Below are 117,539 nucleotides of genomic sequence, written 5' to 3' on the forward strand. Positions count from 1 at the left end.
TAAGAATACAAACAACAATAAGTGCTGGCAAGGATGTGGGGGGAAAGGCACACTCATACACTGCTGGTGGGACTGCAAATTGGTGTGCAGTATGGAGTTTCCTTGGAAAACTGGAAATGGAACCACCATTTGACCCAGCTAACTCTCTCCTTGGTCTATACCCAGAGGACTTAAAAACAGAATACTACAGGGACACAGCCACATCAATGTTTATAGCAGCACAATTCACAATAGCTAAATTGTGGAACCAACCTAGATGCCCTTCAATAGATGAATGGATAAAAAAAAAATTGGGCATATATACACAATGGAATATTACTCAGCAATAAAAGAGAATAACATCATGGGCATTTGCAGGTAAATGAATGGAGGTGGAGAAGATAATGCTAAGTGAAGTTAGCCAATCCTAAAAAACTAAATGCTGAATGTTTTCTCTGATATAAGGAGGCTGATTCATAGTGGGGTAGGGAGGGGGAGCGTGGGAGGAATAGACAAACTCTAGATAGGTCAGAGGGGTTGGAGAGGAAGGGAGGGGGCATGGGGTTAGAAATGATGGTGAAATGTGGTGGACATCATTATCCAAAGTACATGTATGAAGACATGAATTGGTGTAAATATACTTTGTATACAACCAGAGATATGAAAAATTGTGCTCTATATGTATAACATGAATTGTAATGCATTCTGCTATCAAATATTAAAAGATTAATAAAATAAAAAAGAATGCTACTTATTTTAGTAGATATCAGATTAAGGGTTTATCATTCTATTCCTAACCAGCAAAGAGGTTTTACCATAAAAGACATTGCATATACCAATATTTCTTCTATAACTATTAAAATAATATAGTTCTCTTTTATCCTATTAAAGTATGAAAATATACTGATGAATTATCTAAAATTAAAACAACTTTGCATTCCTGGCATAAACCCATGATTACAATTATTTTTATAAAATGGTATTTCTTTTGTTAATATTTTATTTTGAAAGGCTGCATGTATTTTCAAAAGTAAGAATAGCCCTTCTTAAGATGCCGAAAGTTATCTGGGACTCATAAGTTGAGAAATGTTCTCTTTCTCTAGTCTCTGTATGAAATTGTGTAAGATTGGTATTAATTTGTCACTGAATATTAGTTAGAATTCACGAGTGAAACCATTTGGGTCTGGTTCCTTCTTTCTAGAAATGATTTTTAATATAGGCTCCATTTCATTATAGTATTCACTACAGCAACATGTCTCAATTTGCCCATACCTCCCTGCAGTCACACCTCTGTGGAGTAGTACCTTCCCACATTGACTTTAGGCTTGGCTGTGTAATTTGTTTTGACCATTAAGAAAGCAGAGGAAAACAAAAAACAAAACAAAGACTTGAAAAACTTATTTGCTACTTTTGGACCCCTGCAACTGCTACTACATAAACAAGCTTGGAGTAAGCTGCTGCTGATGACACATGCCCCCATTATGTCACCCTAACAAGGAAACCCATGTTACTCTGAGTAATGCCCCCTAAGGGTTGATACCAAAATTCCAGGACCAGTGAATATGTTAGATGGTAAAGGGACTTTGAAGATGTGATTAAGTTATGAATCTTGAGATAGGGACCTTATCCTAGATTATCTGCGTGGACCTGATGAAATCACAAGTGTTCTTATAATAACAGGGAGGCAGATTTGTCTACAGAGAAAAATGTGATGTGAAACCAGGAGTAGAGGTTGGAGAGATACAGTCGCAAAACAAAGAATATTGGCAGCCTCTAAAAGTTGGAAGAAGTAGAAACTTAGAACCTACAACCTGCTGACACTGAGTCAGACTGATATTGAACTTCTCACCTTCAAACTATGAGGAAAAAAAGTTGTGTTTAAGCTAGTGGGACAGATGGTGGAATGGGATGGACATCATTACCCTAGGTACATGTATGACAGCAAGAATGGTGTGACTCTACTTCCTGTACAATCAGAAAATTGAAAATGTGTTTTCCATCTGTGCACAATGAATCAAAGAACATTCTGCTGCCATGTATAACTAATCTTAGAACAAATAAAAAATATATATTAAAAAATAACAATGGGGACCTAGAGATGAGGTTCAAAGTATAACCCATGAGAAGTTGCGCTACACTCCAAAAGAATTAGTTGAGTTTTCTAATTTGTTCAAGCAAAAGTCCAGGGAACATATGTGAGAATGAATATTAAGGGTTTGGGATAATGGTGAGGAGGCATAAAGTTGAGTCTGGACAAATGTGTTGATATAAGTACAGATTTTGCATTCAACATTGCAGCACAGGGAATCAGAAAATGTTCTAATAGTTTGATTGGTTGGCTGAAACATGGATCCAAAGGTAGAACGTGAGCAGTGAACAGGAAGATAGAGGAAGGGACTAAAAGCCTTAAGGATATTGGAAAGTTCCAGTAGATCTGTCATGTAAGTTCTATTCATCCAACCTGCAAGGGCCCAAGAGACACACCTTTCACCAATACTTTGAAAAATAAGATTGTGAGCATCCTTGAAGAGCTCTGTGATTTCTCTTCTCTGAAGGCCAGACCTTACCATGGGAACCATACCCACTGAATTGCAAAACTTAAATACTATATGAATAATTGGACCTTAGGGTACCAGGGGCCAAGTGTCAACTCTTAACTGCCAAAGGATGGGTATGTTTACCGTAATGGAAAGCGCAGTCAAAGCAGTGATCAAAATAGTGTGACTCAAGAAATTTATCTCAAAACTCTAGTGAGACATCATTCTCAAAACAATGGCTATTACAAAAAAGACTAGATATAAATATTGGCAAGGAACTATTTACACTGTTAGTGTCGATGTGAACTAGTGTAGAGTCATATGGAAAAAAAAGTATGGAACTCTTTCAAAAAATTAAAAGTAAAACTACCCTACAATACAGAATTCCCATTCCTGGGCATATAATCAAAGGAAAAGAAATCAGTGTCTTGCAGATATCTATGATCCAATATTCTCTGCAAGATTTTTCACAATAACTGAGATAGGGAAACAATTTAAGTGCCTATCAACAGATGAATAGATAACAAAATTACAGTACACATATACCATGATAAGGGAATTCTACCATTTGCAACAATATAGATGAACCTGGAAGATATTATGCTAAGTGAATAAACACCAAAAGACAAACAATGAATGATCTCTTAAATGTGTAACACAAGAGTCAAACCCATAGAAGCCAAGGACAGAATAATGGTTTCCAAGGGGTGGATGATAGAAGAAGAGGATAGAAGTTCAAATCACACAAACTTTCAGCTATAATGAATACGTTATGAGGATTTACAGCATGGGTTGTATTATGGTTTGGCTATGAGGTGTCTCACAAAATCTCCTGTTACTGCAGGAATATTCTCAAGTAAAATGATTACCTTGGAATCGTATAACGACCGGATTAGGAGCACTGTAACCTAATCAATTTATCCTAGTTTGAATGGACTAACTGGATGGTAATTTTAGGCAGGTGGGGCGTGGCTAAAGGAGGCAAGTCACTGGGGGCATGCCCTGGTCGGGTTCATCTTCTCTGTGGCCCCTTCTCCCTTTTCTCTCTGCTTTCTGGCCACCATAAGCAGAGCAGTGTACCTCCACCACACCATCCTGCCTCATTCAGGCCCAGAGCAATGGAGTCAGCCAACCATGGACTGAACCTCTGTAACCATGAGCTAAAATAAACTTTTCCTCCTCTAAATTGTTCTTGTCAGGTATTTTGTTCAGAGACAAAAAGCTGACTAACATAAGTGGGGATGGGTGTACAAATTTGACTGTGGCAATCAGTACACAGAGTATACCTTACAGAGATTAGAGCTAAACAAAACAAAACAAAAACAAACAAAAAGAAAAAACACTGAAAGATAGAGTGATGATGATTCCCACCCCATCTCCATTCAAACTGTCTTATTTAGCCTGTGCAGAAGATGGATCTTGGAGAACGGCACTGAATTGCCATAAGCTTTAACCAGTGAATTCTATTGTAGTTGCTGTTCCAGATGTCACATCATTGCTTGAATAAATCAGCCAAATACCTATGATGCCTATTATGCAGCTATTAGCAAATGCTTCTTCTCCATCCTTATCCATAAAGCCCACCAGAATCAGTTTGCTTTCAGCTGGGAAAGCCAGCTACATACAATTTCACTGTCTAACTTCAGGGGTACCTCAAATCTCTGGGGCTAGGGATGCAGCTCAGTAGTAGCTAAGTGGAATGCCTGCTTAGCTTGTGTAAAGTCCTGGGTGGGTTCAATTCCCAGCACATCACACACACACTCGCACAAGAAAACAACTCTCCATCTCTAGGTCCTAATCTAGTTTACGGGGATCTTGACTGCTTTTCCCTTTCACAACATATCACACTGGTGCATTGCCTTAAGGACCTCATGCTTATAGGCCTAGTGAGTGAGAAATTGCAACTACTCCAGAATATTGGTAAGATATTTGTGTATCAGAGGGTGGGAAATAAATCCAACTAAAATTTAAGGGGCTTCCACCTCAGTGAAATTTCTAGAGATCCCAAGGTGTGGATTCCCCTTCTAAGGTGAAGGATACAATGTTGGAACTGGCTCTTCCTATAACTGAGAAAGAGGCACAAGGCACAGTGAGCCCTCTCAGATTGTGAAATAATATTTTTCTCATTCCGGTGTGTTAGTTTGACCTATTTATCAAGTAACCTGAAAAACTACTAGTATTTTTTTTTTAAGTGGGACACAGAAAAAAAGAAAAAAAATGAAGGAAAAAAAAAAAAAACAAAGAGGCAATTCTATTACAGGTCTAGGCCACTGTAAAAGTTGCTATTCCACTTAGGCCACACAATCCAGCAGATTTGATGGTGCCTGAAGTTTCAGTAGCAGATAGGGATACTATTTAGAAACTTTAGCAGGTCCCCTACCAAACTGAAGTAAAGTCTTGCCTTCATCTGCAGGTAATAACTCTCTTTTACAAATAGCTCTTGCTATTGGGCCTTAATAAAACTGAACATTTGACCACATGCCACCAAGTTACCATGCAACCTAAACTGCCTCTCTTTAACTAAGAATTATCTGACTCTCAAAACTATAAAGTCAGGCATGAACAGCAACACTCCATCATCAAATATAAGTGGTATATATGTGATGAAGCCTGAGCAACCCTGAACTCATAGTAAGTTACATGGATGGCCCAGTATCCACGGTCCCCATTCCTGCCATACTTCTTTCTCCCAGTCTGCAGTACTTCATGGGGATTTCTCTATAGTCTGTTGAGAGAGGAAGAGAATTCTAGGACCTGGTTTACAGGTGATTCTCCATGTTGTGGACACTTTCTGAAAATGGATATTTGGGACACTACAGCCTCTCTTGGGGACATCCCTGAAGGACAATGGTGAAGGAAAATCTTCCCAGTGGGCAGTTGACTTTCTTGGAAGAAGAAATAAATGGTCACCTTATGTAATTACATACCAATACATGGGTTATAACCAAAGGTCTGTATGGTCAGGGACTTGGAAGGACCATGATTAGAAAATTAGTGACAAAAATTGGGAGAAGAGATATATAAAAATTCTCTGAATGAGCAAAAGATGCAAAAATATTTTTTCCTAGGTGAATGATTACCAAAGAGTAACAAACTTAAGCAGAGAACTTTAATAATCAAGTGGATAGTATCACCTATTCTATAAATAACTACTTTTCTTCTCAGTCACCTGTCAGCATCCAATGGACTTATGAATAAAATTGCCAAACCCTCCCCCGCTTTTTTTTTTTTTTTCATACAGCACAGCTCAGCAACAGGGACTTCCATTCACCAAGGTTAACCTGTCCATGACTACTGGTTAGTGTCCAAGCTGCCAACAGAGTCTGAGTCCCTGATATGGCACTATTCTATGGGTTGATCAGACAGGTTTGTACTGACAGGTTGATTACATTGGACAATTTCCATTAGACAGGGCAGCATTATGTCCTTTTTTGGAACAGACAGCCTAAATATTTGTCTTCCTTGTATTCAGAAGTTCTACCAAAGCTTCTATCTCATCCCCATGTCTCTCTCCACAGTCATTGTGTTCCACATAGCATTGTTTCTGATTAAGTAACTTCACAAAGGAGTGGAGCAATGGGCCAGTGCTCATAAAATTCACTGGTCTAACCATGTTCCCACCATTCTGAAGCTGAATAATAGAATAGCCTGTTAACAGCCAGGCACTGTGGCACATACCTATAATCCCAGCAATTTAGAAGGCTGAGACAGGATAGTAAGTTTGGGGCCAACCTTGGCAACTTAGTGAAACCCTGTCTCAAAATAAATAAAATGAAAAGGGCTGGGAATATAGCTTAGTGGTAGAGTGCCCCTGGGTTCAATCCCTGGTAGCAGAAAGGTGGCAATAACTTGCAGGGCTGGGCAAGGTTCTCCTACCTGGGCCATGTTTGCTCTGAATCAGAGGTTCAGAGCAATATATATGCTATATATATATATTGCAATATATAGTGCGATTTCTGCTATAACCAGAAATCACAGCTCTAGGAATCAAGAGGTAGAAATGGGAGTGGCATCACTCACCATTACTGCTAGTGATCCAATAGCAAAAGTTTTGCTTTTTATTCCTATGACTATATCAGCTAGCCTAGAAGTCTTAGTTCTAGAGAGAGGAATATTTCCAACAGAAGATACAACTGAAGATTTTCAACAGAATGTTTCCAACAGAAGATTCCACTGAACTGGAACTTAGGACTGCCACTGAGACACTGGGTGCCTGATGCCGCTGAAACAACAGAGTGCTATACTGTTGGCTAGGGTGGTGGATCCTCATTACCAAAGGGAAATGGCATTAGTACTCCACTACAGAAGGAAGAACATGTCTGGAATTCAGGATATTGGTTAGGGCATCTCTTCTTATTACTTCATTCTGTGATTAAAAAACCAATGGGAAATGACATCTATTCAGACAAGACTAAAAACGTTCCATACATTTCAAGGATGAAGGTTTGAGTCATCCCACCAGGTGAAGAACCATGACCAGCTGTGGTATTTAAAGAAAATCTAGATCTACAAAATGGATACGAGAAGAAGTTAGTTACAAATATCAGCTACAGTCACGTGGTCAATTACAGAACAATCATATTTGTCTTCAGTATTTGCTCATTTTGTATGAATACATGTATATAAGCACAGAGATATCATGCAAACATGTTTTCTTTCATTTAATTCTTGTATTATGAGATGTTGCTACTACAGTTTAGATCTTGAATGTCCCCTAAAAGACCATGTATTAAAACTTTAATCCTCAAGATAACACTATTTGGAGATGGCAGCACCTTAAGGAAGTGGTTTAGTGAGAGGTCCTTGGGTGATTAAGGGTGTGCCCTTGAAGGGTATTATGGAATGCACTCTTTCCTTTTTTTTTTTGCTTCCTGACCATGAGATGAGCAATTCTCTATAATGTACTCTCAACCACTGCCATCTAGCAACCCCACCAGTGGCCAAAAGCAATAGGTCTGCCTAATCTTGAACTGGAACCTTAAAAACAATAAGTCAAAAATAATTTTTCTCTTTATAAAAGTTATCTATCTCAGGTATTTCAATATAATAACACAAAGCTAACAAAGATGTGTTATGAACTCAAGACATCTATAAACACACATTTTGACCAACTCAAGAAGCCTCTTTATATCCTGTAATTTTCTTTTATTGTTTTACTTAGTTACACATGAGAGTACAGTGATCTTGACATGTCATACATTTGAATCAGATGGGATATAATTTCTCATTTTTCTGAGTATACAGGTTGCAGAATCACATTGGTCATGCAGTCACATATATACACACAGTAATAATAATGTCTGTTTCATTCTGCTGTAATTTTCTACCTCCAACTTGGAAACTTTCTGGTGACACTCTTCGTATGTATTCTTACTATAATCCTATGATTTTGACATTACCAGTAGTGAATTCCAAAATTCACCAAGGAAAATTTAAAATCATAAGGCTGTAAATGGGACTTCTAAATATTAAACAATGTTTAAGAGGAATTCCTTAAAAAGGATAAATACCAATTGCTCAGTGACCAAGTTTTTCTGATTCACATCTAGGGCTCAAAACAAACAGCAATCTAAAAATGGTCTCAAAATAACCAAAATAGTTTATTCAAACCCAAGACACCTGAAATATTTTATATGAATTATTCTGACTCCCCAGAGCCATACCTTCACCGTCAATTCACATTTCTAGTGCTCCTTATTGCTTCTTTCCTTGACTTCCTTAACAAGTTATTTTTTCCATGGGGTCAATCAACATCTATGCTGAAGAGCAACTGCAGGCTTAGCTAAATTAGTTGATATATTGTCAGATCCTATTGGGGAATCACCTTTAAATCTTGCTCTTATCATTTCAAATTATATCTGGATATGGATATATATATGTGTGTGTGTATATAATTATACATAATGACTTTTCACCGCTGCAGAGTACTCCATCTATGGGTAGACACCATTTTATTGACCCAATAACCTATTAATGAACATCAGTTTCCAATGTTTTGCTACCACCATAATGCAGCAATGAAGGCTTGCATAAGTCATTTTGTATTTTTGTCAGCATATTTTAGAGGAAAAAGTTAGTACATGTGGCATTACTAGGTCAAAGGACAACTGTATATATAAATTTTGATAGACCTAACTAAATTCCCCTCCATACGGGGTTGTAGTCATTTTATATTAACACTAGAAATGTGTGAGAGTCCATTTTTACCCAGCAGAAATATTGTTAAACATTTAAATTCCAGATAATGATGCATTTAAACTGCTACGTTTGTATCATTTTAGTGAACTTTCTAAGTTTCATTATCCTGTACTTTTAAAGGGTCACCTTTTGTTTGTGTGTGTAAACCATCTATTTGTATCTTATGGCAATTTTTCTATTGGAGTCTTTTGGAGATTCATTCTTAATCTCCATATATTCCACATATCCTCTAAATTCTTTGTTTTATGCATTAAAATTTTTCTTCCAGTATGTTTTTTAAAAATGTGTTGACTTTATGCTTGCCTTTAAGTTGCAAGTTTTCATCCATTTTAGAAAACATTGAGGTAGTATCTCTTCAAATACTGCTTTTACTCTCTCCCATGATTTCAATTTCTGTCTCCTGATATTTTCTTAGAGAACATTGAATAACACATTCCATTTTTTACCTCTTAAACACTTTTCATACTTTTCAATGTTGACTGTGAGACCTTCTGTTAATTTTCTCAAATTTATTAGATCACTAGTTTCTCCTCAGTTGTGCTTCTATTTTTATATCTAGAAGGTGATTCTATTTCTTTATCAAATCAAGCTTTCAAAAAAAATCATCCTGGCCTATGAGTTCTTTCTAATACACATATGCAATTGTCTTTTTGATTGATACACTATTTCAGTTCATGGAGTACAGATTCTATTTGCTTCATCTGTTTCCTCTCCTTATACTTCTCCATTTCTCTTTTGCTTTTAAATGAATTAGATTAAGCCAGATTTTCCCTATCTTTTTATTTAAAAAGACTGTCTCATGCTCTAAGCCATTTCTGATGGTTGGGTCACATTTTTATTAAAGGTTTAGAATATAGATTATTAATGCATAAACATACCATAGTCTTCTACAACTCCAAGGCTGCATTCTCCATAACATTTTATGGTCCCAAAGTACCATCTCCTATGTCTGCAACAAAATGAGTTAGGGATCAACTTTCTAGCACTTTAAAGCCCACATCTTCAATTCCTTCTGCTAATTTTTTGGTATCAGTCTGCACTTATCATCTGGTTTCAATTTCTAAATCTCTCATACCCGAGGAGGAAGTCGGCATTGTTTCTTTTTTTCTTTTTATTTTTTTGAGTAACAGAGATTGAACCCAGAGCTTCACACATGCTAGGCAAGTGTTCTACTACACAGCTATTTTGAGACAGAGTCTCCCTATATGCCCAGGGTAGCCTTGAACTTGTGATTTTCCTGCCTCCACCTCCCAAAGAGGTGGGATTACAGGCATGTGCCACCATACCTGGTTCTGTATTGTTCTTTTAACCTTGGTAATTGCCGCAGTCTGGCTGGGCACAAATCACGAGCCACTCAAGAGGAACAAACTTTATTTCTGAACTCCACCAGCACACTCCACACACATTCCCCAGGAACTCTCCCGAATGCCACGCAGCTCCTCCAGGAACCACCAACCGGAAATCCCTCCTCCAGCACTTCCCCAACCAATGCGAACTCTTCAGGAATCCCTGCGAGAGCTCAACCGGAACTCAACGGGAACTTTGTGAGAACTCAAAAGTCATCATCTTAATGGCTCACTGGCATCACCTCTCAACCACTACTTCTGGCAAAAATGCCGTGCATCATCCCAACTCGGCTGTGGCCCTCAACAGGTAATATACATATAATATACATTACATATTATATATAATATAATATGCATATTATATATCATATATTATATATATTTTGATTATATTTCATAAAGAAATGCTTGCTGTTTCAGTCGAGTAGTTAGGTAATGAAAGCCAGAAGGAATCCTTTAAAATTACCTGCTCTGTCTTACCAGAGCACAGACAATACTTTTTCAACTTCATGCCTTATCTCTTGGCATTTCTTCTCTCTGGGAACACACTCACACCACATTGAGGGAAAAATCACACCTCTACCTCTAACAAACTGGTAAAGATTATGCTTTCTGCCCCCCAAAAATGCATATATACAAATCAACAAAAAAACTTCCATAAAATATAGAATTCAATACTCTCAGTCCATAATGTAGATTTCATATTAAAAACTTCCATCCTACAGATAACACAGTATACAAAAATGTTCAATATATTAATGCAAGGAATAAGCCAAAACCAAAACAGAGCATGATGAGACATTCATACCTAGTATATGAAAATTTGATGGAAGGAATTAAGACATGAGACATAAAATGCATTAGGTTTTAAGTTATTTATTTACAAAGTTCTACTTATATAACTACTTTTAAAATACAGCCCAAAAAAGGTCATTTATTAATCTCTGAAGTGATACATGCATGGCATAGAAAAAAATCTATATGGTCAATTAAACTATTAAAGTAGATAATTAAAAACTGTTAAGTAACTATAAAATCTTTTCAGTAATCCTTAAACAGGTAGGGATGATTAAAAAAATACTACTGTGAATGATAACATGACTTTGAAAAATATTTTACAAAAGTAAATTTCCAATTTTACATTTAATTATAAGATCACAATAAGTTGACCATACATATATCTATTCATTCCACAAGAGATTAATAAAACTGATGGCAACTTTAGAATTATTGCATCAAGAGCATAACAATCTTTACAATGGTTTTCTCCTTTGAAATTAAAGTCAATACAGTATCAAACTAAATCAATATTTGCTAATGGCTAAAAATTACCAAAAATATATTGTCTCCGAAACAGCTACAAGTGTATCCAATATCTTGCTTTTGCAAAATATACAAAGTTTTTAAATCTTTCTGTCCTTATCTCAATTTGCAAGCACATTTTGAAACACTCTTCTTTAAATGGTATACTTATTAATAAATGCAAATCATGCTAGATCTTGAAAATGTTTAAGAAAATATACTGTAAAAAACAGCAGTTAAATACATTAAATGGTGCATGTGAAACAAGGTTGCACTATTTAATCAGGAATATATGCAGATTTTTATTCATTAAGTATTGTACTATCATTTAATCTCCGAACAAATTGAGATACATAAATATGTACTTCCATAAACTCATTCACAGATACTATACAAACACATTCACAAGTAACACCTACAATAAAATTTAATTACTGTTTCAGTGATAACATGAATAACTTAAATTATTGGTCTTCGGATAAGAAATATAAGCAAAGAGATAAATTACATCAAAATCAATATAATTTTTTACATGAATTAACTTTAAACAGAAGAGGTAAACTTTAGTCTTTCGAGAAGAAAATCAAATGGAATAGTTTAGTGTTAGTTTTCTTCTTTTCAGCTTTTACCAAGGGCTAAATACAAGTACCATAAGTCAGTTTCTTATTTGAATATGAATTTCCATATTTCTTAAGGTTTTTTTTTTTTTTTAAGTTTCATATCAAGTGAGTTGTAGATCTACTTAGAGTATGACTTCTTCTTTCAAAGAAGGAAGGAAGGCTGACAAGAGAGGGAGATGGGATACCCTGTAAGACAAAACAAATACTTTAAATTTTTGTTTAAAAAATTCGGCATGATTATCATGCCTGTCATTTTTACATTATACAAATTATTTAAAGAATAGTTAAATGACATTTGACAATTCTAAGCCCTTTAAATAAAAGAACTTAAAAATTAAGAGAGTGAACCTCTTTTAGCATTCTGAAACTAAATGAATATTAACTCAACTAGAATGGACATTGGCTTACTGCTAGTAGTGACAATCAAATTTTCTTCTGTGAGATATTAATGACTCAGTGTTACAGATTATGAAAGAAAAAGTTATAAACTGATCAAGTTTAGTGGTTTCTTCTTAATTCATTAAGCAAAACTGGGAAGGGCGAAATCACCTCATGGGAAATAATTTTCTAAAATTAAAAGTCATATAATCCTATCTGTTATTATATGTGAAATTCGTGTGTGTGTGTGTGTGTGTGTGTGTGTGTGTGTGTTTAATTTTGCTCCATATGAAAACTGAGCAAAACAGTAGTGCTTCTGGATAACAGTGATTAGAAGTTGCTAGCTATCTAAATTCTGTTTCAGAGGCCAAAGTTAAATATTATCAGAATTTTTAACTATAATAAAGAAATATGCATATAAACAAGAATATAAAAACCCAAGAGTGGGTGTAAATCAGATTAGAGCCACAGGAGGTGGCACATGCCTGTAATCCCAGAAATTTGGAAGGCTAACACAGGAAGATCACAAATTTGAGTCCAGCCTGAGTAAATTAGTGAGACCTTGTCTCAAAATAAAAAACAAATGGGCTTGGGGTTTAGCTTAGTGGTTGAATGTTCCTGGGTTTGATCCCCAGTACATACGTACATATAAGTACGTGTGTAAGTATGTATGTATGTACACACACAGTTTCATTTAACATATAAATAGCTAACTAAACTTATTATAGTCAACAAGGTAGCTAGTTATAAATTCTTAGCAAAGTAGTAAAAAAAAATTTTTTTCGAAGAACTAAGTTAGTTTTTCTCTGGTGGAACTTTTATGATGACATATTAAAAATATGAATTTTATATAAATGCCAAATATTTAAGATTAAGAATCAGATTTAGAGTAGAAATCTACATTTTATAACATTTTCTTAAAAGAATATTGTCCTAAATAAAATTTCCAGTGGATCTTAAATATTCTGTACAGAACAGTAAATTACTTTGTAAAACTGTTTTTATTTGGCAATATGCAAAGAAACACTATTAAACCTATACTATTTTTAAACAAAGCAGTAATAAAGTTGTGAATTCAAAAATCCCAACCCACCCAATAAGTAATTCAGTGGAGAAAGAACACTCTCTCTCTTTTTTTCAGAATATAAATTTCAAATAGCTAATAAGCTCACATTAAACTTCACGAGGCTTGTTTCCATTATTGCTTGGCATATCTCCTAATTCTTCACAAATGTCAAAGATGACTTGGATAGGACTTTTTTTGAATTTTGAAAAATCAATATTTCCTTCTAGTATCTTTGAAAAACTAGCTCAGGAGGCAGAATGATGTATAGATCGAAACCAGGAGAATTGAGAGCGCCCACCAGTAGAGTTTGAGCGCTGAACATAAATATGCTTAGTAAATCCAATTATATTGCTTGTGGAAACAGAATGGTTTATCTGTTAGAACAGAAACAAGCAATTGAGAAGAGGACATGAAACTCTTAAAAATATCTTAATTTACTTAGGTATATACTGTCTATATAAAAGTATTATAACTATAAATAATTTCCTAAAGTCTTTCTATAAAATCTGCTTGCCTTCATTTGAAAGACAATAGTTAATAATAGTTATATAAATGCAGAAAATAAACAAAAGATAATACTTTGACCTTGAGAAAGCTTAAAATTTAATAAATGAATGTGTATCTGCATTATCAATTTAAATTAGCCAAATTACTTTGCATATATTTATATAATCAACTAAGTACAACTTGTCTCCTGCTGGTTAAGGTTAACCTTGAAGGAAAATCTGCATAAATATAAATTCAGCTGTAACTCTTTGTTGTGTTAACTAAAGACCTAAATAACTAGCTTTAAAAAATTTACTGAATATTATGTGCCTTACCTATATGAATTTTATATAATATAAAAGGTAATACACTTCTTAATCACTAGAGCACCCTCAATGTGCAGGTACTATTCTAAGCACTTAGTATATATTAACTCGTTTAATCCTTACAACCACTTTACATTCATTTTATGACAGTAAAACAGAGAGATCTTTAATAACTTGCCAAAAATCGTACGGCTAAAAAATATCAGAGCAAAGTTGAACACTTGGGTTCATGCTCTTAATCACCAACCAAATTGTGTCTCAACATATAATCATATCATATGTATAAGTTGTGACTTTATACATTGATATGTATAATTTGATTCTTATAATAACACTATGGGAGATAAGTACTGCTGACCTCCTTCCTCTCATCTATAAAAAGGCAGACAAAGAGAGAATAAGAAACTTTCTGAAGGACACATGGCTGAGAAGTGACAGTCATTTGCTTTTCTTTAACCTTAGATACTTAAGTTAATAATAACTGTACAAAGAAAGAACAGATATATTTGTACACTAAATTATATGTGTTAAAAATGCCTTTATTGAATAAATCTGACACTTGTGAATTTGGATTGTTCAGGGAATTATTTAAACATATACATACAAACTTAGAACCGGTATCATCCTCTAAAGTTCAGTTTGAGAGATTATTTTCTACTCATCAAAGAAACAGTAAAGGGAATAATACTCAGTCTCTGTAATTAGAACCCACATGCATAAACAACCATAGTATTTACATTAGTAAAATGACAATCCAGATTGAAACCTGCTTCTTTTTTTATGAATTTACAATAAATTTTAAAATAAATTTCAATCCCAGTTAACTTTCATATTGAATAAACTACACATTAAGTATGTGTCTAGTTTATTAAAATGCTAAAGAATTCTAAACCAACTCCATGAGTTAAGTCATTTAGCCCATTAAATCAGAAACACTTACTGCTAATGATGATGTGCTAGGCAGACGACTCACTCCATGTTTATCACTGCTGGGAGGACTTCTTCCCTCCACTGAGCTATGGGATGGCTTAAGAGCCATTCGTAGAGCTCTCTTTGGAGTTTTTGAAAAAGAAAATGCTCTTGTAACCTAAAATTAAAAAGTTACAATTAGTTAAGCCTATACAAATTTAAGGTATCTGATCAGAATGGGCATAAAGAAAACCAAATATACAATTTTCTACAAGTATTATGTGACAAAATTCTATACGGAATAAAGCAGTGAGAAAATGTAGGTGTAGATTATTCTATCTTACGTTTAGAAAACACTGAAATCCTATGCAAAAAGAGGGTGGGAGGCAAAAAGCAGTCTGGGAGTTAAGACACCTGGGATATGTCAGATTCTGTCACAGCCTTGTGAAATCTTTCATGTAAAACCATTTGAACCTCAATTTCTTTGTTGGAATAGTGATAGTTTCTTTTAATCATCATTTAACATGTAGAGACACAAAGATGGCACAAAGCCTATCCTTTACAGGGAAAGAAAACAAAACAATATTAAACTTACAAATGTAAGAGTAAGCTATCTGGTTGCATATTACCCTGGGAACCTTAAAATTCTAGTTCCACTTTTAAAAAGCCTTACTATCAATTACTCTGATAAGTCTTCAATAACTCTGATACGATAAGTTAGGAAGTCATCTTCATCATGAGAAGATTAAACACACTTCTAGAGTCACGACTAGATACTATATCCTCAGACTCAAGTCATTAGCCCTTTGCTGAAAAAACATCTGAGGCAATATTTAAGATGAATGAACACATATCTAGATCTAAAACACCAAGAGCACAATGCCACTGCAGCATAATTCATAGACATACCACTGTAACAAGAATGGAAGGGACACCAAGTTATTATAATTGCTCTGACAAAGAAGCTATGGAACCAAAACTATTATCTCAATTCTGTGGGTAATTTCTTAGAACCAAAGAATGGCTTTGTTGTATAGACTATCTTTATATACCAGTATTTATGATAATATTAGTTCAATATAACCTAAAAAAAATTTTAGAGATATGTCAAATAATTTCACTGAAACTCACCTTTTTTGAAGTCTTTTTTATTGCTCTAGATGCTCTACTCAATGTACTATCCATATCTTTTGTATTCATTTCAAAGGACTCAGGATCAGCAGTGTAAATAAGATTCTCCTGTTGAAAAATAATTATTACTTTAAAATTAAGGAAAAAACTGCTTCTAAAATCAAACATTTAAACACAAGTACACATATGCGGATATTTATAAATTGAGTCACCCAAGATTTGTAATGTGCTTGAAATAAGTTTTCCTTTGAAACACACTAATTTAAGGATATTTGCATAAAATAAGTATTCAGTAAATGAATAATTCACTGCAAGGACCACAATCAAAGCAATGAGAAAGAGATATCAATATAGAATCATACTAACAACCCTAAACTAACAACTTTAGAAAGTTTGCATTCTTAGTGTTTAAGTATGAACTCCACTACAAAACCAATAAAACCTTAATAAATTTTCAAATTAAGATTTCATCTTTCTTCTACTTTTCTCTTTCTTCTTCAATCTGCATATGGAATGAGAGGTTCTAAGCTTGTGATCAAGAACTCCTAGGGTCACAAGAGCAGAAAACAGGGAAATTGTGTGGAAAATTTTGAATGATCACGTGCAGGTGCATTTTTCTGAGGAGCGAGTTCATAGTTTGTATCACATTACCAAAGGAATCAAAGACCTCATATAAGCCAAGAGTCACTGATCAAAATTTACAAGTGAGATAACTAATCTGTAAGTCATTCAAAATCTTACTTGTTCAAACTGTTTTGGATTTCAGAGAAAACAAATTAAACAAGGTAGTTTTTGTATATTCCTACAAATAATTTTCACTTAAAATGTATAAATCTAGACTATGAATAGGCAAATTGCTTCACTACTCTAACACTGTAAGACTATGTCTTCAAACACATTCATTCTGTGGCTACAGAGAATTTTATAGAAAATTGTAGGGAAAATGTTTTTCTGAAAAATTTCACAGGTTAAATGTAGAAAATGTTGTATCTAATTTATAGTATTCATAAGGCTAAAACAATTCACAGAAACATTTTGAAATTAAATATTAAGCCTTTTAATATACACCAAGTGTTAAATTTTATACTCCATAATTATAATTGCCCACTCTGGCTTTCCACCACTGACAGTCACATAAATGGCCTTAACTTTGATAAAGCTTCTCTAATTTCTTCATTAGAACAACCAAACCTGCTCTTCCTGCTCAAGACCCTCTTTTTCCCACTTGATCTGTTTATTAAATGATTCTTGGGCTTATCTAATCCCAATTAAGTAACAGTATTTAAAATTACCAGTATCTTTTAAAAAGTAATGTTACTAATTAATTACTAAATAATGTGACTTAAGGCACAAATTTAAAATAGAATAATATATATCACTCAACTCTACTAATCAATTACTATTTACCATTTAGTATTATTTCTCATAGATATTTTCCTACCTACATAAAAATGTTTTTATAACAAAATTGGGATCATTTTATTTAGTTTTGTATCTTATGTCTTTCAATTAGTTGTGCGCTGCATTTTCAAGTCATTAAATACTCATAAGAATTATTCTTAACACACAGCTGACAAGTCTCTTCTGATTATACCATTTTCTAAGCTAGAAAATTAGAAGTAGATAAGCAGAAAAATAAACATTTTTAAATTCTTGATGTATAAATTGCTTTCCAAAACAGATATACTGTTACAATATCCACACTGGCAGATTAGGAAAGGGTCTATTTTACCTCATAAGCCCTGAGTAACTTCCTTAAAAAAAAAAAAAAAAAAAGCAACGTGGTTTGCAAAACAATTTGATAGCCAGGCACAGTGGTGCACGCCTCTAATCCCTGCAATTTAGGTTGAAGCAGAAGGACTACAAATATATATATTTCCTGGGCTACTTGGCAAGACTCTGCCCCAAAATAGATCAGTGGCAGAGCACCCCTGTGTGTGTATGTGTGTGTGTGTGTTTACTGGGGATTAAACCCAGTAAACACACACACACAATCAACAGATTGCTTTCTTAAACTATGTTGCTTTATGTTACTAGCTAGCGAGGTATATTTTCTAACTTTTAAAACTGTGTTTATAAATTGTCTATTTATACACTTTGACCATTTTTCTAATGAAATACCAGTGCTTTGGTATTTAATTATGAAATAAGCTTTTAAGAAAGGAAATAATTGGCCAGCTTTGTCACTATTTCCCCCAATATTTATTTTGTCTGATTTTATATTCCTAATTACTTAATTTTTTATATTTTAATTGTTCATTATTCACTGTTTTAAAAGATTTAATTTTGACAAAATTCATGTTTGATGCCATAGTTAGTTTATATAATTGTTACATTCCCGATTATTTTAACATAAGGAACAATATAGATGTTATTTCTAGTCTTATAAAGCTTCTATGCTGAACAAGCATTTCCTTACTTAAAGAGCTAATATGCACTACCTACATTTTCTATGTTTTTGAAATGGTTTGGGCTTTTTGCATTTAACTCTTGTATTTATCTACAACTAATGTGTATAAGTGTTGTCAGCGTTAAAAACTTTAATTAAGGTTCTACATTTATAATACAATAAATGTCTTATATTTTAAGGCCATCTATTCCTTCTCTTATTTAATCTACAAATTTCTGAAACTGAGCAGTAATGTTGATTAGTTTAACTTAAAAAAAGTATAATTTAATGTCTCACAAAGAAATTACTGTTTTCTAAATTTTCTTAGGTATCATTGCTTTTTCTTTAAAAACCACCTTTGGAATTATTCTGTAAAATTCTAAAATGTCCCTGTAGGATTTTATGGACATGGCAATAAATTTGTAAATTAATTAAAGACAACTTGACATGTTTGTAGTAGTCAGTATTGCCATTCAGGAATATCAGAGGTGTCTCAGTATTATATCACGTGTTTCTTATGAGACCATTTGTAGTTATTTCATGTCAAATTTTATTGGAAGACAGATCTTTATTTTCTAAACTTTCTAAATGGTGACTACTAGCACAAAGGAAAACCACTGATAAGTATATATTTACATATTCCTTGGCTACTTTATTAAATTATGCTTAAAATCCTGATAGTTTTCAAGGTTTTAATCATCTTCACAATAATTTGTAAAATAACTGAATAGGAAGACTGAACAGGAAGCTAAGGCAGACAGTTCCCAATCCAAGACAAGCCTAAGCAACTTAGAGAGAACCTGTCTCAAAATAAAAATAAAAAAGGATGGATATGTAACTAAGTAGTTGAGTGTCCTTAGGTTCAATCCCCAGTACCAGAAAAACAAAATTTAAAAAAATATATATATTTCCTACAGGTCATAATAAAGGGATCATGTTTCCTTTATTGCTATACATATGGCACCATAAAGTAATCAGAGCTGTAAGGTCATGTGCTGCTTTAACAATAAGCATACATTCTGAGAAATGAATCTTTAGGGAATTCCATCATACAAACATCAGTGTACCGGAAACAATGTAAGATGGCTGCAGTGTCACCATAAGGCTATATATCTTTTATTTATCTATCTATTTTTTTATTTATTTTTTGAAATGGGATCTTGCTACATTGCTAACTTGTAGACTCAAAAGATCATCCTGTCTTAGCATCATGGAGCCACACCTGGCCCTAGATTCTTTATTTGCTGTTGTTGCAGGGCTGGGATGTAACCTAGAGCCTCAAGAATACTAGGCAAGTACCCTACCATTGAGCCACATACCAGTCCCACTAGAATGCTCATAAAATATAGAAACACACTCAGAAAAAAAAGAATGTTTTGACATTTAAATACATTTTCCATCATCGCTTTATTTGTAAACTACAAAGTAATTTGCCAATGCTTATTTTAATTATGACATTTTAAAAATTGAAAGCTAAAAAATCCAATGGAATTGGTTGGGGGGTGGAAATTAGAAACAATATGGGAACTCATTTATTAAAAGTGATTGGTTAAAATATATATATCAAAGATCCAGGACACACACAGGCCCTAGGCTCAATCCTTAGTCAAAAAAAAAAAAAGAGAGAGAGAAAGACTGCCAAAGAAACAGAAAATAAGGTGGGCACAGTGGTACGTGTCTATAGTGCCAGCAGCTCCAGAGGCTGAGGCAGGAGATTGCCAAGTTCAAGGCCAGACTCAGAAACTTAGCAAAGCCCTAAGCAACATAATGAGATCCTGTCTCAAAAATAAATAAATAAAAATAAAAAAGGTCTGCTAGGAAAGTAGGTTCAGTGGTAAAGTACTCCCCTGTTCAATCCTAAGTACTGAGAAAGAGAGAGAGAGAAACTTACAAATAGCCAAAATATCCTATTTATGATATTATTCTACGGAAAACTGCCTGACAATTAATATAATTAATGCTCAAAAGAGGCTTTATGTTCATGCTTGACACTTCTGGAAAGAAAGACTATCAAAAGGTATGTCTGTGAAAAGAAAGACTAGAGGGACAGGGGTTATGAGACATTTTATTGCAGTTTACCATTATTTATTTGACTTTTCTCTTATGTGCAAATATTATTTTAAAATATAGAGTAAACTCAGCATGAACATAAAGCCAAATCTAGCATATTAAATTAACTCCTCAAATAAAATATTTAGATGCAAAATGTATCAAAGTATATGTAATGAAACCAACTCCAATATGCTCAGTATTTGGTATAACACTCTTTACAATTGAAGGTCTCTGAAATTTAAAATTCTAGAAGTTGCTTCTAAAGAAAAAAATTATTACCAAGTTCATTCTCAGTTTTTTCTATTATTTTTACTAAGCATAGAATAATCACCTCTAAACCAAACAGGGAACAAATGGCTTCACCTTTTCTTTAAATGAACAAATAAACTGTTACTGATTTGATATAGAGGGCTGTGGGTCTAGAATGACTGAAAGGGTTAACATCTAGATAGTTCACTAGTGGCTGAAATGACAATATGGCCCTTTTCAAAAATGTAAAGATGAAGTATTTCCTTTCTTTCTCTTTGTGTGCATACACACAACAAAGGTAAGTCAGGCAAGAGTTCAATGGGGGAAACTTATCAGCAGTCTTGGGCTTCTTTCTGTTACTTTCTTTCTCATTAATAATTCCCATTCTCTCTTCTAAAAGTCCTTTCTATATTTTAATCTCTTCCTCTAAATTTCTAAAATAAAAATAAAATTTATAGTAGAGCCAAAACTCATTTTTCATAACACACTAAATAAAATTCTGAAAACAATTTGATTTATTAAAAGTATGTTTAGCATTAATGAAATTTTGGAAAGGCGGGATTTTTTCAATCAGCTCCAAATTCACATTTACCTAAGACTAGTTCTAAAGAAAGACTAGCTGAGTTTAAGATTAGAAAGAAGAACTTAATCTTTCCCATTGAAATACATAGTATCTTTCAAGAGAAATGGAGCCTCTGCTACAGATCTTATACTATTCGTGGGTGTTAAATTACAGAAAATTTTCTAGCATTTCTAAGGTAATGATCCAACTTAGAGGTGAGTTATCAGATTCTTTTCCTCTCCCTGCTTTCTTTAAGCTCTCCTTTCCCATTAGTCTTCAAATTTCCAAATGCTTAAGAAACAACAACCAAAAACTACTCTCTTCTATCCCCTTCTTTACTTAACCTGTACCTCAGGGTTTCCTCAAACTCTATAATCATGTTTATAGCTTAGAGCTTTGATTTGGTCTAATTAAGGTAATAGTAATAATAGATATATAGTAACCATTTACTATAAATTGAGCATCCCAAATCCAAAAATATAAAATGCTTTACCCCACATCCTCGCCAGTACTTACTGTTGTTTGTATTCAGAATAGATGCCATTCTGATTTGCATTTCTCTAATTGCTAGCAAAGATGAACATTTTTTCATATATTTGTTGACTGACTGTATATCATCTTCTGAGAAGTGTCTGTTCAGGTCTTTGGCCCATTTATTGATTGGGTTATTTGTTTTTTGGGTGCTTAGCTTCTTGAGTTCTTTATATACACAGAGATTAGTGCTCTATCTGATGTGTGAGGGGTAAAAATTTACTCCCAAGATGTAGACTCTCTATTCATCCCACAGATTGTTTCTTTGGCTGAGAAGAAACTTTTTAGTTTGATTCCATTCCATTTATGGATTCTTGATTTTAATTCTTGTGCTATAGGAGTCTTATTAAGGAAGTTGAGGCCTTGCAGCCAATATGGAAAGCAGTATGGAGATTCCTTGAAAAATTGGGAATGGAACAACCATTTGACCCAGCTGTCCCTCTCCTTGGTCTATACACAAAGGACTTAAAATACTACAGGGACAAAGCCACATCAATGTATATAGCAGCACAATTCTGGAACCCACCTAGATGCCCTTCAGTAGATGAATGGATAAAAAAAAAAAAAATGTGGCACTTATACACAATAGAATATTACTCAGCAATAAAAGAGAATAAAATCATGGCATTTGCAGGTAAATGGATGGAGTTGGAGGAAATAATGTTAAGTGAAATTAGCCAATCCCAGAAAACCAAATGCTGAATGTTTTCTCTGATATAAGGAGGCTGATTCATAGTGGAGTAGAGAGAGGGAGTATGGAAGGAACAGATGAACTCTAGACAGGGCAGAGGGGTAGGAGGGGAAGAGAGGAGGCATGGGGTTAGAAATGATGGTGGAATGTGATGGTCATCATTATCCAAAGTACATGTATGAAGACATGAATTGCTGTGAATATACATTGTATACAACCAGAGATATGAAAAATTGTGTTCTATATGTGTAATATGAATTGTAATGCATTTCGCTGTCATATATAAATTTTAAAAAATTAATAAAAATAAAATGCTCCAAGATTCAAAAATTTTTTTGAACACTGATGTAACACTATAATTGGAAAATTTCACACCTACTCTCATGTGACAGGTCACAGTTAAAATGTAGGTGCACTAAAAGTATTGTATGACGTTACCTTCACACTGTGTATACAGTACATATGAAAAAATAAATGAATTTCATGTCACATCCCCAACATATCTCATATGTGTGTGCAATATTAAAAAAAAAAACTAAAAAATTACAAAATCTGAAATACTTGTGGTCCCAAGCATTTCAAACCCAAGGAAGTTACTTGTAGACTAATCAAATGGGAAAGAGGGTAACACTGCTTACATTCATCTATTAATAAAATTATACTTTAGATATTAGAGTTAGAAATCTGAAATGACCTTACAAAGATACCACCTGATGGCAGGTAATATTTTTAAACTTCAGAATATGAAGCATGCAATTAAAGATCACATGTTGACAAGAGATAATAAACACATACTTAAATATTCTGAGAGATAATAATTTTAAGAAGCTTTAAATTCTGAAATAACAGAATATGCAACATCATATCTATGGGAGGAAACACTATCAAGAAAGTTTGACCAAGAGTAAGGAAGCCCAGATTTTATACTAATCTCTACTTTTATACTTAAAGGTCACTGTTCTTGGCCTTAGTTTCACATTAAAAAAATAATAAGTTTTCTGGGGCTGAGATTGTGGCTCAGCAGTAGAGTGCTCGTCTACCACCTGCGAGGCCCTTTGAGGTTTGATCCTTGGCACCACATAAAATTAAATAAACAAAATTAAGGTATTGTGTCCAACTACTTCTAAAAAATAAATATTAAAAAAAATTAGTTTTCTTTCAGCCTAGAAGTACTAATTCTTAAGTCATTTACGAAGGGTCATCACAAATGAAAATATCATGAAATATATTTATAGAATTAAAAAACTATACTTATAATTATCAAGCAAGCTTCCATTAGTTAGGATACCAAGAAATACATAATAGGAAGACAAAACCTACCGATTCAAAGTATGAGAGATTTCAATATATTTTACATGTATATGTCTTTTGTATTTATATATTTATAAACATTACCTCTTCAACATGGCAAAACGTTGTTAAAACACTGACTCAGGACTTTTTAAAAATTTTACTACGTGGAAAATTTTAAATGCAGGAAAGGGAAGACACCATATATCTGAATTTACAAACAAAATTCTAAGAAAAATTGCAACAGATTGGATTAATTTTGTAGGATAAGAATATATAAATCAGAACATAGTTAAATGTTTGCTGCCATCTTGTGGAAAATTATATTTTATGAAATTTTTCATTTGCTACTTATATTTCAGTTCTAATATTATTAGCCATATTGTGTCTTTAACTTTACATTTTACCATTAAGGTTATAAATTTGGAAAAGACTACATAGGCCATCAAGTCTCACATCCTGACAATGCAGAAGTCATTTCTACAGTGAGTAATTACTATACTGTGAAGAAATCCATTTTATAGGCAGATACCTATAACTAAATTTAAAAATTCTTCCTTATAAGAGATACTTTTAATCTTTAAGCTGTTTTCAGTCAGGCATGGTGGAACACACCTGTAATCTCAGTGACTTCAGAAACTGAGATACGAGAATGGCAAATTTAAGGGCATCAGCAATTTAGTGAGGTCCTAAGCAACCTTGTGAAGGCCTGTCTCAATATAAAAAATAAAATACAGGGCTGGGGATGCAGCTCTGTGGTAAAGCACCTCATAGTTCAATCCATTCCTAGTACAAAAAAAAAAAAAAAAAGAAAAGAAAAGAAAAAGAAAACTCTACTTTTTCTATGACCAAACACATTCTTGATCCATAAAATTTTTTTAAAAACCAAAAACCTAAACACTTTGGTGGGAAATTTTTTTAATCAAGAATTGTCTATTTTATAAACTACATTCTAATAAATGTTTTTCAAAGTCAGATTTAACTATGATAAAATGTTTTATTCCCACAAGCATGTCCAGGAAAATCTCAATTACAGTACTATTCTACTGAAAAGGATAATCTATTATATGATTACATTCTATTCACTCTATGTTATTGATACAAAGAGTTAAGAGCTCTATCTCTATTATATGTCTATGTTATACATGGAGAACATTTCAAATTATCCTTAAGAGAATTGACTGAAATTTTATCCAAGATCTATTATAGGCTACTAGATTTCTGGCCGATCATTTAACTTCAATATTTTGATTTCCTCATCTATCTTTACTTTAATTTGTATGCTACAAAGATAATTATATCTTCATGATGGTATTTGATTTTAAGAGGTGATGTGAGAAAAATGGACTGTTCACTTGTCCTGACAGGAAAAGCAACATGCTACAACCCTTTATTGCTTTCAATAAAATAAAATAAAATACTGCTGTTACTAATCACTACAATAGAACAAAATGTTCTCTTCTTTCTATTGGTTGAGCAAATTCTTAATCCAAAAATCTGAAATTCAACATATTTCATTAATAAAACAATGTAGCACTCAAAATTTTTTGAATTTCAAGCATTTTGGATTACAGATTTTCATGGTAGGTGTGGGGCCACCTCACTCGCCCAGACTCAAGTTTTGACCTGCATCAAGTCCAGCCTTGAAACAGGCCCAGAACAGTCCTCATCCAGCCTATGCAGGTTTCTGTGGCTATGAGACTCAGATATAAGCAATTTAGCATCAGCATGAGTGACCACAGGACTGTCTCCAACACCAACTCCTGAGCATAGCTATGGCCAGGCCAATACTCACAGATGAAGCCTCTGGACTTGCTCTGGCACTAGCAGAAACCTGAGCACTGGAGGGACAGATTCATTTTTGGCTTATTAGTTGCAGAATGGGACTGGGTACATGCCAGAGACTATGCATGTACTTAGTAGCACTATGGGACTCAGGTACAGTGCAGGCATGGTGACCAAGTTACTGCCTTTACCAACATTACAGCAATCTTGGGCAACAGAGCATGAAACAAACCTCCATTTGCTGAGAGAAGGGCAGAGTACTTAGCACACGAATACCTTGGAGCTTTGTGCTGAGCTGGTGTACTGGGCAGATCCTAACAGCACTAATCCCCAGGCCTTTGCCCAAGCAGAGTCTCTGAAAAACTCCCAGTACCAGAGGTGGCTCCAGTTTGTCAGACTTCTATTCTAGCCAGCATCACCTGTGTCTGCTTGAAGCAATCTTGGGCCTTACTTGGGCCAAGTCCACCCAGCAGTAGGTATCCCATCGTTGTGAGCCTTGCTCCTATTCCATTGCTTTGCTGATTATGGTGGGCTTTGGGCTCAGAGTGTGACATGTTTCAAAGCGAGGCAGAATCCTGTAGTATCCAACCACAGGACAGTGGATAAAGCATCTTGACCTATCACAGTCTGAGAGAGAGACTTAAAGGGATGGAGTACCCTTTGTTAGTACTCATTTCACACTGAACAACAAACCAAGTGCAGATTTGGGACAAGCTTGGACTTGGATAGCCCTCTCGTATTGAAACAATGACAATACACCAATAGTGACTGATGATTAACGTGGACTTAGGGGTGCCATCTAGTGCTGAAATAGAAGTAGCTACAGTCTCAGAGAACATAACTAGTTTGCCTTAAATTTCTAATCAGGCATGAAGCTAAAATACAAAGAGTGGAAGAAATGCTGATCTTTCAATGCCTAGATGATTTTACACACCAAGGACCAAGAGCTTTCAGGAAATCATGACCTCACCTTACAGTTGAAATAACACACCAGAAACTGACTAGATAGCAACCAGTATGGATGAACTCTCCAAAAGTTCAAAAGAAAATTTTAAAAAATTTTGCTTCTGGGGATTGAACCCAGGGACACTTTACCACTGAGCCATATCCCCAGTCCTTTTTATTTTGAGATAGGGCCTCACTAAGTTGCTGAAACTGGCCTTGAACTTGTGATCCTCTGCCTTAGCCTCCCGACTCACTGGGATTACAGTCATGTGCCACAGTACTTAGTTCTAATAGAAAACATAAAATGGCTGTTTTAAGGAAATTCATCAAGCTTTAAGGGAAAGAAAATGAGAGGAAAAATTCAATACTCTCAGAGATACTTTCAGAGAGAGAGAGGCATTTCTTAAAAATTAAACCAAACAATTCTTAAGCTGAAAAACATACTAAGCAAAATTAAAAACATGATCAAAGATATAAATCAGGAAAGATCAAACAAAAAAGAAACAGCTCAAAAACAGGCTAAGTGAAAACATACAGAGGAGAAAAATAATAAGGAAAGAAGAGGAATGAAAAAACACTGCAGGAACTTTGGGGCCGCCTTAAAAGAGCAAATATTCAGTTCATGGATTTCAGAAAGCCCAAGGGGTAGAAAGCTTATTTAAAGAAATAAAAGGAAAAAACTTTTCCAAATCTAGAGAAAAATACAAATATCCAAGTATAAGAAGGTCAAAGATCACATTTTACTCAACCAAGTCTAGCCCAAGACATACCATATTCAAACTTTCAAAGGTGAAAAAGATTCTAAGGCTTCAAGAGAAATGAAAAACAAATTGCATAAGCGTGTCCTAGTTTGACAGAAAGCTGACTTCTCAGCAGAAGCCTTACATGCCACAATAGTGGCATGAGATTTTCAAAGTAGGGAAGGAAGGAGGGGCGGGAGAAGGGGGGAAAAGGAGGAAAGAGGAGGAAAAAAAGGGGGAGGGGAAGGGAGAAAAGGGAAAGGAGGGGAGAAAGGAAAAAACCCCAACAAAACAAAAACCCTGCCATCAAAGAACACTGTAGCCAGCAAAGCTATCCTTAAGAAATGAAAAGTTAATACAGACATCCCAAATAAATAAAAGCTGAGGGAATGTATCTCTGCCATACCTGTCCTATTAGAAATTCTTAAAGAGTTCTTCGAACAAAAAGAAAAAGACATTAATAATAAGATGAAAACATGAGAAGGCATAAAACTCACTGGTAAGAGTAACTATAGAGACAAATGCAGAAAGCTCTAATATGTATACATGTTTTGTAAAGCACTGTTATCTTTAGTATGAAGACTAAAAAATAAAACAAAAACAATAACTACATTTATGCGTTAAAGAAATAGGCAATACAGAAAGATGTAAAATAGGACATCCAAACTTCAAAATGTGGTGAGGAATCAAGTGCAAGTGAAGTTTTTTATTAGTGTATTTTCTCTTTTTCTTTTTGTGTCTCTTTATACTCATGTGAAGCTGCTGTCCTTTCAAAATATCCTGTTACAATCAAAAGATTTTTTTTTTTGTAAGTCTCCTGGTAACCATAAAGCAAATATTTGTAATAGACTGCCCCAAAATAATAAGCAATGAATCAAGATGCACTACTAGAGTATCACTGTATCATTTAACACAAGGACTATAATAGAGTGAGAAAGGAAGTACAATAAAATTAGAAAACAAATAACAAAATGACTATAATAAGACCTTGCCTTTCGATAATTCCTTTAAACATAAACAGATTAAATTATCAACTAAAGGCATAGAGTGATAGAATGGAAGATTACAGGGTATGTTACAAATCCCAAAAACCTCACCACATCAAGAGCCATAGGAGTTAGGCAGCTATGAGGACCTGTCTGTAAGCTAGGGACTCAAAGAATGTTTCACATGCCTAAACTTTCAAAAATCTTTTCTAAAACAACTTATTAAACTAGTTTTTCTGCATACACACAAACTAAAACTCTTCAATACTCAATTTAATTAACAAGTCATTAGAAATATACAAATTCAGTGTGAATGCATTGCCATGGAGTTTAAATTTTCATTATAACACAGGTTAAAGAACTTACAGCATCTGCTTTACAAATGGTGTTGGCTACATGTCGACATAGCATCTTTAACCAGTTTTCTTTTGGAAGTTCATCTGATGTCATCTGGAAACTTAGCAGCACATTTGCCTGCTCTGTCGGTGGTCTCACAAGCAAGGCAAAAGCATTATGGCAATCTAGGGTTCCAGAATAATCATAAACATTGTTATTCCTTGCAGAGTGTCCTTGGAGCACCAAAATTCCAATACAATTATTTCTTCTCCACCCTCCCTGTCCCCTTTTTTTCAAATGAACAATAAAAAATCATGAGTTCAAAGAAAGTCTATTTGAAGATATACAGAATATCACCATACTAAGTTGAAGCAAAGAAAGAATTATAATAGTAATAGCATACCATGTAAAGACCAACAATAACTTAATAACATTAAGTAAGCAGTATTTTCCATGAATTTAATATTTTCTATGATAAATTTTAAGAAAAAAATTAGATTATTTCATTTCTTAGAATTTTAGAATTTGTTTCAAATTAAAATGGCATTATAAGAATAATTCAATAGCAATCCACTTGGGGCTGGGGATATAGCTGGGTAGAGTGCTTGCCTCGCATGCAAAAGGCCCTGAGTTCAATTCCCAGCTCCACAAACAAACAAACAAACAACAACAACAACAAAACCCACTTGAATCACATTCAAATAAATGTGTCCAAATATTAAAACCATTACAAAATGTTTTTTGCTCAAGATGCTAAAACAGAACCTATTTTAAACAATGAACTCTTTCATAATAAAAATTCCAAAAACATTGAAGTTATTTAAATAAATGTCTCGTAACCTTAATAAACTTAGAGCTTGACAAATAAATGACCCATATAACCTTTAATAAATCCAGAGTTTGGCAACTAAATGAAAACAGGAATTTAAGCTGCTGCTCAAGTTTTCTTAAAGAATCATTTCTCATGAACTCAAAACTTCTATCGTTAGAGGAATCAGTAATAGAAAAAGCTTACATTATAAAAATGTATGCCTAACATCCAAAATATGGGCATAAAAACACATTATTATGTGACAAGTAAACAGGTAACACTGTTTTAGGGCTGGGGGTGTGGCAAGGTGGTAAAGTGCTTGTTTAGTATGCACAAAGGTGTGGGTTCAATCCCTAGCACCACAAAAAATGTTTTGACAATTTCAGGCCTTCCAAGCACCCTCCCTAAATACTACCAAAATTGAGAGAAAAAGCTTTCTTTAGTACAAGGCTATGACTTAGATATGGAACACCATCCAAAGGTCCATCTATTAAAGGCTTCACCCCCAGCTAGGCACTACTGGGAAATCTGAAAACTTGAAGAGATGGGGTCTAATAGGAGGTTTTAGGTTATTGGTAGCATGTCCTTGAAGAAGATTATGGGACCCCAGTCTCTTTCTCCTTCCCTTTTCACATGCCAGCCATGAGGTGAACACTATTCCATCACACACTCTTGCCATAATGTGCTGCCTCATGATAGGATCATACTAATGGATTTCAGTCATGGACTGAAACCTCCATAACTACAAGCCAAATACTCCATAAATTAACTATATCAAATATTTTTTAACAGTAACAGAAAGCTGACTAACACATATATGACCTCATGACAAGTCTACCAATAACTTTAGGTAACATTTATTTCACACACAATCTATTCCCAAGCCATATCTTAAACATAGCCACTGACACTGGGGATGGTAAGATATGAAGCATAGACTGGTGATTTCTTTTAAAAAAAGAAGAAGAAGAAATTTAAAAAAAAAAAAATATTTCAATGTGGAAATAAAATAGTTTAGTACTATTTTAACACATAACCATTAGAAGTAGGATATCCTATAAGTTGAAGTAGTACTTTCATTAAAAAAAAAAAAAAAAATCAAACCTCTTTCTAGAAATGAAGTTGGGATAGAGGTACAGGAACAATTACTTCACCAAACTGACTCTCTACACTGAAAGATAATATATCAGTTAAAAAGACAAACATATACTTGAGTGGATTGGCACACCCCTATAATCCTTTAACCTATAACTTGGGAGGCCAAGGCAAGAAGATTCAAGTTGGAGGCCAGCCTTCTCAATTTAGTAAGTCTACCTCAAAATAAAACAAAAACAGGCTGGGATGTAGCTCACAGGTAAACTGACCTAGGGTTAAATTGTTAGAACCACAAAAACACAAAAAGAAAACATACAGAAGCAAATTAAACCTCCTATGAATATAAACTATTTTTATCAAGCCCAGAAGTTAACCAATGAGCATACCTTCTGTCTCTCTTATGTCCAGCACCTTCTTAATCTGAGAAAGAGGCATTAGGTGAATATGTTTAAGGGAAGCTGGAGGTCGGGCATGGCCGGGAGGACTCCTAAAAGTGCCAATAACTTTGTGCCGTTTTCTTGCTATCTGATTATAGAAAATAAAAAAGTCATCATCAATAATGTGAATAAAAACCAAGGCCAAAAACTTAAAAAATAGTACTAACCACACAAATCCATATACAACTCATCTGATTATTAGACATTCCAGAGTTACTATCTGATAAGAAGCAGAATTACTATGTGACAAAATCACACATGCAATTGAGTAGCAGACATGCTTACATTTAAGGAGTGCTGAAAAGTCAGGAAAAAATAGGCCAAGGTATAGGGTGGGTGGAAAACAACCCTAGAGATGTGAAAGAATAAGAAACATTGTGAGAAGCAATATTATGAAAGGATAAAGGAAATGAAAGGCTGTGAGTTCTGGAGGAGAACAGGTACTCTGAGATCTCTTAGGTTCAAAGATCATTAATTTTAGTTTAAGAACAGAAATTTACAATATCTCAGATCCTATGCACAAATTGAAAAACAGAGGAAATAACACAAATGGTTCCTGCTGTCATTATTATCTATATACTATTGAGAAAGGAATTAAAGAAGTAATCAAACAATATATTAAACAAATGATGCAAATTATAAATTCAAGATGCTGTGTTAGGCTACAATTTTACCTAAACCGGGTACTCACACAAAAAGAAGAGTTAAGTAAGGTAACACTGGAGAAGATAAGAGCAAAATCAGAAAAGACCTTGTGATTCATGATATACTGAAGTTTTATGAATTTTATAAAGTCTACATTTTTTGGTTTCATTTCCATGAAAGTCTTACATATTATTTACAGACTTTACAAAAAGATATTAACATAAAATGAGTTTTGATTAAGTTCCTTGGATTTTGATTGATCATCATGAATATAACGAAGTACAGCTGAAAATGTAATACTTTGTGTTGCGGCTAATGAGAAAACCAAAACTAGTCAGTATATCATATTCACATCGAAGTAGAAATATGAAAAACATGTTTATATTGCATATGAAGTACACATATCAAATATTAAAGGTTCATTTATATAAGTATATTGAAAATAAGCAATAAAGACTCTTAAAATAATTATTTCCATTGTAATAGTTGAATATACACTAAAGTTTGGCTAAGCAAAATAATTAAATGATTTTAAGGTTTATTTTTAAAAAGAAATGACAAGTATTAATATTGATGATACAAATGTTAAAAAATTAAGGTAAAAAAGAGATAAAATATACAAAAGGAAAGTGTATCCTTAAATCCAAAATTTGTTTCAGTAAAAACCATTACCTGTCAAAGAGAAAACAACAGATTTTTACTTACAGTCACTACTTCTAACTAGTATGATATATACTATAGTGTTTTTTAAATTTATTTTTTAGTTGTAGTTGGAAACAACACCTTTATTTCACTTATTTATTTTTGTTATGTGGTGCTGAGGATTGAACCCAGGGTTTTGCACGTACGAGATGAGTACTCTACCGCTGAGCCACAACCCCAGCCCCAATACTATAGGTTTTTAATCATGTTAAGGAAGTAGCATATTTTCATTACAAATTTGCTAAAAGTTTTATTTTTCTCAAACAAATTAAAGAATAAAACTTTACTTAGGATTATAAAGTTCAAATTTACAAATAGAGCAGTTTCTATCAAAGTGATTCTGAGACAGAGAACCTAAAAGGGAGTCAAATGAAAAGTTATTAGCAGGGAAGTAAGAGGCTAGGGACTTGGAAGCTTATAGAGGATGAGCCATGGCATGACTGAAGTAGAAGGAACGTTAATGAGGCTGCTACAGAAGACTGTGAAGGAAATTAAGATCAAAAAATATGAACTAAGTCTTTGTTCCACCAAGAACAGGGTGGCAAAATTCAAAACGGATTGGAACACAGTCAGCTGGGCTAGGGAGTTGAACAGGAAAAACCTAAAATGCCTTAATAGAAGCAAATTAATACAAATACAGAGATATAAGTAGAGTAAAATGCCATGATAATATAAATTCATATACAATATGATTAAAATTGATTTATCTGCTTAGCCCCTGTTCTCAAAAGTAGGGCAGACTAGGCTGGGGTCGTGGCTCAGTGGTAGAGCACTGGCCTAGCATGTTTGAGGCACTGGGTTCAATCTTCATCGCCACATATAAATAAATAAATAAAGACATTTTTTAAAAAGTAGGGCAGGCTAGAATTTTTATTAAGCAGGAGACATATAGTTCAGAATTATCTGTGCCTCATGATTTTTTTATGATTTTCTCACTATAGGATATAGTCAATTGTGTATGGTATTTGTAATGTTGTTAGTGTTACACTTTTTGTAACATTACTGATCTAATGAAAATATTTTTTCATTAATTTCAAAATCACAAAACTCTGCATTTAACAATTGAATTTTTGGTGAGATTTTATTGCACTTGTAACTGCTTTGTGCATGGCTTGTTCTCTACGACTCCCTGTATTTTACACTTTAAATAATAATGTACATGATATAAAAGGGCAGAACTTCAAGGGGAGTACAGCAGAAAAGGATAAAATGTTGGGGTACAGACTTTAAAGAAAACCACCAATTGCTCTGATGAAGGCAATGGAAAATTACCCAGTTAAAAAAATATCAAGTAAAGTCTTATCAATGTCTGTTTTATCAAAATGAACATTTTTTTCTCTTTAAACATGAAGAAAAGGCACTCCTTTTATCTATCACTAGATGGTATAGTTGTGTAAAAATGCATATTAAAAGAATCAAGAGAAAAAGAAGAATTTTTTTTAAAAACACACAAAGATAATTCAATAATTTTCCTGTAAGAGTAGTATGAAGAAAAATCTTAATTTGGATATAAAATAATTTCAGTATTGGAATCATTACACATCATCTGATATACTAAACATTCATTCACTGCAAAAACCATTAATTTAAAGAATAATCAAAGAATCATAAGGAATTAATAATATTTTTTATTAAATTCTCTCTTCAACAAAACATTGACTTTATCTCTACTGAAAAAAATCTACTTAAATTCAAAAAAGAACTCAGAATTATTTTGTGAATCTTGAGTAAATATACATAAAAACAAGAAGTTCCCAAAATTCTTGATGTAGGCATTTATTTGATTGGCCATAATTAAATTTTCATTTTGACTTGAATTTGAAGTAATAGAAATTCATTTTACTTACTAATATTAGACCGACCATATCTTAAATACATTTTATTACATTAAACTAATGACTGATTTCAATTTTTTTTTTAAGTGACTAAATTGGGCTTACTTCAAACTTCTAAATTATACTTTAATTGAAGCTTGGTTTTAAATATTCAGGACAAAAATCAAATGACTGCCTCAAAAAACAAAATATTTGACAAATTTAACACCCTCTCATAAACTAAACATTCAACAAACTACAAATAGGTATGCTGAGATTTTTGAGAACTTCATTTTTAATCTGTAATAAAATTTTACATTTTGATTTTTTTCAAAAAGTCAATAATTGCAAGCACCTATTAATAAATACATCTTAAATAATTTTTTAAAACGACAGTAGTGTGCAGTGTTAATATATGTGTTATTATATGTGTATAACTTTACCTCAAGGCAGTCATTGAAGAGGAAAAGAGTCACTTGTTCTCCTCTGTCACAGGGGTGCTCACCTAGAGAAATTGTTTCGACTCGTTGCACTAAGCTTCGGTGAGAAGATAAAAGATTAGCCTGTACAGATGGAAAAATATTAAGAAATCAATTGGTATCAAGTAATTTTTTAAAAGCTGTATTTTAAATGAAAGTGCTGCCATGATGTTGCTTATATCAAAACTTATTAACGAGGAAGAAAATAAATGACAATCATCAAAAAATACTTACTGGGCATCCATCTACTTCATAAACAACATCAAAAATTTGCTTTTGTGCTTCTGTTTTTCTCTTATCCTCATTGATATGCCTAAAAAATTAAATTATTTTTAAAGCTTTGAAAAACAGAATAAAATATCAGAATATGAATACATCTCATGTCACAAAAAATTCATATCAGTCTGTCTTGATTTTGGTGACTAAAATCAGTTTAAATATTTTTTTTAAATACACTACTAATTTATTCCATAGAATCTTTTTAAAAAGTATGTTTTCCAAGCGTATATCTTTATATTCATTATACATTTTATTTAAAAAATTAAATGTACAAATATTTGGATTAAACAAAAATTTTGAATTCTAAATATAAATTCAGTTAAGGCTTCATGCAAGTCATTCCTAGGTCATATGCTAATTATTTCTTGAAATAATCTTAAAATCACTGCTTACAGACAAAATGGAATAGCAGAGAATATATTTATGATTCTGCCTGAAACAACTAAAAAGCCAGTCAAAATATAAAGAAACAAAGGTTCTCAAGATACTTAAATCAGTAACATAACCTTCTACCATAAGAGTGGGTGGAGGAAGAACAACCTAATGCAAAAAGAAGGAAAGACATAGTAAGATTAGAGTGAAAATTAATGAAAACATAAAATAAAAAACTTGAAAAGATCAACAAAATTGACACTTCTAGCTATACTAGCCAAGAGAAAAATAAGACTCAAATTAGTAAAATCAGCAATAATAAAGTCTAGACATCATTACTAATGTTATAGAAATAAATTCATATAGAACTCTATGAACAACTACTTCAAAACAAATTCGATCACATAGGTGTAAAGGGCAAATTTTTAGAAAGACACAAACCACAGAAACTGACTCAAGAAGAAACAGAAAATGCAACACTTTTGATAGAACAAAGGACAAAAATCAAATGACCGCCTCCAAAGACAAAAGTATTTGACAAATTAACACCCTCTCATAAAATAAACATTCAACTACAAATAGGTAAGGACTTCTGCAAGCTAATAAAAGCTATCTATGAGGGCTGGGGTTCTGGCTCTGTGATGGAGCACTTGCCTAGAATGTTTGAGAGACTGGGTTCGATTCTCATCGCCACATATAAATAAAGGTCCATAACAACTAAAAAAATATTTTTAGAAAATAGATATATGAAAACCCCCATCATACATAACAGCGAAAAAATGAATGTTTTGTAGATGACATGGTACTTGTTTACAGAAAAATTTAAGAAATTCAGTAAAAAAATCACTATAAAAAGCAAGGAAAGCAAAATTGCAGAATATAAAGCAAATGTATTTCTATATAACATCCATGAACAATTCAAAAATTAAATTAAGAAAGCCATTCCATTTGCAATGTAACAAAAAGAATAAAATGCTTAGAATAAGTTTAACAAAAAAAATGAAGAACTTACACCCTGAAACTACAAAACACAGTTAAAAGAAATTAAAGAACTAAGGTTGGGGGTTGTGGCTTAGTGGAGAGTGCTTGTCTAGCATGTATGAGGCACTGGGTGTGATTCTAAGCACTACTCATAAATAAATTTAAAAGGGGGGAGGGTCCATCAACAACTAAGAAAAATATTTTAAAATAAAAGAAATTAAAGAACTAAAAATATATGGAAACAAGTCTCACAGATCACTTAATATTGCTAAAATAACCCTATACCCCAAATTGATCTATAGAATCAATAAAATCATATTCAAATTTGCCACTGTTTTTTTAATATTATTGTTTTTCAGAAACTATCAAGATGGTCCTAAAAACCATATGTAAAATAAATAAATAAGGGAAAAAATATTTAAATTCAACGGAACCTGAATAGCAAAAATAATCCTGAGAATAAAGAACAAAGAAAATGGGATTCACACTTCCCAATTTCAAACTCTTTAACACAGTAATCAAAACTCTGTGAAACTGGTAGAAGGATGGATCTATAAATCAGTGAACTGAGAATCCAAAAAATAAATAAGCCTTACATTTCAGGTACAAAAGCAATTCACTGGAGAAAGGATATTCTTTTCAAAATAGTGCTAGAAAAGATTTCCATATTTATAAAAAATAAATAAACTTTGATCCATACCTTGCCTCAAATACAAAAATTACCTCAAAATGCATCATGGACTTTGGAGCTGCTCTGGACAGGAGCTACGTATGTGGCAAGCCAGCCATGGGCTGTATGTGTGCGAACTATGAGCATTGAGCATACAAAGTGAACTAGACTGACGCTGCCTCTCTATTTGGGCTGGTGATGTATGTGTCCTTTTAGCTAGCTCTGCCTATGATCCCCACACAATACACGGGATGGGCATGGCCTTCCAAGTTGACAGTCAATCTGCTGACAGCAAGACATCAGGAAGCTAGACTCAACCCCCTGAAAACTGACCCCTTGCCTCATTTAAATGGTTTCTTCCCAATAAAAGAGTTCTCCTGCCTGCCTTGTCTCCTTTGTGGGAGCTAGGTTAGAGGAGCCATCACAAACCCCCCCCAAAAAAAGGTATTTCTCTATGTGTCATTATTTCATGCCATCCCAGTTCACCTGGAGTGACCCTTACTGGTTTAGTCGTGTGTTGAGCAAGACCTAAATGATTTTATGGAAAGACTAAAACTGAAAATCTCATTGAACAGGAGAACATTCTTGTAGCCTTGGGTTAGACAAAGATTTTCTTAGATAATATGAAAGTATCATCTATGAAAAAATTAATAAATTATACTTCAATATCTAGAACTCTTTTTTGAAAGAAAAACATTAAAAGAAAAAACAAGATACAGATAAGAAAAAACTGCAAATTACACGTCTAATAAAAACTTTTTAATCAGAAAATACTCTATAAAGAAGTCTCAAAATTTAATTATAAGAACACAACCTGGAGGCTTAGGATATAGCTCAGTTGGTAGAATACTTCCCTTGCATGCACAAGGCCCTGGGTTCAATACCTAACACCACAAAAAAGAACACGACCCATATTAAAATGAGAGTAAACAAAAAATTTCAAGGTACATATCACCAAAGAAGATAATCTTATAGCAAATAAGCACATAAAATGATGTTCAACATCATTTGTCACTACGAAAATCCAAATCAAAACTATAATGAGATAACCACTGTACATCTATTCAAATACCACAAATTAAAATGACTGACCAAAATGAGGGTTAACAAGGACATAGAGACACAGCAGGAATGTAAAAGTACAATCATTTTGGAGAGTCTGACAGTTTCTTTAAAATATTATGCATACATCAACTAACTGATCTGTCCAGTCCTACTCCTACCAATTTATCCAAAAAAAGCATTTATGTATAAAAAGACTTGTTCACATATATTCATATATTTATTTTTAATAGCCAGTAACTAGAAATAATAAAATGTCCATCAACACAAGAATGGATAGTGGTATATTCTTACAATAAAATAATAAAAGTGAATGAACTACTGATATAAGAATAAGTACTATCAGTACCTCTGCAGAACTCCAGACTACACGCGGCTCCTGCGCAGGTCACTCGGCTGCTACCTATACACAGCACAAGGCCATCACCCAGCTCCCCCAACTTCACTAGACACCCCAGCATGACTCCATCTTGGAAAACACTTCCTCGCCATTTTGTGGTAGGCATGGCTTTCAGATCAGATGGCCATTTGAGCAGGTACCTGATTTCCAATTCCTCTCCCCTTCCCAATGGTGTTAACTTGGCACAGTGACCACCCAATACAAGAATAGCTCTCAGTTGAACAAGAGCGCAATGCAAACAGGGCACCGCCCACCTGGTGTGAGCCTAGGGGAGAGAGTCCTGCAGTTGGAACCTGATAAGTAAGAGAGGGGAAGAGACTAAAGTCTAGAGCATAACAAAGAGACCAGGATCTTGGAAATTTCCAGGCAAGAGAGGGAGATGATGCCCGGGGCTCAAGTCAGACAAGTGGTCACAAAAAAAAAAAAAGACCCGTGAGGCACTATTTCCCGGCAGGGACTGGTGGGGAGTACTCCCCACTTCCAGATGCTCCACACCAGGTCCAGTCCTCACACCCTGGTTACCTAGACACCTACTGGATGAGACAACCCCACCTACTGGATGAGAAGAGAAAGAAACAGATCTCTGAGAGTATTTTTTTTTTTCTCTTCTTCTTTCTCTTCTACCCTTCTATCCTCTGGCCCTCATATCCCCAACATATGTAAAACCAAGAACTTTGCATGAAATAGGACTTTCAGGACTAAGTCACCTGAATAATATAATATAGAGGAATTACATAAGCCCTTTCTTCTTTTTCCTTTCTTTTTCTTCTTCTTTTTCTTTCTTTCTTTCCCTTTTTTTCCTCTTTCTTCTTCCTTCACCCTCCATATTATACTATCTTAACATCCTGTATTTTTCTAAAAACATGTGTGTCTGTTTTATGTACTCTACTGACCTCCCTCATAATTGTCTACCCCAAATTACCTCCTATCTATTCTCCTGCTACAAATCCTCTTCACTAGATTTCTCCTTCACATTTCCTAAGATATATTAACTATATACCCTCACATCTTCTCCCCTCAACATACCGACCTACACCTGAGCCCCAGTTCATTGTCCACCGCTAGAAACTGTAAACCTTTTTATGAAACTACTGATTATATTTTAAATAATAATTGAGTCCAACATTTCTGGACATTGAGACTAAACTGTAAATGTTTTAATAACAACAATTTGTTCACAGGTGATCAAAAAGATTGTGCACCATGATCAAGTGGGATTCATCCCAGGGATGCAAGGTCGGTTCAACATATGGAAATCAATAAATGTAATTCATCACATCAGTAGACTTAAACATAAGAATCATATGATTATCTCAATAGATGCAGAAAAAGCATTTGACAAAATACAGCACCCCTTTATGTTCAAAACACTAGAAAAACTAGGGATAACAGGAACATATCTCAACATTGTAAAGGCTATCTACACTAAGCCTCAGGTCAACATCATTCTAGACAGAGAAAAATTGAAGGCATTCCCTCTAAAAACTGGAACAAGACAGAATGCCCTCTTAGACCACTTCCATTCAACATAGTTCTTGAAACACTGGCCAGAGCAATTAGACAGATGAAAGAAATCAAAGGGATATGTATAGGAAAGAAGAACTTAAATTAGCACTATTTGCTGACAATATAATTCTATACCTAGAAGACTCAAAAAAAACTCCACCAGAAGACTTCTAGAACTAGTAAATGAATTCAGCAAAGTAGCAGGATATAAAATCAACACCCATTAAATTAAAGGCATTTATGTATATCAGTGACAAAGCCTCTGAGAAGGAAATGAGGAAAACTACCCCATTCACAATAACCTCAAAAAAAAAACAACTTGGGAATCAACTTAACAAAAGAGGTGAAAAACCTATACAATGAAAACTACAGAACCCTAAAGAGAGAAATCAAAGAAGACCTTAGAAGATGGAAGGATCTACCTTGCTCTGGGATAGGCAGAATTAATATTATCAAAATGACCATACTACCAAAAGCACTATACAGATTTATGCAATTCCGATCAAAATCCCAATGGCATTCCTCATAGAAATAGAAAAAGCAATCATGAAATCATCTGGAAAACCAGAATAGCTAAAGCAATCCTTAGCCGGAGGAATGAAGCAGGTGGCATCGTTATACCAGATCTTAAACTATACTACAGAACAATAATAACAAAAACAGCATGTATTAGAACCAAAACACACTGGTAGACCAATGGTACAGAATAGAGGACACAGAAACTAACCCACAAAATTACAATTATCTTATATTAGACAAAGGTATCAAAAATATGCACTAGAGAAAAGACAGCATTTTCAACAAATGGTGCTAGGAAAACTGGAAATCCATATGTAACAAAATGAAATTAAACCCCTATCTCTCACCATGCACAAAACTTAACTCAAAATGAATCAAGGACCTAGGAATTAAACCAGAGACTCTGCATCTAATCGAAGAAAAAGTAGGCCCTAATCTTCATCATGTGGGATTAGGCCTCAACTTCCTTAATAAGACTCCTATAGCGCAAGAATTAAAACCAAGAATCAATAAATAGGATGGAATCAAACTAAAAAGTTTTTTCTCAGCAAAAGAAACAATCTGTGAGGTGAACAGAGAGCCTACATCCTGGGAGCAAATCTTTACTCCTCACATATCAGATAGAGCACTAATCAAAAACTCAAAAAACTAAGCACCAAAAACACAAATAACCCAATCAACAATGGGTCAAGGACCTGAACAGACACTTCTCAGAAGAGAATATACAATCAATCAACAAATATATGAAAAAATGCTCATCATCTCTAGCAATCAGAGAGATGCAAATCAAAACTACTCTAAGATATCATCTCACTCCAGTCAGAATGTCAGCTATTATGAAGACAAACAACAATAAGTGTTGGCAAGGATGTGAGCATCCACATTGCTGGTGGGACTGCAAATTGGTGCAGACAATATGGAAAGCAATGTGGAGATTCCTTGGAAGTCTGGGAATGAAACCACCATTTGACCCAGCTATCCCTCTCCTTGGACTATACCCAAAGGATTTAAAAACAGCATACTACAGGGACACAGCCACATCAATGTTTATAGCGGCACAATTCACAATAGCTAAACTGTGGAGCCAACCTAGATGCCCTTCAGAGGATGAATGAATAAAAAAATATGTGGCATATACACACAATGGAATTTTACTCAGCAATAAAAGACAATTTTCAGGTAAATGGATGGCACTGGAGAAGATAATGCTAAGTGAAGTTATCCAATCCCAAAAAAACAAATGCCCAATGTTTTCTCTGATGTAAGGAGGCTGACTCATAATGGAGTAGGGAGGGGGAACATGGGATGAATAGATGAATTCTAGATAGGGAAGAGGGGAGGGATGGAAAGGGAGGAGGCAGGGGATTAGAAAGGATGGTAGAATGTGATGGACATCATTATCCAAAGTACGTGTATAAAGACATGAATTAGGTGTCAACCTACTTTATATACAAACAGAGATATGAAAAATTGTGGTATATATGTGTAATAAGAATTGTAATGCAAAAAAAACAAGTACATGTATAAAGACATGAATTGGCACGAACATATTTTATACAAAGATATAAAAAATTGTGCTCTATATGTGTAATAAGAATTGTAATACATTCAGCTATCATGTATTTTAAAAAATAAAATAAATAATAAGAAAAGAATAAATACGAATCTCAAGATACTTATACTGAGGGGGGAAAACATGCAAAAGAGAATAAACCATGTGATTTGGTTTAGATAAAATCCTGGAAAATGTGTATTATAGGAAGAGAGAGAAGAGTAATGGTTGCCTTGGAATATGTGGAATAGGCAGAGGCAAAAGAAGTGGAACCACTACCAAGGCATCTATTACCAAGGGGCATGAGTAAATTTAGGGGGTGATAGAAAATTTCCTGAATTGTGGTGATGGTTTCATAGGAGTGTTTGTATGCCAAAATTAATCAAACTACATTTTAAACATAATTTGAGGGGAGAAAAAGCATACTGAAGTTATTAGAAACTTATAACAAAATCTATTCATAATAATTACTTCTTGGCCTTTTGGCTAAGATCAAATATAGAATCTGTTCTTATCAGTTTAATATCTGATACGTCCTCTATCCGAGGACAATATATTAAATGGATTTTTGGAGCAGGGAGATGGAATAGTAGCTTGCTCCATCCACTCCACGCATCGACCTGGTATTGCAGTACTTCCAGTAACGGTGCACACAAACACTCACACACATACACACACAAAATCTATTATAAGCAAAGCATATGTTACTAATGTTGTCAGAATTGAATTTTAGCAAGTGTTTTGGGTTTACTTAAATGGCAAGGATTAGTGAATAGTGCTGACTCGTTATTTGCTTAACCTGACAGATTATGGTGGTTTCAATAAATCATAATAAGCATTTACATGTTAGACTAGATGTTCAAGAATCTAGATCTAGTAAAATTCCAATAGGTTTATAAATCAACATTACAAATCAACACTAAAATATCTCCTATAACTCAACATTAATTGAAAGCCTATGAGGCAAGGTACTTAAGAATACATTGAAAATATTCATAAATTCTCAGGAAGCTCAAAAAATGTTAAAAGGAAAAGAAATCTTTAATTATTTGTCTTATTGATTCAGTTTATCTGTTAACAGTAACCTTAACACTATTGTAAAGGAGGCCACTAGACAAATGATTGGTTTACTCACTACTACAATACCTATTATTAATAGTAACTTATTACTTTATAGTCTATTTGCCAAAATATATTATACATAAATAACAAATAGCATAAGTTAATAGAGTATTCTACACATTAAATAGGCAAATTGGGCAAATAACAACCTCACAGCTTTTCTCTTTTATAAAAATAAACAGTAACTGCCCACTTCATGAAGCTTATTGAAAAGACCAAAGCAAATAATAGTACATTATTTTAAATTTGTTGAGAAAAAGAGAATTATCATCATCATAGTCTCAAAAGTGTTATCCCGATTTCAGGATAACAAATCAAAAGTATGAAAAAAAATTAAAAATAAAACCCAAAAATGTATAAAGGCTGGCAGGTGAAAACATTAAAAACACCACAAGGAAAAAATAAAATAAAAAATGTAACTCCATAACCCTTTCAGCAGCAACAGAGGCTGGTATTAGCTGATGATTAATCTCTCACATAAGTGAATAATAAAGAATTCCAACTGGATTTTCTCTCTAGAGCTAGTAAAGTTTCTTTCTAAGAGCTCCTTTGCAAGTGTTTCTTTCTTTTCTTTTTTTTTCTTTACTTTCTTTCCGTTTCAGTACTAGAGATTAACCCAGGGTTCTCATGCATGCTAAACAGGCACCCTACCACTGAGGTATATCCCCAACCCTCCTTTGCAAATATTCTAATAAATGATGACATAGATAAGAACCTCATGCATTCACGGGAATCATTCAATCAAATATATTAAATACATTCATGTATAAAGTTCAAAGAGTTTAAGTGAATTTCATGAGGTAAAACAGGTAATGGCAAGAATCTTCCACTATAATCCTAATAGAAAAGATCATTTCTCATCAGACCTGTTTTCCAAATTAGACCTATAGTCAACAGCCTCAGTTTAACTATCAAGCCTCTCAAGTCAATTTCATTGAGTTTGGACTTGTAATACATCTCTAATCAATATGGTACTAGCGATTTAATTCCATAAAATTCTAGGTAAGAAAGAAAGAATATAGAAATATTATAAACCTTTTTTTTAGTTGTTTTTAATTTACCTGGTCAAATTTCTGTTAACATTTGGGTAATTCACATTAGTAAGAAAACAACAACATGCTATAACATAACTGAAGAAAATGTCTATTTGAGCACTTATAACAGTTTTAAGTTTCTGAACCGTTATTCTGTCTACACATAATAGTTTAATTTCAGAAACAAATGTTTTGATTAATACATGTATTTGCCTCATCTTTTTATTTTTTTAATTTTTTTTTTTTTTTTTTTGCAGTTCTCAGGGTTGAACCCAGGGCCTTGCACATGCTAGACAAGCACTCTATCCTAGGCTACATCCTTAGCCTCTTCTTGTCATTTTAATGTGCAGCTACACTATTAAAAACTAATTTATCCCAGGGCTTGGGAGGCTGAGGCAGGAGGATCATGAGTTCAAAGACAGCCTTAGAAAAAGGTTCTAAGCAATTCAGTGAGACCCCGTCTCTAAATAAAATACAAAATAGGGCTGGGGATGTGGCTCAGTGGCCAAGTACCCCTGAGTTCAAATCCTTGGTACCAAAAAATAATAACAATAAGTTAGATATTATTTTATAAAAAGTTGCTATTGATACTCTTCTATTTATGACTAAATATCAATTCCATTCTAAATCTAAAGAATAAAAAACTAAAACAATGCACTTACGTCATTACTTCTTTAAGTGATCCAATAGCTTTTTCTAAAGTGCTTTTGTCAGGATTTTCATCAGCTGTATGCTTCTTAAGATCTATAAAAATAAAATGGCTGTTTCATAATTTTAAAAAATTCAATGGTTTCCAATCCAAGACTTAAAAATGTGGTCAATCTTGATATAGCCTGATTGTTTTAAAAAATAACATCTACCCTTCACTTAAAAAAAAAAAAAAAGTTTTAAGCAATATTCCCTAACAAGCTTTTTCTTTTACACTTCACAATCAGGTATCCATACTTTTTTATTGACTAAATTTTTAGAAAATGTCACACTGATTTTCTTATTGAACTGTCTCAATTCCCTTCTAGTAACACTTGGGGACTAGTAGTAGAAGTTCATACTTCCCTTCTAGTAACACTTGGGGACTCATAGTAGAAGTTCATACACATTGACTCTTTTTATCCAGGTTGCTTATTGTGTTCCTTGTGCCATCCTTGGCACATTCTTACCACATCTATGTTCAATCTCATACCATGTCCACCAATCTTTTATGTGGACTAATAAGACAAAAGGCTTACAGATCACATTCATTTTAGTCATGACAACATTTGATAAATTTCTACAAGTACTTAATGCAATAAAATTGAGATATGCAAATTGGAAAAAAATCACAGCTTGAGAAACTTGAAGGTTTGTTTATATACTGACATTATAATTTGTAAAATAGGATAGGTTTTAAAGAGGGGGGGAATTTTATAAGCTGGTAATTGTCAAATACATTAGATAATCACAATGAAAACAAAAATCAACTTTTTACAATTAGTACTTTACCTCTTTCTAAACAAAACATTTTACAGAAAAAAACACATTTTAAACAGTCATAAAAATCAGCCTCCTTCTCTGCTATTCTTATTACTATAAGCTTAGGAATCAAAATTCTTTATTGCAAATTTTTTGTTTGTAATTTAGCCTTACACTTTAAAATTTTTTTTAATGTAATAAAAGGGAAATACTGGGGAATGATATCAGCCAAATTGTACTGTTATATTGTGTACATGTATGATAATAACAACTATAACATATCAATTAAAAAATGGGAAAAAAATTTTTATAAGCCCAAAAAATAAAAAACCAAAAAAGTAATAAAAACTGGCACTGTCCTAAAACTACTCACTACTTTAGTCTGCTGAATGTAGAAGAATAAAATATATATATATGTATACACATTCACACCCACATTCATATACATACTTTTTTTTTAACCAAAGGTAAAATTTATTCATAAAAAAAATCTTTGATGTCCAACTTTCTTCTACTGATATCTATAGTTCTAAAATAAATAGATACAGCTTTGAACAATCTAAGGAAAAATAAGAAAGTATAAGACCAAACATAAGGAATTTAACTAAAAATTTGGGACATATGTATCATCCTTTGCCTTTTAATTTTGTGGGTGAATTTTGTGGTACTTAAATATAAATTGATTTTGAATTAGTGACACACCATGAAATACAAGAAGATTTTTAAGTGGAAAGAAAAAGGATAAAATATTAGTCAACATAAGTAATTTCAGAACAAATAAAGTATTTCAGGTACTAAACTTAATTTTTATAGCATCTGTAATTTTTTTTGTTTTATTTTTTCTCTATTGTTATCCTTTCCTCTCATTGTATCTTCCTAATATTTGCAAGTGCTTTTTAAAGTTATCCATAAAGATGTTTTCTATATAAAAGATATATAAACTTCAATTCTCAAGAATAAGAAAATCTGAAAAGAAGAATTTCAACTGTTTTAGAAAAATCAGTTCCATGAAAATACATGAGTAATCTGAAAACAGTCCAGACAAGTACCATTTAAAAGTAATGCAACACTGGGTAACCTCTGTACTGGTCGAATGAGAAGTTCAACAAGGCTTTGCCGTCCACATTCTGGTTTAGCTTGATTTATCTGAAAGGAATTAATTTCTTCATTAAGTTTTCTTCAACGATTAGACATCTTACATTTATTAAATTACATCTGATCATAATTGTCCCTGATAAGAACTAATGGAGAAGACATGGGATCTCTGGCAAATCACTGTGGATAATAATCTTCCAGGACCTGAAATTTCCTCTTGGCCATCAAAGGTTAACATATTTTAAGGAAGTGAGTTCCTCTATAATCCTCTATATATCCCATCTTAATTTTCTCTTACATCTACATTTAAAACAAAACAAAAAAAAAAAGTTTTAAAATATTAAGTATGCTGGTACATTAGATAAACATATAAGGTACAGGTGAGGAAAGGCAACCATTAAAGGCAAAATGAAGTCTCACTGGAAAATCGCTAGGTATTTTGAGAGTTAAAACAAGTATAATTTTTTTTCTTTTTAAATAGCCATATACAACATCCTCATTTGCTCATCTGCCTTTTGTGCTCTACTACTTAATATATCAAATCTTCTGAAACAAAAAATATTTGTCACTAATATGTACAACTAAAATTAACAGACAATATTAGAGTGCTCTTATATGTAGGTAATTTTACTTAAATTATAATTTAATGAATTCCTTCAGAAATGATTCTGATTTTTATTTGAAAGATATAAAATTTACCTTGAGAAATGCATGAAATCTGGGTTTCTGTTTTTCACATTTAATAATAGTATCCTTGCTCATTTCAAAGAAGTTTACAAAGGGAGGGTAGGTTTTTACCAAATCTTTTGACTAGGAACAAGGAAAAAGAATCATTAATTTGTTATGCATATCACTTTTAGACAATGAAACTTAAGGTCAAATAATCCAGTCACAGTCTGACATCTTGAATGTAAAGGGAAAGTGTTTAAAGTAAGTTTCTTCACAAATTAAATACAGAAATTCATCTTCTAAACTTCCCAGTAAAGAGAGTTAATTGCTAAACAAAGTACATTAACTTGTAGTTTTACAAGGGAGAGAACTGAACAACAGCAGAGGAGGTAGAGAGGGAAGATGGGAGGGGAGAGGAGGGGCATAGTAGGGGATAGGAAAGGTAGCAGAATACAACAGTCACTAATATGCCATTATGTAAAAATGTGAGTGTGTAACCGATGTGATTCTGCAATTTGTATTTGGGGTAAAAATGGGAGTTCATAACCCAATTGAGTCAAATGTATGAAAGATGATATATCATGAGCTTTGTAATGTTTTGAACAACCAATGAAAAAAAAATTGTAGTTTTAGAAACTTGAAAACCAAACAGAAGCAAAAGTATATTAAATCTTATCATACTTACACAAATATAACAAAGAAAACTTTAAAACTTTACAAATTTTTAGAATATGTGAAAAAAATAGAATTAATCTACAGAAAATCTAAAAGCATGCTATACTATTTATCGAAGATTCCAAACCAGCATTAAAATACCAACTATATTACCCAAAAATGCAAATGAGAAAAGGAAAACTATCCTGAGACAAATAGGTATCAAAAAGATACGTGGTAATGATTTGCATATGTGGATTCTTAATCAACCAGGAAAAAAACTTCTAAGAGGGGCTGGGGTTGTGGCTCAGCACTAGAGTGCTCACCTAGCATGAGCGAGGCACTGGGTTCGACCCTCAGCACCACATAAAAATAAATAAAATAAAGGTATTGTGTTCAACTACAACTAAAAAAAATTAAAAAAAAAAAACTTGTAAGAGACTATATGCTAAGGAAGGAAGTTAAAGAGAGCTCTTAGAAAACAGAAGTACATGTGCCAATACTCAAGGCACTGACTTATAATTCCTATTCAAAGAAATTTTTTTTAAAAATTATACAGGGGCTGGGGATGGGGCTCAAGCGGTAGCGCGCTCGCCTGGCATGCGTGCGGCCCGGGTTCGATCCTCAGCACCACATACAAAACAAAGATGTTGTGTACGCCGATAACTAAAAAATAAAAATATTAAAATTCTCTCTCTCTCTCTCTCTCTCTCTCTCTCTCTCTCTCTCTCTCCCTCTTTCTTTAAAAAAAAAAAAATTATACAGTAAATGCTATTCACAGCACCTCACCAAAATTATTTTAATTTAACAACCCAGGGAGTTTTTACTCTAAGAAGCAATTCATTAGAAACCTTTAAACAAAAATAAACATAATGACAAACAAAAGTGACACCAACTAAGAAAAAAACAATAAAAACTTAATGTTTTAAAAAACTCATGAATCTGTGACCATTAGAAAGAGCAAACATAAAGTAAAATCTAGTGCAGTGCAACAAGCAGGGTTCTAACAATGATCGTGTGTTAAGTCATACATAGAAAACATGTTAGAAGTCAAGAAAAATTCCGATATATTTAATAAACATAATCATGTCAAAGTTTTAAAACATCTCACATTTCAAAAAGGAAATTTCCCTCTTTGCCAGTCCCTGATAATACTTCAATCTGAAAATTTTTAAAAAGGAAGAAACTACTTACATATTTAAGAAAGATATCACCAATGCTTTTGCTCTCATCCCAATTAATTATAAGATCTTCAAGATCATCCTGAAATAGCACAAATTGGAACATTTAAAATCAAACTTGACACCTCCTTATTGGGAAAAAGCACTCCAAAAAATGTTTTAACTTAATGTATAAAAATAGTTCATACTTTGTTCTTCTCCTCAATAAGGAATTTTTTGTCTACAAAGAAAACATCCTTTGAAAAAATAATTAAGAAAATATAAATAGTTATCAGTCAATAAGACAAAACCTAACTTCTCAAAATGTTATCACATTCAATCTTTTCTTATTAACTATAAAGCTAACTGGTGGAGCTATTAATTAGAAAACTACATTTAATCCTGCTGTTGAAGCATGTTATTTAATATAAATTGACATATAAGGTTAACATGCCTATAATCCCAGAGACTCAGGTGACTGAGGTAGGAAGATCTCAAGCTTGGGGCCAACCTGGACAATTTAGCAAGCATGTCTCAAAATAGAATTTTTAAAAATCTGGACATGTAGTTCAGTAATAGAGTACTTGCCTACCATGTGCAAGCCCTTGGTTCAAACCACAAGGACAACCAAAAAAACAAAACAAAACAAATTTTACTGATGGGGTCAGATGATAAATATTTTATTTATTTTTGGGGGGGGATCCTTTTAATTACACATATTAGGGTTCATTTTTAAATAATTATATAAGGATGGAATATAATTTGCTCTAATTCAGTACTATTTTCTTTTTCCCTTCCTTCTACTCTACTGATTTTCCTGCTATCTATTTAAAAGTTTGGGTTTTCTTTTTTGTTGTTGTTTCTTTGTTTGTTTGTTTTTAATTAGTGCCTTGTAAATATACACTTGAAGGTAAGATTCACTTTGGTATATTCATACATGTACCCAGGAAAGTTAGGTCAGATTCATTTCACCGTACTTCCCTTTTCCCGTCCAGATGGTAAATATTTTAAGGCTTGCAGGCCATATGGTTTCTGTCACAACTCTTCAGCTCTATAGAGTAAAAGCAGCCATACACAATATTCAAACAAATGAACATGGCTATGTGCTAATAAGACTTCCTTTATTAAAAAAAACGATCAGGCTGGAGTTGTTTCATGAACCATAGTTTGCTAATCTCTGGTCTACAAAATTCTTCATACTAATTCTAAAATGTTACATTCTTGAAAATTTTAGAAAATATTCTAAAGCTTATAAGATAATAAAACAAATTAAATGATTAAATGAAATGCCAAGAAATGACATTATCTAAATTAAAATTCTAAGTGATTTTAAAGTAAAAATCAATCAAGAGACTCTTCTACCAGCTGTTCTCCACATGTCATCCAAAGGAGCCAATGGTGCATGCCTATAATCCCAGTGGCTAAGGAGGCTAAGACAAGAGGATCACAAGTTCAAAGCCAGCCTCAGCAAAAGCAAGGGGCTAAGAACTCAGTGAGACTCTGTCTCTACATAAAATACAAAATAGGGCTGGGGATGTGGCTTAGTGGCGAGTGCCCCAGAGTTAGATCCCAGGTACTCCCCCCACCCAACAACAAACAACAAAAAACAACCCTAGGAAACACTTTCAGTGGGATCCATGAGATTAAAACTATTTTCATTTAGTAATACTAAGGCATTATTTGACTACTTCACTCACATTCTCTTACAAGTATACAGTTTTCTAGAAGCTACATGATATGTGATATTCCAACAGACTGAATGAATGTAGAAGGAAATATGATAACTCATCTTCGTTTAAAGCCAAATAGTAAATAAAATACAAACAATGTAAAATATCACCACTCTTCTCAATAATCAATCTATTTATGTAACCAGATAATCTATTATTATTATTTTAAATGAATTAATATATTTTAAAATTAGGTATCCTACATTAAAAAAAGACAAACTATAAGATGATATTCAAATTGCTAGTAAGGCATGCTGAAATGGTATTCAATGCCATTAATCACTAAGGAAATGCCAATTACAACCATAAGAGATTCCACTTCACTACTAGGATTGTTCTAATTTAGAAAAATAAAATAAAGATAATACTAAGTATTGATGAGAATGTGGAAAATTAAAGGAATGAAAACAAAAATAATGGAAAATCCTGGCAATTTCTCACAATCTTAAATATAAAATTACCCAGTAATTCTCCTTCTAAGTATCTACTCAGATTTGCAAACAATGATCCCAGTAATATTATTCATAATCACCCAAACTTGGAAATAACATAAATGTGCATTAACTGGTAAATAATTTTTTTAAAAAAATCTGTTATAATGAATATAATGAAACATTCTTTTGTCATAAAATGAAATAAACTAACATGAACATCATATACAAACCTGAAAAACATAATAAGCAGGAGCAAGACCTAAGAGGTCATAAACTATATAAATGCATTTACATGAAATATCTAAGAAAAGACAAATTCATAGCTTAATGGTTGGCTGTGGCTAGTGATGGGGATTAACAATAAATGGGGATAAAAGATCTTATTGGGGTAGAGAATCAAAATATTTCAAAAACAGATTTATGATGATATTTACACCATTTGGCAAAGTTACTAAAACAATTAGAATGCACCTTTTAAATAGGTGAATTTAAAGACATGTATAATGATACATAAATAAAGCCATCAAAAATTGTTGCACCTAGTTTAACTTTCTTTCTTTTTTTTTTTTTTTTTTTTTTTTTTAATTTTGAGTAGAGTTAATCCCAATAGATAAAATCCACACAGGGCTAGGGATGTAGTTCTGTAACACAGAGCTTGTCTTGTATACATAAGATCCTTAGTCTCATCCCCAGGACAACAAAACAAGTTTCTTGATTTTTACAAACCAAAAGGGATTCTGAATCCAAATAATAAACCATTGTCTTAAAATAATAAACCATTGTTTCTGCACATTCAGAAACTTAAAAAGGGATAAAATAGCTTTTAAGGCATAAAAGTGAACTCAAAGTAAGAAAACTTTGACACAAAAACTAGGAAAGCTTATCTACTCAAAACTGCACTTGAAAGAAAAAAGAAAAATACTATATACATGTCTAGCCTTGGGGCCATACAATGTAGCGTATACTGGCGACAACTACCAAGGTTTACATACTGACGCTAGGGCTTATTAGTCTTGTGCTCTTAGACCAGTTTCTTAACCTCTATGTAACTTAATTTCCTACTCTGAAAAATGAGAATAGCAATCATTCCTACCTCATAGACAATTAAATGAGTTAATATTTGTACAGCATCTAGAAGAATCCCAAACAGACAGTAGTGCTCAATAAGTTATAATTAGCTTTATTTTCCTTCATAAATATTTAATATAAAGAAGGGAACATAGAAAACTGAGATATAAAACAGAAAATACTTATAGTTCTGCCAGTATAATCTTATGGTATCTTTTTTAAAGCATGGAAGACTACAGAATGGATATATAGATATAGATACACACACCAAGTGCCAGTATAGTATTAGACAAACAAGAATTCAAATACTGGATCTAATGTTTATCAAATGATTAACTTTGGAAAATTATCAAATCTCTGGATATAGCAGTCTCACGTGTATAAGATATGGACAACAATAATATCAACTTCTTGCACTACAAATGTGGGAAAATTCAGTAAATGGCTGGCTATATTTAAAAGAAAAAAATGAGCCAGGCACACTGGCATGTCTATAATCCCACCAACTTGGAAAGCTGACATGGGAGAATTGCAAGTTAAAGGCCAGAATTAGCAACTTAGTGAGAGCCTGTCTCAAAATTTAAAAAAAAAAAAAAAGGTTGGGGATGTGGTACCCTTTAGATCTAGACAATAACTGAAATATGACTAAGGATTTTTGATAAAATGTAAGCATTTGATAAACTGCACTCATACTTATAATCTTTTAATATTTTTGCTTACAATGTACACTAAAAGAAAAAACAATTTAATGTGTTTGAAAACATTATATAATTCAGTTTGATGCTTTATTTGGAATATAGAAAAAACATTAATCAGTTTCACTCAAATTATCATATAGGAAAAATAAGAGAAACAAAGATAAACTATTGTTACTAAGAGTTCAGCATTCCAGGAGTGGTGATGCATGCCTATGCTCCCAGGTACTAAGGAGCCAAGTAGGAGGATAACTTACTCACTGGAGTTTGAGACTAGCTTGGGCAGCACAGTAAAACCTCCCCTCAAACAACAACAAAAAAGAGTTCAGCTAAATCTATCCCCAAATTACTATTTCCAGACTGACATCTGGAAATCCTGGAATTCTTCACCAAAGGAAAATATTTAAGAAAATAATACTGTCTCACATGGTTTGGGCATTTATCACCCTAAACAGAAAAATAAATTAAATGACCTCTAGGTCCCTTGCAGCTTCATTTATTTTCAAACATATTCAAACTCAAACAAACCTACATAACCCAAGAATAATGACAGTAAAAAAGTAAAATTCGTACTAGGAATCACATTTCTATAGAAAAGATTTCATAAAGCCTTAACTCCTATTTTTAGTATTAATCGAAATCAAAAGATAAAACAACAAATATTAATAAGGCACTAGAACAAAGGGGCAACCGATTGAAAGAAACAAATGAGGTAATAAAAAGTTTTCAACACAAAATTTATTAAGATAACTAAAAGATCACAATAATACACCCTATCCAAAAAAAAAGAAAAAAGAAATACTACCAACCTAAAGGATTCAAATTTACCTTTATCTTAGTGTGTACATCAAAGATATCTGGGATGCTACCAAAAATAGTCTTAATCTCTTCTGGTGCAAGGATAGGCCCACCACGCTGTCCTTCCTCTTCCAAGGGTACCTGAAATAACTAAATGAAGAAAAGCGCTAGTTAAAATAGATTGTAGGAAAGGAACAAAAGGTAAAATACAGATAGTGGTAAAGAGGGACAAGATGTTGATGTGAAGAAAAATAGTAATAATAAATACTTTCCCTAAATTTGAGACATTTTTTCTCATAACATTTCTACTCACTTACTTATATACTTATGTATGTATATGTGTGTGTGTGTATATACACCCTCGTCAGGAAATGTTATCTTACCTTAGAAACTAATATAATTTTATCACGGTTTTATAAAATGAAATTAAAATTGACAAGAATAATTTCTACTTCTTTATTCAACATAAAAAAGAAATCAATAACCAATGATTTCCAGACATATAGTTAATATGAAGCATTAAATGTTTTAGAAACTGTAGTATAAAAACTTGATGTAAGGGAAAACTGAATTTGATGCTAGAAGATCTATTTGTGTCCATGTTGTTGCTTGTATCAATTCAAAATTATAAAAGGAAAAAATCTCCAAGAACTAATAAATGTTAGTTGAAAAAAGATTGAAGGATACAAGAGTAGACATATGTACATACACACACACACACACACACACACACACACCCCTTAACTATAATATACCAGTAATATACAAGCTGAAAATAAAATTTAAAAACAGTAACATTTATAACAAGAAATTAACATACTTAGGTGTAAATATCATAAGACAAATAATTCTAAAAATTTCAAAAAGCTGATAAAAGAAAAGGAGCTAAAAAAAAAGAAGACATACAGTCATGGATTCAAGGACTCAACCCAGTAAAAATGTCAATTCTCCTACCAATTCACCTATAGATTTTAAGCACATGCCCATCAAGGACATTTTGTAGATACAGAAAATCTGATCCTAAATATTTCTTTGTAAATGCAAAGAAACATCTTATTAAAAAGCTATACTATTCAAGACTGTGTGATATTGTGAAAGGAAAAACACAGATCAACAGAAGAGAATTAAGGTCAGAAAAAACACCCTATGCAAATATGGCCAAGTAATTTTAGGGAAGGGTGAAAAACAATTCAATAGAAGGAAAGGAGAATAATCTTTCAACAAACGGTATTAGAACACCATTTGCTATAGCCACAAATGAACATCAGCCTAAATATAACATCTTATTATGAAAATTATCTCAAAATGGATCGGAGACCTAAAAACTGTGAGATATTTAGAAAAGAACACAGAAGAAAATCTTCATGATTTAGTTTAAGTAGAGTTCTTAGACATGACCTCAAAAGCATTATTTATAAATGAAAAACTCATAAACTGTACTCATAAATTCAATAAAAATGTAAAACTTTCTCAGCAAAAGACATTTAACAAAATTAAAGACATGCCATGGACTATGAATATTTACAAATCACATACCTGAAAAGGACTAATATCCAAAATATATAAAGAATCTAAAAACTCAGGAAGAAGTAGGCCAATTTAAAAATAGGCAAAAAAAAAAGTGAAGTTATTTTTATGAAAATAGATAAAGATGTCAAGTACAAGAATAGATGTTCAAGATCATTACTCATTATGGAAATGAAAACTAATGTCACAATGAGATAACACCACATACCTAATAAAATGCTAAAATAAAAAAAATACTGATACTGGCCAGGTATACTGTCACACTCCTATAATCCCATCTACTTAGCTGAGAGGCTGAGGTGGAAGGATCACAAATTGAAGGCCAGTCCTGGCAACACAGCAAGACCCTGTCTCAAAATTTTAAAAAGCTGTTGATACAGCTCAATGGTAAAGTGTCCCTGTGTTCAATCCCCAGCAAGAGGATGGGGAAGGGAGATGAACAGACACAGAGACAGGAACTGATCCTTTCAAGCACTGGTAAGGATATGAGCATTAGAACTATCATACATTGAATGCAAAACTATATAGCACCTCTGGAAAAACATTTGTCTGTTTCTTAAAATGTTAAACATTTCTTACCAAATGATCCAACAACCCCACTCCTGAGTATTTATCCAAGAGAAATGAAAACTCATGTTCATATAAAACCTATACATAAATATCGATAAAAGCTCTATTCATAACTGCCAAAAATGGAAATACCACAATATCGGCTGCAAATGAGTACAACTACTCTGGCAAACAGTATGGATTTTGCAAAAAACTAGGAATGGCACAACCACATGACCCAGCTATCCCACTTCTTGGTATTTATCCAAAAGATCTAATATCAGCCTACTATAGCAATACAGCCACTTTAATGTTTACAGCAACACAATTCACAACAGCCAAATTATGAAATCACCCAGATGCCTGTCAATAAGTGAATAGATTAGGAAAATGTGGTATAGATATACAATGGAGTTCTACTCAGCCATAAAGAAGAATGAAATAATTATATTTACCAGTAAATGGATAGAAATGGGGGAAAACAGGCTTAATGAAACAAACCACACTCAGAAAATGAAGAGTCAAATATTTTCTCTCATATGCTGAAGCCAGAGCTAGAGCAAGACAAGGGAAAAAAGGCAGTTGGTAAAGGGATTGAACACCATAAAGACATAGGGAAGATCAGTGGAATAAGTAGAAGAATGAGGAAGGAAGGGAAAGAAAAATGGAATGAATGCAACAAGATATATAAAGGTACTAAAGGGAATATCACCTTTATGTATATGTAGAAAAAAGAAAGCTTCCTACAGTACAGGGAGAATAAGGGGAGGGAAGGTTGGTAAAAGTGGAGTGTGGAAATTGGGATTGAAATCAAATTCCTTAGGGCTGTGGATATAGCTCAGTTGGTAGAGTGCTTGCCTCACATGCACAAGGCCCTGAGTTCAATCCCCAACACCATAAAAAAAAGTATTTGAAACCAAGTTCCTTGCATGTATGATTTTGTCAAAATGAAATTAACTCATATATATGTAAATTATAGTGCTCTAATAAAATTTAAAAAAAAAAAAAGCTAGGGCTGGGGTTGTAGATCAGTGATAGAGTGCTTGCTTAGAACGTGAGGCACTGGGTTCAATCCTTGGCACCACATAAAAATAAATAAATAAATAAAGTCATTGTGTCTATCTGCAATTAAATATATATATAAAGAAGCCAGCCTCATTAGGTTGTATGCCATATGATTCCACTTACATGACATTCTCAAAAAATATGAAAACTGCAATGATGAAAAAGAGACTGGCTGGGAGAGGGACAAAGGTGTGACTTATAAAGGAACAGCATCAAGGAACTTTTGGAGAATGAAAAAGTGTTCTACAGCCTAATTGTGGATACACAAATATTCATGTGTTAAAATTTATAGAACTGCATATCTCCCCAACAAAACTAAAATTTTAAAAGGTCAATTGTTCTTTCAAAGTAAGCAAAATAATAATAATGTATTATTGGACTCTTAATATATAGAGAGGTAAAATGAATGACCATAATAACACAAAGAACAGAAGGGACTGACTAGAAGTAAAACACACACATGGGAAAAAAAGTAAACTGTAAATACCTGAAGATTAAGAGCTATTACTATTTTTTTTAAAAAAAAGAAAGGTATGAAGTCAATAAACTGAGGATATAAAAATCAGTAATTTAAGCTTCCACTAGAAAGTGAAAACCAAATTGAATCCAAAGAGAAGAAGTAAAAATTCGAGCAGAAATAAATAAAATTGAAGATAAGAACTCAGTAAAGAAAAAAAAAAAAAAAAAAATCAACAAAACCTGAAGGTGGTTCTTTGAAAAGACGAATAAAATCAGTAATTGTCTAGCCAGGGTAACTAAGAAAAAAAAAGGACAGAAATTACTAATATTAAAAAGTCTATTTAGTTTCTTTGCCTATTGATTGATTGGGTTGTTGTTTTTGCTGTTGTTGTTGTTGTTATTGTTTTAATATTATTTTTTGGTGTAGATGGACACAACACAATGCGTTTTATTTTTTTTTTATGTGGTGCTAAGGATCGAATCCTGGTCCCACCTGTGCTAGGCGAGCACTCTACCACTGAGCCACAATCCCAGCTCCTTGTTTTGTTTTTTGATGTTAAGTTTTTTGAGTTATTTGTATATCCTGGATATAAATGCCCTATCTGAGGAGCAGTTGAGATTTTCTCCCATTCTGTAAGTTCTCTCTTCATGCTTTTGATTGTTTCCTTTGCTGTGAAGAAGCTTTTTAATGATTTCTGGTTTTACTTCCTACACATCAGGAGTCTTGTTAAGGAATTCAGTTCCTGAACCAATATTTGGAGTGCTGAGTCGACATTTTCTTGTAGCAGGAGCAGGGTTTCTGGTCTAATTCGTAAGTCTTTGATCTACTTTGAGTTCAGTAGTGTGCAGGGTGAGAGATTGGGGTTAAATTTCATTCTACTATATATGGATTTCCAGTTTTTTTTCAGTGCCATTTGTTAAAAAGGATATCTTTTCTCCAATGTATGTTTCTGGCACCTTGCCAAATATGAGACAACTGTATTTATGTGGGTTTGTCTGTTTCTTCTATTCTATTCCATTGGCCTTCATGCCTGTTTTGGTGCTAATAACTATGCTGTTTTTGTTACTATAGCTCTGTAGTATAAACAAATAACCCAACCAATAAATGGGCAAAGGAACTAAACAGAAACTTCTCAAAAGAAGAAATATAGTCAACAAATATGCAAGAAAATGTTCAACGTCTCTAGCAATTAGAGAAATGCAAATATAAACAACACTGAGATTTCATCTCACTCCAGTCAAAACAGCAATTATCAAGAACACAAGTAACAATAAAGTTGGTAAGGATGTGGGGAAAGAGATACACTCATACATTATGGTGGGATAACAAAGTGTACAACCACCCTGGAAAGCAGTATGGATTCCTCAGAAAACTTGGAACGGAACCACCATTTGACCCAGGCATCCCACTCCCCGTTATATATCCAAAGGCATTAAAATCAGCATACTACAGTTGACACAGCCACATCAATGTTTATAGCAAACAATTCACAATAACTAAGCTATGGAGCCAACTTAGGTGCCCTTCAAAAGATTATAGAAAATGTGGTATAATACAATAGAGTATTACTTAGCCATAAAGAATGACTTTACAACACTTGCCAGTAAATAGATGGATCTACAATCTGTCATGCTAAATGAAATAAACTAGTCACAAAAAGCCAAAAGTTGAATATTTCCTCTGATATGTAAAAGCTAATTCACAATTGGGGTGGGGGATGGTAAAAAATGTTCAACATCTCCAGCAATTAGAGAAATGCAAATCAAAATTACTCTAAGATTTCATTTCACTCCAGTCAGAAAGGCAGCTATTAAGAATACAAACAATAATAAGTGTTGGTGAGGATGTGGGAGAAAAGGTATCATACATTGCTGGTGGGACTGTAAATTGGAGTAACCAATCTGGAAAGCAGTATGGAGATTCCCTGGAAAACTGGGAATGAAATTACCATTTGACCCAGCTATCCCACTCCTCGGTTTATACCCAAAGGACGTAAAAACAACATACCACAGTGAGGAAGCCACAATTCACAATAACTAAATTGTGGAACCAACCTAGATGTGGTATATATACACAATGGAATTTTACTCAGAATTAAAAGAAAAAAATCATTGCATTTGCAGGTAAATGGATGGAGTTGGAGAATATCATGCTAAGTGAAGTAGGCCAATTCCCCAAAACCAAAGGTTGAATGTTTTCTCTGATTTGTGGATGCTGCACCATAATGGGGGTGGGGGGAAGCATGGGAGGAATGGGGAAATTTAGATAGGGCAAAGGGGAGGGAGGGGAAGGGAGGGGCAAAAAAAAAAAAAAAGGGTGGGTGGTTAAAAAAGAGTTGTGTGGAACAGAAAAAGGGGAATGAAGGGAAGGAAAGAGGAATGAGAAAAGGAAAGACAACAGAAGGAACTTGACTTAACTTTCCTATATACATATGTGAATACACCACAGTGAATCTCACCATCAAGTACATCCACAAGAAATTATTTTTTAAAAAATAACTAGGATAAATGGCAGAAAGATCAGTAGAGGAAAGGGAGCAAGAAATGGAGCAGTGGAGGGGAATGGGAGGTATTAAGGACTAAATTAGAATAAAATGTATTCCATGCTTTTACCATTATGTTAAAATGCATTCTGTTATTTATCACTAAAAAGAACCAATTAAAAAAAGAAAAATACAAAAAAAAAAAAGAAATAAAAACTGTGACATCACTACAGATGCCAATGACATGAAAGGTACAGTTCCTGACTTATGATTTTAACTTTATGATGGTGTGAAAGTGACATACATTTAGTAGAAACCATGTTCATATTCTGAATTTTAAATTTTGATCTTTTCCTAGGCTAGCAGTATACACTATAATATACTGTGTTGCTAAGTTATGATGTCCCATAGGTTAGGGGATTTCAATGAATTTTTGATCTAACCATATTTTGAACATAGGGTTCACCCTACAGACAGACACAAATAGAAGGTGTATGGGGGGGACGTATGATGTGTAAAGAGTAGACTAGCAGAATTTTAGGAGTTCTTAAAAAATAGTAATAATTTTGTTACTATTTTTGTTACTATTTGTGTGTTAGGGTAGAACCAAGGGCCTCTGTGTGCTAAGCATGTACTCTACATATTCAGCCCCCGTAAAACAGTAATAATTCTTTGTTTTTCTCATTTATATTTTGTTTTATCATACAATTCTTAACTTAAAACAAACCTATAAATTCCAAATACACACCCACACCCACATACACATAATCAAGCTTTCCATTTCTACTAGTAGGGTGAACCCTACCTGCAAAAATCAACTAAAAATGTTGAATTAAGAAAACCAGGGCTGGGAATGTGGCTCAAGCGGTAGCGCGCTCGCCTGGCATGCGTGCGGCCCGGGTTCGATCCTCAGCACCACATATAAACAAAGATGTTATGTCCGCCGATAACTAAAAAATAAATATTAAAAAATTCTCTCTCTCTCTCTCTCTCTCTCTCTCTCTCTCTCTCTCTCTCTCAAAAAGAAAAGAAAAACCAGATACATCAGTAAGCTCATAAGAAACTAGGGTGACTTTAAAAGTTAAAATCAGAGTGAAAACAAAAAGTTTAGTACTAAAGCCTACTTTTGCCCTCAAGGACACTTGCCTAATCTGATGAAAATTTAAGTTCCACCTATAGAAGCTACAGCAGGCACAGAAGACTAACACAAAGCCTACTTTCCAACCTACCACCAAATTCCAGTAAAAATGAAAATGTGCATAGCATATGGCTCAGCAATTCCAGGCTTTTTATCCAGAATGTTTTCTAGGAGACATGTTTACATATGAATATCCACAGTAGCACTGCTAATAATGATTAAAAAAAAAAAAAAATAGAAAACAAGAAAGCTAAAACTTACAATAACCCATATGTCTATTACAACAGAATCATTAAATAAATAGGTATAATCACAAAGGAAAAGAATTAATTGTTTGGGGTAATAATGTGTATGCCTACAATCCTAGCAATTTAGGAGGCTGAGGCAGAAGAATCACCAAGTTCAAGGCCAGCCTTAGCAACTTAAGGAGACTCTAAAATACTTAGAGAGACCCTATCTCAAAATGAAAAATATAAAATAAAAAAGGACTAGAGATGGAGTTCAGTGGTAAAGAACCCCTGAATTCAATCCCCAGTACTGAAAAATAAAAAGAATTGCAGCTACATGCATTGACAAAGATAGATTTCAAGAACACTTCTATTTGTTAAAAAAAAAAAAAAAAAAGTAATTTGCTTTAAAGGTATAAAAATGATTATAAAACTTGTATTCTTACACATATGTGATATGTGTACCAGGGATCTATAAGTACAAAATTTCAGATAATGATTATCTCTGATCAGAGGGAAAGAAATGAGAGAAAAACACAATAAAGGTCTCAAAAATACCTGTAATCAATTTTTAAGTATTACTCTTTCTTAGTCATCAATTCATTCAAAGTCCTAACCAAAATACATCACTTTTCATTAAAAATCTCCTGGTAGTCTTAAGATATAAACTATCCTAAAATAGCTCTACTGTATTGGCTTTAATCCCCCATATAAAATTAGGTAGATAGCCAGGTATAGTGGTACACATCTATAATCCTAGTGACTTGCATGGCTGAGACAGGAGGATCAAAATTTCGAGGCCAGCCTCAGCAACTTAGTGAGACCCTGTCTCAAAATAAAAAATAAAAAGGATTTGGGAATGTAGTTTTGTGTTTTGAGTACCCCTGGGTTCAACAGCCAGTATCAAAAAATTAAAATAAAGTAGCTAAAAACTATTGATTCTACCTTTCTAATATTTCTGAAATATATCCTCTTCATTTTTACTGATTCAACCCTAAGAAGTTCAGCACCTCAAAATCTCTGATGAACTAGTAAGAAAATCTCCAAACTTGTCTCTATCTCCACAATCTACCCTCTTCAACATCTTCAAAGTCAACATCTTCAAAGTAAACCAAGTTATCTTTCTGAAATGTATAAGTCAGATGTAATTATTATTCCCCCTTCACATTATAAATTTTCCTACAGCTTGTGGATAAATACACTGTTCAAAGGCCTTCGAGTCTGACACAGACCATCTTATCTCAACTTTCTCTATATCCATGCGCTACTCTACCTTGAATGATATACTTCTTCCATCACTTGGACTATTTGCCCAATCTCAAACAGACTTCCCACCCATATTGTTTGCATGTACCAATCATAACTATACTTTAAAATTTCACTTCAATCATTACTTTCTTTATGTTGCTTTTCTGATGTAAAAAGTCACAGAATTCTAGACTAACACCTTCCCTAAGCTAGAAGTAGTAAAACTCTCAGTTTACAAATTTAATAGCATAACTATACCTCCCTTGCAATGTTTATTATCTTACAATGCTCATAACCTTCCACATGGTCACAATTAGATTCTTTCTCCTCTTTCACTAGAACTTCCTTTAAAACACAAATCCTCTTTAATACTTGGCTGAATAGTTTATATTAGGAGTCACCAAAGGATTATATAGAATAAATAAACTGTTTCTGGATATTCATTTAGTTTGAATAGCTATGCTGAAACTAATTTATTCCAAATACAATTCAAAATAAGAAAACACTAGGCCTAAAACAAAGCTTAGAGAGAATACTATCATGAATTTAGGTTTGCATAAACATTTGATGAGGAGCTGGAGTTGTGGCTCCGTGGTAAAGTACTCATCTTGCACGTATGAGGCACTGGGTTCAATCCTCAGCACCACATAAAAAACAAATAAATAAAATAAAGGTATTGTGTCCATCTACAACTAAAATATATATTTTTTAAAAATTGATGAGTTTATACTAAGCAAAGTAGTATGAAAACTTGTCTCCAGTCTAATGATTTTATGGGTTTTTGAAAAAGGAGTTTTCATGAATTTATTTAACTGATATGAAAATTAGAATTCTGAAATTTCAGTGCCTTTTACCATGGCGTGAAAAGATTTACATTTCTAGGTAATAACGGCTACCAAAGTACATGAATAGTATATGGTAAAGGAATTTTCTGGTACTCGACCACATTGTTTCACTATAAATACTTACACTATATACTACAAATACAAGAAGTTCATCTATGATGATTTCCCTTGAGAAAGAGCAAAGCTGATTTAAAAATAAGTTTAAAACAGGAAAAGGCCTTACAAAACATTAACTACTGCTAATAAAAAAAAAGTTGTGAACACAAATCTCTATGACCATCAAGAAAGAAGTCTTTTCATTTCTTATTCATGCATTTTACCAATGGTATAAGCAATTAAAGGCCATTAGATTGGACTTGAAGGAATCGGGGTTTTTCCCCTCATTTTTTTAATGAGTACATCACAGTTGTACATAATAATGGAATCTGTTGTTACATATTCACAGATGCATACAATAATATAATATAATTTGGGGCTAGAGTTGTAGCTTAGTGGTAGAATGCTTGCCTGGCATGTGCGAGGCCCTGGGTTCATTTTAAAAAATAAATAAATAATATAATTTGGCCAATACTATTCCCCAGTATTTCCCCTTTCCATTTTTTCCTCCTTCCCTCTGATCCCTTTCCTCTATTTTACTAATCTCCCTTTTATTTCATGAGATCCTCCCCACCTTTTTTTTTTCCTTTAAAAAAAAAAAATAGCTTCCACATGAGAGAAAACATATGAACTACTGAGTTTGACTTATTTCATTAACATGGTGTTCTCAAATTCCAAACATTTTCCTGTGAATGACATAATCTCATTTTTCTTTATGGATGAATTGTGTGTATATATATATATATATATATATATATATATATATATATATATACACCACATTTTCTTTATACATCCATCTGCTAACAAATACCTAAGCCGTTTCTAGTTTGGCTATTGTGAATTGTTCTACTATAAGTATGAATATGCACGTATCATAGTTATGCATGTATGCTGAGTTCAATGCCTTAGGATAAATATTGAGGGGCGGTATAGTTGGGTCCATTCCTAATCTCTTGAGGAAACTCCATACTGATTTCCATAGTGGTTGTACTAATTTATAATCCCATCAACAGTGTACAAGTTTTCCTTAAGGAGTTATTTTAAGAATTCAAACAAATTCTGTTCAAAACTAAACTCACATCAAAAACTCCCTATTATCGTCTACTCAAAGATAAGTCTGGTGGCCTCAACTTTATTTTCTTGACAGTACGTAAAATTATCTCCTTCACTACCTAAAACAAATGTATTCCTTTTCTCCTTTTTTTTGGTACCAGTGCGAGAACCCAGGAGCACTTAACCACTGAACCACATCCCCAGCCCTTTTCATTTTTTATTTTGAGACAGGGTCACACTAAGTTGCTTAGGATTTACTAAGTTGCTGAGATTGATATTGAATTTTCAATCCTACTGCTCCAAACTCCCAAGTCACTGGGATTACAGGCATATGCCACCATGCCCCACTATTATTCCTTTTCTATACAGGTGCCTAAATAATGTTCTATTATTGTATCTTTCAGAGCACTGAATGTCAATTTACTCCTTAATATCTTCTTCAATCTTACCCTTTAAAGTTTCAATAAAATTGTTTTTCTTTAGAAATAACTTCATAGTACATTTCAATATTGGTAAGCAGGGCTGAGGATATAGCTCAGTGGTAGAGCTCTTATCTACCATGTGCAAGGGCCTGAGTTCAGTTCCCAGTGCCAGGAAAAAAAAAATGTACACACACACACACACACACATATACATACATACATATGTATGTGTGTGTATATATTCTTTATATAAGAATAACCACTGCATATTTCATGGGTCACATGAAATGATTACTAAAAAATTACTGATATCAATATTGTTATGCTTCATTACTACTGCTTAGACAATCTTTTTCTCATGTATATTGTATTAAATACAGCAATGATTTATTACACACTTTCAAAAAAATTTTGTACCATTTCCAAATATAAATGCAGTACTTTGACAATGTCAGAGTTGTCAGAATCACAATGGAGTCCCTTGTGTCAATTCTAACCAAAGGAAACTAAATAAATCCAGGAAGTTATGAAGGAAGGGTCCTTAGACATAATTGCATGATAGTAAAAACACAAAAGACTTCTGAAAACAAAAATTTCCAAGAAGTCACCACAATCTTATACAAAAAGTACTTTCACAAAGGACATCTGACCAGCAATTGTTTGTTCAACCTTGAACTGATATTACTCTCATTAATCATCAGGAACAAGCATTATTATTTCAAAATATTGCATGTAATCCTTTACATTTTTTGTCTTTAAAAACTTTCCCTTGCTTCAACCTCTCTGAATACTACGACCTGCATATTCCCAACAAAATGCTGTTATTCCCAAATAAATATCATCATTCTTTGGAGAATCTCTCTTGGTTGCTTTAGTTGACAACCCAAATCTACATAGTTCTGAATCAAACATTGTCCTAAGACCACCAACTAAGACTCGGGGTCTTTCTCTCCTTAAAGTGATTACTAAAAATGGTGCTATTTCTGGATGAGTAATGCCATTCCCTAATAGCAGTTTTCATCACACATTTTCATTTTTAATATCTGTGTTCAAATTATATGCATACTTACTTTTTATAAGAAACAGTATTTTTAACAAAAACAAAACACAAAAATATCCAAATAAGAACATAGTTTTCTAGATTATGTATTAGGAACACTAGCAATCATTTTACAACCAAACCCATACTTACTTGAATAATTGTTGCCAAAATATTTACATAATTACTTTCAGTCTGATAGAGCTCTTTTGCAACTTGCCACCTGGCTGACTGCTTTGAAGGCATGGGAGTGGAATTTTTAGAAGATGTATTACAAGACTTCGGTGTTTCTGAAAGGTATGAAAGAAAGATTTAATGGAAGCCAGTTCTAAGTACCAAACATTTTACAGATTTAACAAAATTGGGGGGGGGGGGGGGGCCTGCTTAATATACCACCATCATATATAGTTTAATTAAAGTAAAATTTCATTATAAGGCCAGAAAAATATAATGGTCAAAAATATCACTCATTCCAACTTGACACACATTCTACTAATAAATGGTACATATGCTCCCAAAAATGTAAAGGTCATTAAATACAAAGAACAACAAGAACCTGTTCTAGAGGAGGATAAAGACAACCAACTATAATACTGCATTAGACCTTAGACCAACAAAATGAACTTTTCGGTTTTGCTTTGCTTAAAAGGACAGTTATTAGTGGGTCAGGATGTGGGGGCTATCTAGATGTGAAATCTGTCACTCCAGTGATTACAAGTGTTGATTTGGCTGATCTGGCTGGCTACCGGGTGTTCCTTTCCTCCCTCACTGCTCCACAGGCATCTTTCAGGAAGCTGCATACTCAATCAAAGAGGACAACCTTCCCCACTAGAGGAGTGATCTTCAGTCAAAGGTATACAATTAGCTGTGCTCTCCTGCTAGAACCTCCAAACAAAGCTCTAAAGATATTAGTGGGAAAACTAGAGAAATTTGAGTCTACAGTTCATGGCATCAATGCCAATTTCTTCATTATATAAGTATAATGTGGTTATTTAAGAAATAACCTCATATTTTGGGAAACAAACATATAAAGAGTTAAAAGCACATCATATCTAAAACTTACTCTCAAACAGTACAGATATTAAAAAAAAAGTGTATGTGTGCAGGCACGTGTGCACACGTGTATGTATGTAGAAACATTTTTACTAAATGAAGGTTAAAGCAACATGGCAAAAAAAATCCACTTGAAAATTCTATTTAGAAGGAATAGGAATCTTTGTAAAGCTAAAATAATAAAATAAAATGGGGGCTGGAGTGGTGGCTTAATGGTGGAGCACTTGCCTAGCATGTGTGAGACACAGGAATCGATCCTCAGCACCACACAAAAATAAGCAAATAAAATAAAGGCATTCTGTCCACCTACAACTACAAAAAAAAAAAAAATTAATAAATAAATAAATAAAAATAAAATATAAAGTAACATATAAAAATGCTATAGTTAAAACAGGAGGCATGCCAGGCACAGTAGCATAGGCCTGTAATTCCTGCTACTACGGAAACTGAAGGTAGGAGGATCACAAGTTTGACATCAGTCCCAGTGACTTAGTAAAAATCTGTCTCAAAATAAAAAACAAAAAGGACTAGGGATATAGCTCAGTGGTAGAGCTCCACTGGGTTCAATCTCTAGTGAAAATATAAAATTAAATTAAAATAAAAATAAAATTGGCTAGGGAATGTACCTTAGTGGTAGAAGGTTTTCTTAGGATGCATGAGGCCCTAGGTTTAATTCCCAGTATGAGAAAAAAAAAAAATATATATATATATATATATACACATATATATATATATAGTTATAATCATACAAAATTAATTGTGTAAAACTTCTTACATACATATGAAGGAAACACCCAACAAAAATAGAAAAAAAATTAATTAAAAATTCTTTGTGACGGCCAGATGTTGTGGCACATGCCTGTAATCCCTGTGATGCGACTCAGGAGGCTAAAAGCTGGGGATCACAGGTTCAAAGCCAGCCTAAACCACTTAGCAAGGCTATAAGCAACTTTGCAAGACCCTATCTCAAAATTAATAAAACAGGCTGGGTATGTGTCTCAGTGGTTAAGAAAGTGCCCCTGAATTCAATTCTCAATTTAAAAAAAAAAAAAAAAAAAAAAGTTTTTTGTTAGATCAAAGTATCATAATATAAAACATCCAGTCCAATTCAGAGTAGAATAAAGATATAATTTGTATACTTTATAGGTATTTCATGAAAGAAAAAAAAATCATGGAAGGTTAAAACACATTTTCTCAATCAAAACATTTCAAATACTTCACCGGGCATGGCAGCATACGCCTATAATCCCAGCAGCTCGGGAGGCTGAGGCAGGAGGATTAAGAGTTCAAAGTCGCCCTTAGCAACAGCAAGGCGCTAAGCAACTCAGTGAAGCCTTGTCTCTAAATAAAATACAAATCAGGGCTGGGGACGTGGCCCAGTGCCAAGTGCCCCTGAATTCAATCCCTGGTACCCACCCCCCCCCCAATAAAGGAAAAGAAATGTTTAGAATACTTCAATATTATATAGAATATATCCTAATGACAAGTTTTTCAATTGGAAGAGGAATATATAACATAAAAGGAATATGTGACATGAAGTAAACAAGGTAATATATGCCCAGCATATCAATTTTATTCAATACCAAATATTTTTAAACATCTTTATATGAAAACAAATCATGTGTGCAATAGAGCTCTGAAAGCTTTTCAAAGATAATAGACTTCAAAGAAATTTTCCACTTTCCTTACATTACTTCAGGCTACACTGACCAAACCCATAAACGTCTGCCATTACAGGGGAGGGGAATGGAGACACACTGATCCAATTTAATTATATGGTGTATAGGCAGTGATCTACAAACTGAATAGAGGACCTAATAGATTAGTGTAAATGTCATGCCTGTTTTCTTTCCTTTTTAAAAAAAAATTGGTTCTTTTTAGTTATACATGACAGTAGAATCCATTTTGACATAATTACAAAAGCATGGAATATATTTTTTTCTAATTCAGTCCTTAGTACCTCTCCTTCCCACCCACCCCCCTACTTCCCACTGGCCCCTGTTCCCTTCCCACTACTGAACTTTCTGCCATTTACTCATAGTTATTTCTTTTTAAATTAATTTATTTAATGGTTCATTTTCTTCTCCTGTCTCCCAAACTATATATTTCAGTATTGTCTGTTATGATCAGCACCTACTACCTCATTCCCTGTCCATTATGGTCAGAGTTACATATCTAATCATGATCCTCCTTCCAAGCACCAGGTATAACTTTTTCAAACCTACCAGACATTTCTACTTTGATATAACATGAATTTTGTTAAAATTGTACTATAGTCCTGAAAAATATAAACATCCTATTTGTGCCAAGCCAATGTTTCTTTCAGTTAAATCAATATTTCACCTTCATCTTCCCTGTTCCCTTCTTATTACTCCTTTCTATCAGTATTTTCCCAGGGCTTCATACTTTTCAACCACCAACTACCCTGATTTAGTGTCCTATCTCATGACCCAATCCATCACAATAGATTACTTCATGGTCTAGATATTTCCCAACTACCTTTCAACTTTCTTAGAATAATCTATTACAAATTGACCAACTATTCTGCTCAAAAGACTTTTAAAATTCCTTGTTGAGCCAGGTGCACAGCTGAAATCCCTACAATTCATGAGGCTAGGGAAGGAGGACTGCAAGTTGGAGGCCAGCCTTCATGAGGCACAGTACAACATAGCCAGACCTTGTCTCAAAATACAAAATACAAAGGGTTGGGGATGTAGTTCAGTGGTAAAGTGATCCTGGGTTCAATATCTAATACCAAAAACAAAAACAAAAAAATCTACAATAACATAAAGCCACTGAATGACTTTTAAAGCATGGGAGTGGCTTTTAGAGTGTTGCTTATGGAAAGACAACATAAAAGAAGCAATCATTTAGGAGACCAACACAAACATTTAGAAGACCTTTTTACAGAAAGACTATGAAAGATGGTAAAAAATTGAGGAATTCAAAATAGTAAAGAGAATCAAATGTTCTAACTTGGCTATGTTAAGTTTATAATGCCTATCAAACTTGGACAAGAAGGTATCCAGTAGGGAACTAAACAGGGAAAAAGATATATTTAGTAATTATTAACATATAGATATTATTTAAAATCATGGAATTAAATGAGATCATTTAGAAAGAATATAATAGAAAAACGATGACTCAGTAAGAACATAAAACATTTAGATTTAGAGTTGGAGAGAAATGTTAGGCAAAAGAGAATAAGAAATGAGTTGGGGCTGGGATGTGGCTCAAGCGGCAGCGTGCTCGCCTGGTATGCGCGGGGCACTGGGTTCGTTCCTCAGCACCATATAAAATAAAATAAAGATGTTGTGTCCACCAAAAACTGAAAAATAAATATTAAAAAAATTCTCTCTCTTTAAAAAAAAAAAAAAGAAATGAGTGATATCACCAAAGCCAAGAGGAAAACATGTTCATAAAGGAATAGCTCATTCAATGATTGCTAAATGCTGTGAGCTACATAAAAACTATCTCCCCAAAAAAGAACAATTTGATATAGTATGGACTGCAGCTCATCTAGAATGAGCTGAAAGAACAATGAGAAACAGAGAAGCAGCTGCAGCGCCGAGAGGAGGCAGAAGACAGATATCGAGAAGCCGCTGGGTGGGCACCACAGTCAGGATCACCATCATTGAGGCAGTGAAGCACAAGATCCAGGTTCTGCAGCAGCAAGCAGATGATGCTGAGGAGAGGGCTGAGCGCCTCCAGCAGGAAGTTGAAGGAGAAAGGCAGGCCAGGGAACAGGCTGAGGCTGAGGTAGCCTCCTTGAACCGTAGGAAGAAGAGCTGGACCCTGTTCAGGTGAAGTGGGCACCCTCTTTCTCCACAGAAAAGCCCTCTTCACCATGGCTGATTTTGGGACTGTCAGCAAAAGAGTCTCTGCAAAAAAGTCCAATGTAGATAAACTTCCTATTTTCGTGTCACCCTGTTTACTTGGCCACTGGCGGAGAAGATACCAGCACTCCAGGTGCTGGACACCCTCTTACAAGTTTTCACAAACATATCAAGTACAGTACTTCGAAGAAATGTGCAAATAAGGCCTCTGGCCTTGAGCTGGGCTTCACAGAGATGTCTACATTTTTTAAGATAAGTTATAAGGTAACAGCTGGCAGGGAGAGGAAAGAAAGGGAAGATGAAGCTCTCCCCTTCTCAGGTGTTGTCCTTGAAGAGTTAACTTGCCCAGAACAGTGAAAGAAAAAGCTGCTTTTATGTGAACTTCTGCAGACTGTGAACTTCTGAGCCCCGCCCCTTACACGCTGGATATAAAACTCTGAAACTCCCTGAACTCGGGGTTCAGGGGATTAATTGATTACAGCAAAAGTTGTACCCTCTGAACCTGGCTGCAGCCAAATAAAACTCTTTCCTGCTATCTTAGGTGCTTTGCCTCATTTGTCCCAACAACACAGGAGCGCCTAAGCAAAAGCTAAAGGAAACAGAAAAAGCTGCTCATGAGAGAGAGGTATGAAGGTTATTGAAAACTGGGCCCTAAAAGATGAAGAAAAGATGGAACTCCAGAAAATCCAACTCAAAGAAGCTAAGCACAATGCAGAAGAAGCAGACAGAAAGTATGAAGAGGTGGCTCGTAAGTTAGTGATTATTGAAGGAGACTTGAAATGCACAGAGGAACGAACTGAGCTGGCAGAGTCCCGTTGCTGAGATGGATGAGCAGATCAGACAGATGGACCAGAACCTGAAGTGTCTGAATGCTGCTGAAGAAAAGTACTCTCAAAAAGAAGACAAATATGAAGAAGAAATAAAGATTCTCACTGATTAAACTCAAGGAGGCAGAGACCCGGCACTGAGTTTGCCGAGACATAGGGCGCCAAACTGGAAAAGACAATTGATGATTTGGAAGATAAGCTGAAATGCACCAAAGAGGAGCATGTCTATACACAAAGGATGCTGGACCAGACTCTGCTTGACCTGAATGAGATGTAGAGTTCCCCAGTCCCGCCCTGCTGCTGCTCCTCCCTCTGACCCTGACTCCGTCTGAGGCCAGACAGCCCAAAGCTGACCTTGAAACTGAGGACTGATGTTTAAGTGGAAGGCTACTTTTTCCTTTCAACACCTCCTCTACCCCCACCCCTTTGTCTTTTTCACCAAACTGTCTGCTTCTTCCCAGAGATTCAAGCTGGGCTAGAGGCTGAGCACCTTTGGGAACAGCATTTAAGGGAATGTGAGCACAACGCAAAGTGTCTTTAAAAGCATGTTGTGATGTACACATTTTGTAATTGTTGTTACATTAACCATTTGTAAAACATTCCAAATAATTTCATAGCTCTGAGGCAGCAATCTAATTCCCTTCTCACTTTTGGAAGGTAACTTTCCAGCCTAATCCCTATTGCCTTCTCCATAGAGGAGGAAAAGAGGAATGGGCCTGCCTTACTGCGAGCCAGACAGAGCCCAGGGAAAGACTCTATTATGGCAAACCTCATTGCTCTGTGCAAAGTACCAGCCAAACCAGAAAGGTGATTCCAAGAGGAGTTAGCCAAAAAACAAAAACCTTGCTATTCAGGTTTTGTTTTGGTTTTAGCTTTAAGGTATCTTTAGACAACTGCATTCTTACTTTTTACTTTTTTTCATCAGAAATGACCAAATTAACATGGTGAGACCTCTGAGACTTTTTGTTTTTCTGGTGCTGGGGACTGAACCCAGGGCCTCGTGCATGTTCGGCAAATGCTCTACTACTGAGCCATATTCTTAGCCCTGAGACCAAATTTTTCTCCCATCTCTATCCACTTCCCAAGTGTTCACAGAATGGATCATAGGCCCCTTAATCTTGTGGTGACCACTTATTTGCTCTCCTGCCTGCTGGAAGGAAGGAAGGAAGGAAGGAAGGAAATAAATAAATTAGATTTTGACCACTGATTTAGCCATATGAACTCATGGCTAAATGACTTTTCTGGGTCTGAAGCTGCTATATCTAAAAGTGCCATCTCATTGTGCTTTGTATCAGTCAGTGCTGGAGAATCTTGAACAGCTTATGTACACAACTTTTTAAATTTTATATTATTTTGAAACTGCATCTTTGGGGTTGGGGTACCTGGCCACCCCGTCTGGCTGTAAGAGTCCTGCAGTCTGGGCTGGCAGTGTGCTGATCTTTCAAAGTTTCTTTCCCAGCCCAATCCCCACTTTTTTAGGTGAGTTTCGTGAGGTCTGTTAGGTGTACATCCTGCAGCTTATTGGCTTAAAATGTATTCTCCTTTGTTGTGGTCTCTTTGGGGCCAGTTGGAAGAAAGAAAAACAATAGTGCAACTGTTTTGATACTGAATACTGACAAGTGTCTTTTTGAAATAAAGAACTAGTCCCTCCAAACTTCAAAAAAAAAGAATAATGAGAAACAGGAAATGAGTTAATGGATCAAGGTAATTCTTTGAAGCATACTTATGTCAAAGAGAACAGAAAAACAGGACAGTAAGTGGAGAATCTAATGGGGTCAAAAAGGTTTTGAATTTTTGTTTGTTCGTTTCTTAAATCTAGAAAATAAAATGTTTGTTTGCAGACTAAAAATAAAAGGAGGAAAATTGATGATCAAGAAAGGAGTTAATTGTAGGAGCCTTCCTGTATTGATATAGCACAAAATGAACTCACCTTCCTTCTACTTCATTCTTCCTATTTTATCTATAACTCATGTAACATCTCCAACAATTTTGTTTAGTGTTAAGAATTTGCTTTTGGGGCCAAGCCTGGTGGCCTACACCTATCCAAGTTAAAAGCCAGCCTCAGCAAAAGCAAGGCGCTAAGCAACTCAGTGAGACCCTATCTCTGAATAAAATATAAAGTAGAACTGGGGATGTGGCTCAGTGGTCGAGTGCCTCTGAGTTCAATCCTCAGTATCAAAAAAAAAAAAAAAAAAGAATTTGCTTTTGGGGAAGAATAAAAGGCCCTGAATAGTCAAAGCAATTCTAAACAAAGGAAGTAATTATACTACAGAACTGTAGTAACTAATACTGCATTGGTACTGGCATAAAAACATGTGTGCAATAGAGCTCTGAAAGCTTTTCAAAGATATAGATTTCAAAGAAATTTCCCACTTGGAATAGAAGACAGAGATAGACCTACAGAGTATTCTGATCCTCGACAAAGACTCCAAAAACATACATTGGGAAAAAGACAAACTTTTTAATAAATGACACTGAAAAAACTGGAAATCCATATGCAGAAGAATGAAATTAGATCCCTCTCTCTCATCTCATACAAGTCAACTCAAAATGGGTCAAAGCCCTAGGAATAGACCAGAAACTTTGCAACTGCTAGAAGAAAACATACAATCAACACTTCAACACACAGGTGCAGGCAACAGCTTCCTCAATAGGACCTAGAGAGCTCAGAAAATAATACCAAGACTTAATAAATGGCATGGCATCAAATAAAAAAACTTCTGCTCAGCAAAGGAAACAATAGCATGGAGAGAGCCTATAGAATGTGAGAAAATATTTACCAGCTACTCTTTTAACAGGATTAATACTCAGAGTATATAAATTCAAGTCTTAACACCAGAAAAACTCAATAAATGAGTAAATGAACTAAACTGATACTTTTTAAAAATATTTTTTAGTTGTTGATAGACCTTTATTTTATTTATTTATATGCGTTGCTGAGAATTGAACCCAGTGCCTCAAACATGCCAGGAAAGTATGCTACCACTGAGCCACAGCCCAAGCCTGATTTTTTTTTTTTTTTTTTAAAAATTGGGATTGAACTCAAGGGTACTGCCACTGAGCTAAACTCCCAGTCTTTTTTATTTTTTGAGACAGGGTCTCACTAAATTGCCAAGGATGGCCTTGAATTTGCAATCCTTCTGCCTCGGCCTCCCAAATTTCTGGGATTACAATGTCCAGCTCTAAACAGATATTTTTGAAAAGAAGAAATGCAAATGGCCAATATGAAACATCATTTAACATCAGGGAGATACAAAACATCTCTAACAATCAGGGAAATACAAATCAAAACTACACTGAGATTTCATCTCATTCCTATTTGAATGGCAGTTAGCAAAAATAAAAAATAATAATAAATATTATGGAGAATGTAGGGGAAAAGGACACTTGTATATACTATTGGTGGTGGGTAAATAATACAATCACTATGAAAATCAATATACAAATTCCTCAAAAGACTAGAAATGGAACTACCTTATGACTCAGCTATACCATTCTTTGGCATTATTCCAAAAGAATTAAAAAATATAGTATAGCAATACAAGCATACCCATGTTTACAGCATCACTATTCACAATAGCCAAGCTATGGAACCAGCCTAGGTACCTGTCAGCACATAAATGGATAAAGAAAATCTGGTATATAAATACAATGGAGTTTTATTCATAAATTAAGAAGAACAAAATTATGTCACAAGAAAATGAATGTAACTTGAGAGCATTATATTACGTGAAATAAACCAAACTCAGAAAATCAGGATTGCACGTTTTTCTCTCACATGGGGAAGGTAGAGAGAAAAAAGGAAAAAAAAGCAAGGAGAATCTCATGAAAATAGGAGGGAGACCGGTAGAGCAGAAAAGGAGGATAAAAGGAGGGAGCAGAGAAGGTAAAAGGGAATTGACCAAAATTATATTATGTGAACGTACAAATATGTAACAACGAAACCCACTATTCTATATAATGCACCAATAAAAAATAAATTCTTTAAATAAAAGAATTTGCTTTTTAAATAACTCTGTTACTCATTAGTCGTGGCAAATTACTTAATTTCTCTGTGCCTCAGTTTAATCATCTGTAAAATAGGAATAATAAAAACCTATTATAAATACAGAAAATGCATAAGGCACTTGGCATGCAGTACGCATTTATCCGCTGGAAGCACTATCATGCTTACCTTTTCATTTGTCTTTTCTCAACTGTAACAAAGGTAGTTAAAGACAAAGTCTTTTGTATTCACTGCCATCGGAATTTATAGTCTTAAAAATTATTTCACTTCCCTAAATTTTAAAGATCATTTTTTTTAAATGTGAATTACTGCTGAGCATGGTGGTGCATGCCTGTAATCCTAGCATCTCGGGAAGTTAAAGCAGGAGGATCTCTAGTTCAAAGCCAGCCTCAGCAAAAAGTAAGGCAGTAAGACACTCAGAGACCCTGTGTCTAAATAAAATACAAAATGGGGCTATGGATGTGGCTTAGTGGTTGAGTGCCCCAGAGTTCAACCCCCAATACCCAAAATAAATAGATAGATAGATAGATAGATAGATAGATAGATAGATAGATAGATAGATAGATAGATAAAATGTGAATTACCTCCATAATTAATGCTAGACTCTGGTGTGTTGGAGATATCTAGGAGTGATCCTATAGAAAGGGAATGTTCAGCTGACGGACGCTTTCGGGGAGGAAAAGGTGACATGTCTGTCTCTCTTGAAAGCTGAGCAAGTGTCTCTTTTAAACGACGTCTTTTGCGATTACTGTTTGGGGTACTTAGAGAAAGCAATGACACTGATTTCTTGAGTTCAGGAGTATTGGCCTGAAATCAAAAGCACAAAAGTTCCATTTCACTTCCATGGTTCTTTTACTGAGACAGGAACAAGAAAAGAATGTATTTATGAGAGACAAAATCTGGATTTTACACAATTTTGTAATCCTATACTCTACTAGACAATTTAGAAGCTACATAAAACATAATGGTCAAGAGAGCATAGTAATTGTCTAACCCTGGAACCTCATTTTTTTTCTTCATAGCACTATAACCATTATACACTCATCTGTTAGCCTGTTTACCATCTACTCCTCCATTAGGCCATAAACTCCACAGGGGCAGAGACCATTCATATTCTGTCCACTGTATCCCAAACATTAAGCACTGTGCCTAGACATAGTACTTTTCAATATTTGCTGAATAACACTTGATTTTAAGAGCTCTCTATTTAAATCTAAAGCATACTTTTTAAACTTTATGTTATAAACTTAACAGTGAGAATAAGAGAGTCTAAAGAGCAAAATATGGTATCAATTTAGCTTTTATAGAGAAATATAATCCATATCTCATCTTCAATATTTTGCTCAAAATTATTAAATTCTAAACTGAAGAAAATCTTCTCTTGAAGTCTGCTATTGTTTTGGTGAATGATATTAATGTTCATCAAGATCCAATACAAAGGGTGGGTTTTCCTTGTCTACATACTACTATTAAAGTCATCTTTTTAACCGACATCGCTTCCCTTAATAATCTTTAGTGACTCCTAGCCCTTATGAATAAAATCAACTCCTTAACATATTCAAAACTTCTTGACTCTGGCTATTAAGTTTTATCTGTTGGCCTTCTTTCCTATATTCTTTTTTTAAACTACTTGCTATTTTAATATACTCTCAAGATTTCAGACTCTCTACCTCCCACACACACTTGAATGTCCTTATCTGTTAGCCTCTACATATATTTGCCCTTTTCAATCCTGAGTCTCAGAGTAAGGCTCCCTAGAATACATTATGCAATTATAGCACACATCATTCTAGGCTGTAATTGTCTACAAATATATCTTTTCATTAAGGTTCTAAGTTTCTAAACACAGGAATGTTACTATTGATAATGGTAACACAGAATGACATACATTCGATTAAAATAATACGCGTTACATTGAATACTTTCACTTAAATCTATATAGGCTAAGAATACTGCTTGATACGCAATTGTTTATTTTGAAATTCATACACATCATAAGATATGATATACGTGCTAATTATATCATGCTCTCTAAACCTTCTGCATAGAAAAGTATTATTTTTATACAATCAAGTCCACAGAACAAGTACCAAAGGGGAAAAAAAAACATACCTTTTCATACAAATACATAGTTTCTCCAGCACGAGCATCCATTTGAATGCTTCCCCAGAACCACTGGATGACAGAAAAAATATTTTAATTTATAAACCTTAACAAAGAAGCTATTACTGTTGTTTAAAAAAAGAAAGAAAGAAAAAATTAATTCCAGAATTACTTGCCTCTTGCTTGACAACGTAAAGTTTCTTTGAAGGTTCAAATGGAAGTTCTTTTACTGTATTCTCTTCAACTATTAGGTGAGTGCATCTTTCATCTCCAACCGCTAAATAGCTACCTCCTAAAAAGGAATGCATACAAGCATAAATAAGCCAAACTACTTATCTGTAACCCTAAATCTTTAAAAGAAAGTGATTAAATCTTTAAAAGGAAGTAATTAAGCAGGCCTAGAGAATAAAATACACATCATTTTTAAATTATGCTAAATTTTACCTTGCATTTCTGTCATTTCTTCCATATTGGTTTTCTCTTCATCTGAGAATCCCAGGAAACTCAAAATGCAATCTTGAAATGGAGGAACTTTAAATTCATTTCTAAAGTCATCAACTGCTGCACAGAAATCTCTAAAAATAAAATATACTCTTTTAAAATCAGTTTAACTTCAGTTCCATTAGTTAGACGAATCAATCTACAAATCTGCAGTAATTCTCAAGATCTTAGCATAATGTATTTACTGAAAATATTTTGTATCTTAGCCAGGCTTGATGGCGCATGCCTGTAATCCCAGAGACTCAGGAAGTTGAAGCAGGAAGATCACAAGTTCGAGGCCAGCATCAGCAAGCTGGAGGACAGCCTGTATAACATAGTAAATGGTGTATCAAAAGGAAAATAGAGGGCTAGGGATATAGCTCAGTTGGTAGAGTGCTTGCCTTGCATGCACAAGGCCCTGGGTTCAATCCCCAGCACCACAAAAAAAAAAAAAAAAGAGAGAGAGAGAAAGTGATAAAGCACCCCTAGGTACAATCCCAATACTATACAAACAAATAAAATTGTTATATCTAAACATTTTATAACTTATCTTAAAATATTCACAAAACTTCAGTTTAAAAAAATGTGGGGCCATGGCTCAGCGGTAGAGCACTCGCCTAAAATATACATATAAAAAAAGAATATACTTTTTAAAAAATAATAAAAAATAAATAAATTTAAAAGTGGATGCTAAGGATGCAGCTCAGTGGTAGTATGTGTGCTTAGCATGCAAGAGACCCTGGTTCAATCTACAGCACCGGGAAGGGCAGGCAGATCGTGTGTCCTGGAGTCACTCTGGAAGTAAATTCTGACAAAATGTCACCATATGTAGCTTTCACAAGAACAATCAAATCCTTACTGTGTAAATACAGTGTTTTTTGTGAGTTTCCCCCGCCACCAGTACTAGTAACGGAACCCAGGTGCATTTTACCACTAAGCTACAACCCTAACCCTTTTTATTTTTGAGACAGTGTCATGCTAAATTGCAGAGGCTTAACACAAACTTGTGATATTCCTGCCTCAGCCTCCCATATTGTTGAATTACAGGCATGCACCATCATATCTGACTGTATTTGAACTTTTGAGTTCTCTAATTTCATGAAATGTTAGTGATAAATTGCTATAGCAATAAAATTATAAGATTAGAAACCTTAGCACAACAAAGCAATGAATCATAAGCATCAATTAAAATGTAACCATACAAGCATAAAATATAACAATCAAAATACAGAGATGCATTGAGCTATTATCTAGTAATTTTAGAATGTTTATAATTAAAATTATTTCACAAAGTAAAACCCAAAGATACTACAGATATCTTTCAATTTGTAATTTTTTTATAACCTCAAGTTTTTCTGCTATGCTACCAAAAGACTGAATTCATCTTTTCTATACTATCTATGAGTTTAGGGGTTTTTTTTGGCACATAGATTTATCTTTAAAAACATATGGTGAATTCACAAAATGAACTACAGAATTTCTAAACACTTACTGCTCATTCCGCCTTTCCCATGCTTTGTAAATCCAATCTGGCTTCATAATTGGAGTACCCAAACTAACAGCAACCTAAAAATATTAACATTAACTACAATGAATTTTTGTCTAAATTACATTTAAAAAATTATATATATTTTAGCATAATTTTAGATAAGCATCATCTACTCTGTAGCAAACTATAAAGAAAAATGAACAAAAAAACTATCACTCAATCATATAACTTAAGTTAAAAACTTTAAAACAAGTTCCACAGTGTTCACACTCATTCCTTATTTGATTTACTTAGATACTGGGGACTGCATCCAGTGCACTCTGTCACTTGCTGTAGGTCTCACTAAGTTGCTAAAGATGGCCTCCAACTTGTGATCTTCCTGCCTCAGCCTCCCAAGTTGCTGGAATTATAGGCCTGTGCCACTTAATGCAAAATAAATTTCTATTTATCTTCTCTGTTCTTTATGTTCACTACAATGAAAATACTGACCAAGAGAAGACTAAAGAAAAATCATAGAACCCTTTTATAAAAGAGCAGAGCTCTGTTCTTATAAAATAAAGAGTAAATTATCTGCTCTCACAGTTCTTGACCCCTCATCATCAACGATCACAGGAACCTTTGCTGATACTATTCATCTGCCTACAACATTATCCATCTACCTAACTTTGCAATCCTACTCATTTTTCAAAACCTAACTCCAATTTCATTGCCTTCTTAAAATATATGGAACCAAACATCTATGATTTATAACTTTTATTAAATATACTCACAGTAAAAACTGAATTTCTAATCCTCAATAAATTATACAAGGAATAAATAGGGGAAAAGTGCTATTTTTAAACCCATCCCACAATAATTCTCTATTAAAATACACAAAAATACCAAGCATACATACCCTGAATTTTTCTCCTTCTGTACAATTTGCCACCAAATGTGTGACTTTTGAATTAAAGTCTTTTCGAATAACTCCACCCATATGATGAACCAATGTCACCAATCTGACCTCAAAAAAAAAAAATTAAGTATACTATAATTAATTTGAACAAATTTTTAAACTATTTAAAATTCACCTAGCATTTACTACCTTCTACTTATGAGGTAATACAAGATTTTAATAAAGATATATCAAAAAAGGATTAAAAAATTAGTTTGCCTACTACACAGGCAAAATCATATAAACATAATACAGACCATGCAAAAATGAGAAGCTTTCAAATATATATTGTTATTTTTTCCTAAATCACCCAGATTATATCACACTAAGATTCTTCCCACAAAATTACAGAATTACTCATTAGCTCCAACATTCAAAATTTTGAGAACCAAAGAAAAAAGTTTCTATAACTTCTGTAGGGCAGAATACTTACATAATGAAAAACTAAATGTATAAACAAAAACTTCATGTAAACATTGTAGCTGATATGATACATAATGAAAAACTAAATGTATAAACAAAAACTTCATGTAAACATTGTAGATGATATGATACTTAACAAGATAATTAAACAGATCAGGTCATTATGAAAATTTTTTGTTAGTTCACATGCCTGTCATTCTAGATAAAATATTCATTTCTTTGCAAGGCTATTTAAGAATTTGTATCACCACAAAATTTAAAGTCCAATTTAGTCACATATTTTCTCCGTCAATATTTTTAAAATCAAATCATGATACCAAAAAGAAGAAAAAAGCCAAGTTGATTTGGATGGGAAAAACATTTCTTTGAATAGAATTTGTTTTATAATACTTACTAGTTCCTCTTTCTTCCTGAATCCAGTAAAACATAACACTAGATTCATCATACTTGTGCAATACAGTGGGCGACAGGAAAATGGCAAAGGCTGAAGGATACAATAGTTTTAAATTTGTGAGCTTTCTTTTTAGTAGAAAGTAGAAGACATCTTTCTCAAGCTAGAGGTATTTCCCCTCCTGTCAATCAACTTTCTAGCCCAAAGATTTACTGGTATTTTTCATTATGCCACAAAAAAAGGGCAAACATTCAGACTATAAGTTCCACAATAAAAAATTTTCCCATAATTCTCAAATCACATTTGATATAAAGACATACATATGTATGCATGTATATATGTAATATCTGAATACACTTTACAATTAGCAAATTAAACAAAGAAAATATTTATAATTAAAATTGTTAACCAAAATGTACTCTGACATATATGAAATATATGTACAACTCATTCATACACTATTGTAAGTGCTTCCAATAAATGTTATAAAAACAGGTCAAAGGCATTGTATAATAAACAGTGTATAAATGTAGCACATACTTAAATCAAATATGATTTCAATTTTTAAGTTAAAAATGGATACATTTAGTAAATATTTTATTCAATGGTTATATACATATATACCAGAAAGGCATAGAATGATTAAAAAACACTAGAGTCCCACCATTATTCAAGAATTCAAGGTAACCAGGTGCTCATTACTAGCATCTATAACAATAGAAGCAAAATGACCAAAGCAATTTTCAGTGATAAGGCAAGTTTAAGAAAGGCAAAAGTGGCTAGGCGCTATGGAACACCCTATTCCAAAGTCTTGGGAGGCTGACATGAGGTCACAAATTTGAGGACAGCCTCAGCAACTTAGAGAGACCCTGTCTCAAAACAAAAACTAAAAGGACTGGGGATGTAGCTTCGTGGTAGAGCACCCCTGGGGTTACTCCCCAGTACCACCAAAATAAAAGAAAGTCAAAAACAACAAAACCAATTAGGGACAAAATATACTACACCTCTTAAGCAAAAAGCTAAAATAATTTCCCTAATTTTAAATCATGCAGTAACTGATAAAAATTGTGATATCTGTTCTGTATGGAGGAAAATAAAAGTTTACGTACATGTATACATTTCTGTAACCCAACTTTAAGCAAATTATTTCTTCCTACACATTGTAGGAAGTAAGATTATATGTTTATATATACATATAATTGACAATGTTTAACTCTCAAAGATCTTTGATGCTCACTACTAAAATGTATAATAAGAAAGAAATACATTAGATTGGTCACTATTAATATTGTATACTCTTAATAATTAACAGGAATTCTCTATATGAATTTCCAAAGAATTCATTAATAACATTCCACTATTGTCATGTATGTAAGAAATTTAAAAAAAAAAATTAACTTTGAAAAGTCATAACAAACATAATGTTTCTTACCTCTCCTTTTTGTGCAGAGTTTAATACAACTGGTGGTCCAATAATTCTACAATCAGCCTTGTATAAATCATTAAAGACAGAATTCTGGAAGTCCATGAGTACGAATACATTCTCGAATTCTGGGGAATCCAAACTTTCAAATTCTTCCAATGAGTCCATCTTTATATACGGTACTTTAATTTCCTGATTTTTTCACATGATTATTAGAAATAAAAATTATTTATATACCTTATTAATTAATTAATGATCCTATAAGACCTAAAAATCAATTCTCTATCAATATTTTTAACATCTTTATTTTTTAGATTTTTAGAAAACTCATTTAATCATATAATAATCAACATTACACATAGTAAAAAAATCACATTTTACTTATGTACATTTGTGTGTGTGTGTGTGTGTATATATATATATATCCATCTGCATTAAGATCTTAATTTAGGGGCTGGGGATGTGGCTCAAGCGATAGTGCGCTCGCCTGGCATGTGTGCAGCCCAGGTTCGATCCTCAGCACCACATACAAACAAAGATGTTGTGTCCGCCAAGAACTAAAAAATAAATATTAAAAAATTCTCTCTCTCTCTAAAAAAAAAAAAAATCTTAATTTATAGTAATTGATTTTTAAAATCCATTATTATAAAGGCATAAACTTCTAATTATTTAGCAGTCATTATAAATCATACAGAATGCACATTAAGTTCCATAAAATTAGATTGATGAGATTTGTTTTAAGTAGATGCACTTTTATTTTTTTGGTATTAAACTCAGGGGCACTCAGTCACTGAGCCATCCCCAGCCTTATTTTGTGTTTTATTTAGAGACAGAGTCTCACTGAGTTGCTTAGTGCCCCTCTCATTGGCTAAGACTGGCTTTGAACTCGTGATTCTCCTGCCTCAGCCTCCAGAGCTGCTGGGATTATAGGTGCGCATCACCTCGCCCGGCTTAAGTACATGCCATGTTGATAGCAGGACAAAAAGACCTTCTCCACTATTTCTTTTATGATCAAGAAAATGATTCCATAATACAGTTCTTTCTGCACAAATTAACTATCTTCAGGAAAGAGAGAGATGTGAGATTTGTAGGCTTTTGCAGGATGGCAAAAATAGGATATAAAAAGATAGTTACAAATCGTGACTTATTGTTTATACTATCTCTACAGAATAAGAATTAAAGTATAAAAGAACTTATATAATTCCTGTTAAACAGAACAGAACCACTTAAAAGAAAATTGTAAATTGATCAACAAATTATTTGATCTTAATTTGGAAGGATGGAATCATGGGTTCAATCATGTATCCATGATGTTTTCATATTGACGTCTTAGATCTTTATATGTTGAAGCCTTAACCAGAATAAATAAAGACCTTCTCCAAATGTGTCTGTTATTTGGAAATAAGAACTTCCAAGAGGAAATTAAGGTTAAATTAGGTCATTTGGGTGGGCCCTAATCCAATCTGGTATCCTTTTAGAAGATATTTGGACACACAAAATAAACACCACAGATGCACATATACAGAAAAAAAAAAAAAAAGGCTATGTGAGATGCAGCAAAAAAGAGGCCATCTACAAGCCAAGAAAGGCTTCAAGGGATACTAAATCAGGTGACACCTTGATCTTAATCTTGAACTTCTAGCCTCCAGAAATGTGAGAAAATAATTTGTTTAAGCTACTCAGGATGTTGTATTTTGTTCTGGTAGCCCTAGCAAATACAGCTGAATTAGAAATTTAGATGTTTAGATGTTTCAAATGCAGAGGTAAATTTCTTGGTGATTATCAATTAATGTGATTAATGTGATATATAACTTGGAAATACAAGAATTTAGGCTTTTTTTTTTTCTTTTTTGGAACTAGGGATTAATTTTAGGGGGACTTTACCTTTTTCTTTTTTATTTTAAGACACAGTCTTCCTAACTTGCTGAGGACAGCCTTGAATTTGCATTCCTCCTACCTCAGCCTCTCAAGTAGATGGGATTACAGGTATGCACCATCACACCCAACTAAATATAAAATTAATGAGAAAAAAGGTAGAGTTTAATTTTCAGATTTTTGTACATGTTATGTCACTTAAATTTAAATTGAAGCTGGACACCTGTAATTCCATGAGATTCAGGGGACTGAGACAAGAGGATAACAAGTTCAAGGCCAGCCTCAGCACCTCATTGAGATCACAACTTAGCAAGACGCTGTGTCAAAATAAAAAGGACTGGGGATATAGCTTAGTGGTTAAGTGACCCTGGGTTCAATTCCCAGTATCAGAAAAAATACCTATATATTTAAACTTAAGTTTTTATAAACCTAGCATTATTCAAAATAGATGCTAGTTTGGGGTTTCATACACACACAAATTTTCAGATAAGTATAAAATAGTTTCTATTTGTCTAGCTTCAGATATATAAAATACACCTTGTGCCTAAACTCCCATCACCATAAACTGGAATAATTTTATCAAGGGAAGTGCAACATGCCACATGCAATGAGATGTTTGACCTACCATATTAATAACACTTTTTATTAATTTTTCATCCGACTTTCCAGGACAACTTTCTTTTATCTTTAAAACTGGGACTTCCATTATTTTAATAGTCTGTGGAAAAGAGACTTAAGTGTAAGATTAAGGAAGCTATAAACTACTTATACACTGATGGAAGAAAAACTGCTGTTTAGAAATTTACTATAAATCCAAGTTCCATACCTTTAATGCTTGTATAACTTCTTCCTGTTTTCCAGCTTCTTGAACCATTACCACTCTTGTTTCAATCTGAGGCATTTCTTCTGTTAAAATTTTAATCAGGTATTAACATTATAATCAGCAATTCCTAATCCTTCTTTGGCTATATCTGGTATGTGTTTTACTTTTGAGGAGACCATAAAATTCTCTAAAATTAAAATGACTTAATTACTAATTTAGTAAAGGAATATTTGGCCTTATGGTTTCTTTGGAAAAAGAAAAAATTACCAGGCCAGTGGCACATGTCTCATGTCTACAATCCCAACTACTCAAGAGGCTGAGACAGGAAATCAAAAGTTTGAGGCCAGGGCTATGTGCAGTGGTACACACCTGTAATCCCAGTGACTAAGAAGGCTGAGGCAGGAGGATCACAAGTTCAAGGCTAGCCTCAGTAATTTATCAAGGCTCTCCCTCAAAATTTAAAAAATAATTTTTTAAAAAAATTTATGGGCTCTGTGGTGAAATAACCCTGGGTTCAATCCCCAGTACCAAAAAAGAAAAAAAAAGTTCAAGGCCTGAGCAACCTAGTGAGAGACTCTTTCTCAAAATTAAAAATGAAAAGGAATGGCCAGGTGCAGAGGTACACAACTATAATCCCAGCATCTCAGGAGCCTGAGACAAGAAGATCATAAATTCAAAGACCCTAACAACATAGTGAGACCTTGTCTCAAAATTTAAAATATAAAATAAAAGAACTGGGGATAAAGGTCAGTGGTAAAGAACCCCTGGGTTCAATCCCCAGTACCAAAATAAATAAAGAGGGCTGGAGATATGACACAGAAGAGCATTTGTCTCACATGTGTGAGGCCCTGGATTCAATCCCCAGTACCAAAAAAAAAAAAAAAAAAAAAAAAAAAAAAAAAAAGTGAGAAAAAATGTACCATAGCGGGGGATACAAACATATACCCATTCTTCTCAACCAAAGAAAGCACTCACTATCTTTCATAGCCTTCTTCAATAGTTCAAAAACAGAATCAATATAAAGATGTCTCCTCCTTTTTAAAGGTAGGAAGCATTAATCTAAACGATAAGCAGAAAACAGTGTAAAGGGATTCTGTCATATTCATGATTCAATGCCTGGGCTCTAGCACAACAGTTGCTATTACAGCTATTTCATAAGAAAATTTCTAATAAGGTTAGCATTAAAATAGCTATTTAGTGTCTTAAAACAGATAATAGATTTACCTTCAACACATGAAGTAGATTCAATAAATAAGTTTTCCTTGGAACTTTCAGTAACCTTAGAATCAAAAATGGAAGAGTCTGCCAAGCTAGTCCTCTCAGTAGTAGATGTTAATATACTAAGGTCAGCCATTGTTTGTACTATCAACTGAAAAAAAACAAAATTTAAATAAAAACATGAAACAAATAGGATCACTAGGCAAAAACAAGCATCAGAGGTTCTACTTTCACACCTAGAATTTATAAAAAGTATTACTATCCACTTTTCTTAATACTTACAAAAAGTAACTCTACTTTCTGAGCTTGTTTCCTCTTCTACAAAATAAGATACTAATACCTGACTAAAAGGAATATAGTAAAATATTTAAAATGTATCAAAAGCATAGAACATTACCAGAACAAAAGAAACACACAAAAGGTAGTCATAAATATTATTGTATCTCCCTCAATACCTCTACCCTCAATCATTTCACTTTCTATGTTTATTTATAAAACCGTCATAACACTCATCACCATCAATAATCCTTGCAGAAAATGAGGATTCCATCATTACTTTCCTCTACCTCATTTTCATTCCCCAAATTCCTGTCAATCCCACCTCAAGTATATCTCACCTCTCTTCTCTATGCACAATGACTCAATAGTTACTTGGTATAATACAACAACTTCAAATAACTTTATCAATCTCTTCAGAAATCATTCCTCACATGGTCTTCAGGGGTATATCACTTTCTTGCTCAACAACTTCCATAAGCACTCCTCCCTATATGACCAAGTCCAAATTCACCATCAAGTTTTCCATTTAGTTCCCTTCTACCCATTCAGACTCATCACCTATAAATGAAATTTCTCAGCACTTTCCAAACCCAAATCACAATGTACTTCACAACTATTTATATTTAATAGTGCTTAACTCTCCACATAGAGTGGTTTCCAACTGTCAACCACCACTTGACTCACCCTTTATGTATCTCTCAGAACCTCTCAGGTATATTTAGACTGATTTCTTATCAGTATTTTCATATTACTTTTCAAACTTATTCAAATGCATAGGTTAGTGTTAATATAACTCTGGACTATGAAAAAAAAAAAAACTTTCATTTTTCTTTTTTTCTTCTTCCTTCCAGGATAAAAGAGTTAAAAAGTTGTGCAAATGAGGAATAAAGAAAACAGTTTGACAGGTTTTCATCAGTTCAAAATAGAGGTTTTGTATAAGTTGATTTTCTTGAAGTAAATTTCTAAAATATTAAACAAATAAAAAAGAGGAAGTTCCACCTTCATCTGGAGATACATGTCTGATCTCCATTACTCTTCCCTACTTCTTTAAATTAATATACAAATACCTTGCTCCAGATTCTTAGCAAAGAAATGGTTTAAACTGTATGTTTTGGGAAAATGGTAAAGTTAGCAGTGGCATCAAGTCTGGATGGAACACTAGGTAGTGGGAAATGTGCTTAGTAATAAAAGAGCCCTGGCACAGTTGTGAGATTATATACTTCAATGTCAGGCAATTCAGCTTTCTGTCCCAGCTCTGCAGGTTAAGAATCAGTTTCTATTTGGGTCAAGCAGAGTTGGTAATACAACTGCAATCCAGTTGTGATAAAAAGTGAATAAATGATTTCTTAAAATAAGTGACAAATAATTATTAATCCCCAGTGGTAGACCATTTGGTAAGCATGGACAAGGCCATGGGTTTGATCCCCAGTACCACAGTAAATACATAAGCACAATAGAATCAGTGTTCCTATAACCTATATTTCTCACCTGTGAACAGCATCTGGAGGAGTTTCTGACCAAATATACTATAACCCATGGGCACTTGTAAACAAATACTCACATTTGGTTTCCTTTTACTCAAATTTCTTTTTTGTTTGTTTGTTGGGGGCTTTTTGTTGTTTGTTTGGTTGGTTGGTTGGTTGGTTGGTTTTGGCAATCATCTTGCAGAGTGAAAGGCCAAAACACAATACTGGACATGATGGTGGTATTATTAATAAAACTGTGATTGACAACATTTAAAGCTTTACATGCAGCATTGCACTAAACTTAAACCTTTTGCTTGTTCTTATTTAAAAATTGAGACGATCCGAAGAGACAGATATTATTATTATTATTATCCCCATTTTATGAATAAAGAAAGTAAAACTGCGATTCAAAGCCCAAGCTGATTCTAGAAGCTGTGCTTTTAATCACTAAACCATATACATCTGTGGCTAGGAAGAGGGGATGTTGACCATACATTTTCATGTAGAAACTAAAAATTAAACTTCCTGCAAAGACGAAGCCAAGTATCCTAAATGAAACCACTAAGTTCTCTGAGATAAGCCCCCAAAAGCTGCAGCGGCCCGCCCCAGAGCTGCAGAGTTCGCGGCTAGCCAAAATCCCTTTCCCAATTCCCTCCCTTCACCACATTCTTCCGGAAGAGATGCAACTGAGTGAGTGGTGAAGATGCCCAGCAATCTCGGGAACCAGGCTGCACTCTGCTTCACCACCGGCTGTGGGTGGGGGTGGAGGAGTTCCCAGAATCGGGAAGCCTGAGCCAGGGTGCTCCGGAATTCGCGGTCACCGGGACAGGGATGCTGACCGCAGGCAAAGGAGTCCACGGCCCCGGGGAACGAGGATCACTCTCACCTCCCTCACCCACACCACAGAGTCCTCACCACTCAAACAAAAGTCCCGTGAGATCCACCTCTTCAAGCGCTGATTCCTCTCACCGACTCCGACATTCCCTGCCGGTGGCTGCCACCTCCAATTCAAAAAAACGAGCCGTTCTCTCTAAGAGCCATGCCGATTGGCGCGTGATGTCAACCTCCTTCTCATAGGCTGGAGCCTCCAAAGGTGCGGTGATTGGTCGCTCTTCAATGCCCGCCTCCCTACAGGAGACCATTGATTGGTTGTGCGTGAGTTTCAAATAAGCCCAACGGCTTGGGCGTCGGGACGTCAGGAATTTGTACAGAAGTGCCCGGATGTGACCAGGAGGTGGCGGTGGTGGCTTCTTGTCGCCTCTGAGAGTAGCAGGTGTTTCTGTGACTACCGCTTGTTTACTCAGTAAACATTCCGTTTCCTGAGGAACAGCTAGGTAAATTCTCTCCACCATCATCCTCAACATTTTTAAAAAAACAGAAAAAAGTGGCATCAAATCTTTTAAATTATCAGATTTTTTAAAAAACATGAACTTGCATTGGAACAAATTAAAAACATGCACGACGTTCTAGAATCCTTAGAAGTAAATTGCTCCCTTCCCCACTGTGAGAATATTAGTTCCTTTAAAGTCTAGCCAAGAGTTTTATCAAGTTTTTCCCTGCGATTTCTATTGCTGTTATGAAAACAAGTTTTTATATTTTCTAATTATAAGACACAATCTGCCAAGAAGAATACAGAGAGGGTGAGGTGGTGCAAGCCTGTAATCCCTGCTACCCCAGCATCTAAGGCAGTAGGCTATTAATTCCAGGCCAGCCTGGGCAATTTAAGGAGATGTATATATTTCCACTGATGATTTAAATAAAGAAAAACGGGGGAACTCATTACTAGAATCCTAAATCCCAATTTAAAAAAAAAAAAAAAAAAAAAAAACTTGCACTTTGGAACAACAACAAAAAAAAAAATCTCAAACAGGTTGTAAGAATTTTAACTTTTTCCTAATTTTGTCAGGCAACCTTAAGAGTGTCTGAAAAGTTTGTAATACAATCCACAAAAGGAGTGAAGCAGTCTAAGCAGTCTATAATTGTTGATTTTCCTGATTATCAATATTTATAGTCTGCCCTTCATTATAATGCTGTAACAACCATTGAAGCAGAAGAAAAGAAAAACAGTAATTAAAATTTCCCTTTGGAATGTAACTGTATACTTTAAACTTGGGTGTGCCCAGCATTCCAAAATTGTCCTCACTAGAAATATATTAAGCTACTGTGGAATCAGCCTACTTCCTTTGTACATTGCTCCCTGTTAAGCAGGCTTTCCACCCAAACTAATAATTGACCAGGGTGGTTTTACTCCCCGAATTTTATGCTAGCCTAACAAAAGCTGTACTTCATTCCTCTCAAGGAATATGTGGCAGTTTGACTAGCAAATAGGCAATACAATCTTCTCTCTCTCAGGTCTTTGTTGACTCAGTAGATATTTATTAATTGAAAGACATTCTTTATGCTTGCTGAGGGTACAGAGATGAATGAGGCATAAATACCTACTTCTCAGGACCCAACAATCTGGTGAGGGATATTAACAGGTAAAAATGATTACAATGCAAGGGAAAGAAAAAAGAAAAACTAATACTGATAGTTTACTAAGCATTTTACCTTATTTAATCCTTAAAACAACCCCCTGATTAGTCATCATTAACCCATATTGGCACAATCAGGTACCCCCATGAAAAACATCTAACTGAAGGAAATGTTTGAGTAATTTAAACAAGATCCCCTTGTAAATTTTATAACCTGCCTTAGATCAATGTAAACAAAGCCTGCATAGATCTGTATTCTGGTTCCCCAACAAATGGGGAGGCTGAGGCAGGAAGATTGCAAGTGCAAAGCCACTCTTAGCAACTTAGCAAAACCTTCAGGAGTTTAGCAAGACTGTCTCAAAATAAAAAAATAAAAAGGGCGGGGAATGTAGCTCAGTGTATTGGCCTTTGGTTCTCCAGTACCAAAAAAAAAAAAAAAAAAAAATCTGTCTTCGGACTCAATGAAAGCAATGAACAGGAAGGTAATTTAGATAATTGTGTGTTTAAAATGATTGTTTGCCACCTAATTGCACTTGATAATGAAGTAAAACAGTCCCTAATTTTTTCAGTTTTAAAAGGCTACCGCTACAAAGATAAAAGTGACACATTGCCCGCTGACCAGACTGACCTCAAACTTGAGATCCTCTGACATCAGCCTCCTTTACTAGGATACATTGCTCTTAATGTGTGCCTGGGCATGTAGCTCAGTGGTAAAGGTCCCCTGTATTCAGTCCCCAGTATCCAATGAACAAAACCAAAAACCTTGAAGCAAGAAAGGATAGTCTCTGTAACTTTTTAATAATAGTAATCTAACAACAGATTTTCACTTGAAATGGAACAATGAAAGAAAAGAAAGACTAGTCAAAATGATGTTAAATTGAAACAGAAACGAAGTGGCAGTTTTGAAGCACAAATTCATAATGTGCAATGCAAAGAAAACGTCCTACCTGACGGAGCTCATGGACAGGTACAAGAGGTGGAAGGCCGAGCAGAGCCAGGACGACTCCAGCTCTGAGGACTCGGACGCTGAGACAGATGGCCAGGCATCTGGAGGTAGCCACTATGGGGACTGGATCTTCACAGTCCGAGAGAAGGATCCCAAGAATCTTGAGAACGGATCTCTTCAGCCGTCGGATTTGGAGAGAAACAAGATGAAAGACATCCCAAAGAGGCCTTTCTCTCAGTGTTTATCGACAGTTATTTCTCCTCTGTTTGCGGAGCTGAAGGAGAAAAGCCAAGCATGTGGAGGGAACCTGGGGTCCATAGAGGAGCTGTGAGGGGCCATCTACCTGGCAGAAGAGGCCTGCCCCGGGATCTCCGACACCATGGTGACCCAGCTGGTGCAGCGGCTGCAGAGATATTCTCTTAGTGGTGGAGGAACTTCGTCCCACTGAAACCCTTTGGCCACTGGGGTTTTGTTTTCCCTCCTTTCTTCTAAATCCTCCTTTTGAAAGTTGAGGAGAACCTTTGCCGGCTCTGCTGGAGGCGCCATGGAGGGCCACCCCCAAGGCCACGCTGTCCAGGGACACACTCAGCCCTCGCTGTGCCACAGTCTGATGAAATCTTCACGTGGAGTGGGGAGGGCCAGCTCCTTCAAGCCATTATTTTATTTTTTTATTGTTTTTAACCATAGTGCACATATTGAAGGAAAATGTCTTTGAAAACAAAACCCCTGAAGTGTATATTTGGGATTGTGATAAGGCAACTAAAGACATGAAACCTCAGGTATCCTGCTTTAAGTCGATAACTCCCCGGGGGGGCGGGGAATGGAGAATCGCTAGTGGATCTGTGTACAGACTGTATATAGCGTCATTTTTACAGAAACCCCTCTGGCGTGCATAAGGAATCACTGTGTACAAATCGGCCAGGGACTTTTGTAGATAATCTCAGTGCAGTAAATATTTGACAGGCCATAACTTGAGTCTATTGCCTTGCCTTTATTACATTTTGAATCATGTGACCAGTGATTTGGGTTTTATTTTGTATTTGCAGGATTTACCATTAGTAATAATTAACGCCCCTCGATGGAACACTCCCATTCGTACCTCCACAAATGCAAATGTTCCTCTTGTTTATCCTTCACCCCTTTTGGTACACTTAGAAGTTGATTTCCTTTTTCATCGATGGTACTATTTCTTAGTGTTTTAAAGTGGAGCATATCTTGCCTCATGAAGCTTTAAATTATTATTCTGAGTTTCCCAGAGGAAGCGCTCTCGTCTAACCTTTGTTTGGAGTCGTGCACCAGGTGTACTGTCCTGCCCACAGGATTTTCTGTTGCATCTCATAACGGAATCTGCATATCATCATCTTTCCCACCTGGAAGTGTCTGGATGCTTACACTAATAAATTTTATAACCAAAAAAAAAAAAAAGAAAAGAAAAGAAAAAGAAATGAAGTGCCAGTTTGAACAAAGATGATTTGGAAAGAAACAATACAAAAAATTAGTAGGACTTTGCAGCTAATTAAATATAGAGGATGAGAAGGAATGTAAAATATAATGTAAAATCATTTCATCTTTCTGAATGAGTGGAAAACTAGCAATATTGTTAAAGAAATAGAATAATTGCTTATATCCAGAAGACTTTAATTCCCTGTCCTCCTTCCCTCCCCAATGATTATTTTCATCCTCAGTTACTTCAGTATCCTTACTGATGAACCAACCGACCAACCAGGTTAAGTTCCTTGAATTCTTGGAATCCCAAACCCTCAACATCCATTTTTTAAAATATTTATTAGCTGTAGATGAACACAATATCTTTATTCTTATTTATTTTTATGTGGTTCTGAGGATTGAACCCAGTGCCTCATACATGTGAGGCAAGTGCTTTACCACTGAGCTACAACCCTAGCTCTCCTCAACATGCATTTTTATGGTCATGTCTTATGTACTTTGCACTCAAAAAATCTCTAGCTCTGAAATTTTAGCTTCAAACATGCCACTCCAATCAGAACATTCTTCCCCACTTCTTATTTTTCTGTTTGTGTTGGGTATTAGGGATGCTCAAAGGCACTTTACTACTGAACTATATCTCCAGATCATTTTATTTGCTATTTTGAGATAGTGTCTTGTTAATTGTTAAGTCTGGCCTCAAACTTGCAATCCTCCTGCTTTAGCCTCCCCCCGAGTCACTGAAATTTCAGAGGTGTGCCACCACACCCAGTAGGTTTTTAATCCTACCTCTTAATCCCTTTTATCCCAAACCAAGAATTTTAGCCTTTAATTCTGCCAAATGATTGCATCCTTCCCTCTCTTCTTAACCTTTGGTCACTTGCTTCAACTGAAAGATCACCAGTTTAAATGGTTTATTTTTCTTCCTGCCTCACTGATTTTTCCTCTTCAATTTCTTTGGCTTAAAATTTATTGTTTCCCAAATTATTGTTCTTATGCAACACTCCCTAGGTGAACTCAATCATTCCAAGGAATTTAAATTATATGCTAATGATTCTAGATCTCTCTACCTTGCCTAATGCTATTGAAACATAAAGCCAGGATTTTAATAAAGGTCACTCCTGTGACCCACCTAATCTTATCGAATTCCACCTGTACTTTTTTTTTTTTTAGTTGTTTTTGTTCTTGTAATACTGGGGGTTGAACCTAAGGATACTTTACCACTAAGCTATATCTCTTTCATCTCTCTCTCTCTCTCTCTCTCTCTCTCTCTCTCTCTCTCTCTCTCTGTCTCTCTCTCTCTTTTCTTGAGATAGAATCTTACTGAGTTACTGAGACTGGCCTGAAAATTTGTGTTCCTCCTTCCTCAGTCTCCCTCCCTAGTCCCTGCTAGTCCCTGGGATTATGGGCGAACACTGTGGCTCCTGACTAAACTCTACATGTTCTGAAGGGAATTCCTCATTTTCTCCTAATTCTCCACTCTTATCTCTTGTAAAGACAAGAGCTCTTTTGATTGGTTGAATCCCTTTCACACAGATTCTGCAGTTGGATCTCTCAAAGTCATCTTCTATTCATCCTGTTCCTTCCTTCTTTCTGTCTTTCTACACCACCTTCACCCCAACATCATTCACCTAATTTTACCTCAAAATGTTTCTAGAATCTGAATATTCCCTTGTCAGAACACTGCCTGAGTTTAAGTCTTCATTATCTCTCATTCCAACTCCAACAACAGCCTTGTGGATCTGCAACCAATCTTTCTCCCTCTCTCTCTCTCTCTCTCCTTCCCCACCCTTTCTCTCTCCCCCTCCCTCCCTTTCTTTCTCCCCCTCCCTCCCTTTCTCTCTCTCTCTTCCCCCCTCCAGTCATTATTCTTTCAGAAAGATAAAAGAACCATCTTCTTATTTTAAAGAGAGAGAGAATTTTTTTAATATTTATTTTTTAGATTTCGGCAGACACAACACCTTTGTTTGTATGTGGTGCTGAGGATACCCCTTGAACCACATCCCCAGCCCAAGAACCATCTTTTAAAAAATACACGTGACTATGTCTCTTCCTACTTAAAAACAACATTTTTTTTTAAAATGTGGTTTTTTATTGCTCATAGAATAAAGTCCAACTTCCTAAAGAGAATACAGATCCTTCTCAAATTTTCTGTTACCCTCTTTGCTACCATATATACACCATGTGTTCAGTTATACTGGAATTCTCATCAGTCCCCAAAACATGTCAAGCTTTTATAAATCTCTACATTTACATATTCTTTCCCACTTGCCCTGTCTCTGTTTTTCTACATGAAAATTCCTATTGATCATTGAAGACCCCACTGGAACCTCAAGAAACCTTCTTTGACTATCCCATAGAGGGTTATATGCCCCTTCAGCTGCATATGAACACAATACTATTTATACCTCAGTATGGCTGTTGTCACTTTTTATTGTAAATATTAGTTAACATGACTGTCTCCTCTATTGAAATACGAGGTATTCAAGGACAGGGAACAAGACCATATTCCTTTCATCTTTGTACCCTAGCATATGTGTACTCGATTAATATGTATGGGAAAATGGAAAATATTTCACTATTTGGATTTATGTCTATATCTTATTTGCTGTGACAGAGGCTAGGTGCCTGAGTATAAATCATTTTTTTAATTAGTGAATTAGCAGTCACAAATACTCCTCCACTTGTTACTGTTGCTTTATCAATTGTTCTGTCTTAAATCCAAAAAGTTACATATTACCTGCTTACTCTTACATTTATGACACCCATACCAGATGTTTAGAGGTGGCCAGGGGGATCTAAGAATTTTATAATATCTAAATAGATTAATAAGTTCATATCAGGTTTGGGATGGAGCTCAGTGGTAGAGCACTGAATTTAAACCTCAAGATTGAAAACAGACAATAAGCTCATATTGTCTTAGTTTTCTGGGACTTCTCATCTTAATGCTTTATTTCTGCTTACTAAATTGATTCTAAAGCTTATCATTTTGTGTCTAAATTGGAATAAATTGTCTACATATTAAAGTGTACTTTTTAACCTTATTCTTAGTCAATATTTAATAATTATTTCCCTATGATCAGGGGTAATATTCAAGGAATTAAACTTAAAATAATGCAAGCCAATGTTTCTGTCTTAAACCCAAAACATAATTGCAGAGCCATGACTCCTTCCAAGTCACTTCTGCAAAATGACTTTCATGAATTGCCTGGTAGTTGCTAACATAGTTTACTTCTCTCATGGTGTATGAATTAAAGAGTTTCCTACCTCTTACCTCTCTCCCTTGTCTCTTTCCCTTGCATTAATCCATCTACTTGCAGATTTAATCTGCAGCTACCAGATTAAGATATGTTGGTTCATATGCTGTCATTCTTAGTAGACTTTTCCTCCTTGGGCCACCATTGCTTTGCAGAGTTCCTATACTGTAGGGTCCCAGAACTCAACTCTAGACAAAGTCTTCCCTTGTCTGCTTGAGAAGCCCTCTAGCTTTGGGAAATGGAAACCAATTCCCTGGTTCTGGTCCTGGCTTTTCCATTTCCTAGCCAAGGACCTCAAGCAAGTTATTTAATTTCTGTGCCTCAGTTTGTCTTTCTGTAAAAGGGTAGGTAGGGTTTAATTTATGGCATTGTTTTGAGGACTTAAAAAGTTACCATATGTAATTAAAACTTGTTTGAGCACTTATATACACATTCAACAAATTGTATCTGCTAATATCTGCTTCTACTACTGTGACTGCACCTGTTATTACTTTTGCTATCCCAGCTAAGGCCTTGTAATAATTGCCTGATGGGAGTGCACTGCCTTCTCACCCATGACCCCAGGAGCAATGGCACCTGTGCAGCTGCCATTTCCTTTGCTCCTCCTTACCCCAGCTACAAACTCTCACTGCTACACCATGGCTGTGTGTGTTCTTCTCCAGGAGGAAGGACAGTCCATTCCTTGGTCTACACCAAATTTAATCTCCCTTTTCTAAGAGAAACCTTACTATGCCTGAATTGTCTCCTCATGTCTGGAGAATGTGGACTTGTTGCCACCCTTGACAAGGCTCCTTCCCATAGCAAATCCCAGCCAAGATTCCTTAGGCTAAATGTTAGTCCCTCCCTCCAAGGTCCCTTCACTGGAAATATAGTTATTGAATTAATGTCAAGAGAACAAAAACTGTAACAGTTCCATGTATATGTATATATATAATATATGTGAGTTTAATCACAGTAACAAGTACCTTGAAAGAATGAAGCATTACAAAATTCTTTCGTGTCATCCTAAGATGTGTAACTTATGTTTAACTCCTAAGATGCTAAATGAAGACAAAATACTAAAGCAATTGAAATGAATAGAAGTACTTAGAATATTAAAGTACATAATATATTTTCCCTAAGCAATGTAACTTGATGCTTTGACTATATCCCTTGTGGCTTTGAAACTTACACATTTTTTTTTCCCAATCTTCTTTTCCCTAAATTTCTCCTTCCTGATCTCCTCCCCATCTTTTTTCTGATCTCTCCTCTCTAATCTTATTTTCTCTGAATCACCTCAATAAAAGCACCCTGTTCCTGATGATGGACAGAATCACAGCCTTTGGGACAGCAGTCCCTTGTGTTTCTCCTTTGCCAGCAAAGCAATAAATTTTCTTTTTCCTTTTTCTCAAAACCGTGTCCTCCTTATTAAATTGACATCGAGGACAAGGACTGAGCTTTCAGCAACAATAAAATAATTTTCCATGTGGAAGATAGAACTACAGAGATTCTTACTTTGGAGAGTCAGTTTCCCCATTTCCATCTCCAAACTGGGTGACATTCTGAACCATCCTACCAGTCTTTTTTTGGTGGTGAAGTTACTGAGGATCAAACCCAGAGACACTTTATCACTCAGCTAAATTCCCAGAACTTTTTATTTTTTATTTTGAGACAGGGTCTCCCTAAGTTGCTGAGGCTGTGGATAACCTTCTCCTCTTTTCAGCCAGCCCCTCCTAGTTATTGGAATTACAAAGTGTACTACCACACCACCATGCCTGGCTCATTCATTCTACCTTTTCCCCTAGCTCCATTTTTACACATTTCTCTTGCAGTTTATTCCTTCTTCCTCTTTATTGACTCCTTGTTATCATTCCCTCTGCTTCTTATCTTTTCCTTTTTCTTTTTTTAATTTACATATGCCTCAGGGCAAGAGAAAATGGAGAATTTAAGCAAGTTTATTTTTGGTGCTGAAAGCTTTTCCCCACCCCATACTCACCCTCATTCACAACTTTGGGGGTGACCATGCAATCACTCTTCAGATCAGATTGAATGACATTTCTCATCCTTTCAAAATTTGTCCTAATCTACTAATGATAACTGGTATATTTAAAAAATTATTGCATTTCTTGCCAAGATGATCCACGGGCCATTTGTTGTGATGAGCTTTGCTTTTAATTATCTAAAGAAATGACAAAATACATTATAACTTCTAGATTGTATTTCAAATATGAAACATATGTCATCTAGAAGTAACATTTTTATAGTAAATTTATATCTTTTATCACACATAGGACTGTGTTTTACCATAACTGAATGTCAACACTGAAGTTAAAGGGAGGAACAAGAGATGGGTATGCAAGAAATGAAAAACAGAGACCAGGCAGAGCTGCACACAAGAGTTTATTTGTCACAGCTGACAAATAAAAGCCATCTCTCTACAGAAGTCCGATTGAGAAGTAACAGGCTGGAGGGCCATTTGAGTGATGGGTGGTCTCGGTGTAGGTCTTGGTGGGAACCTCTAATTTGTTACTGCTGTGAAGAGTCTTTGCTTCCCCAATGCTGGAATGCTGAAGTATAACACCAGAGAAGCACAACGAGGCAAGTTTAGAGTGGAAAGTAGAAGCTTTATTAAAGGACAGTAGAAAAGACTTCTCCCTGGAGGAAGAAGGGGACCCATGAGGTGGAATCCGGCCATCTCTCTATAGGAGAGAGGCAAAACAGGCTTGAGTTCTGGGACCTTTATGGGGGAGGCTCAGAAATCAGAGCCCAGTAGGTCCTAATGCAGGCAGTTAAGAGTTGGGTTAGTATGAGGGAGTGGTGAGCCCTTCTCAGAAATGCCCTTGGGCAGGAAAGTGAAATTTTTTCCCTTAAAGTGGCCGCTGTCACTTAAGATGGCCATCCAGATGCTAAGCAAGGACCTTATAAACATTGTAATGTCAATAAATCACATGTAATTGTTTTTCCCTTTTTATACTGACAACCTTCCCCCAAAAAGTACTCATAAAGTACATAGTTTTATATAATGCCACACTAAGTACAATTACAGAGATTCAGTCCCTCCAAGAATTTACTGATTAACAGATTTATTTCAAAAGTTTTAATGACTATCCATGGAATTCTATCCTTTTTTTTAAATTAACATTTTCCAATTAAAATGTCATATTTCCAAGTCAGTTATAATATAGCATCTTCTAACCTGTCACCCATTCCTGTAAAACAAGCTTTAGAAATTATAATCACTGTGAGCTAGAAGAAGCTATTTTGCACAGCTCAATAGTCAGTAATTAGTATATGAATCTTTGCCTTATGCACATGAATCATTAGGCTATAAATCACTTGACACAGATTTGCAAGACTACAAATTTTACACTTTAAAACTTCACTTGGAAAAACAGAATTAGCTTTCCTTGATGGAGCAAGAGGTTTCCAAATATGACAAAAACATTATTTCTAACTATGTGATTTGATTAGCAAAATTTTTAACATGGAAAGAAAATCTCAGCTCATTAGTCTCATTCTTTGTTTCTTTTTTTTTTTTGGCGGGGGGGCGGTGTACCAGGGATTGAACTAAGGGGCACTTGACCACTGAGCTACATCCCCAGCCCTATTTTGTATTTTATTTAGAGACAGGGTCTCACTGAGTTGCTAAGCACCTCACCTTTGCTAAGGCTGACTTTGAACTGGGAATCCTCAGCCTCCCAAGCCACTGGAATTACAGGCATGGGCCACCGCGCCCGGCTTCATTCTTTATTTCACAGATGAATTTTATCAAGGCCAGAAACATCGAAGTCACAGAAGTTCAGGTAACTAATTAGTAACAAGATTAAAAGTTAGATTTCCATTATTTATTTATTTGTTTATTTACTTATATGTTACTGGGAATGGAACACAGAGGCACTGTACCACTGAGCTACATCCCCAGCCCTTTTTATTTTTTATGACAAGGTCTCACAAAGTTGCTAGTCTTGAACTTGTGGTTCTCCTCCTAAACCTCATGAGTTCTGGGCTTATAGGAGTGCACCACTACTTCCAGCCATTAATGTCTTATTTTTTATTAATGATATTTGTATTTTACATTATGCATATAAAAGTATCCATATAAACCACCATTGTGGTTTGCACATGCTTCCAATCTCAGCAATTTGAGAGACTGAGGCAGGATCATTGCAAGTTTGAGGTAAGCCTTAGCAACTTAGAAAGGTCCTAAGCAGCTTAGTAAAAGCCTGTCTCAAAACAAAAATCATAAAAAGGGCTGGGAATGTAGCTCAGTGGCAAAGCACACATAGATTCAGTGTCTAGCAATAAATAGATAAAGAAATAATATATTTATTCATAATGTATACATGTTTTACCTTTAAAACAATTAAGCTGCTTTCAGTTTTATAAGAGCCTTTCTGGTCTTGTACTCTAATATTCTCAAAATTTGTCACAAGAATCTCATTGTAATTGATCTCCATTAATCCACACCGCCTTCATCTAATTCATTATTTTTTAAATCTAATCCATTCTTCAGCCTGCATTCAAAGTAACATAATGCAAATCCAAAATACTTATGTCTTTCTGAAAACATTTCCATCCCTACTAGGTTTATATAGTCTGATCTTTACCTGCTTCTCTAGTTTTTTTATATACCAATCACACACATTTTCTTTCTCTTGACTTTGTTGTTTGTTTTGCAGTGCTGGGGATCTAAACCAAGACCTCATGCATTCCAGGCAAGGTACTCTACCACTGAGCCATATCCGCAGCCCAGTTCTTTCTCTCAAAGACTAACTATATTGGCCTTCCTTCTCAGGGATTTTGTACCTGCTCTTCACCCATTCCTCTAATCCTCATTCCTTTAACCTAGAACATCCTCATTTCTTTAACCTAGAAAGGCAACTTGTATTCACTTTAATGCTTGCTCACTTACAACTTATTATTACTTTAGTTATACATGGAAACAATACCTTTATCTTACTTATTTTTATGTGGTGTTGAGGATCGAACCCAGTGCCTCACACATGCTAGGCAAGCACTTCACCACTAAGCCACCACCCCAGCCCCTACTTACAAATTCTTGAAAGTTATTTATAATTTTACTGTTAGAAACCCTATCCACTAACTATCAGAATTCACAACCTCTAGCACAAGTATCTCTTTTGTGATATTTGCTGTAATTATTGGTTTAAAGTTTGTCTCTTCCATGATCTCTACTAGTTGAGAGCAGGAACAATGTTTTCATGTTCATTTATCCACAGGGCCTAAAACATAGAAAACACTTAAACTTTTGAAATAACAAGGGAATGAATCAATGAATGAATGAACTTTTTAATTATAAATCAGTGGTGCTTTGTCCAAAGATTCTAAATAAAGTTTCTATTATTTATATTTTTATTCAATCTACGATTTATGACAATTTTTCCTGTTGTTTCTTACTAGAGATAATGGATTCAGTGATTTATTTCCAAAATTAATAAGTTTACATTGGGGATGAAACAATTTACATATTTAATTGACATTTCAGTAAATTACCCAAGAATCGAATGATTTTGAACCATGACCAGCTCAGCTGTGAGTAGAAGAGAGGTAAAGATAAATGCTACCAAACTGATTCAGTTAACTTTCCAGAGTTTACAAAGCTAGGCAATATATGGACCCCAAAATTCAGTTTTTTAACATATTCCTTCATGTATTACATGACTCCTGAAAATTGTCTTTTCCATACCATCAACTGACCTGTACATATCTGAGGTATCACAAAGTGATTGTGTGTGCCAATTTAACTTTGTCATCTTTGTAGAGTAATATATGCCATAATAATTTGAATATTTTGTATTTAGTAATATTATTGTTGCAGTTCAAATGAATGGAATAATAGAATTATAATGCAGTTAAAATAAAAATGGAACCCAAGTTATAGAAATATAGAGAATATTGCTAGGTGTGGTGGTGCACACCTATAATCATAGCTATTCTGGTTGCTGAGGCAGGAGGATCATAAGTTCAAGGCCAACCAATGTAATTCAGGGAAATCTTGTCTGAAAATAAAAAATAAAAAGCGCTAAATGATAGAGAGGGGCTGGGGATGTGGCTCAAGTGGTAGCGCACTCGCCTGGTATGCTCCAGGCACTGGGTTCGATCCTCAGCACCACATAAAAATAAAATAAAGATATTGTGTCCACCTAAAAACTAAAAAATAAATATTAAAAAAAAAAAAAATGATAGAGTGACCCCAGGCTCAATTTCCAGTGGTATTTTAAAAAATAACAAAATAAAATAAAAAAGCCAGGCATGATGGCATATGCCTATAATAAAGCAAGTTGGAGACATGAGGATCATAAGTTTGAGGCCAACCTCAGAAACTTAGACTCCCAGCAATTTAGCAAGACCCTGTCTTAGAATGAAAAATAAAAAGGATTGGGGATATACTCAGTGGTAAAATACCCCTGAGTTTAATCCTCAGTACCAAAAAAAAAAAAAAAAAGGAAAAATGTATTCATTTATATGCCTATCTGACATAAACAGGTCAGCAGTGGGTTTTGGAGTGTAGCCTAGATATTATGGGAATTCATTCTTTTCTTTTCTTTTTTTTTTTTTAATTGTACTGGGAATTGAGCCCAGAGCTTCTCTCTTGCTAGTCAAGCACTCTATCACTGAGCTATATACTCACCCTTTATTTTTTGAGATAGTATTTTGCCTGAGCATTTGCAGGGGAAGTATATGGGAGATCTCTGGGTTTGTTTGTTTGTTTGTTTGTTTGTTTGTTTGTTGTTATTTTTGGTGCTGGGAATTAAAGCCAAGGACACTTTACCACTGAGCTACATCCTCAGACATTTTTCATTTTAGTCTGAGACAGGATGTCATTAATTTTCTTATGGCCTCACTAAACTGTAGAGACTAGCCTCAAACTTGTGATCCTCTGCTTTAGCCTTCTGAGTCACTAGAATTACAGGCATGCACCACAGTGCCCAGCCTGATCTCTGTTCTTTCTACTCAATGTTACTGTTAACCTAAAACTGCTCTAAAATATGAAGACTATTAAAAAAATAGTAAATACCCATTTATGATAAAAATTCTCACCAAACTAAGAATATAACTTTCTCAACTTGAAAAATGTCTTCTATGAAAAACCTGTTGCTAAAATCTCATTTAATAATGAAATATTTAATGAACAAATCAACAAATGCTTAGTCTCACCACTCTGTTCAACATTGTACTGAAGGTCTTATTCATGTCAATAAAGCATGAAAAATTTTAAAAGGGTTAAAAATAAGAAAGAAAAAAATTTAACTGCCTTAATTTGTGGATGATTTAACTATTTCATAGGAAACTTTAAATAATTTGCTAAACCACACTTAGAAATAATATTTGGGGTAAATAAATTGCAGGACACAAAATTAACTTGCAAAAATCAATTAATTTTTCAATTTACAAATGCATGAAAAAACATAAAGTAGCCAAGCACGGTGGCCTAATACAGCCAGGCCTGTAATCCCAGCAACTCAGGAGGTTGAGGTAAAAGCGCAAATTCAAGGCCAGTCTCAGCAAGTTAGTGAAACACTGTCTCAAAAGTAAAAATTGCAAAAATGGCTGGGGACATAGCTCAATGGTAGTGTCCCTGGGTTCAATCTCCAGTAATAAGAAAAAGAAAGAAAGAAAGCTTAAGAATTAATTTAACAAAAAATGTGCTTGACTCTATCTGAAAACTAGAAAACATCACTAAGAGAAATTAAAGATGATTTAAAATATTGAAGAGACACACTGTATTCAAGCATCGTAAAGGTCAGTATTGTTTAAATATCAATTTTCCAAAAATGGATAGAATAAATGTAATTCCAGTCAGGATATCAATAGAATTTTTGTAGAAATTGGCAAGGAGATACTAAAATTTGTTAAAAAACGAAAGACCTAAAATAGCCAAACTACAGTAATCTGGAAATAGAACACAGAATTTCCACCTAACTTCAAGACTTAAAATAGAAATAAAATAGTCAAGAAAATGTGTTACTAGAGTAAAAATCAACAAATGCATAAATAAAACAGAAGAGTCCAGGAATACATTCCCAGTTATTCAACTTTCTGACTTCCTACAAAGGCATAAAAACAATCCAATGAGGAAGGAGAGTCTTTTCAACAGTGTTATAGGAAAAGCCACATATCCATACAGAATTAATCTCTACCCAGCCAGGGGCACATGTCTATGATACCAGTAACTCCATAAGCTGAGGCAGGAGGATCATAAGTTTGAGGCCAGGCTCAGCAACTTAGTGATCCCTGTCACAAAATTAAAAGGGGAAAGGGGGCTGTTGAGGAAATAGCTCAGTGTAGAGCACCCCTGGGTTCAATCCCCAATATTGCAATAAATAATATATTTAAAACCAATAAAAGCTAAAGCCATAAGTCTTCTTTTGAAAGAAAAATATCTCCATGATTTAGGTCTGAACAAAGGTTTCTTACACAAGTCACGGAAAACAACACTGGAAAAGAAAAAACTGATAAATTAGATTTCATTAGGATTTAAAACAAAGAAACCTTAAGGAAATTAATTTGGTGGGCTGAGGTTATAGCTCAGTGGTAGAGCGCTTGCCTAGCACATGTGAGGCGCTGGATTTGATTCTCAGCACCACATAGAAATAAATAAAGAAAAGGTATTATGTCCATCTTCAACTATTTAAAATTTTTTTAAAAAAAGAAAATGAATTTGGTATTAAAAAAAGAAAGAAAAATAATAATGAATTAAGCAGTTCACAGATTGTCAGAAAGTAATTACAAACTGTATATTGGGCAAAGGGACTGGTACCCAGTAGATATACACACACACACATGCACTTACACATACACACATACATATCTCCAACATATACATAGGAGACATATAGGTACAGATATCTATATGATATAAATTATATAAAAATGATATTGATACAAGTGTCTATATCTTATCCATCTACATCATCTATACCTCAATAACAAAATGCTAAGCAAGTCAATAAAATACGAGAGATTTGAACATACAAATAATACAATATTACAAATAACACAATACTAATGATCAATAAGCACATTGTCAAGTGCTCAGTGTCATTATTTTTTATGGTTATGCAAATTAACACTGAACACTCACCAGAATGGCTACAGTTAAAAAGACTACTATTTCAAATTAGATTTTTCGAGTTTTATTGAAAAATTTAAAAAAAATTTTTTTAATATTTATTTTTTTAGTTTTCAGCAGACACAACATTTTTGTTTGTATGTGGTGCTGAGGATCAAACCCGGGCCGCACGCATGCCAGGCGAGCACGCTACCCCTTGAGCCACATCCCCAGCCTGAAAAATTTAAAATTTTTAAAATGATAAACATATGAGAAATCAAAACCCTCATACATTATTGGCAGATAAAATGTTACAACATTTTTGGCAATAGATCTAGCAGACATCTACCTAGTGACCTTGATATATACCAAAGAAAAATCAGTACATATGTCCACAAAAATTGTATAAGAATGTTCATAGCAATTTTACTTACTGTAACATCTGGGAAACAGCCCAAATGTCCGTCAGTCAGAGAATATATTTTTTACTTTAAAATTTTGTTTTATTTTTATTTTTTGGTACTGGGGATTTGTTGTTATAATTATTTTTAGTACTGGGGATTGAACCGAGAAGCACTTTTAACACTGAGCTACTCCCTAGTACTTTTTTATGTTTTATTTTCAGCAGGATCTCACTAAGCTGCTTAGGGTCTCCCTAAATTGCTGAGGAGGACTTTGAACATGCAAACTTCTAGCCTCAGGCTACAGAGCCACTGAGATGGGAATAAAGGCACTGTGCCAAGCAAGAATATATTTTCTACAACTGTGGTACATTCACTCATACAAAGGAATATTGCTGAGAAAAAGAAAAGAAGGAATCATTTCACAGCATGGATGGCTCAAAAACATTGTGCTGAGTGAGGGGGGGAAATAAGAAGCTTTATACAAAAGAGTGAGTCTATTTATATAAGATTCTAGAACTGTCAGATCCAATCTGCAATGGAATAAAGTCAAAACAGCAATTGTCTCCTAGGGGACAGAGATAGGGAATAAAAGAGAAGATCCCTGATGACTATTGGAGTGGATTTTGCCTTTGGATTACACAGGTACCTGTACTTGTCAAAATTCTGACTATACACTTAAAATCTGTACATTTCTATCATATGAAAAGTTCACTTCAAAAGAGAAAATAAACCAGGCACAGTGGCACACACCTATAATCTCAGCAATTTAGGAGGCTGAGGCAGGAGGATTAAAAGTTCAAGGCCAGCCTGAACAATTTAGGCCCTGTGTCAAAACATAAGAAGGACCTGGTACATAGCTCAGTGGTAGAGCACCCTGGCTTCAATCCCCAGCATCACAACAAAAAGACAGACCATAATTTTAGTCTCATTAATGATAAGCATGTTGAAGTTTTTAATTGTATACATATCAGTAGTTTACTTTGAAATGTATTAAAAAATAGAAGATGGCTAAATAGAGTTACGTGATAAAACAGAAATAGGAAAATATTAGTGGTATAATCTAGGTTGGCTGTAGATAGGTCTTCACTGTAAGATTATTTTAGTTTAGCTGTATAATGTACACACATACACACACACACACACACACACACACACACCAGGGATTGAACCCAGGGGCGCTTAACCAGTGAGCCACCTCCCAAGCCCTTTTTTATATTTTATTTAGAGATAGGGTCTTGCTGAGTTGCTTAGGGTCTTGCTAAATTGAACACATGATCCTACTGCCTTGGCTTTTCCAACTGCTGGGATTACAGACATGTGCCACTGCACCCAGCTCTGTATAAAATTTTTCATGAAGCCAGGTGCAGTGGTACATGTCTTTAATACCAACTACTCTGGAAGCTGAGGCAGGAGGATCACAAGTTTGAAGACAATCTTGAATTTTAGAGTGAACTTATTTCATAATAAAACAAAAAGTGTTAAAGATGTAACTCAGTGGTAAAGCACCTGGATTCAGTCCCCAGAAACTAAAAAAAAAAAAAAAAAAAAAAAAAAAAAAAAAATTTTACAATAAAATGATAGAGAAAAGATTTAATAAAAATTTTACTAGAACTATGAGGATATCAAGGAAATTTGGATGCTCACTGGAGATTTGCTATTAAAATATTGCTGAATTTATTATTTTTGTATGATAATGGTAATTGTTGTTATATTCTTTGACGAGATCATCTCTTTTAGAGGTAAATTCTAAAATCTGAAAGCCAGACTTTTAAGATTGTTGCCAAGCTTATTTTTCTTTATTGATTCCAAAAGTTAGATTGTTTTATTACCTGTAATTGATGTTATGACCTTGCCAGTTCTCTTTCATTTTCCTAAGCTTGTAAAACATTAACCCTGCATATGATATAATTATTAAATCCTGGGGCAGAAATAAAGCAAAGGGATGGCAAAGATCAGAATTCACAACTCACAGGGTGTGAATTCAGAGATACTGGGATCAGAGAGAAGCTGTAAACCCACAATAACTGAGCTACTGATATTATACCAAACACAGGGTACCCAGTAAATAGTATGTGAGATGCTAAGAGTCAGAGATGGACACAAAAGCAAATAAATTCCATGTTATGGACAACAGAAGTGAATCAGTGGGAATCTAAAATTCAGGCAATTGTCATGATTCCAAAAGTTCTTAACTTTTGTCCTAGTGAATGAACAAATGGATATCTTAAGATGTAATATCTGGGTTTTGTGAGGATTGTAACAAAAAAGTGTTAGGTATTTATTTTCCACTCACTATGCTAGGCACTGGGGATAAAACCATGAAGCATATTGATGTAGCTTTCTCTTGACAACTCCAATTCTTTTGGTTTGTTTTTTTGTTTCATTTCGCCTTTTGCAGTGCTGAAGATTGAACTCAGAGTCTCACACATGGTAGGTAAGCTAAGTGCTTTTGGTACCGATGAGCCACATTCCCAGCTCTTAGTCAGCTGTGGTTCTATCATGCATTCTTTCCTTCCTGTATACTAGAGTACACAAGGCCTTACAGCATTCTGGTCATCCATAACAGAGATATGAATCTCTGTATAGAAATGTATAGAAATGAAAATGCTTCCCTAATGCATGTTAATATGAAAGTTGTGATGCTTGATATAGTCACAGATGTAGGGGGATAAAAAACTAATGCTTTATCTCTCATTATTTTTACCTTCTCTTTTACACACAGTTGAACTTATTTTATAGAAGCTATTAAAATATTAGGCTATTTTCTCCTTCATTAAACATAATTATCTTTAATTTTTCATTAACATTTTGCATGTTTCTTTTTCTGAAGATTAAATGAAGATGTTATATATAATATCATACAGTTAAGATGTTTAGAAATATTTTCAAATAATATTGCTACATTTTTCCTAATTAAAATTCCTTTTGAGGGGGGAGGGGCTGTTTTTTTCTTTCTTTCTAAGGTGACTGACCAAGGAATTAAATTCATGCCTACTCTTGAGAACACCAATTTGGAATAAAAAGCCAAGAATGTATTATCATGGGCCCAACTAGCCAGCATTTCTATATCATTTAACTTTTTAAAATTATGAATACTTATTACTTTTATAACTTAAAACACAGACACACACACACACACACACACACACACACACACATACACACACCAAAAAAAAAAAAAAAAAAAAACACCCTTTACTATGTCATTTTCCTTATGAAAGCATTGACTTCCTGTAAGTTACTAATGGCATACATCCAAGCACTTTCCTGTGAACATTCAAGGTCTTTTTCCAACTCTCCCACAACCAGAAAGAACAAACATGTTTTCATGCTGTGAAGACACGGAACATAAATTGAAAAGTTCATTTCTGGGATGAATACCTTAAGGTAGAAACCACAACTGATATATTTATCTGAAATTTCTTTCTCTTTTTTTCAGTATTAGGGATTAAATGCAGGAGCATTCTACCTTTAAGCTACATCCCCAGTACCAAAAACATAGCATTAATACGTTCAAAGTCAGCCTGAGCAACTTAGTGAAATCCTGTCTCAGGGAAAAAAAAAGATGAAAGAAAAAGTGTGTGTGTGTATATATGTGTGTGTGTGTGTGGGGGGGTCATTCAGTGGGGGGTCATTCAGTGGAAGAATGCCCCCCTGGATTCAAACCTTAGTAAAAAATAATTATATATATATATATATATATATATATATATATATATATATATATATATTTTAATGTCATGGATTTAAATTTTTGCTTTTCATTATTTCTATACTATTCTCATTTTTTCTTTCTTTTCTTTTTCTTCTTCTTCTTCTTTTTTTTTTTTTTTTTTGTTAATACTGGGGATTGAACCCAGGGGTGTTCTACCAGTAGGCTACACCCACAGCCCTTTTTATTTTCATTTTGAGACAGGGTCTGACTAAGTTGCTGGGGCTGACCTCAAACTTGCCATGCTCCTAGAAATGAAATGTTAAATGGAAAGTGGAAGAACAACAAATATAACTAATGTGTAATTTCTGTATATCCAATGGACCTGCCATCTCTGGCTAGCCTCTGCCTTCAGCATTTCACATGGGCTGAGTTTATAAAACATTAAAAATCATCACTGTGAATTCATTCTGCTAATGGTTATATTAGTTAGGGCTTTTTTATTATAAATAGAACTAACTCACTGGGGCAATTTGTTTATTTATTTATTTATTTATTTACTTATTTATTATCAGGGATCAAACCTAGGGCTGCTTAACCAGGATCTCTACCCCTGCTGCTGCTGAAATCTCTGTGCTTCTTGACCAGATTTATAACCTTGATAAACTCTGTCCAATCCTCTGTCTCTACAATGTTCTTCTTTGAGTCCAAGTCTTTTACCAGTGCTGCTAGGACAGAATCCCACACATGTTAAGTGTGTGCCAGGTAAGGGAGCCTGGGGAAGGTGAGATTTATAGCCTCTAGCTCACAGAGCTGGGATTCACAATGTGGGAAATCATGGGAGTTAGAAAAAGGGCTCAAAAGATTCTGAGGCTACTGATAAGCCAAATGCCCACTATGATGTGTATGCATTCTTCAAAATAAAGTCTCATTCATCTGCCCCCAAAACCTTCACTAGAAGGCATATAGTCAGGTGATTCACTATTTATTTATTTAGGTACTGAGGATTGAACTCCAGGACATTTTGTCACTGAGCTACATCCTCAGCCCTTTTTATTTACTTATCTATTTTTATTTTGAGACAGGGTCTCATTAAGTTGCTTAGGGCCTCATCAAGTTGCTGAGGCTGGCCTCAGACCTGAAATCTTCCTGTCTCAACCTGTAGGGTTGCTGGAATTACAGGCAAGCACCACCATATACAGCAATTCACCTTTTAAACAATATGGAAAAAAATATTTCTGGCAAATTAAATGTGAATTTAGTTTTCCTTTTTATTCTCTTGCCTTTCTAACATACTACTTACCCTTTATTTTTCTCCTATTCTCTCTCCCTTTTCCCTTCTGTTTTTCTCTTTATTTTTATGATAATATTTATCAATAATGTGAGTGAATGGCAATTGTCCCTAAACTTGGAGAAAGTGGAGTGAGTTTAACAATGCTTCATAGTATTCACTTATTCAAAACATTTGTTAAGCACCTACAAGTGCCAGGTACTATTCTAGGCTCTGGGGATATAAACCAAACTCCCTGTCTTCCTAGGAGATACAATTAGAATTTTAAACTACTTCAAGATCTTATAAACACAATCAACAAAGCAGGATCCAGTTCACTAAGAAAAATCAAGAATCTGGGTATGGTCCTTATACCTATAATCTCTGCAACAGGAAGCTGTGGCTAGAGGATCATGAGCTTGAGTCCAGCTTGGGCAATTTAGTGAGACACTGTCTCAAAATTAATATAAAATTGAAATAAGGGCTGGGGATGCATACTTGGGTTCAGTCCCCAGTACCCAAATGAAAAAGAAAAGCAAGACTACAATATATAACTCAATTTTCAACAAAAAAGCATATGTTTTAATTAATTAATTAATTAATTGTGATGCTGGAGAGCAAACCCAGGGTCTTGGCATTCTAGGCAAGTATTCTAACATTGAGCCACATACCAAGGTTCAATTTACTCCATTTTGAGGATAAGTGCTGAGCTACAATGACTCTACACCTTGTTTTTTGTTTGTTGTTTGTTTTGGACTGGGGATTGAACCCCGGAGCACTTTACCACTGAGCTGTAGCCCCAGTTCCTTGAGGGCAGCCTTGCCAACTCGGCAAGACCTGTCTCAAAATAAAAATTGTTGGGAATGAATCTCCGTGGTCGAATGCCTCTGGCTCTCTTCCTCATCTGAAAAACAAGACATTGTTTATATTAACACTATTAAATTGAACCAAGAGAGTTAAGAGAAGAGAGAGAGAGAGAGAGAGAGAGAGAGAGAGAGAGAGAGAGAGAGAGATATTTGATCAATGGGTGTTATAGCACATTGTAAAGGACGATGGAAAAGCTCCGTAAACTCAACAAGCCAAAACAACCGTTTACCTGTCCGAGATTTTATTAGCAGGACTGTAGAGGCCAGTTGCAGAAGAGAAGGGAGGGGAGAGAGAGAGAGAGAGAGAGAGAGAGAGAGAGAGAGAGAGAGAGAGAGAGAGAGAGATGAGAGAGGGGGGAGAGAGAGAGAGGAGAGGGAAAGGGGAGGGGGGGAGAGAGAGGAGAGGGAGGAGAGAGAGTAAGAGAGGTAGAGTAAGAGAGTTAAGAGAACGAACAAGAACAGGGTGTTGATATTTATGGGTTTAACACCGGAGCAAGGCAAGTGGGCGGTTACTTCTTCATTGGCTGAGAGTTCGTGCCACTTCAGGGATTCGAGGTGCGCCATTCAAAGTTCGTGCTATTCACAGGCATTGGATGTGACAGTTGCGTGCCATTCAGTGCGTCATGGACCTGAACTCCCGGCTCCAGGCGCTATCTTTACCAATACTCCTGAGCTCCCGGCAGAAAGGCACTCCGGGCGCCATCTTTACCAACACACATGCCTGTAATTCAACTGACTCAGGAGACTGAGGCAAGAGGATCACCAAGTTTGAGGCCAGCCTCAACAACTTATTGAAACCTGTTTCAATATAAAAATATAAAGGGTTGGGATGTAGCTCAGTGGCAAAACACCCCTAGGTTCCATCCCCAATACCAATAAATAAATAATCAATCAGTCCAATCAACCAACCTGAAGTCGTATTGTCAAATATCTAGAGGTGCATGAAAACATAAAGTCATTTTTTTATTTTGAGTAATTAGATATTAATATGTCAGAAGCCATGAAGCTGTAGGAAAGACAGCTCTCAAAAATCCTATAACATTGTGATCTTGTGTTGGTAAATGTTGTCTTTTCCCATTTCTATGCCGGATTAATTCAATATTACTCTATAAGATTTTTTTCCTTCCTTCCTTTTTTCTTTCACCAGGGACTGAATCCAGGGGCACTTTACCACTGAACTACATCACCACCCCCTTTTTATTTTTCACTCTTAAAGCAGGGTCTCTCTAAGCTGTGGAGCCTGACATCAAACTTGCAATCCTCCTGCCTTGGCCTTCCAAATCACTAGGATTACTGGCATGTACTACCATATCCGGGCACTCCTTTAGATTTAAAGCAAATATCACCACCATGTGAGACTTCTTCTACCTAACCTCTAACCTGGTGAACAAGTTGTCTTTGCTCCATGGCCTCCTTCCTTACATGCTGTATAGTGCAGTTTCTCATCTGTATTCTTTATCCTCCATGCCCACACCCCCTCCCCGCCCTTTTTTTAAAGGCTTATATTTATGTATTCCTAATTGCAATGTGACCACCATCTATTTTTTTTTTTTCTTTTTTATTTAAAGAATTTCAGTATGGGAGCTGGGGATGTGGCTCAAGCGGTAGCGCGCTCGCCTGGCATGCGTGCGGCCCGGGTTCGATCCTCAGCACCACATACAAACAAAGATGTTGTGTCCGCCAAAAACTAAAAAATAAATATTGAAATTCTCTCTCTCTCTACCTCTCTCTCTCTCTCTCTTTAAAAAAAATTAAATATGTTCTAATCATTATCTTGTAAGTTTAATATGATACGCATCCCAGTATTTCCAAGAAAGATATTTCAATACAAATACTTACCTTACTTTTAGGTCTTATTAGTGTGATTTCTGGGGCAATCAGAATATTTTTCTGAAACAATCCCTTTCCTAAAAACAGTGTATGACATCAAAAAATGCTTCCATTATTATAACTGAATTTCTGTGTTAGAGGTATTGCAAATCTAGAAAGAAAGCAGGGATTTAAAAATATTATTTTTGGTTTGTGAAGAAAGAGTAGAGAAATTTCTCATTTTCCCTAAATAGTGAGGAAACTTAAAAGAAATAATTTTGTTTTATAAAAAGAAATTAAAGTCGAACTTGGTGGTGGCATGCCTGTAATCCCAGTGACTCAGGACACTGAGGCAGGAGGATGGCAATTTTGAAGCTAGCCTCAGCAATTGGCAAGGCCCTAAGCAACTTAGCAAGACCCTAACTCAAGATTAAAAAAAAAAAAAAAAAAAAAAAAAATGCTAGGGATGTAGCTCAATGTTCAAGTGCCCATGTGTTCAACCTGCAGCACCAAAAAAAAAAAAAAAAAAAAAAAAAAAAAAAAAAAAAAGAAGTAAAAAGAAAAGAAATTATAGCTGGACATGGTGGCATATGCCTGTAATCCCTGAGACTCTGGAGGTTGTGGCAGGAGGATCACTGGTTCAAGGATAGTCTGAGAAATTTATCCAGATTCTGTCTTAAAAAATAAAAGAGCTTATAGTGGGCTTAATCCCCAGTATCATAAGAAGAAAAGAAATTACAACTACTTTGTTAATTTCGGCTCCCCTTCCTCCTCTTACTCCTTCTCCTCCTCTTTTGCTTCTTTTTTGGAACCAGGGATTGAACCCCTGGTGGTGGTGGGGGGGTGGATTTAGCCACACCCCCAGCCCTTTTTATTTTTATTTTGAAACAAAGTCTCTCTAAATTGCTTAGGGCCTCACTAAATTGCTGAGACTGAAGTTGAACTTTCAATCCTCCTGCCTCAGCCTCCTGAGCCACTGAGATTATGGGAGTGAGGCACAGCCAGGAATCCCCCAAACAAAATTTGGTTCAAAAATTGAAAGGTTGGCACTTATAAACTCAATTTAAGCTTTGAGAAGAAAAGGACACATGACTAAAAACTGGAAAAAGAGAACAGCTTTATCATAACAAATAGGAAGAAGTTAGCAGAAAACATAAAGAAAACTTGTAGTGACATGTAATTAGTGTGAAGTAGATAATCTAAAATCTAAATATCTAAGTAAATAATCTAAAATCTAAAATATCTAAATCAATGAGATCATAACTTAATAGAAATAAGCTGTCATATACAATTCTGAAAACTCAGTGAGTAAACTCAAACTAACCTGTGAAGTTAGTCTCTTCTTACTTCGTTAGCAAGAGTACAACTTCATTAACTGAATTCTAAGATCTTTACAACAAGATTACAGAATTAATCTTATAATTCTATTCATAAAGTAAGTCTTGATTTACAGGGTAATTTGGATGAGTTAGTCATGAATATTGCAAAAGCTGAATGATTAATTTTATCTAAGAAAAGAAAAATACTTTAGGGCCCATAAGTAGCTTCAGACCATGGGGTCTAATCCTACTCCATCCTTCTTTGCAATGATACCACATTTTGCCAAATATACATTTCTGTGATTTTCTATGATCACTTATTTGGCTACTACTATATTTTAATCATTCTTCTCCTACAAAATAATTACTTTTTGATGGTAGCCCTTGTATTTTTCTTGTAAAAGCACATTCTTAGAGCCTTAAGGAGCACTTGCATGTGTGTGTATGGTGCTGGGAATTAAATCCAGGGGTGGTACTTTACTATTGAGCTAGCCCTTACTTTATTTTATTTTGAGACAGGATCTCCCTAAATTTCTGAGGGTGGTCTCAAATTTGTGATCCTCCTGCCTCAGTCTTCAAAGTAACTGGGATTACATGTGTGTGCATGTAATAAGAGTGCTTGCCTAGGATGCATGAGGCACTGGATTCAATCCCCCACACCACATTTAAAAAAATACTAAATAAACAAAAGAATGCTAAGCAAGCTGGTAGTGTAGCTCAATAGTAGAGTGAGTGCATGCTTAGCATGTGCAAAGTTCTGGGTTAAAAAAATGAAAAAACTAATCTTTATTAAAGAACACATATTCTACATATAGGCACATTATCACTTATAAAAGAAAACTGGATACTGTTTTGGATTATATATTAGGTGTCTTCCAAAAACTCTTGTATGAGACAATGCAAGAAAGTTTAGAGGTGAAATTATTGGGTTATGAGAGCCTTAACCTAATTAGTGCATTAATCCAATGATAGGGATTAACTGGGTGGTAACTGTAGACAAGTAGGGTGTGACTGCTGGAGGTGGGTCACTGGGGGAGTGCCTTTGGGGCTTATATTTTGTTGCTGGTCTGCAGAGATGTCTCTCTGCTTTCTGATTGTTAGGTTCTGAGGTGTTTTTCTCCATCATGCCCTTCTGCTCTGATGTTCTGCCTTACCTCTGGCACAGAGACATGGAGTTGGCCATCTAGGGACCAAGGCCCCTGACACCACAAATCCTAAATAAACTTTTTCTCTTTTAAAATTGTTCTTGTCAGCCTTGCATGCATTAAGCTCTGGGTTCAAACCCCAGCACTACCAAACAAACAAACAAACAAAAACAAAACAAAAAACCCCACACAGATTAAAATTGTTCTTGTCAGATCTTTTGGTCACAACTGCAAAAAAGCCAACTAAAACAAGTACTGTCTATTTAGTTACTTTCCCATTTGTGGGTCTATTTCATAGATATCATATTTTTTAAGAAAAAATAGGATCCTGAAGTTTTATTTTATTTCTTGACTCTTGATAAGGTTAAATATTTTTCCCATCTCTGTTTTCTAGCTGTATTTCCTGCTCATGAAAAGAAATTGTGTGGTGCACACCTGTAATCCCAGCCTGAGGCAGGAAGATCCCAAGTTCAAGGTCATCCTGGGCAACTTTGAGCGACCCTGTCTCAAAATAAAAATATAAACGGCTGAGGATGTAACTCAGTGGTAAAGAATCCCTGGGTTCAATTTCCAGGAAAGAAAGAAAGAAAGAAAGAGAGAGAGGGAGGGAGGGAGGGAGGGAGGGAGGAAGGAAGGAAGGAAGGAAGGAGAACTTATTTTTATCAATGGATCTTGATATTAATACCTCAAATAACAGAAAGTTTAAATGTTTAAATAGGTATCAAAGTTCTTACTAGTGCAGCAACTTATCAGACCTACATTGTAAACCTTAGAGGGAAAAAAAATCCTAAAACAATGCTGATAAATGCTGAAATAGTTAACGCACTTCCCAAGAGCCTTGGGATTATAACTTGTTGAATAGACTGTAAAACACTTCCCTTAATGAAATATGTTTATATATGAAAAAAGAAAATCTTATACATTTTTTTTTGCCTTTTCTGCTAGTACATTTAAGGAGTGAAAATAAAAATGAACTTAGGTATCTCAAAGTGACCTCTATAGAGGGTATACCCCAAAAGCTTCAGATTATTTAACATACAGAAAATGTAGATTTGA

General features: G+C 34.6%; 1 protein-coding gene and 1 non-coding gene across 19 annotated transcripts; one reads left to right on the forward strand and one right to left on the reverse strand.

The window, feature by feature from the left end:
- Positions 1-12,078: 12,078 nt before the first annotated feature.
- On the reverse strand, positions 12,079-87,237 carry Ect2 (epithelial cell transforming 2). Of its 18 annotated transcripts, XM_076867310.2 has the most exons (25): positions 87,108-87,237; positions 85,887-85,966; positions 85,686-85,778; positions 83,195-83,377; positions 81,766-81,855; positions 80,910-81,017; positions 80,018-80,091; positions 78,490-78,620; positions 78,222-78,337; positions 78,055-78,117; positions 76,527-76,749; positions 75,408-75,410; positions 66,374-66,510; positions 54,097-54,216; positions 49,376-49,444; positions 47,558-47,668; positions 46,813-46,909; positions 44,977-45,058; positions 35,052-35,130; positions 34,782-34,901; positions 31,127-31,265; positions 28,865-29,019; positions 16,279-16,386; positions 15,179-15,325; positions 12,079-12,168 (listed from the first exon to the last, which is right to left on the reverse strand). In XM_076867310.2, exons 1-25 carry the CDS (start codon positions 87,235-87,237, stop codon positions 12,079-12,081), a joined length of 2,748 nt encoding a protein of 915 aa, XP_076723425.2. The 18 variants fall into 18 exon arrangements, with proteins under 18 accessions (XP_076723425.2, XP_076723431.2, XP_076723422.2 ...); XM_076867316.2 differs by lacking the exon at positions 85,686-85,778 and having other exon boundaries at positions 85,887-85,963; XM_076867307.2 differs by lacking the exon at positions 75,408-75,410 and having other exon boundaries at positions 85,887-85,963.
- Positions 42,625-42,815, forward strand: LOC143409100 (U2 spliceosomal RNA). Its single transcript, XR_013092607.1, has one exon. It is a non-coding gene; the product is annotated as a U2 spliceosomal RNA (small nuclear RNA).
- Positions 87,238-117,539: the final 30,302 nt, after the last annotated feature.

The sequence above is a fragment of the Callospermophilus lateralis genome, chromosome 10 (assembly GCF_048772815.1).
Source record: "Callospermophilus lateralis isolate mCalLat2 chromosome 10, mCalLat2.hap1, whole genome shotgun sequence".
Lineage (NCBI taxonomy): Eukaryota > Metazoa > Chordata > Mammalia > Rodentia > Sciuridae > Callospermophilus > Callospermophilus lateralis.

Excerpts from the sequence above, each read along its gene's own strand:
- Ect2 (XM_076867304.2), bottom strand. The coding sequence starts at position 87,237 with ATGGCTGACCTTAGTATATTAACATCTACTACTGAGAGGACTAGCTTG. Across the intron at positions 78,118-78,221 it reads TTTACGTTGTCAAGCAAGAG|TGGTTCTGGGGAAGCATTCA; the intron begins GCAAGTAATTCT and ends TCTGTCATCCAG. Across the intron at positions 31,266-34,781 it reads TCTTCAATGACTGCCTTGAG|ATAGCAAGAAAACGGCACAA; the intron begins GTAAAGTTATAC and ends TTCTATAATCAG.